Source organism: Biomphalaria glabrata, chromosome 18, assembly GCF_947242115.1.
Source record: "Biomphalaria glabrata chromosome 18, xgBioGlab47.1, whole genome shotgun sequence".
NCBI lineage: Eukaryota > Metazoa > Mollusca > Gastropoda > Planorbidae > Biomphalaria > Biomphalaria glabrata.
Window position 1 is genome coordinate 16,519,265 of NC_074728.1, and position 114,235 is coordinate 16,633,499.

General features: G+C 34.4%; 6 protein-coding genes and 1 long non-coding RNA gene across 14 annotated transcripts; 3 read left to right on the top strand and 4 right to left on the bottom strand.

The window, feature by feature from the left end:
- Positions 1–11,511: 11,511 nt before the first annotated feature.
- LOC129923937 (uncharacterized) lies at positions 11,512–37,699 on the top strand. The gene is made up of 4 exons (XM_056017130.1): positions 11,512–11,664; positions 12,860–13,457; positions 31,344–31,459; positions 36,827–37,699. The coding sequence occupies exons 2-4, from the start codon at positions 12,914–12,916 to the stop codon at positions 36,908–36,910; spliced, it is 744 nt and encodes a 247-aa protein (XP_055873105.1). The 5' UTR covers positions 11,512–11,664; positions 12,860–12,913; the 3' UTR covers positions 36,911–37,699.
- A 4,534-nt stretch (positions 37,700–42,233) lies between these two features.
- LOC106062122 (mitochondrial coenzyme A transporter SLC25A42-like) lies at positions 42,234–59,931 on the bottom strand. Its single transcript, XM_056017128.1, has 9 exons — positions 59,777–59,931; positions 56,550–56,651; positions 54,697–54,831; positions 54,060–54,168; positions 52,692–52,875; positions 51,538–51,654; positions 47,615–47,766; positions 46,076–46,198; positions 42,234–44,964 (listed from the first exon to the last, which is right to left on the bottom strand). The coding sequence occupies exons 2-9, from the start codon at positions 56,601–56,603 to the stop codon at positions 44,750–44,752; spliced, it is 1,089 nt and encodes a 362-aa protein (XP_055873103.1). The 5' UTR covers positions 56,604–56,651; positions 59,777–59,931; the 3' UTR covers positions 42,234–44,749.
- A 3,499-nt stretch (positions 59,932–63,430) lies between these two features.
- Positions 63,431–69,241, bottom strand: LOC106062118 (uncharacterized). The gene is made up of 4 exons (XR_008775893.1): positions 69,227–69,241; positions 65,889–66,085; positions 64,140–64,308; positions 63,431–63,765 (listed from the first exon to the last, which is right to left on the bottom strand). It is a non-coding gene; the product is annotated as an uncharacterized LOC106062118 (long non-coding RNA).
- A 63-nt stretch (positions 69,242–69,304) lies between these two features.
- Positions 69,305–81,836, top strand: LOC106062119 (SAC3 domain-containing protein 1-like). Of its 4 annotated transcripts, XM_056017145.1 has the most exons (11): positions 69,365–69,454; positions 70,057–70,492; positions 70,947–71,333; positions 73,124–73,198; positions 73,841–73,969; positions 74,418–74,579; positions 75,357–75,447; positions 78,516–78,628; positions 80,017–80,160; positions 80,550–80,757; positions 81,473–81,836. In XM_056017145.1, exons 3-11 carry the CDS (start codon positions 71,257–71,259, stop codon positions 81,740–81,742), a joined length of 1,269 nt encoding a protein of 422 aa, XP_055873120.1. In that variant the 5' UTR covers positions 69,365–69,454; positions 70,057–70,492; positions 70,947–71,256; the 3' UTR covers positions 81,743–81,836. The 4 variants fall into 4 exon arrangements, with proteins under 4 accessions (XP_013075841.2, XP_055873120.1, XP_013075842.2 ...); XM_013220387.2 differs by lacking the exon at positions 70,057–70,492 and having other exon boundaries at positions 69,305–69,454; XM_013220388.2 differs by lacking the exons at positions 69,365–69,454; positions 70,057–70,492 and adding an exon at positions 69,571–69,661.
- Positions 81,837–81,972: 136 nt separating this feature from the next.
- LOC106062120 (cytochrome c oxidase subunit 7C, mitochondrial-like) lies at positions 81,973–85,714 on the bottom strand. 4 transcript variants are annotated; one of them, XM_056017146.1, is made up of 4 exons: positions 85,559–85,693; positions 85,012–85,145; positions 83,150–83,256; positions 81,973–82,296 (listed from the first exon to the last, which is right to left on the bottom strand). In XM_056017146.1, the coding sequence occupies exons 3-4, from the start codon at positions 83,249–83,251 to the stop codon at positions 82,084–82,086; spliced, it is 315 nt and encodes a 104-aa protein (XP_055873121.1). In that variant the 5' UTR covers positions 83,252–83,256; positions 85,012–85,145; positions 85,559–85,693; the 3' UTR covers positions 81,973–82,083. The 4 variants fall into 4 exon arrangements, with proteins under 4 accessions (XP_055873121.1, XP_013075846.2, XP_013075847.2 ...); XM_013220392.2 differs by lacking the exon at positions 85,012–85,145 and having other exon boundaries at positions 85,559–85,714; XM_013220393.2 differs by lacking the exon at positions 85,012–85,145 and having other exon boundaries at positions 85,466–85,612.
- A 4,087-nt stretch (positions 85,715–89,801) lies between these two features.
- LOC106062121 (uncharacterized) lies at positions 89,802–97,792 on the bottom strand. The gene is made up of 5 exons (XM_056017340.1): positions 97,680–97,792; positions 93,819–93,944; positions 92,412–92,556; positions 91,660–91,714; positions 89,802–90,497 (listed from the first exon to the last, which is right to left on the bottom strand). The coding sequence occupies exons 2-5, from the start codon at positions 93,833–93,835 to the stop codon at positions 90,385–90,387; spliced, it is 330 nt and encodes a 109-aa protein (XP_055873315.1). The 5' UTR covers positions 93,836–93,944; positions 97,680–97,792; the 3' UTR covers positions 89,802–90,384.
- Positions 97,793–97,794: 2 nt separating this feature from the next.
- Positions 97,795–113,480, top strand: LOC106077469 (testis-expressed protein 9-like). Of its 2 annotated transcripts, none has more exons than XM_056017338.1 (12): positions 97,795–97,893; positions 99,905–99,996; positions 100,500–100,563; positions 104,144–104,211; positions 104,481–104,532; positions 105,265–105,344; positions 107,342–107,532; positions 108,112–108,194; positions 109,111–109,284; positions 110,239–110,373; positions 111,645–111,779; positions 113,297–113,480. In XM_056017338.1, exons 1-12 carry the CDS (start codon positions 97,849–97,851, stop codon positions 113,369–113,371), a joined length of 1,194 nt encoding a protein of 397 aa, XP_055873313.1. In that variant the 5' UTR covers positions 97,795–97,848; the 3' UTR covers positions 113,372–113,480. The 2 variants fall into 2 exon arrangements, with proteins under 2 accessions (XP_055873313.1, XP_055873314.1); XM_056017339.1 differs by having other exon boundaries at positions 97,834–97,884.
- The last annotated feature ends 755 nt before the right edge of the window (positions 113,481–114,235 follow it).

Below are 114,235 nucleotides of genomic sequence, written 5' to 3' on the forward strand. Positions count from 1 at the left end.
CATTCTCCGTTTGGGACCCTTCAACTCAAGATAACATTAAGAAACTGGAATAGACACAAAATAGAGCAATGAGATTCATAACAAACGAATATTTACATTTGACTAGAGAAACACCCTTAGTAAAATCACTAAATTATAAAGTCTTCAGGAGAGAAGACTCAAAAGTAAAGTAGCATTTATACATAAAACACTGAGCCATAATCTTCAAAGACAAAAACAAAATCTAATTAAATACTCAGAAAGAAACAAAGATAAAGGCACATTCCTCATCCCATATGCTAGGACACATTTGTACAAATGCTCCGTCTTCCCTAGTGCTATTAGAGCATGGAATGGGTTGCCTGAGCTAGCCAGGAAAACCAATGACTTAGCAGAATTTAAGTCATTGATTAACATGCATGACTAGATGCCTTACGCGTAAGACGTAATTATCTGTAAGGTCTGTATTATATAAGATAAGATAACATCATGAGAAAAAGGAAAATAAGAAAGCTTATTGGCCATATCTAGTTCGTGACATCGCGCAGTATGACTCCTTTCAAGGCCCTTTGAAATGTTCGGACTAGTGTTGGCGAGATTCGGTCCGTGGTTCGCGTGTTGAAAATTGATATGTCCCCATGAAGAAAGAGAATGTGCGTCACTTAGAGAGAGAAGGAGATATAATAGCTAGTGTTGTTTGTTTTTTAAAGATACTATGAGAAAAGAGAGAAGATTTAAAGAGCAGGAGTCAGCAGAGCGAAGGGAGGGTAAAAGATACAATGGCTGTTCAAAGATTGTCATGCAATATTTTATTAGGCCTTGTCTTTAGGTAGCACGCTCTATTATTATTATCAGCGATCATGGCACTTTAAATGGGTCAATTCATTTCACAAAATATATGCCTTGAATAGCGTTCACATAATAATGTTTTCTTTCAGAGATTTAACACTTGCACATTGGAATGATAACACAGCTCAACGAAATGGTTAAGAAAGAAACAAGGTGCTGAGTGAGATATTTTTGAAAGGGCCAAAGGTTTCTAAAACAACAAATCCTAAACTAGATCTTTTATTTTTATTCAGATTAGAAGAAGCCTTTAATTTTCAATCCGCCCCACGACCAAGATGACGAATTTAGCTAGCCAATATTCCGGATGATATCTTTGCCTGGATTTATCCCAAGAAAACCATCATCACATGATTTAAGTGACCACGAGATCAAAGGATTAAAAAAAAAAAAACTTGGTAAATCCACGGCATTTTCATGTTTCAGAGATTTTTTCTGTTGTAATACGTATGACAAGCTTTCTTAACATTTTTTTAAAATTAGAAGTACAATACTTCCTTTCTAGAGCGATTATTTTACTCTTAATTCTGTATTAATAACTTAATAACTGTAATGAATGTTAGATTTAACAAAAAGGAACATTTTTACCCCAGCCCCACTTTTTAATATTTCAACATTTAGCTTTTAGATCAAGGCTCAGAAGACGGTGCTCTAAATGTGAAGCTTAATTTATTACCCTCTTCAATGATAAGGATCTACAGGCGTTAAAACCGGTACCCAAAAGAGAATAGTTTGTTCAAGATAAATATTTCCTAGTTCTCTAACCAAATTGAAATTACTTTATACTTTTCTCAGTGGATCATATCGTGTCAACGCATCTGTTTCTAAGGCCTTCGGTTGAACAGGTTGTGTTCAATGACCAATTTCAATTATCTGAGCTCGGACACGTACTTAAATTATCTAATATCAAGACTATTTTGGTATTTTAACTTGTGACTCGTCTGTTAAAAAACAAAGTAAACTTCCTCTTGCGATCTTTAGGGCAGATGATGTGAAGGTCATCTGTTTCTTTGGCCAACGGTTAACGAGCAGGGTGTCATTTGGCCAGCACGACGACCAACCAGGTACCCATTAGAGATGGGTGGACTCAGGGGCGCCCTAAAAATCCGGAAATTAGAAATTTTAGTCTTCACCGAGATTCGAACCCAGGAACACCCAGGTTTGAAAGCCAAGCGCTTAACCACTCAGCCACCGCCTCCCCCCTTTCTGTTAGAAAGATAACTGCTTAACCATTCGGTCACCACGCCCTGACCTAGATATTTAGTTCAAAGAACGTTTGTTCGAAAAGATTTTTCCCCCTTTAAACATAATCATTCTACCAGCCTTGAAAGGTTAAATTAAGAATGGGAAAAATAGTTCAAAGGTCAAACTGTATTTTAAAAAAACAAAACAATTTGCTACCAGCTCATTTTCCCCTCCAGTTAACATTGCGTGTCCACTACGACCTTAATGGACGATGAATTTTTAAAAGCCCTAATGAATCTCTGAGGTTCGTTGTCATCGATCAAGGAATTAGTGTCAGGGCTGGATCACCAGTTCTAGCCTTGCCTGTGGCGAGGGCTGGAAAAGAGTGGCGCCCGGGGCGGGAGTGGAAGCAGACTAGCGCCTGGGAGAAGAGGAATATGTCAAACTAATTTTCTGGGGGGCTTAATTATCTCCGTGGGTCACAGGCTTCTAGTTCTCAATGATAGCCGACAACGTAAGTAGGTAACGGGGAAATAGTACGTTCTGGTTCTCAGCTGCTTGGATGTCTGCATTCTCTCTTGACGTCTACTATATCTACAATGTCTCCCAATATAAGCCTACTCGCTGTAACATTCTGTGTAGAAATAAAGTTATAAGGAAGTGTTTTAACAAAAAAGATGCTACCTTAATATTTTTAAAGTGGGCGGGGGGGGGCGGTTAACATTTAAACATACAGTTTTGCCCATTGTCAGAATCATGTTATATAATGTTAAAAAAATATATATGTATTACTTATGTGTGTCTTCTGATTATCAACAGATAACAGAAAAGAAATCTCTTTATTTAAAACAGAACACCAACAAATAACGCACATAATGTGTACATATCTTTACTCGACTCTAGTGAGATTGACTAGGAAGTACAAACCTGCCCGCTATGGTCTAATTTCACATTCACTGTAACGATTGAAGTCAATTAGTGGGCCCGGCTCTTGTATGAATGTCGGCAATTACTCAACGAAAAATTCATAACTAGCAGAATCAGATTTGAAGTGGCGGCTGAGCGGTAAAGCGCTTGGCTTCCGCACCGGGGGTCCCGGGTTCGAAATCTGGTGAAGACTAGGATTTTTAATTTTGGGATCTTTGAGTCCACCCAACTTTAATGGGTACTTGACAGTAGTTGTGGGAAAAGTAAAGGCGGTCGGTCGTTGTGCTGGCCACATGACACCCTCGTTAAACAAGGGCGACAGAAACAGATGGACTTGACATTTTCTACCTTATAGATCGCAAAAGGGAACTTAACTTTATTACCTGAATTAATCAAAACATATATATATATAGAGAGAGAGAGGGAGAGTTAAAAACAAACAAAAAAGGTTTTTGCTTCATCAAACGCCTTTTGACCTTTCCTACATACTCATCAGGACTCCAAAGTTACCGAACTTCTGTGTCCACAAGTAGACATTTATCCTGACCGCATTCAGACAAGCAGGACCTCGTACTTGTAAGCGGACGGTAAGGAGATTTTTTGGTAAGCTTGTAAGCAGGTTGTGCGAATGTTGCGAGTTTACGGACAATGTTTTGCCAACCTTTCCCCCAATAAGCTTCAATATAGGCTACACGTACAACTTAGCCGAGATCAATCGTTATACAAGGCCTGAACAATGACTGCGACGTCACAACCTGTGGGCAGCTCAGACCAATAGCTAGTTGCCACCTCACAGATCGTTATAATTATATAATTAAACTGAACTATGAATTATGGTATAACATTAAATTATCTTAACGTGGGAAATAACACTTCAGCCGTGACAGCCTTACCGACTTGTGATTAGGGCATCCCTCAATTAATCAAGAAGATTTGGAGACAAGATTTCCACTACTCTGATATATGTAAGAAGTTTTGAAGTAGAAGGGACTGGACATTGAGCTGTCGATCTAATCGACCTGAACGTAGGGTTCTACATATTCTCTAGGCAGGAGGTACAATTAGGTTTGATCGATGGAGATCATAATGTAGCCACACGAGTGGAACTCAATATTCAGCCTGCATAGTTTGGGAAAGGAGAATTTTGTTTTCAAAGTACTCGGAGAGGAGGGGTTTGGGAAGGCTAGTTAATCTCATGTCGGAAGAGATGATTGGTTAAGAGTTAATGACGTGGCATAAATTGTCTGGGCGTAAAAGTTCATAGCACAATAATTTGTTACGTGAGCAGCATTTCGTGTAAGGATGCAACATGAGCAGAGCTAACATTTGTTTAAAGAACAGTTGATAAAGAGTTCATTGTTACACTATGCGTTACAAAAGACTGACCTATGTTGTTGAAACACAAGTCCAGTTTGTTACCTTCTCATTGAAATTCTTAAAATTATGCACTGCAGCCAATGAAACCAGGTACAGCAGCCGGTGGATCCATGTTCAGCAGCCGGTGGATCCATGTTCAGCAGCCGGTGGATCCATGTTCAGCAGTCGATGTGTCCAGGTTCAGCTTAGGACATCCAGACACATTAGTCGGTGGAACCAAGCACAGCAGCCGGTAGATCCAGACACAAAAGCCGGTTGTTGCAACTTCATTTTCGGCTTATGGATGTCAGGATCGAAATTATTTGCAAATAAAAGAGGAAGAAGTCTGAAGTAGGAGCTACACAATACAAGGAATTTTTCTTTAACCTGAAATGTGCACAAGGTGCAATGGTGAAATTGTGAATCCAGGATTCGAGTCCTGTAGAACAGTGGTACTCAAACTTTTTGACTAGGGGACCCCTGTATTTAGCATAACTTACCAACGGACCCTTGTTTGAAAAAGAAAGATACATTAATGCATAGAGTATACGTTACAAATGTATATAATTAAAAATTCGTTGAATGAGTGATCATTTCATTAAAACAAAATTAAAAAAAAAATGAATGACTCGTAATCTTGACTTTGTATGAGGTTGACGAGATTTTACGAGTATAAGTATTTATGTGAGTGTGATGAGTTTCATACGGCAATGTATCAAGGGATATAAAGATGGAATCTTTTTTGGTAACCAGAATGTGTGGTCTCATTCAACTTTGGTTTAAGTTCCTCGTTTAAGATTGTTTTTTTTTATATTTCAAAAAGCTGCTCCAAGTGAAAAATGTCTTGAACTCTTTGGCTTAGATCTTATCTTATATAATACAGACGTTACTTTAAAAAAGAAGATGATTACGTCCTAAGCGTCATGCATTTAGTCATGCATATTAACCAATGACCTAAATTCTGCCAGGTCACTGGTTTTCCTGGCTAGCTCAGGCACCCCATTCAGTGCTCTAATAGCACTAGGGAAGAAGGAGTATTTGTACAAATCTGTCCTAGCATATGGAACGAAGAATGTGCCTTTATCTTTATCTTTGTGTCTTTCTGAGTATTTTATTAGATTTTGTTTTTGTATTTAAAGATTAGAGTTCAATGTTTTAAATATTTTACCTTTACCTATCCTTTTGTCTGTTGGACCGTTGGGGCACCAAGCAAGATTTGTCGACCGTCTTTGTCCATTCCTCCCTGTCATTTGCCGTTTTAAAACCTCTATCAATGGTAGGCCCGTCCATTTTTTTATGTTGTCCTCCCATCGCTTTCTCTGTCTGCCTCTTCTTCTTTTTCCTGGTACTGTTCCCTGAAGGAAGGTCTTTGCGAGCCCCGTGGACCTTGTTTTATGTATAATTGCTAGTAAATTGCTACTTTACTTTTGAGTCTTCTATCCTGAAGGCTTTCTAAATTTAGTGATTTTACTAAAGGTATTCCAGCTAGATTACTCAAAGAACTAAGTAATGAGCTAGCCCCAGTGTTCAAAATACTCTTTCAGGCTTCACTTAACCAGGGCAGAGTACCAAAGGACTGGAAAGAAGCTAATGTCACCCCCCTATTTAAAAAAGGAGAAAAATCTGACCCAGGGAACTACAGACCAGTATCACTTACCAGCATCACATGTAAAATCCTAGAACACATAATATGTAGCAACATCATAAACCACTTAGACAAACATAATGTCCTCACACCATACCAACATGGCTTTAGGAAATATAGATCATGTGAAACACAACTAATAGGACTAATTGATGATTTTTCAAAAGGTTTAGATAATAGTGAACAAATAGATGCTATCTTACTAGATTTTTCTAAGGCTTTTGACAAAGTTCACCACCATAGTTTGCTTAAAAAATTAAAATATTTCGGCATTAATGGTCCACTGCATCAGTGGATTAAAGACTTTCTGATAGGGAGAGAACAAACTGTAATAATAAATGGCTCTAAATCAACACCGATAACAGTAAACTCAGGTGTACCTCAAGGTACAGTCTTGGGTCTACTACTATTTTTAATTTACATAAATGATTTACCAAATTGCATTAGTTCAGGAACAAAAGTAAGATTATTTGCAGACGATTGCATAATATATAGAACAATAAAAACAACACAAGACACAGATATTTTACAAAGAGAATTAGATGAATTACAGAAATGGGAATCAAATTGGAGCATGTCTTTCCACCCAGAAAAATGTCAGTTGTTAAGAGTAACAAAAAAACTAAAACAAATTAATTCCACTTATCTTATTCATGGCAAACCAGTATCACAGACTAAAAACGCAAAATACCTAGGTGTTATAATAAATGAAAAACTATCATGGAATCCACATATTGATGAAACTACAAAAAAATCAAACAAAGCATTAGGATTTATTAAAAGAAATTTCTATAAATCAAATAAGAACATAAAACTAAAATGTTACTTAACCTTGGTTAGGCCAATAATAGAATATGCATCCTCCGTTTGGGACCCCTCAACTCAAGAAAACATTAAGAAACTGGAACAGACACAAAATAGAGCAGTGAGATTCATAACAAACGAATATTCACATTTGACTAGAGTAACACCTTTAGTAAAATCACTAAATTTAGAAAGCCTTCAGGACAGAAGGCTCAAAAGTAAAGTAGCAATCATACATAAAACACTGAACCATAATCTTCAAATACAAAAACAAAATTTAATAAAATACTCTGAAAGACACAAAGATAAAGGCACATTCCTCGTCCCATATGCTAGGACAAATTTGTACAAATACTCCTTCTTCCCTAGTGCTATTAGAGCATGGAATGGGTTGCCTGAGCTAGCCAGGAAAACCAGTGACTTGGCAGAATTTAAGTCATTGGTTAATATGCATGACTAAATGCATGACGCGTAGGACGTAATCATCTTCTTTTTTGAAGTAACGTCTGTATTATATAAGATAAGATAAGATAAGATAAGGTGTTAATCTAGTCATAGAATAGTACTTAAAGACCATATGTAATATATAGTCTATGGTATTAAACAGTAGTGAGGAGCGAGTTGAATATTATTAAAATTATCCGATCGGTTCAACTGGCTATTAGCGAAGAGGCTACTAGTATAATTGTATACGTTGTATTTTTATCTTTCTTCGGACCCCCCTATGGTCGTCTCCCAGAAAACTGTGATTTTTGTCTGAATAAGGTAAGGCCTGAATCGAGCCTGAAAAATAAGAACTGATTTATTACTATGGGTGACCTCTTTATGCAAAGAACAGCTGCTGACAGGGAAAAGTGGGGGGATTAGGTTACATCGCCTCTTACGTCACAACACTCTTACGTCACAGCACCTCTTACGTCACATCACTCTTACGTCACAGCAACTCTTACGTCACAGCACTCTTACGTCACAGCACCTCTTACGGCACAGCACCTCTTACGTCACATCACTCTTACGTCACAGCAACTCTTACGTCACAGCACTCTTACGTCACAACACTCTTACGTCACAGCACCTCTTACGTCACATCACTATTTCGTCACAGCAACTCTTACGTCACAGCACTCTTACGTCACAGCACCTCTTACGGCACAGCACCTCTTACGTCACAACACTCTTACGTCACAGAACCTCTTACGTCACAGCACTCTTACGTCACAACACTCTTACGTCACAGCACCTCTTACGTCACATCACTCTTACGTCACAGCAACTCTTACGTCACAGCACTCTTACGTCACAGCAACTCTTACGGCACAGCACCTCTTACGTCACAGCACTCTTACGTCACAGCAACTCTTACGTCACAGCACTCTTACGTCACAACACTCTTACGTCACAGCACCTCTTACGTCACATCACTATTTCGTCACAGCAACTCTTACGTCACAGCACTCTTACGTCACAGCACCTCTTACGTCACAGCACTCTTACGTCACAACACTCTTACGTCACAGAACCTCTTACGTCACAGCACCTCTTACGTCACAACACTCTTACGTCACAGCACCTCTTACGTCACAGCACTTCTTACGTCACAACATTCTTACGTCACAGCACTCTTACGACGAAAGTCAAGGGACAGATAAGAGAGATGATAGTAAGCAGTGTGTTCTTGTACTGACCACAAAAGCATTCTGGTAAACTCTGCGCGCCGCCAAAAATTGTGAACATACGTTACTTTAGCTGGCCCATGAGTTACTTCACAAGTCACATATCATCTTGGAAAGTTGAACAAAAACGCTAAGATTAAAGCTATAGATCTCAAGATTGTGAGAGAGTCAGCAACATCACTTTGTGTAACAGAAAACAAAATCTCTTCTAGAAAAGAAAACATTTTATTACGTAGGAAAAAATATTTTTAAAAAGAATATCCTCAAGCATTGATCGATAAGACGGACAAGGGAGGTAATTAGATGTCGTGGACATGTTACAAGCTAACTGGGATTGAGTTTTTAAGGAACATAAAGAGATGAATGAGGATTTGTGGTTTTGTATCTAAAGAGTTCTCGTTTGCTAACGAAAATGAAAGCTTCCAGAGTGAAATCTAAGTAGAATTAAAATAAAAACTTATTAAAGGACTAGACATGGACCTGATTTTTCTATTACAGTAAGGTACTTTACATATTTTTTTTAAAGCTATGGCTACTAGTATACTACATACCACATCAGTAAGGCTATGTCGAATCGTAGAAATAAAGTACATAGTTCATAAAGTATGACTGTCACTTTGACAAAGGATGTTTGGACTATTTACAGTATTCTGAAACCTCTAAAATACATTTGTAAAGAAAATCGTCTTCAATAAACCCAGTCAACTTTGGTCAACTCTAAACAGTCGCCCAGTGTATGTGTGTATGTAATTAGTACACTTACACATTCAAACAGCGTTCAATCTTTTTTTTTTGTATAAGTTCTTTCATTTTTGATTGATGTGAAATTTAACTCAACCAATCGTTAAAGCAGGCCTAAAGACTAGACTGCGGCGTCACTACCTCTGGGCAGTTTCGACCAAGAGCTCCTTGAATCGTAGAAATAAAGTACATAGTTCATAAAGTATGACTGTCACTTTGACAAAGGATGTTTGGACTATTTACAGTATTCTGAAACCTCTAAAATACATTTGTAAAGAAAATCGTCTTCAATAAACCCAGTCAACTTTGGTCAACTCTAAACAGTCGCCCAGTGTATGTGTGTATGTAATTAGTACACTTACACATTCAAACAGCGTTCAATCTTTTTTTTTTTGTATAAGTTCTTTCATTTTTGATTGATGTGAAATTTAACTCAACCAATCGTTAAAGCAGGCCTAAAGACTAGACTGCGGCGTCACTACCTCTGGGCAGTTTCGACCAAGAGCTCCTTGCCACGTCACTGGTCCGGTCAGTGTTTAGGTCTTCTATAATTATTGGTCTCGGTTCGACATACGACTCGAACAGAGTTGTGTTTACTGAGTGCCTAAAGGCAGCAAGGAAAACCTTCTCCCAGATACCCCCTCCTCCACGGGTCCACAAAAGAGATTGAACTATAGCGCATGAGGGAATGCTTTGAGCATGAAAGTTGCGTTATATAAAACAATTTTAAAGGGGAAAATATCTTAGCTATAATAGAATGCTCTCTATACAACTAAACTCATGTATTATACTTTTAACAAAAGAATATATTCTTATATTGAAAAAAAAATATGGCCATAGATTCTGGTACATCAGTGATGCACAGAAGGCGCGGTGGTGAGCGGTACAGCACTTGGCTTCTGAACCGAGGGTTCCTGGTTCGAATCCTGATGAAGACTGAGTTTAATTTAGGGACCTTTGGGCGCCTCTGAGTCCACCCAGCTGCAATGGGTACCTGACATTAGTTGGGGAAACGTAAAGGCGGTTGGTCGTTGTGCTGGCCACTTGACACCCTTGTTAACTGTAGGCCACATAATCAGATGACCTTTACATCAACTGCCCTATAGACCACAAGGTCTGAAAGGAAAACTTTACTTTAATTTTTTTTTTAGTGATGCACAACGTACGGCCCGCAGGCTACATCCGGCTCGTGATGCCATCTGGCCAAACGAAACTTCTGTCTTTTGTGGAGGACATGGGAAATATTGAAGCCTAAAAAAAAAAAGGAGACGACCGTTTCGGAAATTCATTTACATCCCCATTGATGAAAAAATAAGTTTGGGCATCACTGACCTACATGGTTACTTTGATTTTTTTGTTGAGGGCATGATTTGAAAACTGAAGCAATGACAAAAACCCATTACTTGGAATCTAGTACGAAATGTAATGGCAAATCTGTTACTATAAAGAAACAATTTGTAAAGAACAAATAATAATGTAACAAGCAAAATATTTTTAAAAATAAAAAAAAAGCGTATCTAAGGGAATGAACTCAGCACTTACAATTATAACTCTCATTATTGTAGAAGTTTTTTCCCTTATTCGATATCAAACTAAATAATTAATTACCAATACCGGTAATTAATTGACTAATTTGTTAATTATTTAATTGATTTATGTTTTGTTAGGTACAATTAATAATTGTTTGAGGTTTCAACATGATCTGAATGGATGTGTGAGTGACAACGTGTTCAATTATTTATTCTCTAAGTGGCTACATTGGCCTACATCTATAGCCGTTTCTGTGGATACCGACGAATTAATTTCCCTTGTTGGTATTCATCAAAATAATTGTTAGTAATTAATTGAATACATGGTTATGTTTTTATTGATTCATGTCTTGTCTACGCCAATCAATAATTGTGCAAAGTTTCAACTTCATCCGAGCACGGTTGTGGGAAAAATAACGTGTACAAAACTTTGACCAGACATATAGGCAGACAGAGTGAGTTGATTTTTTTTTACCTTTACCTATCCCTTAGTCTTGGTGACCGTTGGGCACCATGCGAGATTCCTCTCTGTCTTCTGCTTTTGTTAGTAAAATTGTAAAAATATAGAGGTTTAAGAATTGAATTATTGAATAACTTTACCATATGTTTTTATATGTATTGTTGTATTTTGGTTAAAATGAGATTATCTTTAATCAATAGAAAACTAATTAAATACTAATTCGAGTCTATTTAATAAGCTTGAATGACGTGTTTGCACGACACTGACCTCCTCGGTGTAGATATATTTGTCTGTCGAACCTCTGGCCACCACGTATCGATTTGAAAACAGATTGTATCGACGCGAGCTACCGTCCAGGGGGAGAGATTTCACTTTGCAACCGACTGGATATTCCAGACGTCGTTTGCACAGTGGGGAGAGTGGCTTCCCTTGCGGATGTTTTTACTTCCTGTATTTTGGACAATTTGGTGGCAGTAGCAGACGATATGCATAAGTTAAAGCAGATTTATGAGTTCATCGGTAAGTGATAGTTTTGCATTCTACTTAGATCTAGATCTAGTTCAGTTTTTAGGTTTATTTACCATTTTTTTCCAATGGCATGTTTCTCAGACTTGAAAAGTATTAAACCTAGATCTATTAAACCATTGTTTTTTGTTTGTTTCAAAGATAATGTTAAAACTGCAGTTGTTTCTTATAAAAACAACAACCATTTCTTATGTTCTAACATACTCGTGTGTTAATCCAGTTTGGGGTAAACAAAAAAGGGGGAGTGGGTGGTATGTTAAAAATCTCCTTCACTGAGATGACTATGAAATTGGAAGAAATATAAACGTTTCAATATTTCATCTGGTTGGTATAAGCATCTGGTTAATCTAACTTTGCATTGCTTAATTTTGTCTTGTCGGTAAGTAGGCCTACATTTTGTTGGCCTCGTTCAGACATGGCTCGTCTCTTAGAGCATTTTTTCGTATGATTTTAGAGCCCTATTCTGGAGAGACATTCCCGGAGGAATTCCAGCTACCGGCGCCTCCGTGGAAACGCCAGCCCAGGGAAGTGGATAGGCGAAGAACGGTAGCACACATTGCTCTCAGTTGGCTCTAGCGAGTGAACATTGCACGTGGTAGGGATGTAAATGAGTAGTGTGCTCTATTGCAAGAAAACACTTCAATATTGCTCTGTCCCAGCCCTTTTACTTTACCTTTTTCTAAACTTGTTCTCTTTTTACTGAAGGAGAAAAAATAAGCTCTGAAGCTCCGAACGCAGGAAAAGTCTTGGAGGCAGGGATCCGCCACGGACCTCAAGAGGGGAGCTCAAACTCTACTAGACCCCCTTGGGGGTGGGATTGGGAACTGCAGCCTCTCCGATTCTATCTCTAAAAAAAAACTTTTCTAATATACGAAAGACTTTTAAATTATCTACGAAACACTATTTCCGATTAAAAAAGGACTAAATGGAAGAGCTTTGATGAACATTTAATACGTACATTTGTATCTAAACACATAGTAAATATTTATGCAAGCGGGCCCAGTATCTTTCATACTTTGGTGGAAAGAAACAATTACTTTTTTCAGTTTGGGTGGACAGCAATAGATTTTTGTGTAAGTTAAGTTACATACATGTATCGAATTTTGAAGCAGTTTATTATAAACATTTTCTTCTACAAGTTTACAGGAGAATCTTGAATTAAAATCAAATCATTCACTTTTTCTTACAGAGCTAATGTTGATCCACGAATTTTGAGCTGTGTGACTATTGACAAGTTATTAACATGGCCTCATCGCTGAAAGATGTTTCAGACCAAAGCAGCAGTTGTGTTCATCCAATTTCTTCATGCACATCTAAATTAAACATTTCAGCGAATTCAAAATCCATCAAAACAGACATTGACAGATCTTCTAATTCGAATGTCTGTAATCCAGACTTTAACAGAACAGACCTTTTAGACAGCACAGACTCGCAATCTGAGACACTTTCTGGTGAGCACAAATCTAGTGACAGTATCCCATCGTCAGCACAAGAAAACAATGAAAATATATCCAGAAGTATCAGTCAGATCAATCATGAAATCGATGCGATATTGGCGCGTAAACTGAGCAGTGCTGACCTAGACTCTGGGAAGAGATTGAGAAAGAAACTATCCACAATACTAGCTGTGGAGGAGGCGCCCGCATGGCGAGACATTGGGGAGTACGAGGTACTGAAGAGAACAAAGTGTCGAAGAATTCATTCCAAACTGGGACAAAACAAAGACCTAGCACTTTTCTTTCGTGCTGGCAAATTTTATGCCATGGAAGCCTGGTGTTCTCATATGGGTGAGTTGTCTAGAAATTCATTACATTTTATGCCATGGAAGCCTGGTGTTCTCATATGGGTGAGTTGTCTAGAAATTCATTGCATTTTATGCCATGGAAGCCTGGTGTTCTCATATGGGTGAGTTGTCTAGAAGTTCATTAAATTTTATGCCATGGAAGCCTGGTGTTCTCATATGGGTGAGTTGTCTAGAAATTCATTACATTTTTTACCATGGAAGCCTGTTAATTTTTAAGAAATGAGTAGTTAACTACTATTTTCCTTATTCAAGTTTAACTGGGTTTTCTCATTTTTATCGGTTAGTAACCTCAGTTATGTCACAACGTCTTTGTTAAGAGTAGCTGCCTGTATTACATTGTATCTTTACCCCATTCTAGTTTTGTATTTACATGTAGTATTAAATGTATCTCACCGAGAAATAGATGAGACCTAGAAAAAATTTCTTTCTGTTATTTCGTTTTATTTTTTTTTTAATGTAACTTAAAGGTTTATATATTTAGTGTAGGCACTTTATTTGACTTATATAATAAGGGACGAAGGGTTTACTTACAAAATTATCTAATATGTCGTTATAGACATAAAGTTAGGGGGTATTAAAAAAAAAAATTTTGTATATAAAATATCCCTCACATTCACAAGATGATCATTTATTCAGTAACTAGCACAGACTCACTAGGACTTCAATGTTGACAAATTTCTTATCACTTTATCTAATTGTAGAAAATCATGCCATATTAAGGTCGACATCAAGGCCTCACACATTGGGTGCTAGTGATGGCAGGCTATCATGTTTTAACATCCCCATTTTGTAGAGAGGGACTTAGGAATGGGATTATTGGTAGCTTGTTGTTTGTAGTTTTTAATATTTGTGCTGTCAGAGTTTACCGACGTTTTGGGCCCATGGACGGACCCATCGGGACTTGCATGAGTCTCTGAGATAGCTCGAACTCTCATTTTAATCTTTTTTTTTTAGAAGTAGGAAGTGAGAGTGCAAAAAAAGTTGTTGTTTTTTTATTCGCTCTCTCTGTTTTTCTTTCCTTTTTATGTTTTCTCTGTCTCTCTCTCTAGATAGATATATATCTCGCTTTCTGTCTTTCTTTTATCCATCTACCTTTTTTTTCCTACATCTCTAAAATGTATTAGGCTACTCTTTAACTTATTTACTAGGCAGTTAAGAATATATTTACTGACTGTGATTAGAATCAAAATTAGAGCCGTGTGTGTGTGTCTGCTAGTGCGTGTGACAAGGTGAACGTGTCTTTGTCATTTAAATCATCATTATTATTGACCATCTTTGTTTCCTACGAGAAGCTGATACCGATCAATACCGATTTCTTTGGACCAGTTTTAGTGTGTGTGTGTGTGTTGAAACTACTTTATTAAAGTGGGTCATGCTGACGTGTTCTACGTGTAGCTGCTCGGGTGAGAAATGACGCTGCCCAGGAGACTGAGACTGAGACTCTTTCTACTGACCAATGGCTAAAATCCCGCGCTGACGGTTGAACAGACCCCCCCCCCTTTGACAATCCACATTCCTCATCCCATATGCTAGGACAAATTTGTACAAATGCTCCTTCTTCCCTAGTGCTATTAGAGCATGGAATGGGTTGCCTGAGCTAGCCAGGAAAACCAATGACTTGGCAGAATTTAGGTCATTGGTTAATATGCATGACTAAATGCATGACGCGTAGGACGTAATCGTCTTCTTTTTTGAAGTAACGTCTGTATTATATAAGATAAGAATCCTAACGCTTTCTCTGCTAACAGGATAACAAGAAGTTGGAATTTGAGATCCTGGAAACCTCTGACTGTATTTTTAACAACAATGAACTTGCTGTTTTCTTGTAAACTCCTTTACTTGTGTTTGATCCGTTCTTCGCGAGAAATTTCCAATGCCATCATTTCTTTTTCAATCAAAATAGTTATAGCGTAAATCGTTTTAATGATAAAACGTATTAACTCTTTCTCTCTTAACTGACGATACCAACGTTGATTCCACCAGAATGTGGTAAATAATTACGGAGAGAAAGAGTTAATCAATAATAGCATGAGCATTAATTTATTGGACTATTTTGGGAGTAAATAGAGTGTAAGCTTTCTAACTAATTGCAAAACACATTAAGCCAGAAGTCGTTTTTAGTATTTTATCGCCTCCTCAAAGTACCGTGACGTCACCTTACTGTCAGTAGCAGGAAAAATACTTGCCAGAATACTCCTTGACTGATTGATCAGCTCTGTAATAGGCAATGTGCTCACTGAAAGTCAGTGTGGATTCTGGACTGGTAGAGGCACATCTGGACGGGAGTTTCGTCTTGCGTCAAGTGCAGGAAAAAAATGTAGGGAGCAGAACTTGGACCTGTACGCTGCATTCATCTCTCAGAATGAGTCGTGATGGCTCGGATGCCCTCCAAGAATCATCGCTAACCGAAAGCAAGTGCATTAGGATCAAAAGTTCAAATCAGATGCAATGGTACCATATCAACTCACTTCTCTATAGAGATTGGTGTTTAGCAGGGTTGTGTGCTTGCTTCAACACCCTTTCCCATATTCTTCGAGCAATGCTAAATTAAATGAGGCGACGCCTCCATGAGCAGTGGCATAGCTATGGATTTGGGGACCCGGGAGGGCTTGACCTCTTTAAAGGCTTCTGCATTGATATTCGACACCATGGCATGAGATAATGAGATAATACTTAATGCAAAAACATTTCGGACACTCATAAGGGCCCCATTCTCACATTTGGACCCTTATTCCCCCACCCTTAATGCTACGCCACTGTGCATGAGAGCATCTACATCAAGTTCCGCACCGATTGCAGTTTATTAAACATACGGCACTAGCTCTCCCGTACAAAAATTAGAGAGATGATTGCGTCCTTCTTGCAAGCACCGAGCAGAAACTTCAAATTGCCTTCAGTGAGTTGGCTGAGGCTGTCCATCAACCTGAAAAAAACGGAGCTCATGCTTAGGAAGTGCCCAAACGGAAAAAAAAACAGCTCCACAAATCAATTTGACATGTGGATCAAATAACTTCAACTTACCTGCCTGTAACGCATAATCTGCATCTCCTGGAGGGATCATGTTACCAATCAGGACGTTTTGAAATTGGCCAATATGCACAGCATCTATGCTCTCCTGACACAGAGAAGACCACGATGGCTTGGACATGTCACCCGCATGCCAGATGGTAGAAACCCTAAAGATATCGTATATGCTGAGCTTGTGAAGGGAGTCAGACTCAGGGCTTGCAAAAGACTAACCAATAGAGATGTCTGCAAGCGAGACCGAACAGCATGGAGATGTGTAAGCGAAGAGCAGAAGTAACGACGCGACCTTGTCAAGAGAAAGAAAAAGAAAACTGTTACAAACTTTAGAATCGGCTTGATCAGTCACACCAGATTCTGCCCCGTTTCGAGACGACACAAAAACCAGTGATTCATCTGGGCGCATCCATTGTCTTATGAGACAGGAGCCATATATACATATAATATATATACAAAATCCTCAACGTCACCAAAAAAAAACTACAATTTCAACCTCCACCTTCCCCCTCCCTCCCCTCTCTCCTTCTGAGTCTACTTCTTGTATGCCCTGCACTCTCTCTCTCTCCTTCTGAGTCTACTTCTTGTATGCCCTGCACTCTCTCTCTCTCCTTCTGAGTCTACTTCTTGTATGCCCTGCACTCTCTCTCTCTCTCCTTCTGAGTCTACTTCTTGTATGCCCTGCACTCTCTCTCTCTCCTTCTGAGTCTACTTCTTGTATGCCTCCCACTCTCTCTCTCTCTCCTTCTGAGTCTACTTCTTGTATGCCTCCCACTCTCTCTCTCTTTCCTTCTACTTTTTGTATGCCTCCCACTCACTCTCTCTCTCCTTCTGAGTCTACTTCTTGTATGCCTCCCACTCTCTCTCTCTCTCCTTCTGAGTCTACTTCTTGTATGCCTCCCACTCTCTCTCTCTCCTTCTGAGTCTACTTCTTGTATGCCTCCCACTCACTCTCTCTCTCCTTCTGAGTCTACTTCTTGTATGCCTTGCACTCTCTCTCTCTCCTTCTGAGTCTACTTCTTGTATGCCTCCCACTCTCTCTCTCTCTCCTTCTGAGTCTACTTCTTGTATGCCTCCCACTCACTCTCTCTCCTTCTGAGTCTACTTCTTGTATGCCTCCCACTCTCTCTCTCTCCTTCTGAGTCTACTTCTTGTATGCCTCCCACTCACTCTCTCTCTCCTTCTGAGTCTACTTCTTGTATGCCTCCCACTCTCTCTCTCTTTCCTTCTACTTCTTGTATGCCTCCCACTCACTCTCTCTTTCCTTCTGAGTCTACTTCTTGTATGCCTCCCACTCTCTCTCTCTCCTTCTGAGTCTACTTCTTGTATGCCTCCCACTCACTCTCTCTCTCCTTCTGAGTCTACTTCTTGTATGCCTCCCACTCACTCTCTCTTTCCTTCTGAGTCTACTTCTTGTATGCCTTGCACTCTCTCTCTCTCTCCTTCTGAGTCTACTTCTTGTATGCCTCCCACTCTCTCTCTCTCTCCTTCTGAGTCTACTTCTTGTATGCCTTGCACTCTCTCTCTCTCTCTCCTTCTGAGTCTACTTCTTGTATGCCTCCCACTCACTCTCTCTCTCCTTCTGAGTCTACTTCTTGTATGCCTCCCACTCACTCTCTCTCTCCTTCTGAGTCTACTTCTTGTATGCCTCCCACTCACTCTCTCTCTCCTTCTGAGTCTACTTCTTGTATGCCTCCCACTCACTCTCTCTCTCCTTCTGAGTCTACTTCTTGTATGCCTTGCACTCTCTCTCTCTCCTTCTGAGTCTACTTCTTGTATGCCTTGCACTCTCTCTCTCTCTCTCCTTCTGAGTCTACTTCTTGTATGCCTCCCACTCACTCTCTCTTTCCTTCTGAGTCTACTTCTTGTATGCCTCCCACTCACTCTCTCTTTCCTTCTGAGTCTACTTCTTTTATGCGTTCCACTCTCTCTCTCTCTCCTTCTGAGTCTACTTCTTGTATGCCTCCCACTCTCTCTCTTTCCTTCTACTTCTTGTATGCCTCCCACTCACTCTCTCTTTCCTTCTGAGTCTACTTCTTGTATGCCTCCCACTCACTCTCTCTTTCCTTCTGAGTCTACTTCTTTTATGCGTTCCACTCTCTCTCTCTCTCCTTCTGAGTCTACTTCTTGTATGCCTCCCACTCACTCTCTTTCCTTCTACTTCTTGTATGCCTCCCACTCACTCTCTCTTTCCTTCTGAGTCTACTTCTTGTATGCCTCCCACTCACTCTCTCTTTCCTTCTGAGTCTACTTTTTTTATGCGTTCCACTCTCTCTCTCTCTCCTTCTGAGTCTACTTCTTGTATGCCTCCCACTCTCTCTCTTTCCTTCTACTTCTTGTATGCCTCCCACTCACTCTCTCTTTCCTTCTGAGTCTACTTCTTGTATGCCTCCCACTCACTCTCTCTCTCCTTCTGAGTCTACTTTTTGTATGCCTCCCACTCACTCTGTCCTACTCTATATTTTGGACCTCCTACTATGTTTTCAGGCTACTATCTTACGGTCACTGTGTGTTAAAGCATATTTAGTCCATTTTGAGGACGGTCTCCTTTAAATAAGCTTCAAAAAAAAAAGGCTTAATTACCTATCCCTAAGTGTAGGCCTAATTCATTATGCTGCCAAACATATTTCTGTTTACACTACCTTTTTTTTCCCTCTACTAATATTAATTATCCCAGCTACAGAAATCAACTGTGATGAAATGTGGTGGAATAAAACTGGACTGCTCCTCCATCACCCCACCGTTTTTTTTTCTCCCTCATTTGTGATTATAGGTGATCTCTGTTTCCATGGTAACTAGACGAGTTTCAAGAGACATCAATTTTGTTGAAAGTTATAGTTATTAAGTAGTTAATTATTTATTAAAACAAGGTTAGGGTTAAGGTTACTGATCACGATTAACATTGATTGTGAGATGTAGGTATGTTTATTTTTTAAGAAATTTGGAACATTCTTATTTAAAAGAAATCATCTAAAAATGTGACACCTAGGCGAACCTAGGGTTGTCTCTTTGTTTGACGTGGGGCTAGTTAATAAAAGTGATTAACTGTTGCTACTTTGTTAATCGAGTAATTTTTGAATAGTGTCTAGGGCTATAGATCTAATTTTTAACTGTTACGAAGTATTTCAACAGCCTCAAAGACAAGAAAAATTTAGATCGACGTCACCTTTTATTTATTTGTTTTGGCAATATTAATTGCATTACCATTTTATACACAATACAGAAAACAATAATAAAGTGTCGAAGACTTCAGAGGACTCAGTCATCCTGTTAGAAAGTTGTAGCAGCCTAGATCTAATTCATCGGATACAAAAAGTTATTGAGATAGTTCGTTGTTTATCAAGCACAGTAGAAACTCTTATCTTCTTCTTATCTTATAAAATACAGACGTTACTTCAAAAAGAAGATGATTAATTCCTGCGCGCCATGCATCTAGTCATGCATGTTAACCAATGACCTGAATTCTGCCAAGTCATTGGTTCTCCTGGCTGGCTCAGGCAACCCATTCCATGCTCTAATAGCAGGATGAAAGAAGGAGCATTTATACAAATTTGTCCTAGCATATGGAACGAAAAATGTGCCTTTATCTTTGTGTCTTTCTGAATATTTTATTTAGATTTTCTGTTTGTATTTGAAGATTAAGGTTGTGAGTATAATTTTCACTTCTAGACATTTTTTGGACCTCAAAGTATAACAACCATTACTCCTATCATAAAATAGTTCAACTCCGACAAATTTATTCTATTTTATACATAACATTTATAGTAAAGCTTTAGTAAACTTGAGGTTCCTCTGGAAGTGGTACATGCAGTTTTCCTTTTAAGTGAGGAAATGTCTTGGCCAGCTCTTCGTTCTCCATTACCTGCCTGTGATAGTGGTACCAGCGGAACCTCGCTATGTTCTGCCTCCAGAAGGGCAGATATTTGAGGTGAAGCTTGTTAAAGTCACGTGGAAACAGGAGCCGGCGTACTGGCTGAGCTTGCGCCACCTAACCCTGCCCAGGAAGTGTCGGACATAGGCGCCACCTAACCCTGCCCAGGAAGTGTCGGACATGGGCGCCATCTAACCCTGCCCAGGAAGTCTCAGACATAGGCGCCACCTAACTTTGCCCAGGAAGTCTCGGACATAGACGCCACCTTACCCTGCCCAGGAAGTCCGGACATAGGCACCACTTAACCCTGCCCAGGAAGTCTCGGACATAGGCGCCACCTAACCTTGCCCAGGAAGTCTCGAACATAGGCGCTACCTAACCCTGCCCAGAAGTCTCGGACATAGACGCCACCGAGGTCTGCCTGCTTGCCAGTCTCCAAAAAAGAAACAGCATTGTTTTCTCTCTTTGACAACTTCTAGAATGTTTCCCATTGACTCCTCGACCTAGTGAAAATAGATTCAAATTGCTTATTAGACCTAAATTATCGCTAAAAAGAATTGTTTAAATAATTAAATTAATGCTTTTTTTCATATACCATTGGAATAGAGAATTTAAAAATATTGAACATGTTATTTAGTCTAAAATCATTTTATCTATACATTTTTATAATGTCAAACTTACACAACATTTAAAAAAAATAATCCAACTGATTTTTACAACTCAAACTACATTTCAGGATTGTATTGAATTGAAAAAAAAACAACTGGTTAGCAGCCCCCGAAAGGGGAAAAGACGCTATTAGTTTTGTGTGAAAAATGTGTGTCCGTCTGTCCGTCCGTCCCGTTTAGATCTCGTAAACTAGAATAGATAGTGAAAATCCGAAATTATAATATTTTAGTCCATTCAAAGTTCTGATGCAACAGCTACTTTTTTCTTTCCTAAAAGCGAAAAATCTAATTTTTTAAATAACTTTTGCAAACATTTTTTTCATAAAAATACACAACTTTTACAACAATTCACTATTAATAGTAACAAACACTGGAGGCTCTTTAGTAGGGGAGATTGCAAATTGCCATATTTTTAACACATTTGTGGAAACGGTTTTTGATTTTTTGTCAAAAAAAATTTTTGTTTACATTTGTATTGCTATGTTATGTAGGTTCTGTCATACTGACTACATTACACATTTACACTGTTATAATTGATGTGATCTTAGCGCACTGTGATAAGAGATGGGATCATATGGCACTGTGATAAGAGATGGGATCATAGCGAACTGTGATAATTGATGTGATCTTAGCGCACTGTGATAAGAGATGGGATCATAGGGCTCTGGGATAAGTGATGGGATCTTAGCGCACTGTGATAAATGATGGGATCATAGGGCACTGTGGTAAGAGATTGGATCATAGGACAATGTGATAAGTGATGAGATCATAGAGCACTGTGATAAGAGATGGGATCATAGGGCAATGTGGTAAGTGATGGGATCATAGGGCACTGTGATAAGTGATGGGATCATAGGGCAATGTGATAAGTGATGGGATCATAGAGCACTGTGATATGAGATGGGATCATAGGGCAATGTGGTAAGTGATGGGATCATAGAGCACTGTGGTAAGAGATGGGATCTTAGCGCAATGTGATATGAGATGGGATCATAGGGCAATGTGGTAAGTGATGGGATCTTAGCGCACTGTGATAAGAGATGGGATCATAGGGCAATGTGGTAAGTGATGGGATCTTAGCGCACTGTGATAAGACGTGGGATCATACGGCAATGTGATAAGTGATGGGGTCATAGCGCACTGAGATAAGAGATGGGATCATAGGGCAATGTAATAAGTGATGGGATCATAGGGCACTGTGATAAGTGATGGGATCATAGAGCACTGTGATAAGAGATGGGCTCACAGAGCACTGTGATAAGTGATGGGATCATAGAGCACTGTGATAAGAGATGGGATCATAGAGCACTGTGGTAAGTGATGGGATCTTAGCGCACTGTGATAAGAGATGGGATCATACGGCAATGTGATAAGTGATGGGGTCATAGAGCACTGTGATAAGTGATGGGATCATGGAGCACTGTGATAAGAGATGGGATCATAGAGCACTGTGGTAAGTGATGGGATCATAGAGCACTGTGATAAGAGATGGGATCATAGAGCACTGTGATAAGTGATGGGGTCATAGCGCACTGGGATAAGAGATAGGATCATAGAGCACTGTGATAAGTGATGGGATCATAGGGAACTGTGATAAGTGATGGGATCATAGAGCACTGTGATAAGAGATGGGATCATAGAGCACTGTGGTAAGTGATGGGATCATAGAGCACTGTGATAAGAGATGGGATGATAGAGCACTGTGATTAAGTGATGGGGTCATAGCGCACTAGGATAAGAGATGGGATCATAGGGCAATGTGGTAAGTGATGGGATCATAGAGCACTGTGATAAGTGATGGGATCATAGGGAACTGTGATAAGTGATGGGATCATAGAGCACTGTGATAAGAGATGGGATCATACGGCAATGTGATAAGTGATGGGGTCATAGAGCACTGTGATAAGTGATGGGATCATAGGGCAATGTGATAAGTGATGAGATCATAGCGCACTGTGATTAGTGATGGGATCATAGAGCACTGTGATAAGTGATGGAATCATAGGGCAATGTGGTAAGTGATGGGATCATAGAGCACTGTGGTAAGAGATGGGATCATAGGGCAATGTGGTAAGTGATGGGATCTTAGAGCACTGTGATAAGAGATGGAATCATAGAGCACTGTGGTAAGTGATGGGATCTTAGCGCATTGTGATAAGTGATGGGATCATACGGCAATGTGATAAGTGATGGGGTCATAGAGCACTGTGATAAGTGATGGGATCATAGAGCACTGTGATAAGAGATGGGATGATAGAGCACTGTGATTAAGTGATGGGGTCATAGCGCACTAGGATAAGAGATGGGATCATAGAGCACTGTGATAAGTGATGGGATCATAGGGCACTGTAATAAGTGATGGGATCATAGGGCAATGTGATAAGTGATGGGATCATAGCGCACTGTGATTAGTGATGGGATCATAGAGCACTGTGATAAGTGATGGGATCATAGGGCAATGTGGTAAGTGATGGGATCATAGAGCACTGTGGTAAGAGATGGGATCATAGGGCAATGTGGTAAGTGATGGGATCTTAGCGCACTGTGATAAGAGATGGGATCATAGGGCAAAGTGATAAGTGATGGGATCTTAGCGCACTGTGATAAGAGATGGGATCATACGGCAATGTGATAAGTGATGGGGTCATAGAGCACTGTGATAAGTGATGGGATCATTGGGCAATGTGATAAGTGATGAGATCATAGCGCACTGTGATTAGTGATGGGATCATAGAGCACTGTGATAAGTGATGGAATCATAGGGCAATGTGGTAAGTGATGGGATCATAGAGCACTGTGGTAAGAGATGGGATCATAGGGCAATGTGGTAAGTGATGGGATCTTAGAGCACTGTGATAAGAGATGGGATCATAGAGCACTGTGGTAAGTGATGGGATCTTAGCGCATTGTGATAAGAGATGGGATCATACGGCAATGTGATAAGTGATGGGGTCATAGAGCACTGTGATAAGTGATGGGATCATAGAGCACTGTGATAAGAGATGGGATGATAGAGCACTGTGATTAAGTGATGGGGTCATAGCGCACTGGGATAAGAGATGGGATCATAGAGCACTGTGATAAGTGATGGGATCATAGGGCACTGTAATAAGTGATGGGATCATAGGGCAATGTGATAAGTGATGGGATCATAGCGCACTGTGATTAGTGATGGGATCATAGCGCACTGTGATTAGTGATGGGATCTTAGCGCATTGTGATAAGAGATGGGATCATACGGCAATGTGATAAGTGATGGGGTCATAGAGCACTGTGATAAGTGATGGGATCATAGAGCACTGTGATAAGAGATGGGATGATAGAGCACTGTGATAAGAGATGGGATCATAGAGCACTGTGATAAGTGATGGGATCATAGAGCACTGTGATAAGAGATGGGATCATAGAGCACTGTGGTAAGTGATGGGATCTTAGCGCACTGTGATAAGAGATGGGATCATACGGCAATGTGATAAGTGATGGGGTCATAGAGCACTGTGATAAGAGATGGGATCATAGAACACTGTGGTAAGTGATGGGATCATAGAGCACTGTGATAAGAGATGGGATGATAGAGCACTGTGATAAGTGATGGGGTCATAGCGCACTGGGATAAGAGATGGGATCATAAAGCACTGTGATAAGTGATGGGATCATAGGGCACTGTGATAAGTGATGGGATCATAGGGCAATGTGATAAGTGATGAGATCATAGCGCACTGTGATTAGTGATGGGATCATAGAGCACTGTGATAAGTGATGGAATCATAGGGCAATGTGGTAAGTGATGGGATCATAGAGCACTGTGGTAAGAGATGGGATCATAGGGCAATGTGGTAAGTGATGGGATCTTAGAGCACTGTGATAAGAGATGGGATCATAGAGCACTGTGGTAAGTGATGGGATCTTAGCGCATTGTGATAAGTGATGGGATCATACGGCAATGTGATAAGTGATGGGGTCATAGAGCACTGTGATAAGTGATGGGATCATAGAGCACTGTGATAAGAGATGGGATGATGGAGCACTGTGATTAAGTGATGGGGTCATAGCGCACTAGGATAAGAGATGGGATCATAGAGCACTGTGATAAGTGATGGGATCATAGGGCACTGTAATAAGTGATGGGATCATAGGGCAATGTGATAAGTGATGGGATCATAGCGCACTGTGATTAGTGATGGGATCATAGAGCACTGTGATAAGTGATGGGATCATAGGGCAATGTGGTAAGTGATGGGATCATAGAGCACTGTGGTAAGAGATGGGATCATAGGGCAATGTGGTAAGTGATGGGATCATAGAGCACTGTGATAAGTGATGGGATCATAGGGAACTGTGATAAGTGATGGGATCATAGAGCACTGTGATAAGAGATGGGATCATACGGCAATGTGATAAGTGATGGGGTCATAGAGCACTGTGATAAGTGATGGGATCATAGGGCAATGTGATAAGTGATGAGATCATAGCGCACTGTGATTAGTGATGGGATCATAGAGCACTGTGATAAGTGATGGAATCATAGGGCAATGTGGTAAGTGATGGGATCATAGAGCACTGTGGTAAGAGATGGGATCATAGGGCAATGTGGTAAGTGATGGGATCTTAGAGCACTGTGATAAGAGATGGAATCATAGAGCACTGTGGTAAGTGATGGGATCTTAGCGCATTGTGATAAGAGATGGGATCATACGGCAATGTGATAAGTGATGGGGTCATAGAGCACTGTGATAAGTGATGGGATCATAGAGCACTGTGATAAGAGATGGGATGATAGAGCACTGTGATTAAGTGATGGGGTCATAGCGCACTGGGATAAGAGATGGGATCATAGAGCACTGTGATAAGTGATGGGATCATAGGGCACTGTAATAAGTGATGGGATCATAGGGCAATGTGATAAGTGATGGGATCATAGCGCACTGTGATTAGTGATGGGATCATAGAGCACTGTGATAAGTGATGGGATCATAGGGCAATGTGGTAAGTGATGGGATCATAGAGCACTGTGGTAAGAGATGGGATCATAGGGCAATGTGGTAAGTGATGGGATCTTAGCGCACTGTGATAAGAGATGGGATCATAGGGCAAAGTGGTAAGTGATGGGATCTTAGCGCACTGTGATAAGAGATGGGATCATACGGCAATGTGATAAGTGATGGGGTCATAGAGCACTGTGATAAGAGATGGGATCATAGAACACTGTGGTAAGTGATGGGATCATAGAGCACTGTGATAAGAGATGGGATGATAGAGCACTGTGATAAGTGATGGGGTCATAGCGCACTGGGATAAGAGATGGGCTCACAGAGCACTGTGATAAGTGATGGGATCATAGGGCACTGTGATAAGTGATGGGATCATATTGTATAATGTGTGCATTGCACGCATGCAGCTGAATGTAGGGGGCGGTAAAATCATTATTCCAAGATTACCTTTATTGTTTTTTAATTTTTAGTTTAATAAAAAAATTACTCAAATATTTTAACATTTTATTTAAATTCTAATTATTCCATTATACTTTGATAACTATTTTTAAAAAATGATATTCGTACATAAGAAGCTATTTGGGAAACTTTTAATAAGAAAAAATAGAGCAGCGCGCGAGGGATTCCCAAGGGTTTTTCTATAGGCGCCTACATATTTTTTACCTTGACTCTTCGCGGGTTGTCTGTAATATTTGTTTTGAATGACGATTACAGAAGCAGAGCATTCAAAACGTTTTTTTCTTCTTAGTATCTATTTACTACATATAAATATTGTTGTCAATATCTTGCCCTGTAAGTATATCTAGTAATAACAATTCAATGTTAAAAACATGTCCACTTTTATGTTTTATGTTATGGCTGTTAGTTAAACGTAGACTATTCTTGGCTCATCATAGATGTAGTTCTACATCAAGTTGTAGGCTGCTAGCTGTTTGGAGCAACAAGCCAACGACCGACCAACAATAAATGGGGTGGGCGGCGAAAAGAATGTTTTATTTTCATTGTCGCTAGTTATCCATTTTCGCGAGAGGCGTATTCAACAATATGGAATAAACATTTTTGAAAAAAAAATTCAAATCGTCACCGCTAGTGTGATTCTTCTGGATTCTTTTTTTTTTATATGAGATTGGTCGAATTTCTTTCGACCATTGCACTTCACTATAGTGACAATTTTTTTTTGTAAAAAAAAGCTCCGAGACAAAAACGTCTTACTTAGCACGAAGATGATCTTAAAAGAGATCACGCCCGTGACAGACGACCGTGCTCTATATATACCTAGAATGTCCCTCGAATAATACTATTGACCAGGGCTGCCTCTTTATTACTAGATTTATTTTTTACTAGGATGAATAGTGCGTTCTAAAAGAAAACTCATTAATATTTACCTTTTTTTTATATTCCTTCTTCTTATTAATGGAAAAAGATGTAAACTCCAGGAGAAAGAGTTCCTGAAGCTGAAAACACCGGAATACGCTCAGGCCGGGCCCAAAATCAGATCCCTTGCCGACTTGAGCGTAAAGCTGCCGAATGTTCAATTCTATCTCCAGAAATAACTTTATACAACTCTTAACCCTCCCCCCCCCCCAATCGCTTCTCTAGATCCCCAGGTTGTAATGGGGGCTAGAACGAAAAAGTTTGTCTTGTAGGGGTCCGCCAACCGGAAATGTTTGAGAAACCTTGCCTGTGTTTTATTTCAAGTCATTGTAGGCTATAAGTACTTAGAATTATTTATTTTATATCAATTTTACTTATATCAATTCAAGAAAAATACTCAGCGTTGAGTTGCTTCATTTTGTCCTAGAGGTGTGTTAAATATATTTGTAGGCACCTCCTAATTCGCGTATGCCAGATGATTGTGGACACAATGCACTTCTCTCCAAAATACAATCGTGATAATCATAATCAAAGTTTATGGAACGTTGTAAAAAGTTCAAAGGTTGTTTTAGGAATAAATAAATAAAGACGACATTACAGGTACAAAATGAGTAAATGATTAGGGTCATATTAGTTGTAAAAAAAAAACACGATTATAATGCAGAAAGAATTTTTTTTTAAATGCTCTTTAAAAGAAAACAACAATAGATGCAACCATTAAAGGATGCATGATTTTGAAAAGCACCCTTGGCAATCCTTGATAGAACGAATTATTATCGGCAATGTCTAGCTTTTAAAAGATTCACAAATAGTTTTACACACAAAAGGATATTTGTATCAATTAATACTGGCAACTCAAAATTTGAGTAAAATAGAAAATAAAATCCTTGAAATTGTATATATGGGCCTAAGCACACATATACTTTCACAAAACATTAGATTCTACCCCAGATTGGTCTCATACCGAACTAATCACTACTATTATTGCTACTGTTTCTTATATACACATCATGTTGCAATACATGAATATTTTCTGGGGTTTTGCCCAATTACTGATACAACTGGAGAAGCTATTTGTAACTATGCAATAGAAAAAAAATGCAATGTTAAAATTGGAAATAAGTATGATCTACACAAATGGATTTACATTAACGGGAGCTTTTGGTAGTGCCCCGCTCAGTCGCAATACATTTCTTTTTGAAGAAAAAAAAGAGGGGGGTGGCGGCATTTTAAATTTCGCACGCAGGCGGCCACAACCATCGCGGCGGCCCTGGTCATAGGCATAAGCAGAGTATTGTATAGGTTGGCTGTGTTAGTATTAGTCCCTGGTGGTTGCGGAATTGTCTTCTCTCCTAAAGATAATAATTGTTCTCCTTGTGTTTATGTGCACATTCTTTATAACTCTAGTTGAGGTATTTAATAAATACATGCCTTAACTTATTACGCAAACCAACTTTTTTTAAAGGTTGGTTATTGTTTTAAATAGTACTTTAGGTATGTTCAGATTTCCACATCCCGACCGAAAGGTGTTTCACAAATAATATGTTAAATTTGAACAAGGAACATTTTTATTTAACTTAATAGGCTTACGCATATTTTCAATATTACAATTTTGTAAGTGTTTACTTTTGTTTTCTTTTTTTTTTAAAGATCCATCGCCTAATAATAATACCCCCCACCGGCCATCTCCGCTCTCGTTCTTCTTTAAGAGAGGGGCAAGATTAATTGTAAAAATCCAGAGTACCAATGAAATCTGATAATGATTATATAATTGCTCTAATTGTTTTGTAAATGAACAATCTCTTAATCCTCCAAAAAAAAATCCTTTAGTTCAGTGTTCTATTACTGTTATGTCGGGTTGTAGATTATTTATGTGTATGCTAAGAAGCTTCCTGCGTTTGTCATTATTAATAGTGAATAGTTGTAAAAGTGGTGTATTTTTATGAAAAAACTGCTTGCGTAGGTTATTTTAAAAATGAGATTTTTCGCTTTCAGAAAAGAAAAAAGTAGCCGTTGCATCAGAACTTTGAATGATTTAAATATTATGATGTCAGATTTTGACTATCTTTTCTAATTTACGAGATCTAAACGGGACACACGGACATTCCACACAAAACTAATAGCGTTTTCCTCTTTCGGGGGCCGCTAAAAATAGACATAACTATATTTTTCTTCTATAGCGGCTAACTTATCAATACCTTGCTATCATGGTGTGACACAAAAAAGTCGATAAACTCCGTATTTTAAAAGGTGGACTTTTCAGCACTGTAGATTCAATTTTGATGATTATTTTATTTTATTTTTTTATTTTATACTTTTCCGATGTTCTTTGCTATTTGAAGATAATTGCATCCTAGCTTATGCAACGGCGCCTGGTGTTTACATAGGCCGAACTTGTGACCGCAGCTGTGTATCAAGGATTGGCCGATTCAGTCACACAAGAAGTTGCTAAGGGGAAAGTCTTTCTCTCGAGACGTAAAATGCCACAGACATCCTCAGGAAGGTGTGTGTGTGGGAGGGCATCAGGCAGGGCTCTAGTCCGGAATCTTCGTCACCATCGAACAACAGTCCAGAGCGCATACCACACGATTTAGCCTTAGCTCTTTCGCTACGAATTCTGTTATTTAATTGGCTAACGTGATTTTGAAGTACAGTTTCCTTCACATTTAGAATCTAAAAATTGACCCAAATAACTAATAATAATTAGGCATTTATTAGTAGTCTAAAATATAATGTCTAAGCACAAAGTAAATGTTATTTAAATGACTACAGAGATGTTTCAATATGACATGCTTCAACATGCTTGATAATGTTAATTTATTAATCTTAGTTTAAAATCACACTAAATCTTCCTCGCTTCTCGGGTTCGAATCTCGGTGAAGACCGGGATTTTGAATAATGGGATTTTGAGGACGCCTCCTAGTCCATCCAACTCTAATGGATACCTGACATTAGTCGGAGAAATTAAAAGCCATATGACACCATCGTTTACCGTTGGCCATAGAAACAGATGAAGTTTACATCATCTGTCCTATCTATAGACCGCAAGGTCTGCATGGGACACTTCACTTGCTTTTACTATACTAAAATAGCTAGAAGGTTCTTGGCTGTAACTTAGTATGGTGTCTAAAACATAATAGTATATTTTATAGTAAGCTCAAGTATATGTTTGTGTTACCTTGGCCTTCCCTGGGCCTATCTATGAATCATCACTTTTCTAAACGTGAACCCCGCACAGTGTCTTGTAGACATGTTTACCTCATAAAAGTCAATGTGGGAAAGTTAGTCGGATATACAAATGTGGATTGATTGCACTGAACAATACATAACTATAAAATCTTCTATTTTCATACGCATCTCACTAGCAGAGTGGTTAGACTGTCGGATTGAAGAGGCTTGAGTCATGAGTTCGAAATGAAGTTGTTCCCCTTTTTTTTTTATGAATGCTTTGAAAAATGATCACGGTAAAATTCAACCAGATAGTCCTTTCTTTCTCCATCCCCCCCACCCCCCATTTTCCAAACGGGTCCAGAGAAGTGACAGGACCATAGCGTATTAAGAAAGCTAAAAGCAAGAAATAGCGCTTAACAAAAACAATTGGTACAAATATTTGTAATCGCACAGATTTATTCTTCTTTATTGCAAACGCAATGACATGACTGATTCAAACGAATTGATACAACTTCCCTTCATATAAGCTTTGTTGTATGTTTTAAAGTATTTTGTATGTTTTTCTTTTTTTTTTTTATTCTTTGTTTTTGTTCGTAGTCCTTTATTAACTCTTTCTCTCCGTAATTATTTACCACATTCTGGTGAAATCAACGTTGGTATCGTTAGTTAGGAGAGAAAGAGTTAAATAAATCTTATTCTGAAAACCATCTAGAGAGCGCCATTGAATCTTCTCCCGATTATGATTATACACAAATTTCGTTTTTATTTGACAGGCGGTCCATTGTTTGAAGGAGACATAGAGGAGTATAGAGGTACTTGTCACATTATGTGCCCCTGGCATGCCTACATGTTTGAGTTGGAAACAGGAGCCTCTGAGATTGGACTCAAGGTGGCACTCTAAGCAATGATTGTGTAATCTATATAGTACATATATCTACCATGCTCAAATATAAATGAATATTGAATCAATATTGAACAATTAGTTAATTAAGGCCTTTATTGATTGCTATTTATTCTACCGCAACTGTCTATTTAGATGTACTTGTGAAACTATCAGACATATTACGAATCATTTAGCATTTCCTAATACACTTGGATACAAAGAGTTAAAGACGGACAAACTAATTAACTTGCTCACATCATAGGCTAGACCACAGGGTAGTCTCCCCCAGAACGTGCTTAGCTCCCTTGCCTCTCTGTGAGACCAATCAATCTTTCACTGTCCCCACCTTCCTCTCTCCACTCTTACTAACTCACTCTTTCTTATTTTTATGACATTGCAAAGTTTTTTTAAAAAATGCCCTCGTTATGTTTTTTTTTCGTTCTTTAATGTCTTTGTGGCACAGTATGGTTGGAGACGTCTACTGGCATAGTTTGTTTAAGAATGAATCAAGCTGAACTGAATGTCTTGAATGACCTTCTTCACTAATGAGATTGGAACAGAGCGCAATAACCATGCAATATTTTACTTTCCTACAGTCTTCGCCGCATAAAATAATAATATAATTATTAAAATAAAAGAATTAAGCTTGATAGTAGTCAACAGCTTTCTTTCAAAAAATATCAGTTTATTTTTTTCAAACAGAACAGATCTTCTAAATATTAAAAACAATGAATCAGAAACAGTAGCATGCAAGAATAGGTCAACAGTAGCGTGTAAGAACAGGTCAACAGTAGCATGCAAGAACAGGTCAACAGTAGCATGCAAGAACATGTCAACAGTAGCATGCAAGAATAGGTCAACAGTAGCATGCAAGAACAGGTCAACAGTAGCATGCAAGAACAGGTCAACAGTAGCATGCAAGAACATGTCAACAGTAGCATGCAAGAATAGGTCAACAGTAGCATGCAAGAACAGGTCAACAGTAGCATGCAAGAACAGATTACCAGTAGCATGCAAGAACATGTCAACAGTAGCATGCAAGAACAGATTACCAATAGCATGCAAGAACATGTCAACAGTAGCATGCAAGAACAGATTACCAATAGCATGCAAGAACAGATTACCAGTAGCATGCAAGAACAGATTACCAGTAGCATGCAAGAACAGATTACCAGTAGCATGCAAGAACAGATTACCAGTAGCATGCAAGAACAGATTACTAGTAGCATGCAAGAACATGTCAACAGTAGCATGCAAAAACAGATTACCAGTGGCATGCAAGAAGAGATTACCAGTAGCATGCAAGAACAGGTCAACAGTAGCATGCAAGAACAGATTACCAGTAGCATCCAAGAACAGATTACCAGTAGCATGCAAGAACAGGTCAACAGTAGCATGCAAGAACAGGTCAACAGTAGCATGCAAGAACAGGTCAACAGTAGCATGCAAGAACAGATCAACAGTAGCATGCAAGAACAGGTCAACAGTAGCATGCAAGAACAGGTCAACAGTAGCATGCAAGAACAGATTACCAGTGGCATGCAAGAACATGTCAACAATAGCATGCAAGAACAGATCAACAGTAGCATGCAAGAACAGGTCAACAGTAGCATGCAAGAACAGATTACCAGTGGCATGCAAGAACATGTCAACAATAGCATGCAAGAACAGGTCAACAGTAGCATGCAAGAACAGGTCAACAGTAGCATGCAAGAACAGATTACCAGTAGCATGCAAGAACAGATTACCAGTAGCATGCAAGAACAGATTACCAGTAGCATGCAAGAACAGATTACCAGTAGCATGCAAGAACAGATTACCGATAGCATGCAAGAACAGATTACCGATAGCATGCAAGAACAGATTACCAGTAGCATGCAAGAACAGATTACCAGTAGCATGCAAGAACAGATTACCAGTAGCATGCAAGAACAGATTACCAGAAGCATGCAAGAACAGATTACCAGTAGCATGAAAGAACAGATTACCAATAGCATGCAAGAACAGATTACCAATAGCATGCAAGAACAGATTACCAGTAGCATGCAAGAACAGATTACCAGTAGCATGCAAGAACAGATTACCAGTAGCATGCAAGAACAGATTACTAGTAGCATGCAAGAACAGATTACCAGTAGCATGCAAGAACAGATTACCAGTAGCATGCAAGAACAGATTACCAGTAGCAAACAAGAACAGGTTAACAGTAGCATGCAAGAAAAGTTGGGAGCCTTGCGGGACGAGATTATGTCCATGAGTACCGAGTACGACGCTGAACAAATTCAACTAACAGATGTGTGTCAGTCTTGAACATATGTATACCAGGCTTGAACAGATGTATACCAGGCTTGAACAGATGTATACCAGGCTTGAACAGATGTGTACCAGGCTTGAACAGATGTATACCAGGCTTGAACAGATGTGTACCTGGCCTGAACAGATGTGTACCAGGCTTGAACAGATGTGTACCTGGCTTGAACAGATGTATACAAGGCTTGAACAGATGTGTACCTGGCCTTAACAGATGTGTACCAGGCTTGAACAGATGTGTACCAGGCTTGAACAGATGTATACCAGGCTTGAACAGATGTGTACCTGGCTTGAACAGATGTATACCAGGCTTGATTAGATGTATACCAGGCTTGAACAGATGTGTACCAGGCTTGAACAGATGTATACCAGGCCTGAACATATGTATACCAGGCTTGAACAGATGTATACCAGGCCTGAACAGATGTATACCAGGCCTGAACAGATGTGTACCTGGCTTGAACAGAAGTATACCAGACTTGAACAGATCTGTACCAGGCTTGAACAGATGTATACCAGGCTTGAACAAATGTATACCAGGCCTGAACAGATGTATACCTGGCTTGAACAGATGTGTACCAGGCTTGAACGGATGTGTACCTGGCTTGAACAGATGTATACCAGGCTTGAACAGATGTATACCAGGCTTGAACAGATGTGTACCTGGCCTGAACAGATGTGTACCAGGCTTGAACAGATGTGTACCTGGCTTGAACAGATGTATACCAGGCTTGAACAGATGTATACCAGGCCAGAACAGATGTGTACCTGGCTTGAACAGATGTGTACCAGGCTTGAACAGATGTATACCAAGCTTGAACAGATGTGTACCTGGCTTAAACAGATGTATACCAGGCTTGAACAGATGTATACCAGGCCTGAACAGATGTGTACCTGGCTTGAACAGATGTATACCAGGCTTGAACAAATGTATACCAGGCCTGAACAGATGTATACCTGGCTTGAACAGATGTGTACCAGGCTTGAACGGATGTGTACCTGGCTTGAACAGATGTATACCAGGCTTGAACAGATGTATTCCAGGCTTGAACAGATGTGTACCTGGCCTGAACAGATGTGTACCAGGCTTGAACAGATGTGTACCTGGCCTGAACAGATGTGTACCAGGCTTGAACAGATGTGTACCTGGCTTGAACAGATTTATACCAGGCTTGAACAGATGTGTACCTGGCTTGAACAGATATATACCAGGCCTGAACAGATGTGTACCTGGCTTGAACAGATGTGTACCAGGCCTGAACAGATGTGTACCAGGCTTGAACAGATGTGTACCTGGCTTGAACAGATCTATACCTCGGTAAAGGAAGTGACGAGCCATTTGCTGAAAACTCTGGATGCGGTGGTAGATACCTTGTGCAACCAAAGTGCGTGGAAAGATGGACGAGCTGCACCATCTTTGAACATCGAATTTCTACCCGTCCAAGGCTGTGACAAAACAGGCAGCTACAACTACGACGCTGGTGAAGATACAACCGACTCTGAAGACAATAAGTACAGACTTGAGAAAGAGAAAGAGAAAGGAGCAGACGAAGAAACCAGAAACAAGTTTAACTGTAACGTTTGCTTAAGATGCACTTTCTATGAGTACCCCAATCGACAATGTTGGGTCTGCAACCAAGCCTGTTGCTGTGGACTTTAAATTCGAAACTTAATAATTGCACCCTGGTGTTGCAGATGCTTACAGGGAAAAGGGGGGGGGGTGCAAACGCCAAGAAACCCATCAATAAAGTCTAGCTCCAAAAACGTTTGTCCATATGCCAATTCTAGCGAGAGAACCCTTGGTGTTGGTCATGAACACCCATTGAACCCTGATAAAGCAGTTGAGAGACATTTACACGTTTAATGTTCGTACAAGGTCTGAACCTAACAGACGTTTTCCAATAGCCAAGATCAGCTATTGAAGCCCTGATGGTGGTCAGAAGAATCCAATAAATCTTGATGCAACAGTTGATGGACATTAACATGTTGAAGGTTATTGACAAGTTCTGGACGGAACTGACATTTGTCCAGTGCCAAGACTAAAGATGGTGGTCAAGGAAATCAAATGGAACCTAATGCCGCAAATAATTAACTTTTGCAAGTTGAATGTTACCAGTCTGCCCTACAAACATGCAAGGATGAGGATGATTTTGTCTTTGACAAATTTACCTATGTGGACCTGCAGGCCATTCGATAAGTTCCCTTCGAGAAAGCCTGGATGAAGAGAGTCGTTACAATATAATGCAACTGCCTTTCCAACAACTATAGTTCGTTCGTTCAATAACACTTGCTGCAATTTCAGCATGCAAACCTATGGACCCTGTTCTGTTCCATACGACTCGTATTGGTTGGTGTTTTAAATAACCTAAATAACCGAATGGTACAAATTATATTTGAGGTGATAGCAAATGTTTGATAGGTATAAGAGTACAATGAAATCTTGTCTGAATTAGTCTACTTGTTAGGTTGGAAAGAGGGGGCAGTCGTTGTTTTATTTTTTTGTTGTTGTTTTTTTCGCTATCTACAAGCTTCAAGTCCCCTTCTCTTTGTGATCCAATGACTTATCCCCTCTCCATTCCTCATTAAAAACCGCTGCTACATTATCAGCCCCACAGCTGACGAGATATGGAAATGAATGAATGGCTGTATGATCGAGACCATTCGTTATACTAGACCTCTACACTGACCTGCGACGTCGCAACCTTTGGGCAGTGGAGACGAATTGCTCGTTGTCACGTCGTACAGACATGTGAGGTGACAAAAGAGCTATTGGTCTCCACTGCCCACAGGTTGCAACGTCACAGGTCAGTGTTCAGGCCTTCTATGACGATTGGTCTCAGATTGATAGTGGTCGAAATTGAACGGGCAGATTGACGACCGAGTGGATGGACAGACTGTTTGAAGGACGAGCTGACTGGCCAGTGCAAGGGTTAATGCTTGGACGGATGGTAGTGGATAGGCGTACTGGTATTTTAAAAAGTAATGAAATCAAAAGACAGACAGGTAGACTTATTGAAAGTTTTAGTTTATTGTTAATATCAAAGTAATTTGTTCCTTTCCCAGCAACAAGTCTATCCTGTCAAAGTCGAAGATGGACACGTGTACATAGAATACATCTCACCTCTTGCTCTGTACCCTTTTCTGTAGACGTGGTCACGTGGCTCAAGGAGAATTATGTATATGTGATTATTATTCACCATTGACTTTTTGATAAACACAAAATGTGATTTTAAAAAACTCACTGTCGTTCTCACATATTTTTTAGCATTATTTTGTGAGTAGTCATTAAATCTGTTTTAGTCCATTCAGAGGACAAACAAAACCAATGCCTGGTAGAAACAGACTGAACAAAATGAATGGAATGTGTCTGGAAAGAAAAACAGATTTCTTACGTACAAAACACTTCAATAAAAATGAAATTTCGACTTAGTGTGGCAAAAAATGCTTTAAAAGGGGTTGACAAAAGGAAACTGGAGGATGCTAGTATATAACAACTTTATTCATTAAACTGGAGGATGCTAGTATATAACAACTTTATTAATTAAACTGGAGAATGCTAGTATATAACAACTTCATTCATTAAACTGGAGAATGCTAGTATATAACCACTTCATTAATTAAACTGGAGAATGCTAGTATATAACAACTTCATTAATTAAACTGGAGAATGCTTGTATATAACAACTCATTCATTAAATAACAACTGAATAGACGTTGATGTCTTACAGTTCACCATACACAAAATTATAAAAGGTGAAAAAAAATCACATTATTTTTCTAAAGACATTTCTGCAACTTTGTGTTTTGTTTCTTGATTCACTTGACTATTAAATGCAGAGATTTAAGAGAATGACACTTTAGAGATGTAACTTTGTTCTATAAACTATTACTATCAAATGTAATTCATCATTTTAATTAAAATATTCATTTTTTGTTGTTGAAGTTTTGACTGTGATTTGTGTAGAGAAAAGATGAGGGTGGAAGTATTCAAAAGTTTGTGTCAGAAGATGGCCCAAAGTAAAAAGTGGTTTAGTAAAAACTTTGTTTAAACTTTGTTTTGTGGAATGAATCGTGGGTTTGCGCGCTGTGTTTACTGTAGTGCGAATGAGATGCCAACTGCATTATGTAGGCCTACTGTATCAATGAGCAGATGTGTGCTGATAAAGGTTGCATGTTGCTAGGTAAACAGTACACAGGACATAAACAAAAACTCGCATTTCTTTTTCCTTTCCGTTTTATTTGTCAATATTTGCATTGTTACACTTCAAAATGAAATTCAAATTGAAAAAAAAGAAACGTTTGAACAACAGATCACACAAACTACTGAACAGACCACACAAACTACTGAACAGACCACACAAACTATTGAACAGATCACACAAACTATTTCTCTAAATCTGTCTATAATGTAACTAAATGCAGGCAGTTTAATTATAAGGCAAGTTCAAGTATTCTAACAAAGCAAAGAAATCAAAGGATACATTACGGTAATATGGAGCAACCAATAGCAGAATATATGCAAACTAAGAATCCCTGAGTATCTAAACATCAACACAACTTCATTTACAGGCTATTTCTAATTGACTCATTTTAAAGTTATGCGGAACTAAATAATAATTCAACCAAGAATAAAAATACAATATTTGTTTGCACCTATTACTCTTGCTATACTTGTTTCATTGAAGCTATGCTGCAATTAGATACTTCATTTTTCATTGATCAACAGACTCTAAGACAAACTTGAAAATCCAGCAGTAAAATGTCAGAGCTTCTGCTTTATAGTAGGCCTACTTACTCGAAGATAAGATAATACTTGTATAATGATATTTTATTTTCAACAAGTCACCACTGTGACAAGGCTGTCTTGTGTGCTACACCCCTGGAATTATAGGCTGTCTTGTTGTGTGCTATAGCCCTGGGATTGTAGGCTGTCTTGTTGTGTGCTATACCCCTGGGATTGTAGGCTGTCTTGTTGTGTGCTATACCCCTGGGATTGTAGGCTGTCTTGTTGTGTGCTATAGCCCTGGGATTGTAAGCAGCCTTGTTGTGAGCTATACCACTGGGATTGTAGGCAGCCTTGTTGTGAGCTATACCACTGGGATTGTAGTCGCAACAGTCCTGAATTGGAACTCTACTGTCAACCCCCTTGCCATCCAGGAAAAGGTTTGGTCTGGGACATACTAATCTTCATTGTTTAAGGAACATCTGAAATTCACAAGTCAAGTAATGTGATCCAGACTGGTACCAGTTAAGATCATTGTCCATTAACCTCCCCTGCATTTTGTACAAAATTTGGGATTAGAAGCAAAATATTCAAGTTGAGGCAAATATTAGGCAAGCCTTACTGTAAACAACTTCTGGTGAAGACTGAAACCTGCTCTATGATCAGATTATGATGGTTCTGGAGAAAAAATGCCACTTTATGATAAATAGTTTTTTTCAAAGTTAATTTGTAATTTTTAACTCTTTCTTGTGATAACAGAAGAATGTTTGCCTAAAATTTTATGAACAAACAAAACTCCAAGCTGCAATAACATAAACAATTGCTTTAACTTCTCAAAAACATTTAGTAGCATATGACCTGTGTTTAAACAATTACATTAAAAAAAAAACAAAAAAACTTTCAATCAATAAAATAAATCAGTCCCAACACCAAGTAACAACATATATTTTGACAAAAAAATAGTTATAAAGCAAAATATAGTCACAAAGCAAAATAGCAAACATACCAAAGGAATATTACAGGTAGATTTTTAAAAAGCAGTAAATATTTTCTAATTAAGCAGGTGAAAGTTCTTAAACAAGATCAGTGTTCATAACCTTAAAATGAATTATGCAATATGGATGTTAGTGTTCTCACAGTACATCCTTATAAACCAACAAACACATAGAGAAACGTGTTTTTAAACAAATGTTCACGTCAATAGATAAACTATTACAAAAGAAAAATGAAAGACTCTTAAGGCAATAATAATAATGTACTGTGGAGGCGCAGTGGCTGAGCGGTAAAGCACTTTGCTTCCGAAACGAGGTCCTGGATACAAAACCTGATGAAGACACTGATTTTTAATTTCAGGATCTTTGGGTGCCTCTGAGTCCACCCAGCTCTAATGGGTAACTGACATTAGTTGAAAAGTAAAAGCGGTTGGTCATTGTGCTGGCCATATGACACCCTTGTTAACAGTGGGCCACAGAAACAGATGACTTTTACAACTGCCCTATAGATCACTAAGTCTGAAAGGGGAACTTTACTTTTTTTACTCACTGGCTAGACCCATGGTCAAAGATGAGCATAAACTCTTTTAGTAAATTTCTAATTCCATCCTGCAGAAACTTTGGACTGGAACATCATTGCAGAAGGAACATACAAAAAACTTACAAGTGTTCTGGAATTGAAAAAGATATTGCCTTACCTTTTTGTCTTAGCTTGTCAAAAGTGTTTTTCTTCAGGTGACATTTTTCTGGCTAATGATAGTACATAAAGTTTAGATAAGGAGTAACATAGGTAAATTGTTTTACGAAGGAAGACTTCTCTAGAGGGTAAACTTTTATACCTGAATTAACAAACAAAAACAAAGCTAGTCACTAAATTGGTAAAGTACACAACACAGTGTTGGTATATCTGTATTAGTAATTAATACAATAAATAAAGTAGGTCCTGGGGTTTTCACAAATTCTGGAATAATGACTTAACCTGCACAATAAAATATATTAAGTTTTTTTTAAATTAATAGATAATAAAAAAAATAAAAGAAGAAATATCCTTAAATGTGCAGTTCTCTAAATTTGTAAAGTACACAACACAGTGTTGGTATATCTGTATTAGTAATTAATACAATAAATAAAGTAGGTCCTGGGGTTTTCACAAATTCTGGAATAATGACTTAACCTGCACAATAAAATATATTAAGTTTTTTTTAAATTAATAGATAATAAAAAAAATAAAAGAAGAAATATCCTTAAATGTGCAGTTCTCTAAATTTGTAAAGTACACAACACAGTGTTGGTATATCTGTATTAGTAATTAATACAATAAATAAAATAGGTCCTGGGGTTTTCACAAATTCTGGAATAATGACTCAACCTGCACAATAAAATATATTAAGTTTTTTTTTAATTAATAGATAATAAAAAAATAAAAGAAGAAATATCCTTAAATGTGCAGTTCTCTTGGGCAAGAGAGTGTGTTATGTTTAGTATGTAAGAAGAATAGAGTACTAAATGAATTGATTCTTAGAGCAAGTATATATTGAGATGGTGTTTTCCTTGAAGTGAGCTCTAATAATCAATTAGAAATCAAGAGAAATATTTTTTTTAAATGCTTAAAATAAATGAAAAAAAAAAAGAAGAAAAGAGTTTATCTAAAGGGAAGAATTCCACATTTAAAATTGAATATCTCAGTAATGTAGAAGTTATTTCCATTTTTAAATATCAAACAAAAGAATTAATTACCAATAATTAATTGTCTAATTGTTTAATTTTTTTTATTGATTCGTGTTTTGTTAGGTACAGTAAACAAATTTTAAAGTTTGGATGTGGAAGAAATAAGTACAATTATCTAAGGGGACAAAACCCCAAATATTTAACCATATCTCAGAATACTGTTGCCGATATCAAACAAAATAATTAATTACCATTAGTTAATAGACTAATTCTTTTTAAGAGAGATTAATTTACGTTGTGGGCTAAGAGTTAAATATTCCGGTACTCAATCACATAACAGTGAGAACAAAATATAGATCAAAGATGAACACAGAAAACAATACATAGATCTTCAATAAAGACAGAATCTTTCTAGGCAGGGTGACGATAAAGCATGCATAAATCTATGTCAGTATTGTTCAAACAAATTTTTAGTTTTATGTTAGATATGACTTTTTTTTTTAACTTACAAATATGATCTGCATAGAACATGGCAATTGTCCTTGATTTCAAATATATTTTAAAAAATAACAAATACATAATGGCTTCAGACTTGTTATTCTAAAAAGATTTGATTTTAAAAAACTATTTTTATTGCCCTCTTATAATAAAGTTTTTTAAATTTTTAAACAAGTTACTGCAGAAATGTTACTACATTTATGTAAGATTTAAAAAATTGAAGACTAATTAATTATTTGATTAAAAATTTCATGCTATTAACAAAGAAAAAAAAAAGAACTTAGTAACTAACTACTCTAGAAAAAACAAATAAAAATAAATATTTTTAATGGGAAATGAAACTATGTAAGTTAAAGTATAAGATTTTTTAAAGTAAACAAATTTCTTCTTCAATGCCATTAGATGCATACAACTGAAGCTAATTAATGTGTAAGTGTACAGGAGTGTATATAATACCTCAATACTTAAGTAATTCAAAACCTAAAACTGAAAAACCTAAAACCGAAATTTAAAAAAATAATTTTAAACAAACATTGGATAATAAAAGGATTAAAACAGGGAAGAAAGTACACATGAAATAAACTTGTCATTTATCATCAAAATATTTTATTTTATTTAAGAGTAATATATTTTACTGACAGTTCTTAACAGATTGAATCAACAACTTAATAATATAACATATAGATAGCTAATTATTAGCTGAATAATATTTTATTAAGTGTATAAATAAATAGACACAAGTCTACATTCGAACGGTGATTCTTCCTTTGTTAGAATGATTTCTAAAGTATATAGATGAATTTTTGTTTTTTTAATAATTCATTGCCTCTTATTTTATGATGATGATGATGATGATGTCAGCATTTACTTCTTTTTTTCTTTTGCTATTCCCAGCAATCATAATGAAACAGTAATTACACACCAGTCTAGCATGTTCATGATAAAGAATCAACCTATCCACATATTGTACTTTGTGTGTTCAACATAGTTTAATGTTGGACTGTAAGCCAAATGAGGGGAAACTAAACTTCAGAACTCTTCCTAGAATATAAGGAACAATAAAATTCAGTCAAAGTCTAGACCTGCAGTGTGGCATCATTTATAATGAGACTTTTAAGGGACTCATTTTATTTGTAGTTTAAATTTTTAAAAAGACATTTGAATATGAGTAGGGGAGGTAGCTAACATTTTTTTTTTCTTCTTATCTTATAAAATACAGACGTTACTTCAAAAAATAAGATGATTGTGTTTTCCTAGGTCAATCTAGTAATGCCTGTGAATCAATGACTTAAATTCTGCCATGTCATTGGTTTTCCTGGCTAACTCAAGCAACCCATTCCATGCTTTAATAGCACTAGGGAAGAAGGAGTATTTGTACAAATTTGTCCTAGAATGTGCAACAAGGAATGTGCCTTTATACAATACTCTCTTAATTATTGCAGCGAGTTTCATAAGCAACTATTCTACATTCAAAGTACATGCATGCATTGCCAGCTAGGGCTAGGTAATTTTTTATCCCTAACTTATGTTACAACCAGAGCAGTCAAAACACTGAAATTATAATGCCAGAAAGAAAAACATTTACTTAACCTGAGACACAGCGTCATAATATATGACAAATAGTCAGCAGAACATAGTAAGATGCTTTGGGATTTATGTACATATTAGTAGTGGAAACATTTTTTTTTTCTAGTGCTATCTGAAAATAAATATTTGTAACCAAAAGAAAATGCGTAAAAAAAAATACTGTTACAAATTAAAGTTATACCGGTATATAATCAATCAAATCAATAACCAAAATTTATACAAAAATACATTACATACATATGCCTTATTTAATTTTATTTTTTTTTGCATTTTCTTTTATATTCATACTCTAAAGGCCATTAATATCTTGGTTATGATTTTTTTTTAGATTCTTAAATATTAGCATTAAAGAAACTTAAAAAAATAAATCATATTTTAGCTATAATTTTTATATGACAAGATTGACCCAAACGTCATCTACAATTCTTTTAAATCTTGATGGGAAAGAACCTTAAAGGATATAGAAAAACTAGACAACCAAAAACAAAACCAAAATGAAGATAAATGTAATAAGTAGCCCATTGCACAAACAATAAATAGTCCAAAAAATGAAATAGACAAATGTTTTAGCTGCTTTAAGTTGTGAATGATTCATTCAAATCATTGAGAAATGTTTCAAACTATGGCACTTGTATCACAGTAAACTGGATTCATGTAAAAACAAAGAGCATTATACTACTAATCTTGTAAAGGCTGTAATGTTAATAGAATACATTAGGGTATTGTATTATTGTGATTGAATCTTTTTCCTTTATTACACTTACAAATAACATAAGCTCAGAGTGACCAATAACAAATTAGTGCAAGTGTACTGAACTTCAAGAAATAAAAGCTTAGAAATCACAACAGATGGATGGCTTGAAATAGCCCAATCACAGAGTTACTGATAATACACCACTGTTTGATGGTGAATAATTGGTGCATCACCTAATAAATGAGATAATCATCTACGACTTATTAGATAGGTTATTTTAAGATCATTTCAAGGTAAAGGAAAAAATTAGAATTATTAATAGTCCTCCCCCCCAACCAAATGTTTATACAAATTTCTTGAGAAGACATGAACCAATAAAAAAAAAAGTGCTTTGTATTTAAATTATTATTTGAAAAAAAAAGGTAATGGGTATGTTATTACATTCTTATCCATAAACTTTGAAAAATGACTTATGCTTTTTGCAAACGCCATCAGTCATTCAGAGAATTAGTCATCATTTGTAACAATCAAATGATCCTGAATACACGAATTATGCAAGGATAGCTCTATTAAGAGCTTCTAAGTCCAAACAATTGACTATGATTATAGTAATACACCCAAAAACTTGCGAAGCAAACACTATTTGACAGATTCAAATATTCACCCCACAACCTTCTCCACAAAAATGTTCCTACGAGGTCAAACAAACTTTAAATTGAACCACTGTTTATAAATATCCAAAAGCTGGAGCCAATTATTCCACAAAATCAGAAATATCATCCTTGAATTAGCCAGTAAGAATGTTTAAAAATTCTCGAAGATTCTCATGTTTTCTTTGAATCATCTTGGAAATAAGGCAACTTCCTTAACCAATGTTTGAGAATATCAAATGTTGTAAAGCTGACCCCTACAGCAATGGGTCCTTTGATCCAGTTCATAGAGAGACCTTTATACATGCCACGTATAAAGCCTTCCTCTTTAATTATGCTTCTGGTGGTGTTCATGATAGATGTGTAGTCATGAATATGACCTGTAATACCTGAATATAGAAAAAAAAATATTCCTTATGCTTGAGTGAAATAAAATCAGTGTGGGATAATTAGATCCAATAGATTTGTAACACAACCATAAAAACATGGAGGACTGTCACATGCAGGCCTGCAACAAATAGGATTCTAGTTCTGGTGGGACCCCTTCAAGTTTTGTTTTTTTTGCATCTTTATATGTATTTGAAGGTTTTCAGTATGTGGGGGAAGCAGATGGGTTTACAAGTATCTAGTAGTCTGGGGCACAATTATTCTGGTGGCAGACCTGTTGCATGGTATGCATTCCAGACAAGGATGGCATTGAGTTCAAACCCCAACTCATCAAAATCTTTTGCTGTCCTGCAGGAGGTTTGGGCTAGGTTGTTATAATCTTTATTTCTGAAGACTCATAAGTCATTACACAACAAACATTATGTGTTTACATTCAAATTAAGATCAATGAAGGTAAGACACTTCTTTGAATTCTTTAGTGACCAACTTTTTGCACATCTAATAATTGCTAAATCTTTTTCTACATAAATTTATTTAATTTTTTTAAAAACAGAAGCAATATGGTTAACTATTTTTTTATTTGTTGAATTCAAATGTCAAATATATTTTGTAATTCTATTAAGTTTTATATATTCAATATCAGTTGCAAACATTTTTTTATGCAAATACAAACTGAGTAATTATTTTTAAAAGCATTGCAAATAACTTGTCTAGAGCTTAATACTAATGAAAATAAACCATGATAAAACCTTTGGAATATATATGTCATTCAAAGTATATATTTCATTCAATCAAAATCTAGATACCATCTTAAACTACAGTGTCCAGACTACAATATTTTCAGTGATGAAACTAAATATAATACAAGTGTAACTTATATATTCAAATAAAATTAGATGCTACTGTTTGAGCTATGTATAACTGATGATAAATTATTAACGATAATTGATAATTCAATAAGAATTGGTAACTATATATTTAAAAGTTTTAATAACATATAAAACAACCTTTCACAATTTCATTAACTTTTTTTCAAAATGAAGAAATGTGTTAAAATAAAATATTAATTAAAAAAAAACAACAAATATTAATTAAAAAAAAACAACAACTAACCAGCAGTTTGCATTCGCCTCCTAACAATATCTAAAGGATAGGATGCTGACTGACCAACAAGACCAGCTATTGCACCAAACAACATTCTCTCTATTGGAGTGGGATCCCTTCCAAGATGAGTTTCTGTGTGATAGAAAACAAAATGAGTCATACTCTATTTAAATACTGATGACAATAATAGGATGTAATATAAATAGAAAGTTTACATTTTTGGACTTGAGAAAGTTACTGACTACAGCCTACTTTTAAAAATATTAACAAAAGTACAGCCTACCTCTAAAAAAAAAACAAAAGTACAGTCTACCTCTAAAAGATACTAACAAAAGTCCAGCCACCTCTAAAAGATACTAACAAAAGTTTGGAAAAATAAATTCTATTTGTAATGTTAAAGGTCAAACAATAAGCTTATAAAAAGAAGGAAAGAGAATCTAGCCAATAACTTGACCTGACTGCTGAGCATCAAGAAGGTTTAAAACAATTTTTTAAACTTTGTTGGTACCTTTCACAAACCTTACGATGCTTATCTGTTTCTATAGCTGATGGTTAACAAGAGAATTATGTGGCCAACACAATAACCAACCACTTTACTTCCCAAGATATCTGTTAGGAGTTGGGTGGACTCAGGGGCATCCTAAAAATTCCAATCTTTGCTAGGATTTGAACTAGAGACTCCTCAGTTTGTAAGTCAAATGCTTTATTATTTGGTCAACATACTCCTTACTATGTTGAGTATTTACACAATATTTAAAGAGACAGAAATAGGGAAAAAAGTAATCAAAGAAGAAAAACAAAAAATAACAAATGCTTTTGAAAAAAAAAAAACAAAGCTTATACGAAGTGTAATTGTATCAATTAGTTTGGGTCAGTCATGTAATTAAATTTGTAATTGATGTAGACCAACAACAATAAATCTTTGCGATTTTTACAAATAGTTTATGTTTAAGCGCTATTTCAGGCTTTTAGCTTTCTCAATACACTATGATACTTTCACTTATCTGGATCAGTTGGGAATGGTATGGAGGGGGGGGGGGAAAGAAAAAATATTTGGGTGGATTTTACTGTAATTGGTTTTTAAAAGCATTTACAAAAAAAAAAAAAAAAGGGAGGGGGGGGACGACCTGAATTAGAACTTGTGGCTCACATGTCTCTGCTAGTGAGGTACTTACGACTAGAGAAGATTGCATAGTTATATATTGTTTGTTTCAATTTAGAGTGGCAACCTATAAAGGTGACTAATTCAGCTTATACCACCACTTCAGTTAAGTGCAACTTCTTTCCCTTGTTCAAAATACCAATCAAATTAATTAACTATCAATAGTCAATTAGCTGATTGGTAATTTTTTTTTTTTCATTCTTGTGTTGTCAGGTAAATAAATAATTGCAAAATTTCAGCTTGATCCGAGATTGGGTGTGGGAAAAATAATGTGTACAAACTTTTTACCAGACAGAGTGAATTGATATAAGCTTTGTAATTACAAAAATAAAATTAGTAATTATAACTTAAAATGAAGGACTGGATTAGTTTAATAAATCTCTTACCAGCATGGATTTTTTTCAAGGTTTCATATGTGAAGAAACTAGAACCAGAGTAGGGGATGGATCCCAACATGGTGGGTGTGAATCCTCTGTAGATGGACCTGAAACCTTCCTCTCGAATCATTTTCATAAACACCTGACCAATATGGCTGTAACTGTATAGTTATAAAAAGCAAAAACAACATTTCATCAATAATTGTAGTTATAACAATGTTATGACGTTAATATTTTCATAAGTTAAATGGGGAAGACTAAAGTCTGCGGGAGGTATTTGTCTTGTCTTGGTGAAGAACACAATTCATCTTTACTTTACAAACTAAATCATGAAAAGATTGATTCTATATTTCAGGCAATAATACGCACTTCCGCGCTGTGTTTTATGTAGACCAGTCAAAGGAGGTACCCCTCAAACAGCGAAATCAAATAACACAGGCAAAAGGCCAACAATTTAAGTTAGTCGATGCTGATACTGAATGTTGAACAAAAAGTTTAATGATAACAAAAGAGAACAGTCAAATGTTGTCAAGCTTAATCACTACATTCACTGCCACTCTCTACAGTCATCAAAAGTAGTCTCTTTATATTTCTTATTCTTCATAAAATCCTATTCTTGTTTTTACTAGACGCGTCTTTGTCTCTAAGTCAAAATTTTCCCTTTCTATGAAACAAATAGCTAATTCAATATCGTGCCATAACAAAATTATAATCCAAATTCAATAATCAATTCACAAAAATGTACTTAACATGAAGCTTAAAACTTATGAACCAAACAGACTGATTTGTGGGCCCTGAAACAAAGTCCTCTACCTATAATTTTTTAATCTGAAAGTTCTTGTAGCAGAAATAACATAAAAACTTTTCATTTCTTGTTAACTCGTTTAACTTGTTTTTCTCTCCCCCCCCCCCCCCCTTTTCCGAAAAAAAAAAATTAAAAAAAAAATATATATATATATATATATATGTTTGTATGGATGGGATGGATGTGTGGAAGACGTTTATTGTGCCCTTGAATAGGTTCTTCCTGGAGTTAGTGAAAAAAAATTGTAGACCCCTCGCCCTTGCCAGCAAGGGGTCTGCTCAGCGCTGGGCGAAGCCCCACCACCAAGCACTATTTCTGGTATTGAAAGCCAACTAAATGCATATTCTGAGGTACTTACAGTGCATTATTTTGATATTAAAAGTTTTACTTCAAAAACCTAATGTGCTATTCTTACTGACTTAGACCCCCTGCGCCATTCTGCGCATTTGCTGGCAAGCTGTTTTCACAAAAATCTGTCACTGGCAATGTCCTCTTCCCACCTGCTCTGAGGACCTCCATGAAAGTTGTACTAGGATGTCATCGCAACTCTTATTATGAGTAATTCATTATGTCGGAGAACATGTCCAGCAAACCTCATGCGACGCTCTGTCACAACCTTACTAAGGGGTCGACTCCCACTTCGGCTTAGGATTTCCTTGATTTAGACCCGATCTCTATAACTGACTCCTAAAAACCGTCTTAGCCATCTTTGTAGAGCCACATTTAGTGCTTTTCAATTTGGGCAAATGACTATTCATTGCACTTTATTAATGGAACCCAGCCACTGGTAGACATGTGTAACTTCTCTTGACTACGATCTTGAAATTAGGTGACTATTTTGCTTTAGATGTTATATCAAAAAAGCGTCAAAAAACATCTGTGGGGGGTTTTAAACTAAAATATATCTGGAGTTGTTTTTTTTTTTTTAATTCAAAACCACATTTAGCTACGGTCATAGAATTTGGTGACTGCAGAGGCTTTCAACCTTAAAACACTCTGTAGGGGGATTTTAAACTCAAAACTATCTTGAGGGGTTTTAAATTTTAAAAACGCCATCTGGAGGAGAGGGGTTGAAACTCATAACCCCCCATTGGCTTGGCTACCCTCAAAGAATTTTAGTGTGTAATTTGCTTTTTTTTAAATACTGAACAGGTATTTTTTACATCAAACCCCTCTGAAGGGAAATTTAAACTCCATCCATCCATCCATCCCAGTGGCGCTACAGCCCATGGAGGGCTCTGGCCTGCGAAATTTGAACTCAAAACACCCAATAGACTTGGCTATGCTAATAGCATTTTGATGCAAATTTTTTTTTTTATTTTGAAGATTTATTTTTTAGCTAAAACTAAAAACCCCTTTGGCTACGCTCATACAATTTTGAATGTGTAATTTGCATTTTCATATTGAAGTCGGGTTTATCGTACATTTTGGAGAGGGGTTTAAAAGGGGTTTAAAATCAAAATTTTCCTTAGATGTGCTCTTGGAATTTGGGGATTGTCGTTTACATTTTTTTTTGTTTTATAGAAGAGGGGGATTTAAATGCAAAACCCCCTGGTAGGGAGTTTTAAACTTAAACCCCCCTGGTAGGGAGTTTTAAACTTAAAACCCCCTGGTAAGGGTTTTCAAACTCAAAACCCCTTGAAAGGGGGTTTCAAACTCAAAACCCCTTGGTATGGGGTTTCAAATTCAAAACCCCTTGGTTTGGGGTTTCAAACTCAAAACCCCTCAAAACTCTCAGGTAGGGGATTTCAAACTCAAAACCCCCTGGTAGGGAGTTTTAAACTTAAACCCCCCTGGTAGGGAGTTTTAAACTTAAAACCCCCTGGTAAGGGTTTTCAAACTCAAAACCCCTGGTAGGGGTTTTCAAACTCAATACCCCTTGAAAGGGGGTTTCAAACTCAAAACCCCTTGGTATGGGGTTTCAAATTCAAAACCCCTTGGTTTGGGGTTTCAAACTCAAAACCCCTCAAAACTCCCAGGTAGGGGATTTCAAACTCAAAACCCCCTGGTAGGGGGCTTTTAACTCTTTCAGTGCGGCATTACTCTCAGCGAGTAACTTTGCTAGCGCTGGTGAGTGTGGGGTTACTCTCAGCGAGTAACTTCGTTTATAATATTTATTTCACTATCTTTTTTATGTTAAACTTTTTATTTCTCTCTTTTTTTTAACTTCCTGGATGTGGGAGTGATTGTTCTTTATTTTGATAGTAAATTCGATGCAGTACCAAAACTTTAAAAAAAAAAGACAAAATTATGTTAATGGTTCCTCTTTTTTTCTTTATTTCCCGGGACCCAAAAAATGTAAATAATACAATTTCTTATTGCATTTATTCATCTTTAATGAAATTTAAAGTGATTAAATGTGTTTAGTATTGTGATTTTTTAAACATTTATAGATTAAATGTTTAATTAAAAGGTTATATCTTTCAGTATATCGATTTATTAATGAATTTAAAAATATTTTCTTTTTCCGTACTCAGTTTAAAATTAATGAAAAAAATTTTGTTGGAATAATTTATTTGATTTACTATACTTTTGTAGCCCATTCATTTTCCTTTAAAATAAAATCAAAAATGTTAGATTATTGAATAAAATAAAAAAGTTATAGTTAGTAACTCTACCCCCCTTGAAAATTTGTGTTAGTTCCGGAAAACTCAATTTTTTCGATCAAAAAAATTCGCACTGAAAGAGTTAACTCAAAACCCCTTGGCTGTGCTAGGGCAAGTGATGGTTTAGTATTAAAATTACACCTAAAATAAACAAAATAAAAGCAAAAGATCAGTCACTAAACTCCAACACCCCCCCTGCGGGAAGGGGGGGGGGGGTTCATTTCGGTGGGGGGGAGGGGGGTTGAATTAAATGGGTTGAACGCCCATGCACCACATGACAATAATTTATGGCACATGAGCACTGTAGTCTTTGTTATAACCTTATCAATACTTTTTTAATGTTTAAAAAATATACTAATAAAAGCATTTAATGATCCTAGTGGTTTAATTGTTATGCTGAGAAAGAACAACAATTTGAATTGCTATTTTAACAAAAATACTGGGAAAAAAAAGAACAAAATTTAAAAAAAAAGTTTTCTGATCAACATTAAATTCCTACAATAATTTTTTTTTTAACTTACGTTTCCTTTGGGGTGACTGCCATCCTGGCTCGGCACAAGTCTAATGGATAAGTAAATGCTACGGATGTAACTCCAGCCAGTGACCCGGCCAAGAAACGTAAGTGTGGAGGAAGATGTCTAGAAAGTATATGAAATTATTATTAACTAAATATAAACATTTCTACTATTCAAGATATAACTAACATATTTTTTAAAAAGCATAGTGAAGGCTGCAAAGACCTTCACTAGAATCCCAAGAGTTCAGGAAAATTGGAGGCTCACTACAATGACCAAAGTGGAGGTTTACTAGGCATGTCTGTTGACCATGCTACTGTATTGCAGTGAGTCACGGTCAACCTATGCAACATTTGAGCTGTCTCCGAAGGATCTTGAAAATTACAAGACAAAGAAAAGTGTACCACTGAGATACTTGCTCAAACAGATTTTCCCAGGATCCTTACAATCCACAGACAATGCTGCCTGCACTGGTCACGTCCTTTGGATGGAATACAATCGTATCCAGAAGTCGTCTTTTAAGGTCAACTTGCAACTTGCTCAAGAAAAACAAGTTGTGGATTGAGATGACCAGAAAAGCTATGGATAGCAAAAAAGCATTGGCTTCTGCTATAGGAAGAAAAGCAAGCCAAATGAAAAATGGCTGGCTCCTCTACCAAAAAACGAATGCCACCTTAACCTGCAATACATGTGGACAGGAATGTCTCTCAAGAATAGGGCTCCTCAGTAAAATGAAAAAGTGTTATACAAGAGGATTCATAGTTGTTCTACGACTGAAGGAGACCAACTATACATTTAATTCACACTGTAACATTAACTGTAAGATTTCATTACATTCATTTTCCAGAATAAAGTTCAAGTTAATGAGCTAAAATACCAGCATTTGAAAGTAACAAAGAAAATAATAATGAAGAAATTTAAACAAAAGATTCAAAAGATTATTTAAGTTTCATTCCTATCCTATTAATACTATTTAGTAAATTATTTTTAGTTATGTATAAAGATGCCATAGATGTATAAGTCTTTTAGAGGAATAAAATTCGAAATATTCGATTAATACACATAAAGTTTACAATTAGAGAATTTTCGCACTCTTTGCTTTTCCTAAAACCAACGATATCATGAAGCTTTATAAAAGTTCTAAGTATCAATCAACTTACTTTTTATTATCAAAGTTGAGCCAGAGTTTATACTGCTCATGAGCACTGAACTGTATAGCAGAATAAGGAATAATTCTAATCAGAGTGGCAGAGTTACCCCTCCATAAGGACAACACTCCTGATTCCTTTACAGAATTGAAAAGAAACTTGATTGCTACCCTTATGGAAAATTTCTTATTGGCAACTGAAAAAAAAAAAAAGTTATTATCAGCTTTATTTGCTTTCAGTCAGTCTGCCAGTTAGTTTTGATCTAGACTAGTTAACTCTTGTGAACTTAATGGACCTCAGTCGCCAATAGTAAACAAACAACATTGAGTCACATGCTTCCCGATCTCTTCTATACAACTTACAAACTAATTTGAATTAACAATGCTTATCACATGACCATTTTTTTTGGTGAATGATGTCCATTCTAACAAACTGATTTGAGTAATGTGCACCATTAAAAAGAATAAATTAAATCAGAGAGCTAAAAAACATTGTTAGAAATGAATCAAGGTAGATAACTGATTAGTTTAATAAGAAGAATTGACTAGGTAAATAAGACTACCATGTCCGCTAGTTAACAAAAATGTGAAATTTACTAATGTTAAGTGACATTTAAGTATGAGAATGAAGTGTTTTAAAAATTTTATCAATGAATTCAAAATATTAACATATATATATAGTTTCTTTAAAAAATGTGTAAAGTTGTAAATGAATTAAAATGTACACAAAGCATGGCTTAAATATCATTAGCAGTAAGAAAATTGGTCAGTCTTGATATATCATGTCCAGTTTATTATATGGTATACAGATAATTGACAAGAAAAATGCATGTACATATCTTTGGCCTTTTTCAGTCGCAAAGCGACTATGGAACATCTCAGAGAAATGAGATGAATGTCTGGGCCTTAACTATGGTCAGAACAATGTCAGACACACAGCAGTTCCCTCCCTCTCCATGCTGCAGATGTATCCAAAAGAAATGGAAAGTGCTGATACAGTTTGGGATCAGCACTATCAGAGGTTCAGCCAGGGAAAACACTGTTTTTCCTCACATATAGTTGCAAGGCATCAAAGATTTGAATTCAGAGTGGGAAGCCAGTCAAAGCTTATTATCCCTTTCTCTCTGTCCCTTCTGTTAGTGAAAACAGTTCCACTGGACCCAATATCTGAGCCACACATAAAGACCAGTAGTTGGACTGGTTCTCTATTTGAAATGCATTCTGTTGGAAGCATTTTATAGACAATGGAAAACTTATATTCATTACCACTTCTGGTATTAACCTTTCTGAACAAGCAAATGCATAACAAAACAATAATATACATATTTGCTGACTTAAATAATCTATAAAAAAAAATGTTATTTGATTCAAAGAAACTCACTTTGAAAATTGATTTTGGTTCTGTCCAATGGTGCTATGACAGTTTTAGCAAGAGCACCAGCCATAGCACCAGCTATCAAGGCTGTGAGCACTTTTTGCTGGTCCGCTACCTACAAAACATGCATTAATATAATAAATTCAAGTTTAATGAAACAGCAATGCAGCCATGCTAAATAGATAGATATAGATCAATAGATATGTGCATAAAGCATATAATCTATACCTGAAAAGCATTTGAAACACAAGAAAAATTAAGATACCTAAACTACAAGCAATACCATGAGAAACTACCAATCATGACATAACACTTCAAAAATTAATAAATTAGGTTTCAGATCACCCCAATAACAAGATCCTGCATTTATTTTGTACATCTGAGAAGATTATTTGAAATTAAATAATTTTTTGTTGCCAAAAAATAGCAAAATTTCTTTACATTTTTGTTTGGAACATTTCTGGGGGGAAAAGTTTTAAAGAAAGGAGTGTGAAAAATATGGGTATAGCAATTATTAATTAAAGTGGAGGTGAGCTATTGACAAAACCAACTCTAGATCTTGCATTGTGAAGTTAAATGTAGAACAAAGCTGTTGTAATATCAGAATGAATAGGAACTAAATGTAAAAATACAGAAGAGTTACTTTTTCATTTATTTTATGCTCTTCCTGGTGATAATGCTCTTGTTTCTCTCGATGTTTCTGATCTTCTCCTTCCCTGGATTGCTCTCCACTCACAGCTAGTTTGTTCCTCACAATGGCCATTGGTAACTTACGAACCTGAGGGTGAAAACAGTTTCTAAGCCTTTATTAAAAGTGGTATAGTCAAAATGTTCATGATAACTTTATTTGTTAGTCTGAGCCATGCATATCAGATGTTTTAATTGTTCTTATTGGGGGTTTGGCCAAAACAAACTAATTTTTGCTGACTAGTCTTTGGAAAGCATCTAAAATTTGTATTGAAATAAGTAATAAAATAAAAGTATGAACTTTTTCAGTTCTTTTTGAATCATTTGTTTTTTAAACTATTTTTCTAGTATCAATGAAAGTAGCAGGTACTCATGATACAAAGAATAATAGAAAAGGAAACAATTGTACTGATTATGTGAAAACAGCAAGATATAAAAAAGCCCATGTCTGACACTTAGTCATAGAGACACAACTAGAACTTGCTTGTAGAAGAGGAAGTTAAGTTAATTAGGTAGAAGTTAATTTTTTTAAAGAATCTACAATTATTACTACAACTGCAATTAATTCAATCAATTTTATATTTAAAACCCAACATAAAAGCCTCAGGTCTTTTAATCCCAGAATCCCAGAGGTATAAAAAAAAATGAAGTAAAAATATTTAATTTCAAAAACATTTTTTTTTATTTAGCATGACAAGAACTTTAACACTTAAAGTATATATTTAAATACTTAAACTCTTTCTAATCATGACACATGGAGGGAAGGTGTTGAAAAGAAGCCCAATGGATTAGCCTAACATAATATCTCCTAGATGTCTTAGTCTGCTATACAACTAATTTAGGTTGTAGCAAGAATGGAGGATCACAATGTATAAGCTGGTGAAAAATATTAACAAGCAGCAAAAACACATTTTTTTAGATTGTTTTATGAAATGAATAGGAAGGATATGCTCAAGGTCAATGCTTTAGCAGATGTATTACACTCTGCTATATTCTAGGTAATGTTCTGGGAAGTAAATGCCTAGGGATTAAATAGTGAGAAGAATAAGTATTTGGGAATTGAATGACCAACTGTCCACTACTTTATACTGTCAAAATTATTTTGCCTGGTTAGAGTTCCTGAAAAAGAGACCTTTAACTCTTTCTCTCCGTAATTATTTTTTCACGTTTCAACGGAATTCTTCATTTTGCTCATTACTACTTCACTACCCTGTTATGATTAAGAATCAATTTTTTTTTTATGAGAAAATGTTTCATTTTGGTATGGAATTATAGGGAAACACATGCTCTTTTTAAAGAACACAAAATAAATAATAAATATAAACATTAATTTAATTGAATGAGGTCAAATCAACGATGGTATCGTCAATTAGGAAAGAAAGAATTAATTCCAGAAGCACTGTATGTACATAGTAGCAACTCCATCAAGATTTCAATCTAAGATTTCTGTTATCACCCCCTTCCCACAAATTAGGACTTGTCTACATAATTTTTGTTTACAATTTTTATTTATTTAGTTTTTTAAATGTGCATAAAATGGTTTCACATTAGTTTTATATCATCTGATAGAAATGACTCAGTGTTTCTACAAACAAAATAAAGAATGAGTAAGTATGTCTAAAGACTTTCATAACAGCTGCCAACAATAAACAGGTGAAATAAAAAAAAAAATTTACTGTATGTAACCAACAAATGTAAGAAAAGTCAATGTATGCCTTTTTAAATCTCCATTTATAAATAAAGAGGAATCAGGTCATTAATGTCTCCCTAGTTACTTTATTTCTCACTGCACTTCATCCACAAACTAACCTCAGAAGGTTTGACAGCCACTGGAGTCACTGTGTCTTTGCTGACTGCTACCATGGTACATTGCACATTATTGATGAACTGTGGGAGCCGTTGTATTGCAATCTGAATGAACATTAGAAAGAAAAGAAAATGTATATTGTTAGAAGGAAAATGCAAGAAGCAATATAAAAGCAGTTTTCCCTCAATCTAGTTACAAAATGATTTGCAAATCTATTTTCACATTACAAGTGGACTAGTTTACCACATAAAATTATAAATTTACATTTTATGAAAAAAAAAATACATTTTAAAAAACATATTTTTAATTTTTTATATTCTGTGAATATCAATAATCAAAACAAAAACAAACTTAAATTTTTAGAGTTTTAAATAGTTGATAAGGAATTTTAACTTAAAATAGCTATTTTAAGTTTCAAACCAAAAAGATCTGCAGTATATTCTATCTCTTTAGAAATCTATCAAGCTCTATTGTATCAACAAAAAGTGATAGGTCTTTAATTTAAACCAAAGTGATTGAACTTAAACCACTTGCCACAAATGTCTTCCAATTATGCTTAAAAAATAAACCTGCTGAGATATAAATAGAAACAAATGACCTAGCTTGACCCACTTATAATTAACTGAATTAGATTAAAGGTGTAGAGTAAAAAAAAGGTTAATAGTTAGGACAAAACAGTAAAACCACACAGTTTTGCAGTTCATGGAATTCTCTTTTAATTAAGATATGATATCAAAGGTTATTCAACACAGAATCTCTACAGAATGATTTAAGAAGTTTATCTGGATCTGTCAGTACTTTGGTCACATTATAAAGTCCAAGGTACAAACAGGCATGTTTACTAAACTGCAGTCACCTTGTTCTACTTGTTGGAGATGTGACATATATAAGCCAAGAGAGACAGTGATTAGAGTAAACTAGGTTGGAATGAGGATCTTGTCACACTCTAATTACTTGTCCTTAGGAAAAAAAAAAACCCTCAAAGGTGATCCAAGGAAAACATTTATGCACACAGAAAAAAATCAATACATTTTTGAAATCCTTAACAATGTTTACAAAAAAAATATCCCTATTATTGGCATCCAATTTTGAAAGGATTCTGTAATGCTAAATGGAATGTAATTAATTTTTTTAAGTAGCCTTTAAAATTGCTAGAAATTATGTTATTCTTCCAACTGAGGGGTCTCAGAATTGAATCTCAGTGGAAACTGGGCTTTCTTATTTCAGGATTTTTAGGACACCCCAGAGTCCACCCAACTCTAATGGGTACCTGACATTAGTAAGGGAAAGTAGAAGCTAAGCAGGACATTTTGACACAGGGGGACGTTTTGGCGCAAAATATTTTGGTCACCTTTGTATTCTTTCTTTAAAGGGGAATGATACAATCTGTTTTGTATGTGTGTTTGTGTCTAACATATTTTCATGTATAGAACAAGAGATATTTTTGTCCATTACTTTTGGTATACAAGTTTGTTTACTTACTATTATTAAATTACTAGCACTATAACATGAGAGTGGGTCTTAATATTGTCTAAATAAAAACCAAATGATAGAAAAAATTGATGCAATTTTAAGTGGAAAGTAAAAAGATTTCAAGTTTAAAAAAGAAAACAGGAAATACATATCATCATATGCGTTTTGCACACCTCTTTTTAATTCTATATTAACATTAACTAAATTTTAAGATCCCTAGGCATAGCCCCTCACATGAAATCATTAAGATGTTTTCAAATTATGCATAAATACTAACACAAAAAATAAAAATATGAACACACTTATTCTAACAAAATTAGGTCACTGGGATAGTGACATCTACACAGACTTTTAGACTTATTTTATGTTTGCATGATTAGATGTGTGTTGAAAGTTTGTGTTTTTTGTTTATTCATTCAATACATTTCTAATATAGAGATGATATTTTGTAGTATATTACAGTCTAGGATGGCCATTCTTGCCTAAATAGCTGAATCCTCTATATTCTCCCTATATAAATCTAGATCTATATAGTAGGTCTAGATCTAGGCATTTAACTTCATTCAATGTATCAAGCTCACTCCAAACCTTTGCCTATTTATTCTCTATATAAAAAAACAACAACAAACGAATAAATATAAGATAATATCATTTATATTGATGTGCAAAACTGGCTGTCTGAAATAAATTTTGGTAAGAAAATCGTAATTCAATAAAAACACCCTATTAAATTTTTTTTTCTGGAATCAAACAACTTGGCTTAAATGAATCAAATAAATCAGCTCCAAAAACAGAATAAATATTGCTGGGTTCATTAGCATAGACTTAGCCAACCAAAAAATATAGTCTTAACCCTAGGAAGAGGTAAAGTCATCTGGGTAACATAGGAAAAAAAAAACAACCTGACTTGGACATTTGAAATTCTTTTTTCTTACATAAAAAGTCAACTAAATGGAAGGAAATTGGATCAGATAATTGGAAAATGGACAAGCACATTATACAACACGCTAGTTAGAATCTACATATTAAATATCAAAATAAAGATTTAATGATCACAAAAACAGCGAGTATCCGAATTCATGTAATGTCCGGATTAAATAGACTACTCTAAATCTAGTAAAGGTAACTTTGTAACTGTTAGTAGTGTTAGTAAGACTAAGTAAGCACTGCCTAAGTCTAAGGCCTATGGTAAGTGTACTAAGTCATAAGTCATTAAGTTAAAGACACTGCACTGTTAAGTCTAAGACCAAGTAAGTAAGTTTAGTAAGGCAGGAATAAGAGTAAGACTTAAGACAAGAGTTTGAAGAATAAAAATAATAAAATCAAAACGAATAGCAATAGTCAGAATAGTCTCTAGAGTGAGTCTAGAGTCTAGAGCCTAGTCTAGCCTAGGCCTAGACTAGGCTAGACTCTTACTCTTAGGTGACTCAAGACTAGTCTAGACTCTAGTTAAATTATAAATAAAATAGTAGTTAGTTAATTTTTTTTTTAAATTAGCAGTCTCATACTCAAGTCTCAAGTCGAGTCAAACCAATAGACTTGAATTCACTTGAATAGTCGTGAATAGAATAGTTTATAGAGTAACATTAAACTTTAAACATATCATGATATCATACTGACTTTAACTTTAACTGAGCTCATAATTTTTCATTACTCTTTAAAATACTTTAAATTTAAAGTCTATAGTATAAGTAAAGCATAGATATCTAGAATCATTATCTATATTCTATACAGTATAATACAGGTATACACTTACGTTATTATTAAATCTAGATCTAGCTAGGAGCTGTCCAAAAAAGCAACAGTCATTCCAGATTTTAACCTACTTCGCAAAATGAACTATGTTCGGGTCAACGGTAAACAAAAACACAGAATGATCTCCCATTCATAACATAATGTGCACTCTTTTTGCAAGAAAAATTTTATTTTGAGCTATCTAGTTGTTTTATACCTATATAAATCCAAAATCCTCAAATGCAACTTGTAGATCTAGATCAGTGATTCCCAAAGTGATGTATATAGGGATCAACGAAGACTATTACGTCCAAGGGATCTACAAGTGAAAAATAATTTGGGGTCTATTATTTCAGTTAAGCAGGTCGTTAATTTTCACATCCCTTAAATATAAATATTTCATACACTAATATAACAATAGGCCTATGTAGTATTTTGTATCTTTAATCCTTTAAATAGCTAGCCTATTTATCCTGCTAATCTAACGAATAATTGTTGTATTTAAATTTTTAAATACCTTAATTTTGTCTACATGTAACTAATGTTGAACAAAAAGAAATGTAGATTGTACAGCGTTAATTATTTTTATGACGATATGAAACTAATTTCGCTGGAAGATCATTTGACGCGATGCCACCCTTATAAAAAGATAAAGGTTTGAAAAACTTTCGAACTTGCAAAGCTCAGAATCTCTCTTCAACATTATATAGAGAAGATGGTGGTTTGTAAGTGTCTTACAATATCTTTTTACTTATAAGCCAGATACGGAAAACACTATAGATAAAACTTTGATTTTAACAACTGTTGAAGAAGTTTTAAAGTAGTTTTCAAGACCATTACACCATCTGCCCTTTAGATCGTAAGGTCTGAAAGGGGAACTTTATTTTTCACGATTGGATACTCATTATATGTTACAAAATTTGTGGGTATGGTAATGACAGGGCCGATTTTCACAACCAGTCCGCCTTTAGACTAGATCTTATTCTAGATCTATACGTCGATTCAACTAGCTATTCATATGATTCGGACTGCACACAAATTTTAAATCACATACACCCATCACATACCTAAGGGGTCAACAGCATATTTCGCACAATTATTTCTTGTACATGAAAAACAGAATCAATTTAAAAAAAAAAAAATTAATTAATTAACTAATGGTTAATTTTTGTTTTGTTTGGTATCAAACAAGGGAAAAAATAATAATTGACAGATGTGGTGGTATAAGATGAATTAGTCCCCTTGAGCCATGAGTGAACAAGTTTTTTTTTTATTAATTTAAAAAGCGATCGCGAAAAAATTCATACAGATATTTCCCTCCCCCAAACCTTTATACCAACTGGTCCAGACAAGTGATAGGATCATAGCGTATTGAGAAGGCTAAAATATGAAATTGCGCTAAACAAAAACAATAGGTAAAAATATTTCTAATCGCACAGATTTATTATTTTTAGTCTAGTTCTATTAACAATTTAATCATAATTATTTTTTTAAATAGTACTTTAAATGTTTTTCTTGTTTATTCTTATATATATATATATGGCTGTAGGCTATTTCCTACGTAAATTATTCGATTCAGTGGGTTCCGATGGCTTAGCTGACTCATTCTGTATAGGGTACCATACGTTGAAATCCAGACCGACATCCTAGCATATGCAGAACCTCATCTGAACAGACGCCACCAATATTTTCCTCCAAGAGAATTTTTCATAATGAACCACCTTTGTCCAATAGGCCCTACCCGCTGAAGTCATCTCAGTTTCCTACAGAAGTTTCTTTATATCATTTAGTCTATATACCTATAGCCTACCGGTTATTCTGATTATTTTGTAACGTTTGTGGATTTAACCAGCTGGATGGTAATTATTAGAAGTGGAGCATATAGCACATAATATCATATCAGGGATTACCTGATAAGATATACTATCATCCATGTGAACAGTGTCATGTTGTCATTAAATAAGGAAATTAGTTCAATTTCATTACATGTAGGCTAGTAACAAAACCGGCTCCAAATAACAAATTGAACATTCCTCAGTAATAGTATTTCATAGCTCTTGCCATTCTGAGAACTTGTATGAACTACTATATAAGAAGCTCCAACGGCTATGTTATAACCTTTATCCCCGGTGCCTCGATCTCAAATGTTATTTTTTAAAATGCAGTGCAGGATTTACGTCTAGGCTACACTAATTAACTATAGCTTCCCCCCCCCCCTAAAGAAATTGAGTTTTCAATAATGATTTGAAGTTAAAGATGTAATCTTTAACTAATTATCTACTTTTTGATTTGGGGATCGGTATCGGAAAATCATATTTGGCGTTGACATATAATATGTATTGCTAGATTTAAAAGGGGGCACATATCTTAAGGCCTTAAAAATTCTAAATTCTGTCACTTTTGTAGAGAAAAAAATTCTAGTTAAAATGCCCGTATTTAGAAGACATTTTATGGAAAATCAGGGTAGTGTGACGTCAATTAAATTAAAGAGGTAAAGAATCAAAAAGTGACAATGTGTTGTCTTAAGCTTTAATAAAATAAAATAATTAATTTTCCTTACAAGGTTTATTTTCCACTATTCTTTAATTCTTTTTTGTTATATTAATATTATATATATGATATTATTTGATATTATACTTTGTCGTCTTTTTGCTGGACATCTGAAAATCATAAATTATATATATGTAATATTATTCTCTAAATTTATGTATACTAATACAAACTCATATTTAAATTCCGATAATCTAAATCACTATGTCAATATTAAGCTAAATGCACAGGTCAAATAAATAAGATCTATAGTGTTCCACAATTGTGACTACGGTATCTTTAAAAAGGTAAAAACTGGGTGAACACCTCCCAATTTTTAAAAAATTGAATTCCTTGTAGATAGCTATGAAATGAGGGTTTATTCCACATACATTTATAAACTGAAAATAAGGGGAATAATGCAGGTGATGGGTCATTATCATTTTTAAAAAGCCTTAAGCTCTGGCCTGGTACCAGTACATGAAAAATAATAAACGATTCTACACCTGTCAACCACATCCATTTATAAACAGAAAAATAGGTGTATAATGCAGGTGATGGGTCATTGTCATTTTTAAAAAGCCTTAAGTCCTGGCACCAGTACGTGAAAAATAATGGACGATTCCACACCTGTCAAATTTAACCTGGAGTCAAAATTAATTTTCTGTTGTGAAAGGAAAACCATTATATTGGAAATGTAGAGAAATGGACCATGGGCAGTACCGTTACAGTAGTTTAGCAGAAAATTTCAAAATAAAGTAGATTTTAACTAATTTTGACGAGCTGTTCCGCAATAGTGACTACTATGTGTAATAGCAGAAAAGTTAAGACCTTAAACAAGCAATGACCTTTACTTTCAAAATTACAAGTAAATAGTTTCATGTGAATCCTTTTATCTCAACACATTTACTTGAACTAGAAAATTACTAAAGCAGGGTGACCCTGAGTTTGAGGATTGAATATGAGTTCATATTAACTAAAGAAAACAATTATAAAATATATTAACTTTTTCAAATAATTTAAAAAGTTTAGAAAGTGAATGTTGTAGAGTTTATATGTAAAACAAAACTGTCCTGTTAAGCAAAAACACACACATTTAACAACACAGTAGTAAACAAGTGATTGTAGAATATATAAAAATAACATCTTTTTTTTCTCTAGAAAATACATTTTATTTGTAGGCTTAATCCCATTGTAAAGTTGTCCAGCTGTTTACAATAAAATGAGTGAAAAAAAATATCTTAATACATTACTATGATTCATCTCATTACACTAAATAGTGGAGCAGATGTAAACTATTCAAAATAATACAATAAACCAAAACTAATATTTAACTTATTATTTGCTTGTATACCAAGATCTATCAAAGCAAGGTCAGAATATAATATCTTCAAATCAACAAAAGTATAAATAAGAAATAAATCGAGTTCTGTTCTGTTAAGTCATTCTCATACATGGGTTTTCAAGATCTGTATAGTTCACCTGCATTAACAAAAAAAAAAAATATAAATTAAAAAATTCAGACATGTTACTATGAATTGAGTTTAGGCACATCGGCACAATTTAGGCCATGTCGTGTTACTATGAATTAATAGAGGGCAATATATTCATGTAACCTATAGAAATAAAAAGCTTTCATGTATACTTTACAAAAAAAATGATTGCTACATTACAAATTTAAAAAAAAAAAATGCTGTACGTGTACAGACGAACAAAATATTGATTAGTTACTGAAAAGGAAAAATATAGTAAGACTACTCTAAGCAGACCATGTTATAGTTATCTATTGCCAATAGTATTAGTATATTTAAAATAGAATCATCATTTTGGTGGTAAAGATTAAGGAATCAACTTACACAATACTATCACAAGCTCCCAGACTTCATTTTTTATGTCAATCTATTTTGAAGACTGTAATAATAAGTGACGTCTCATTAGAATGAATGGTGCTGTCAAACCACTTCCAAAGAACAGAATAAAGTACACTGTCAGTTTTGCTTTGTTTTGGATGCCAAAAGGGAGATTCTGTTAAGAGAGAGAATACATTGAATTTGAAACACTTGTTAACCGGTGGTTGTTAACAACAGGCGAGCCTAACATCATTTTCCCCACAGACCACTACGATAAATGTTAGTTGCTTTTCATTTTTGCTAAGATTTATTTGAAACTTCACCCATCCACATATTTAAAAAAAAATGTTTTTTCTAATCCACAGCCTGTATTAGCCGGTGTCTACAGTTATAAACTAGCAACCAAGATATTTTGACATTTAGCGATGCTAGGCTGAGTGTTACAACTCCAACTGAGGTGGGAAGCTATAGATGGAGGAAAACAAATCCAACTTCCCTATGTCACAGAAGATACTGCCACTGGATGGAGGGAGGGGGGGGGGAGTCTACTAAAGAATGACTGACAAGGTACAGGTTGGCCTACAATGTGTCTAACCAAGGGCCTTGGTGTACCTGTATACATGATGAGCAAAAGCAGAACATACCCCCCAAACCCATGTCTGAATAGACTGGACAGAGGACGCTGTGATGCTAGAGAAAAGCTCAGTATATGTAAAGATATCATTGCTAAAAGGAGTGAATTCAATTACTTTTGACATGATGGGGAACATTTTTGTCTTGGATAATTTTTTGAAAAAAAAAAAAAAATTAAATATTTTGCATTGAAAGTATATATACATTTTACATTTTTATTTATACTCATTACAGTTAAGTTGTACAGTGTTGATTTTTTTCCTGCTAACAATACATGTGTCTGGCTTTATTCCTACCAATTTTCAGATCGATCCATCGCCAGCATCGTAAAAACTATAAAAAACAAACAAAATAACACTGACCTCAATGGACATTTCAGTTTTTATTTTTCTTTATAGAAGATATTGTGTTTCACATACAAGTGAAATTATGAACTTGTAGCAGATATTTTTATCAATAGACCTAGATATTGCAATTTTGTTAAAAACGCATTAGAATGTTCTTAGAAAATAAAATTGTTTCAGGCGATTTTGATCCCACTTAAAAAATATTTTGTTATTTTCTGCCATCACAACGCCGTCATTTTGTCCACACCACTCTGACATTTGTTGTAGCTCTAGACCCGATAATTTGTTTATTTCATCAATATTTACATTCTAAACAAGTGAAGTTCATAAATATAATTTATATTTGAAATTTATTTATAAATGAAATCAGATTAGTGAGCTAGAAATTTACTACTAATACTAGTTAATTTTCATTTTTTTTTATAAGTAGATCTATAGTCTAGGAAACTCAATTCTAACTTTTTATCTTTTGATCTGGAGGTGTGTCTCTTCCGTCTTAGCCAGCGAGACGCTCTCATCTTACTTGTTACATGTCAACCAATGTTAGGTCAAAACGTCACACAAAAATTCATAACTTTCTAACTGTTAAACATACAATCATAATTTATGCACCATTAGAAAGTTCTTTCAAAGTATTTTAACGATGTACTAACGAAAAATTAAAATAGTTTTTTCAAAGATAAATTTTTTTTCACCTCCCTATTATTATTAATATACTATAATAGATATAAAAAAAGCATTTAAAGTCACGACCCTAATTTAAACACAATCTTACTGATCCAGGAATGCCCTCCTGTTGCCATCCCTGACTCCGCCTTGCAGCAGATGTAGTAAATTGTCTTACAAGTGCACGGGAGGCCTGACTGAACACCATTTTGTGTCTTTCAAGTTTCAAGGATATTAAGCTTGGCTGAAAACTTTGTGCTGTAACCGGAACGTATGACAGATTTTCTTCGTATGACACGTAGATATCTAAAGATTTCACTTAAAGCATGTAGATCTAGATCTATTAAACTAACAAAATTGATGCTTACAAATATTTTTAATGCAATAAATAAAAAACAAAATAAAACAGACTAAGATTAAAATATATTGATCTAGATCAATAAAAAAAATTTAAAGAAGTGATGCATAGTCTGCAAACACAAATACTACATTTAGGGTTCAACAAAATGTAAGTCTATTCTTAAAAAATAAAAACCAAAAAAAAAACACGATGATCTGGCATAGTAAAATATAGATTGTCAAGTAAAAATGTTTATCAAATAAATATTTAAATTTTGGATTTAGAATCTATCTATGTGTGATTCTTCTTCTTCATTCTCATTTGCGATTAATAATGTTTTATCTTATCTTGCAGACATTCTTTTAAAAGAGAAGATAATTGCTTCGTAGGCACGTATCCATGTGTTATCCATGTGTTAATCTAGTCGTGCTTGTTAATTAGACTTAGACACTTAAAGTTACTTAAACTTCAGATTCAAAGGGGCTAAGTCATTGGTTTTCCTGGCTGATTCAGGCAACCCTTTTCATGCTCTAATGACACTACGGGAAAAAGAGCTTTGTACAAATTCGTCCTAGCATACAGTCACACGGAATAAGATAATTGTGCCTTTAATGCCTTTATCTCTATGTCTGTGAATTTTATTAGGTTCTGTTTTTTGTATTTTTGTAAGTTATGGTTCAGTGGTTGTTTTTTTTTATATATATATATATTATTGCTACTTAACAAAATCATGGCCATATTGACATTGGAAAAAGGGTGGTAATAGTAGGCTAACTATGTAAAACATCTAGATTCTAGATCAGTGATTCCCAAACTTTTTTTTCTTTCAATGTTTTCTGGTTCTCAGTAGACCCCTGCTTAAGTAACTTGTATTGCATTTGTGCAAATTCCATTTTTTTAAAACTAATTTCAAACTGTAGAAGTCGAAGAGTGAAAAGGTAGCTACATTTTAAGTTATAGACATCTCTCTTTTTTATTGAAAAATTCAAATTTAAACCAATTAAAAAACAATATGTATTACTGGAATCATCAAACACACTGGAAATGTGAGTTGTTGTTTTTTCAGGTTCATCATCCATTGCTATGAATATTATGTCTCATATAGAAATTTGTTTCCACGTCATCTATCCATCGCATTCGGGGTCTGCCTTTGGGTCGCCTGCCTTTTGGTTTTTGCCTGTATACAATTTTCGCCCCTCTGTTGTCTGACATTCTTTCAAGGTGACCTGCCCAATGTAGTCTGTTCTTTTTTATTTCGTTCACTATTGGTGGGTCTTCATATAATTGATATAACTCATGGTTAGTGCGTGTCCTCCACCCTGTTTCATCCTGTATGGCACCATAGATTTTCCTAAGAATTTTTCTTTCCCAAGTGTTAAGTAAATTTTCAGATGTCTTTGTCAGTGTCCAGGCGTGGAGACGAAAGGCCCAGGAGAGATCTGAATGAAAGGATGTGTTAAAGCAGGCCAGAGTCCTCCATGGGCTGTAGCGCCACTGGGATGGATATAGAAATTTGTTGTTCTATGAAGTAGTCCTTCAAACATTAAATATTTATTAATTAATTAATTTGTATTAAGTATTGTTTTAAAAGTTTTCACAAAGAGCAGTTTCTCATGTATTTTTTTATATTTTTCACAAGTAGCTCAAATATTTCACAAAGAGAAGAAGGAATGAAGATGAGTAACTGGCTCCTAACCAGTAAGCTTCAGGCAGTAGGGACTCATTAACATAGGTTTGCTACCCACTTAGCAGGAGGAAAGCAATTCAAACTTCTGCTTCCTTGCAGCTATACCTAAACATGGGAAAGGTTTTATGGGTCAACCCTGAGAAAAAATAAGGAGATTTGTGTAAAACAGTTTTTAAAACTACTTCAAAGGCTGGTAAAATCAATGTTTTAACTATTGTGTTATCTGTATTTGGCTATGAGGAAAGAGATGTACGACAAACAAATTAAACCATCATCTTCTCTATATGATGTCGATAAGAGATTTTGTGGGTCTATTCTGAACTTAATTATCTTTGAGTGTTTGAATTTTTTTTAAACCTTTATCTTTTTATCAGGGTGGCATCGTCTCAAATGATCTTCCAGCATAATTAGTTTCATATCATCATAAAGAGACACTAAGGCAACCGTTTGTTTGACAAGGAAGGAATGAAGCACAATATTTTAAATAATCAATGCTGTACTTATCTTTTCTTCAACATTAGTTTTATGTAGACAAAATTAAGCTATTTAAATAAGTACTGTATTGAAATTAAATACAATAATTTTTCGTTTCAATAGCAGGATAAATATTTAAAGGATTAACAAATAAATACAAATAATATAGTAGTGTAGGAAATAATTACATTAATGGGATGTGAAAATTGAAGTCATGACCTGCTTAAATAAAATACATTATCGTAGACCCCTATGAACATCTCATAGACCCCCAATTCCTTTTTTTCACTTTCTTAGACCCTTTGGAAGTCTTCATAGACCCCTGGGGTCTATATAGACCTTTTTGGGAATCACTTTTCTAGATCTATATCAATAAAGTCCGACGTAATTAGCAATATTGGTATTTGGTATTCCACTTTAATTATCAATTTAATGTAGAGCTACTTAAAAAATGCTGGGTACCATATACCAGAAATAGAGGACAAACGAGTTTGTACGGTATATGTAGGCTCCTACTATTTCAAGTCAATTAAACTCTCTTTACTGGCAAAAAGGAGGAACTCCCCAACACCGAAGAGACAAAAGCTGGGCTGGTTTTGTGTCATGACTATATGTAGGCGCCTACTATTTCAAGTCAATTAAACTCTCTTTACTGGCAAAAAGGAGGAACTCCCCAACACCAAAGAGACAAAAGCTGGGCTGGTTTTGTGTCATGACTATATGTAGGCGCCTACTATTTCAAGTCAATTAAACTCTCTTTACTGGCAAAAAGGAGGAACTTCCCAACACTGAAGAGACAAAAGCTGAGCTGGTTTTGTGTCATGACTAAAAGGCAGAGTAGCATACACGTTCCATTTGAACACAACATGTAAAAAAGTACATTACATAAAAGTACATTACATAAAAAGTACATTATATAAATGAAATATTTTATTTTTTAGATTACCAATATAAATTTAAGAGAATGTATGACAATAATTATTATTGTAGACGGGATATAGACTAGATCTATGAAAAATGCGAAAGTTTTTTTTTGTTTTTTTTTAAGTGGTGTAAGGAGAAAGTACTCAAAAAATTGTTTACTAAATGTATCTATGAAGAATTGCAGATCTACTATCTAGATCTAGAATCCAGTAGAGCCTATAAATCCTATATTATAATTTATATAGTAGAGGTATAGATCTGGATATCTCTATCTAGTATCTATAGACACAATCCGAATCTAGAGTAATCTAGGCTATGTCCAAACTACAGTACATCATATCATATATAATAATATATCTAATGACTAATGTAAATTCTAAATTTCAAATTTGTAATGAAAATGTATCGTTATAATTAATAATAAATAATATGAATCATGAATCAACTCACGCTAGTAGTAAGTAGGCTAGTACTAGACTGTGACTGAGACCCCGGACTGTAGATCTAGCTTAATCTAGAATTAGAATATTCTAGAAAGAGAAATTCAGAAATTTTGACTAAGAATGTCTAGTTGTAGGCATAATGGCATAATAGTACTAATAGGAATTTAAGTTCTAAATGAGTAAATCTAGATCTATGTCCAGTCCAAGCTACACAGTGACAGTCGTCACAGAATTCCATGACTGTAGATGAGAACCTTAACATCCAAAATAAAATTTAAAAAAACAAAGCAAATTCCAAGATCATTGCCAAAAAGGGAAAGGTGGTTGAGGTTCAGCCCAAATCAAATACAAGATTTCACACATTTATCTGTTTTCTTTTCACTTACTGACTTACTGTGCTTTAATAAAGCACAGTGTACCATTTCACATTATAGAGGAAAGTAGCTGGCAGCTAATGGCCTCTGAAAGAGACAATTGGAGAGCTTTCACAAAGGCCAGGATTCCACATTTGAGACAAAAAAAAATCCTTAGTGAGGACAGGTGTTAAAGACGAAAAGAAAACTTAAATAGACTGCTGGCGGATAATGGCTTTGTTTGCACAAGGTGCCAAAAAATATGCAGCTCATAATTGGGTTTGCATAAACACTGCACTGATCCTTAATCTTTGGAATTGAAGATATTGCCATTGAGGGAAAAGCAGATATTTGACCTGCACTTTTTTCTTTGAAAGAATATCAGGATATTGTACTGTAGACACCTCAGAAAATGCATTTTTGAACTTCCTAATACAGAAGAAAATGCTTGAGCTAACAGCACTTTACCAGATCCCCATGAGCTGATAAAGGGTATCTACTCTCATTTCACTAGTTTTGTTTTTACACACATTTCAGATCTCTTTCAGAATTGAAGATAATTACATCCACATGGATACACATAAAAAAAACAACCCTTTCAGACCTTGCGATTAATAGGGCAGATGATGTAAAAGTCATCTGTTTCTGTGGTTCATGGTTATAAGGGTGGCTAGCACAACGACCAACCGCCTTTACTTTTTCCCAACTAATGTCAGGTACCCATTAGAGCTGGGTGCCCAAAGATCCCAAAATTAAAAATCCCAGTTTTCACCAGGATTGGAACCTGGAACCCCAGTTCGGAAGCCAAACGGTTTGATGCTCAGCCACCGTGCCTCCAGCATGTGTATCTGCTCATATTTATAATATTTTGTGTGTGCATGTAATAATAAGAAACTGAAAGAATTTTTATAAAAGTAATATATGTTTTTCATTACATTCTTTCTAGATCTACATGATACTGAACTGTACTGCACACTACACTGGGTGTAATTTTTTATCTAGATTCTGATCATTCTCTAGACTCTGGATCTACCAATTTACATCTAGATCTACATTCTAGATCTACTATTGATCAATAAAATACTGCAATTACAGTTTGTGCACATATTTACCATGATTTTTGGTATGGAGCTGGAAAAGCCAAGATAAACTAGATCTAGACTCTAGGTGTATAGATCTAGAAATAACCCTTTTTTTTAACATTGAGATCTCATCCTGATAAAGTTTTATTGATAACTATAAAAGTTTAAGAAGAAATGGAAAATCAGGATGAAATCAACAGTATAATAGAAGGAACTTGTCGAACAATGTGTCCAGAAAAGGAAATGATTTTGTAAGTACATGATCTTAAACTTGACTTCTGCTCAATGCCTAATTACTTATTCTAGAAGTTAGCTGCTTATTCTGGATATATCTAAATTACATATTAATAAGATCTACTTAGCAGTCATGTTCATTTAAAGCTGGAAGTCATTCTCATTCAATCATTATGGTAGAATAATTATTGATCTGGTAAAGTTAAGAACCAAAATATTTTTTTTACATGTATATATATGTAATGAATGAGTGAGATGGATACAACATGATACAACCAAGGAGCACACAGTTGGTACAATATTTGTTCTTATAGTTATATTGTATGCGCTTAGAATATTGCCAATTAATGATTAGTTTTAAAAAATTTCAAGGCACCAAAAAACACAAAAATTTCACTGGTTCAACTTAGCTAAAAGACTGAAAATGGCTTAGCCCAGACTGGCTCACTACAAGTAAATAAAACAATGATTGCTAAAAACAAATATAAGTACTATAGATAGACCTTATACTCTAACTTACCCTAATAGGAAATAAGAACTGGTATACATATAAACAGCATCAGGAAACAATGAAATAGAATGAGCTATCTTGCTAGAAAGTGGAATGTGGCACATACATAACAGAACTAAAATAATAATTATAATTTGTTCTAGATAATCCAAATGAGTTTTGCATTTATTTCTGTTTTTTTAATGTTTGTTATTTGTTGTTTTGATGCTTTTGTCTACTTTATTTTTTTTTTAAAAAGCTTATATCAACTCTGTCCATCTGTCTGGTAAAAAGTTTGAACATGTTTACTTGGATCAAGTTAAAACTTTGCACAATTATTTATTAATAAAAAAATTATTAAACAATTAGTTAATTATTTGTTCATGACTAATTAATTTGTTTGATTTCAAAATAAGGGGAATAAAAATACTACTTAATGAGAGATGTGAATACTATATAAATGGATTTAGTCCCCTTATTATGTTGTGACACTTTTTTTTTCTCTCACTTTCCAATGTATCAAGTTGAAGTTTTGCATAATCATTCATAGTCAATAACAATACATGAATTGATCCAAAAATTAACCAATTAGTTATCATTTAGTACTAATTAATTGATTTTTTTACATAGCTGAACCCTGTAATTTTCAGCTAAATGATAGTAATTAGCATTTCCCCATAGATAGGCTTTGATTCTAAGAAAGTATTCTTTTTTCTATTGCTTGTTTTTTAATGTAAAAGAAATTCTGGTTACTAACATAAATCTCACTTAATTAAAATATATATAACTTTATATCTAATTTGAGTGAATTATATTCCATTTAATCATGCAGGTGTACATTAAGGTTTATATGGTTCGCTCTATCTTTATTTTTTAACACTTTAATACAATTTAAGGAAAGATATTCAAACTCAAGTTATTCTCTCTTTTCCCACATATTGCATAATTTATATGTAACAATAATCAGACCAAACAACAAAATGAAATGTATAGCAAAGTCTTTAAAAGTGTGCAAGAATTTATTGCACACTGACATAAAGTGACTCCAAACATTGGTTGAAGTTTTCAATCGGATATTGTTAGTTTACTTTTTCTTGTTTGTCTTCTGATATAGTTAAGTTATTTTAACTCTGTCTCATCTCAAATAGTGCAAAAGTCATTTTTATGTTGTTGTTTTTTAAATAGTTAATGTAATAAACTAATTTAGAAATAAAATGAATGTTTTATGAAATAAAAGGCTGTAAATTTACAAAATGCTTTTTGTTAGTTTAAATTTTGTGAAATGTAACTTGTTTGTTAATCCTGTTTTTTTGGCAGACGTGAAAAAGAGCATCTACTACATCCATTTGAAACACGCTTAACTGATGATTTGGGACAAGGATTACAAAAAAGGTAGCTTTATGTTTTATGTTACATATTATTTAAGTTACAGCTCAAAGATTAAAGAACTTTTATTTTAAATATTATTTATTTTCTTCTGTTTGTGTTGTGTATATATATATATATATATATATTTACACGTCTAAAAAACTCAATAATAATATTATATGTGAGCTTGGCTTCTAGAAAAATTTTCTTGCAACATCTACTAGTACAGTGTATAAAGCATAAAGCGGTTTAATTGGTCACTATCTGTGCTGTTTTTATGTAAATTTTAAAGATAAACTTAGTCATGAAGTAGAACAAACCTCTTTTGTGGCAAGTATTTTAAGTAAAGAGTTTATTTTTAGTTATCCAATCACATGTCAAGGCTGATTTTGATGAAATAGTCTCTACACTCTGTTATGATGATCTTGATAAACAGATTCCAACAAAAGCTACACCACCTGCTCAATATGCTCAATTGATGAATAGAAAATTTTACATTTTTGACATCTGTCAATTACATTAAGTCATGCTCTTCATGATTTGTAGGCCGCGAGACTACATTGATAAAATGATCATCATTTTCATTCACTTTTGTACTGTATGGCTATTATAAAAAAATATTGTAATTATCCTTACCAATTTATAAATTATGTCTTGGAAAATCAGATCAGTGGCAGATTACTCTAAAATGGTTAAAGAGTTTTCTAGACCTGCAGCAGGTCGAGCTGACACAGAACCAAACTGTCTAAGACCAGCTCCAGTCCTTCAACAAACTGTGGAGTATTTATTTACCAGGTATAAATATATTGCTGTGATATATAGAAAGAATTGTAATAGCTAACTGTATTTGGGTAGGGTTTCTTAATGTCACAAGAAAATTTGGCTTGCGCAAAAGACAAAAACTTTTATTTCAGAGACAAAATTACGTAGAATGGCTTCATCAATTTATAAAAATTAGTGATAAAATTAACACATGGACATAATTATTTTAACTTTTGAAGATTGTAGTTCAGTTATACAACTGTACTTGTTGAATTTATTTTATTTAAAGTATTTGAATTTCAACTCAAGATTATTGTTGCTTTACACTATTTCAGCGTAACATAATAATAATAATATCAGACTAAACTGCATTACTCAATGAAACAGTTTTTACTTCTCAAGTACTATGACAAAAATGTACCCACTGAAAAAGTTTATTTTGTTTAAAATTGTGTTTACATTACAAACATTTTATTTCTAGTATTGTACCTAAGACACATCCAGCTTGGAATATTGTCTATGAGTTTGTGTTTGATCGTCTGCGTGCTGTGAGGCAGGACATGGTCATTCAGGGAATCACTGGTACAGATGCTATTTGTTTACTGGAGCAAATTGTAAGGTTTCACCTGTATGCTGCTTATAGGTAATGACAGTTTTGCTTCAGCCATTATGTAGTTCATACATAGTTTGTTTTTCTAATGTCTGAGAATATAATTGGCATTTATGTGAAACAAAAAAAAAAGCTTTTGCCTGATAATAATTTATCTTTTCATTTACTACAGTCATTTTGGGACATTACTACAAGTTTGAAAATGTTATGGTTTGGATATTTGTATGTTTCAGGCAGATGGAGTTAATGCACAAGTTTACTACTTCTACTTGTCATTGAGTTGTTACTTTAAAGTCTTGTGTTGACACTGAAATAAATATTTTCTTACAAGTATTCCAACCCTGGATCTTAGAAAATATGATCAACCTCAACTTTCACAGTTTTTCTCTATTTCTTGAGTAACACAGTCTTTAAAATCTACTTCCAAACAATTATTATCTAGGTGTGAAAGGGCAATGATATAATTTCTTTTTTTCAAAATGTAGCTTCAATATAATAATAATATTAACAATAATTTAATTGCCACGGATATAAAAGACAAGGCACTTTGAGACTGAAACACACATAAAAAGGCAAATGAATCTAAAAATGTTTTGAACAGACATGAGAGCAGGTTGTTTTTTTTTTCCTTATCAGATTAAGAGTCATCTTAAAATAAACTTCCACTGCTGAAGAGGTTGAAAGTTTTTTTTTTAGTGTTTTTCAGATTTAGATCATTTGATACAAATAAAAATAAACAATAAAAACACAACTTCGTTTTGGGTTTTTATTAGGCTATAATTTTAATGAAGCACATTTTATTTCTTTAAGGTTGCGAGAGTCAAGAATAAGTGAATTTGACCCAGTTATAAACAAGCATCACCTTTTAGAATGTCTGAAAAGACTGCTTTACTTGTATCAGGTGAGGCCTAATTTTTAGTTTAGTTTAGTTTAGTGTATATAAATCTTTATTGATGTTTTATAATTTTTTTAAAAAGATTATTATTTTCTTATTGTATCTTTTTGTTTTCAATGGACTTGCATTCACTGTTGATTTGAATAATGTGTTGACACTATTTCATAAATATATTAATATTGCTATGCCAAATGCAGAATATGTGTTTGTAACTGAGTACTACCTCATTTTACCTTTTAAAACAGATGGCCCTTAAAACAATTATTTCTATGTATAAAAAGTTTTTTGGCTAGCAAAGGAAATTACCTTATCTTATCTTATATAATACAGACATTACTTCAAAAAAGATGATTACGTCCTACGTGTCATGCATTTAGTCATGCTAAATTACTTTAATAACCCCTACTACAAATCTAACTATTGTGATGATACATGTGCCTCTTAGAAATGTCTCTTAACCATTTGAGAATCTTGACAAAACAATCTACAAATTTAAAAGAGAAAAGCATTAGAAATGTTTTTGATCTCTTTTCCTGAGTGTTTGATAATCTCATGAGGTTAGATTTTTAAAATGATGATTATTATTTAAATGATTTTTGTATTATTACTATCTTACTTTTTAGTTTCATGTCATTGAGTATGTCATTAACTCCACTAATGATGTTCACTTTATAAATCTTCCTGTTGTTTTGTGTTTTTCATGCTGTATCTAGTTGAGGGATAGATCTACTTATTTGAACTATTGATCCAACTAATTGTAAATGACACAAATCATCTTTCAGTTAAAAAATAAACTGTTATGACTTCATCTAATACATAATTGTCACAAATTACATTGTAGATTCTGCAAAGTACTAATGTAGACAATCCATACTTGAAAATACACAGTAAAAAACAATTGGTATAATCATTTTCTCATATAGTTAGAAAGACCAACACTACTTTCATGTATTTCCATTGGTTTATTAAATCAACATCAAACCAAAACCAACACCTTCTCCCACAACCATATAAATTCTGTTTAATCCATGGACATTATTTGATGCAGACTATCAAGCCAGTTAACAATGCTCATAATCATCTTTAATTATTGTGCAATTGGAATTACAGTCCAAATATAAGTCTACTAGTCGACCGGCGGCGTAGCATACACCGCTATTTTGCAGGGCCAGCCTTAGGCTACTGCAACCTATGCGACTTCAGTGGGCCCTGCACTTTCATAGGACCTGCACTAATTCTAGGTGTATTAATTGTCAAATTAAACCATTTTATAACTAATAACAGATTTCCCTCCTTTCGATTTACCAGGATCTCCTGAAATTGCAAAATATATGAAAAAGTCCTGGAAATCTCCAGAAAGTATTAAAATCTTTTGAAAACTCATACAAATCTCCTGAAATAATAGACCAAAATTGTCATTTTGGGGTGTTATTCAATATGGAAAACGCCAATCCTACGCGAGATTAAAAAAAAAGGCATTATGCAATACCCGTAATTGTGGAGTCTAGTGAAAGAAGCTTCTCATGTTTCAAACTAATGAAGAATTACTTGAGGTCAACAATTCTCGTAGATAGATTGAAACATTTAGTAATTCTTGCTATTGAGCGTGATCTATGTAGGAAATAGAATTTTTATGATACACTGTATGACTTCGCTACACGCAAGGCTCATAAAGTAATTCTGTATGTAGTAAAGAATGAATAAAATGCATAGACGAATTTATTTTCTAATACAAACTTTTAATTTTCACTTATTATCATTATCCGTATCCCTACCCGAACTTGGCCCTGCATAGGGCTCCACAATGGTTAAGTCCGGCCCTGCTATTTTGTGACGGGTGAATACTACTTGTTCTCCACCCTTTTTTTTTTTTCGTAGGGTATCTCTAGTCCGTCCGATTTGCAGAAATAAAAGTGATCTTTAGATGAAGAGAATTATATATTTATAGCTAAGACTAACACATACAAACATCTAAACTCATACTAAGAATCGGTTCCCGGTCATTTCATCCCCGGTCACTTCATCCCCGGTCATTTCATCCCCGGTCACTTCATCCCCGGTCACTTCATCCCCGGTCATTTCATCCCCTGGTCACTTCATCCCCTGTCATTTCATCCCCTGGTCACTTCATCCCCGGTCATTTCATCCCCTGATATTTTCATCATCTGATCATTTTTATCTAACAAATTGTAATTTAATGTATTCATTTTTTATTTAAATGACAAAATTGTAACACGTTAATGTTTAAAAGGAATTAAATCAAAACTTATACTGGCGACATGATATCACGAGGATGGGTGAACTCCGCCTTTATTAGAAAAAATAAAACCTTATTTCAAGGCTAAAAATGACGCACCCATTTTCAAGAAAGAGCGATTGAAAAATAAAATAAAGTGAAACATGGTCGTACTTTCACCACACCTTGGCCTTTGATGATAAGTTATCAGCGGCATGGTCATAATTATTCTAATTGCACTTCTATCTCTCAAATGATTATTTACTTGGCCTTTGATCACGATAATATTATGATATTACAACCCCCACATCCAATAGAAGCGCTATAGCTAAGTACACACCCAGATTTACAATAAGATTTCTCATTAAGAAAACAAAGTGGAAGAGGAAACTCTATAAACGCATTAGTAACAAGTCATAAAATGTCAAAAAGCATTCTACATAATCATATTTATATATAAAATATTTAATTGGGGATGAAATGACCAGGGGTGAAGTGACCGGGGGATGAAGTGACCAGGGATGAAATGACCAGTCACCCAAGAATCATATCATATCATTGATATGATTCTCCATTTAATAGAACTCAATATGTGCCATTAGTTTCCTTGTATTAACAGACTATATTTATACAGTATTTACACTCAAATTCACCATTATTTACTTATATTAACTACTGGACCTATTCACTATTATTTACTTATATTTACTAGACCTATCCACTATTTTTTACTTATATTTACTAGACCTATCCACTATTATTTACTTATTAAATACTAGACATATTCATCCCTTGCACACAGTAAAATAAAGTATATATTAATTTAACTACATACCAGGTAACACCAGGTCATCACAGCAACAGAGTTGAGATGGAAGCAGTGTACCTATTGGATAACCTTGGTGATGTACATGCCATGTCTCATTATCTTGAGTTAGAGAAAAATCTAAGGTAGCCTAAGTCTTCTATCGAAATAAGCGTAGTGATTTAGCCATGTTCAGTGCCTGACTAAAATATGTCATCCTTTGGGTCATTGGATATTATACACTAACCAACTATTAGTGTATTTAACAAGTGAATTTTAACATCACATGGACCACTTTATTGTCTAAAGAAGAAAATTTTTTTTTTTAATGAGATGTATACATATATCTATAATCACCTTCACCTATCCTTTAGTCTGTTGGGGCACCACACAAGATTTGTCAACTGTCCTTCTCCGTTCCTGCTTGTCTTTTATCTTGGATAGAACCTCTATGCTGTCGTCCCATCCCTTTCTTTGTCTGCCTCTTCTTCTTTTCCCCGGTACTGTTTCCTGAAGGAAGGTTTTTTCGAGCTTTGAAAAACTTGTAATATGGCCATAGAGTATTAATTTTCCTTTTTACAGTAGTTAGCAGGTCAACGTTGGGTCCAATTGCTGTAATAACCCTGTCTCTAAATCTCTTTGTTTGTGATGTGGTCTTTAAATGTGGTACCTAGGATCTTTCTGTAGCACCTCTATTCCATTGCTAGGATCCTCCTCTCTAGTTCTGCAGAAGAACAAGCAGGTTTTAGACAAGGTCGCAGCAAAACAGAACAAATCCTAAACCTCAGAATACTGTGTGATAAATACCTTCAACACCATTAGAATATTTTCATGTCTTTATCGATTTTAAGAACCTCTACAAGGAGGCTATTAGTGTGATGTACTTCAATAGTACAGGTTTAAAACCACAGTTGGAGTAAGACAAGTCTGCCTATTCTCACCAATTCTTTTCAATATCTTCCTCGAAAGGATAATGAATGATGCTCTCAATGACTATGAAGTATGTAAGCATTGGAGGAAGAAGAATTACTAACTTGTGCTTCGCGGATGACATAGATGATCTAGCAGGGACAGAAGAAGAACTAGCTGACTTGTTGATGTGCATACACAAGACTTCTGCAGCGTATGGTATGCAAATAAATGCCAAAAAACTCTGACCAATTGCCAACAGGGCTTTAAAATCAGTATAGGAGGTGAAAAGCAGACAAGTGTCAGTAGTTTTAAATACCTCAGAGCTATTGTCTCAGGTGAGGAAACCAAATCTGAACTACTGACTGGAATAGCACAGGCCACAGCACCACTTGCAAAACTCAAAAACAATATGGAAAGACCAAGGCATAGCACTCAACATATAAGTCAGACTGATGTGCTCCCTGGTCATGGCCACATTCTTATATGCTTACAAGTCTTGGACACTGACTGCAGAACTAGAGATATCTATAATATGTTTATGTAATGTATTTTGTGATTTTTTTTCTTAATGTACTAGTTATTGTATGCTATAGATCAACATGTTTTTATAATTTATTTCTAGGAGAAGTCAACTCTTGTTGATGAGTTATGAAATGAGCAGAGCTTTTGTTCTTGGAAATTATTTGCATGTTTTACGACTCATGTGGAATCTACCCTGTGCTATGTGTTTGTGTGCAGTGAGCAAACATTTGTTCCTGATTCAAATGTTAGTGACTTTCTGTTAAGTAGTTTAGACTTGACTTCATTTTTATATAGCAATGCATAGGTAAATTAGTCACATTGGCTTGTATCAATACAGTTAGAAATGGTTTCTGGTTGACTACAAATATTAGAATCATCCAACAATATGAGTAATTATTGCATATTTGTTGTGGTTTTAAATACATTTTAATTTTCATTCTAAATATTATTTATTTTGTAAGCTTGGAGATTATTTATGACAGTACTTTAAACTGTATTTAAATGTTCCTATACTTATACTGTAGTGTGTAAAAAAACAACAACTTACATTTATTATTTATAGTATATTTAGGCCTTTATAATTTTTACATTCTTTCTTCAAGTTACATTTATATAAAGTTATTTTTTCTAAAGAAAGTTTTTAGAGATCCTCAACACAGCCTTCAGTGTAAAAAACTGCAAATTTCCATTGTTAAATCTTACCAAGCTACTTCATACCAGCTCAGATAAGGAAACATTAGATCTGTGTCTACAGTGTGGTCTGGTCGATATGTTTGATAACACTGCACTAGACTGTATATGTTTCAATAAGACATCATTTTCAAAACCTAAAGAACTTAAGGTAACTACTTTAGCCTTGCTCTGAATCAATATTTAAGTTACAACCTTAGAGTTAAATAGTTGCTCAACCTATTTCATGAGGTCACATTATATACAATGTTTAATTCACCAGAAATGTTACTATTATTGCATTCTTAAAGCAAATGAACAGTCTAGTATTTGTGCTATATAACTGGTGACTGTCACTTCCCGTTTCGCTGACGTCAAAGGCGAAGATGTAGTGTCCTCTCCAGTTTTTGAGGTTAGGGCTTTGAAAAAAAAGAGATGAAATCCTGGACATTATTTATGGTTTGAACGATGTTACCTACACAGCAGTTCTCCCTCTCTATAGCTGATGTGACCAAGGGATTGGAAATATCAAATACAGTTTGAGATCAGTACCTCTGCAGGTTCTGCCAGGTGTAGCACAGTGTGCCACAATATACCTAAGGGTCACCAGCTCCTGATTTTTCCTCAGGGTTGTCTCCTGAAGCCTTTTCCATGTTTGGTTATAGCGCAAGGCAGCGGAGTATTATATTTCTTAGACGTTTTAGTACTTAATTCAGTCATAGTTGTCTCTGTGCATAATAAGGAATTAACAAATATAATTAGGATATAAGAATATGATACATTGTAGAATCTTTAAAATGTACTTTTCTCTCTGCTTCTGAATCATGTTTCTATTGTTAGAAATAGTTTAAGATTTTTAAAAAATTACAATTGTATTTTTATTTCAGGGTGTGTCTCAATTATGTCCACTGGAAAAAATTTTAAAGACTATAAATGTACAAGATTTACTTTTGGGCCCAAGCTATTCTGTTGTTAGTCACTGCACAAACAATTCAAATGTAACTGATTCTGCAGGACTGAAAGTGCTAACAGACAACACCCAAAAGATGACAATCATAGACAATCCAGACAAAATGGCAAGACATGCTACAGTCAATAATGCAATTAGATGCATTGGCCAAGGTCGAGGCATATCTAGGAAATTTTCAAACAGTTGATGTGATAAAATAAAAAAAAATTGTTTTAGCTTTGTTGAATAAAGTTTGTTTTATTGACAACAAATTAAAAGTTTTAATTGATATTTTATTTCAACAATTTAATACAATATTAAAGTACAAACAGAAATCCTTCTGAGATTTTGTTTCATCCAACAAAAACAGTTTTAATGATTATGTATGATATACACCTATTTTTTATGCACATTCATTTTTGTCAATCAAATCACGAATGAACCAAATAAACAGCCAGTTTAATAAAGTTAAAGTAATCTAATTAATAAATAACTACAAACTGTGAAATAGAAATTAAAAATAGTTGTTAATAAACAAACAGCATTATTTTAGATGATAACTCCATTCTCAAGCTCTGCTTCATCCCCATCATACAAGGGTTTAATAGTAGTACTGGTTGGCTTGGAGATTGCATTGGGTGATGAATATTTCTGTAACAGAGTGTGTCTAAGAATGAGAAATGGTACAGTCAAACCACTACTGAAGTAAAGTATGAAGACAGCTGTCAGTTTCTTTTTGTTGTGAATATCAAATGGAAGGTTCTGAAAATAAAACAAGGATTTATCACGGTTAATGGCTAAGTAGTGACAATATTTTAAAATGATCAGATTAAGTGTAGGAGTTGCATTTACATATATAAAATGATGCAATTTCCATGCACTGCCAAATGCAACGATGAGGTACATATGATCAAATATAATAAATGTGCATTTACAATGACCTAAGTTCAATAATAATTTATTAACTTTTTTAGATTAGTTAATGATTTTTATTGTTGTGTTTGTAATGTTATTACAGCGCCTTGAGCCTAAATTTTGTTTGTTAACAGCGCTTTATAAATAAAATTATTATTATTATGTTGTTTACATTCTAAGTTAATAGTGACCAATAGTGACTTTAATTTTTATGTTAGTAGTTAACAATGTTTAAAATTTAATATTAATTATTAAATAGAAATGCACTTATAAAAAAAAGCAAAACAGATTTTTTAAAAATCTCTGATAGATTACCCATTACTTTAAGGATTTTCATTTTTAGCTGCTGTGCATTATGACAGACACTTAGAAGTGTTATCTATTCTTTATTTTTGTCAAACCAGAATATCTCAAAATTACAAAGATTGTTTAAATAGTCTTGTTTAGTTTTCCTTTCCTAAAAATTGACTTTTAGTCAAACAGTTCCACAATTCATTTTTATCAATTAAATTACATTAAAAAATTCAATGTTTTGTTTAAATGAAATGTCCTTTTAGGACATTTTTTCCTAAATGAAGATTATAATGTGTTGATAGTCCAAGTGCATGCTGCACAGGCATATAGTCATTGTTGTGCTTACTGTAGGCTACCAATTTTAAAGGTTTTAAAAAAACATAGTTGGGCCTAAAAAAATACTTACAGATCCAGGGATTCCTTCCTGTTGTATAATCTGACTTTGTTTCACTGCAGAACATGAAAACTTTCTGGCACTTGAAGATAAAGCTCTTAAAGCAGCAGCCATTGCACCTAACAAATAAGATACAAAATAAATTGAGCAGTTTTTCAAAAAGTGTATTTATACACTTGTTGAAAACTAATATATAGAAGTACTAGATTTAAAATTCTTAATAACAGCTTACATTTATTGGGTAGCCAATAAAACCTTAGATCTAGAGTAAGATACTTCTTTATGCTTAGGAAAATGATTGTTTACTCTAAATGGATAGAGTCATATTGTTCAGCAGGTTCCCTCCCTACCTGTTCATTACGAACCCAATATTGACTACCTAGTCATGTGGTATGTGCTCTAGACTAACATACATGGTCTCGAAGGTCTCAAACCCTGCTCACTGACATCCCCTGTCATCCTGTAGGAGGTTTGAGGATATAATTATGTTCCAAATCTGAAGGATCATCCGACACGTAAAAACTGATACAACTTGGTTGTTCATTTACCAGCAGCTCAGAAATTCCTCAGTTTCAGTAATTTTCTTTCAGATTTGCTATTTTTCTTCCTATGACTATTTTAATTTAAATTAAGATAACATTTTGACTAATCTAGATTCAAGGTCTTGATCACATGCAGGAAGTTCTAGATCTCTTTATAACATAGATATCTATAGATGTGTGAAAATCTGTAAGACCGGAAGTAAAAAAATGGCGTCAAAACTTGAGATTCGTTTTTCTTACTTTCTGCACATAGGCCCTTGATAGAAATCGATTATGATTTTAAATCCATTGAAGTCGTTGCCAAAATAGGTGAATAAATTTTTATTGAGGAACATTTTTTTTTCATGTGGACTTTTAAAAAAATGTGTATTTTCTTACTTTTTTTTAACTTGAAGGTATATGTATTTTTATTTTTACTGATACTCATTTCAGGTAAGGTCCAAGAAGTTGATTTTTTTTTGATGTAGTAGATTATATATCTGGCCATATATCTGCCAAGTTTTATCAAGATACTTTGCTTTGATCGATTATAATGTTGAAACATATGTTAGCACTGCTCGCAATGGGATTTTTATTTATTTTTGAAAACTAAACTATCCAACGAATAAAATTATGCATAGGCTAGTAGATATAATTATGCATGTGTCTAAATAGTTTTAAAAGAGTTTTTACGATTTAATCTATTTTTTATATATTTTTAAAGCCAATTTGAAAAATAATTGTTTCAGACGATTTGTCCCATTTTTTAGATATTTTGTTATTTTCTGCCATCACAAAGCTGCCATTTTGTCCACACCCATCTGACATTTCTTATAGCTCTAGACCCAATAATTTGTTTATTTCATCAATATTTACATTCTAAATAAGTGGAGTTCATAAATGTAAATGAAATCACATTTGTGAGCTAGAAATTTACTACGAATACTAGATCTACAATTAAATTTCTTATTTAATAAGTAGATTTATCCTCTACGAAACTCAATTCCAACTTTTTAACTTTTTGAGCGGGGTGTGTGTCTCACTGCTGAGCGAGCAAGACGCTCTCATCTTACATGCTCCATGTCAACCAATGCTAGGTCAAATTGCCAGAAAAAAAATCATAACTTTCTAACTGTTCAACTTAAAGTCATAATTTATACACCATTGGAAAGATCTTTCAAAGTATTATAATGATGTACTAACGAAAAATTGATTTTTCAAAGATAAATTTTTTATTTCACCTCCCTAATATCTAGATTCTAGTATGGTACCGTACCACTAGATCTAGACTAGTATCTGTTCTTTATAAGCAACACTAGATCTAGATTTATCACTGAATTACAGAATTCTCACCAGTTCTAGAGATCTAAATCTTGTGTCTAATGATCATCTACACGTCGAATCAAAAGTTATGTCTATAGACTCCACAGTCCAGCTATGAAATAAGTAAAGACTCAGATCTATATTTAGATCTTTTCATGTACAGTCTAGAAAGAAAAAAAATATGATCTTACACTTACAGCATTTCCACATTTACTAGTTACGAGTACGTATTTATATCTAGAATTAGTAGAATAGATCTAGTATCTACTCTGCGTCTCTAGGTCTAGGCAGCCATATTAAATTAAGTTATTAAAACTACTGGCCAATCGATACCGATTTACTGCGTTAGACTCTTCTCTATTCTTAATTCTAGCCCCCCCCCCCCCCCCCCCCCCAGGTCTAATCAATAAATCATGATCAGAATGATCTAGAAGAGTAGGCCTGGATCTAATATGACCTCGATGTAGAGTAAACGACAAATTACCATCAAATGCTACATATGAATTTAGAACATAGAGTAGCGGATCTAGATAAAGTTAAGATAGAGATCTAGATATCTAGATCCAATTCACCAGACCTGAAATTCAGACAAAATAGATTCGTGTTCCAAAAATAACGGCAACTTCGTAAACTTTGCTGATGCCAGATTTTAGTCACTTATCAAACAAATTCAGATAGATGAAGTTGAGTCAAGAATCCAGATGTAGATTTTTTTCTCTCTAATTATGATTGCATTTCCATCACTCTATATAAATGCAAGTGTAAAAAAGCTATGTTTTTTATTAATTTTAATTATTTATTACTAGATCTAGGTCTAGTTTAGTTTTCGCTTACAAATAAATGACTACCGATACATATATAGGGCCTACCACAACACAAGATAATGACATTTTAGAAAAAGAATATAGATCTAGAAAAATTACAGAAATAAGAATTAAATGGGATTATGTCTTATTTCCACCCAGAAAAATACCAGTTATTAAGAGTAAGAAAAAATAGGCTACTTTACATTTTATTCATGATAAACCAGTCACACAGACTAAACACTCAAAATTTCTAAATGTAATAGACACTGACACAAACGCTCATTTGTTCTCCTGGCAATGAAATCATTAAATAGAAACAATCTGTGATCTGATATAAACTTTTCACATGTAAATTATAAATGAGTCTGGTGTGAATGCACATTTTGTTTTTTTCTAGTTACAATGTTTTGTTTTATGCACAAACTGTAAGACAAATTTCCTTACGGACAATAAAAATTATTATTATTATGTTAGAAAAGAACGAGCATTCATTATCTGACACTACCGGGTCGAGTTTTATTGTTAAAGGGAAACAAAATTCATCCAGAGATGGAACTATACTAATTTATTGGTATAGTTCCATGATTCATGGTAGTCCCTTTATCAGTTTCCACTGAGGAATTTTCTGGTGATGCGGCAGGTCTGCAGTAGGGGGCTAGTACCGCCCTCTGACAGGCAACGAGAATGTTCCTAGGAATGCCAAGGGCCTTGAAGGTATCTGTGAGGTCGGTTATTATAATATTATCCCCTCGGTTGATGTTGTTTTAGATTTTAGATAACTTCTATAAACGCTTAATTTCCAAGCCTAGGTTCCCATATTTTTATTGTTTTTCTATCTCAGTTTTTCTTAAATTATGATTCAGTGGTACGGTGATGTCAATAATGGTCTTTTTTCTATCGATAAGCAGCAGATCAGGGCGATTAAAATCTACCGTTTTGCCGGTCAAGATAGGCCTGTCCCAGTATAGCAAATGATTAATAGACTAGAGAATCTCTTGTGGTGAGTATTTGTAATAAGGAGGAGTATCCTTACCGATCAAATTATGTGTCAAAGCCAAGTGCTGGTGTATTAGCTTTGCAACTTGGTTATGGCGACCTAGGTAGGCATGATTCCAATTGGGCTGAACATCCTGCCATTATGTGTTCAATTGACTCACCCATATTTCCACATTTTCGGCATTTGTCAACAATATTGAGTTTTAGGATATGTTTCTCGTAATTTTTTGTCCTGATTACTCTGTCCTGTATTGCTGTAACAAAGCCTTCAGTTTCAGGGTAGAGATGACCTACTTTGAGCCATGCTAAGGAAGCAGCCTTGTCAATGTTGTCCCCATGTAATAAAGCCGGGAATTTTTCGTGGTGTGTTTTTTCTTCCCATTGGCGAATCTCATGCCTTACGTCGTCCAGACCGACATTAACATCAACATTGTGTAGGTTCAGAGGGGTCGCATCGAGGTCGTATTTCCGTAGGAAGGAAACTAGTTTATTGCTGGAGTTTGCAGTTTTGATCGTATTTTTGAAACTTTTGCGTCTTACACAGTTTGAAGATGTTCTGGAATCCACGGCCTCCATCCTTCCTGGGCAGATATAACCTTATGGCGGAGGACGTGTTATTATTATTATTATTAATGAAAAGTTATGATGGAATCCCCATAATGATATTAAGAAAATCAAGCAAAACATTCGGGTTAATTTTTTTTTTTTTTACAAATCAAACAAGAGCATAAAACTAAAATGCTATTTAACTTTAGTTAGGCCGATATTAGAATATGCATCCTCAGTTTGGAATCCTTCAACTCAAGAAAACAAAAAGAAACTAGAAAAAATAAAAAATAGAAAAGTAAGATTTATAACAAACGAATATTCCAATTTGATAAGAGCAACACCATTAGTAAAATCATGGGTCGTTGGGGTTCGATCCTCTCCTGTTGACCCCTCCCCCCCTCCCCCCAAAAAAAATGAAATTTCCCGATTCAACCCGATTTTTATAGCAGTATATCACTTTCGAAACGATACATAAAATTAAGTTAGTTAGTTAATTCAATATGTAAAATTGGGGAGAATGTTTGATTCTCACACTTCGTTGATTCTCACGCTTCGTGCAGCCCGCACATTAAATACTATTTGATATATAGACTAATAATGTACCCAAAAATGAACCGTTTTGCTTTTAAAATTAATTATGCAACCCGATTTTCATAGCAATGTATCACTTTCTAAACTATATGTAAAAGTAAGGGAGGTAATATTATTAGTTAGTTAATTATGTAATATTTATGCATAGTAATTAAGTTCCCCCTTCAGGCCTTGCGATCTATAGGGCAGATGATGTTAAGTTCATCTGTTCCTGTGGCCCATGGTTAACGAGAGTGTCATGTGGCCAGCACAATGATCAACAGCCTTTACTTTTCCCCAACTAATGCCAGAGCGCCCAAGCAGGGCCGGTCTTAGGCCATTGCAACCTATGCGAATGCAGTGGGCCCCACACATTCATAGGCCACGCGCTAATTCTAGATGTAAAATATTAAAATAAACCGTTATATCTTACAGGGTTCTCGCGGCCTCCTGATTTTCCAGGAGCTCCTTGAAATCTCCTGAAATTGCAAAATATACGAAAAAAAAGTCATGGAAATCTCTTGAAATTATTAAAATCTCCTGAAAACTCACGAAAATCTTATGAACTATAAACAAAGTTGCCATTTTGGGTTGTCATTCGATGTGGAAACGTTAATCCTACACGCCATAAAAAAAAAAAAAAACGGCATTATACAATACCCCTAACTGTGGCATCTGGTGAAAGAAGCTTCTGGCGCTTCAAAATAATAAAGAATTACTTGAGGTCAACAATTCACGAAGATAGATTTAATAGATTGGTAATTCTTGCTATTGAGCGTGATCTAAGTAGAAAACAGAATTTTGATGATATGTTTGTATGACTTCGCTACTCCCAAAGCTCGTAAAGTTAATTTAATCGTGATTTTGTACTTGGTAAAGAATGAATAAAATGCAAAGACGAATCTATTTTCTAATACAAAATTTTAATTATCACTGATTATCATTACCCCTTACCCAGAATGAACCCCATGCAATCCGTTTCGCATGGAGCCCCGTAATTATTAGGGCCGGCCCTGCGCCCAAGGATCCTGAAATAAAAAAAAGTCTTCACCAGGATTCGAATCCGGAACCCTGATTTGGAAGCAAGCGCGTTACCACTCAGCCACCGTGCCTCCAAACATTTATACATAGTTTGTTATTTGCCAATATCTATTTATACTCTCTTTGATTTTTTCCCTGATTCATCACAAAGTATTCTTGTTTGAAAATTCCAAGATACCCCAAATCCAATTTTTGAAAGATTCAAACATGAGCCCTCCTCTCTCATGTCCTACCAAAAGATGTAATGAAAAAGATTGGCATAATTAAAGTCTAGACTGCAACATTTTCCTAAACATACTCTTGGCCTATGAATTCTAGTATCTATGATAAGATTGCAAATCTTTGTACAAATCTTCTTCCAGTATCAGGGTTTCTTCTGTATATGCTTTAATTATCAGCTCAGGCAACAACTTGTCTATATCTGGCAGAAGGTTAATTTGATTAAATAATGAAAGGAATGGACTATATTTTGTATTTTCATGTGTCAAAGTAAAAAACTATATTTGCAAAGTGTTGTTCTTAAAATTAGATCTAGATCCTTTCAGTCTTGTCACATGTAAACATGGCTATATGACCTAGATCAATGAAATAGTAATACTTTCATAGAGTTGGGCAACTTTTTTTCTTTTTGACGGTCTTAAGCTTGTTTTAGGGCTACTTTACATACTTCACTGTTCCAGTTAGTATCCAAGGAACATTTATGCCATGTTTTATCAACGGTTTTGATTTCTATGCCGGACATACATAGCCTTACTTTCTGATTTACAATATAGAAAGAAGATAAAAAAACAACAACAAACAAACATAAAAACAACAACAACAAAAAAAAAAAAAAAAAAAGCAACAAATCACTTATAACAGTTTTTCATCAACCATGTAATAAATTAGGTGCTGAATCAAGCTGTACATTAAAAATGGATAATTTTTCCATTTTAACCTCATCATCACGAATGCACATAACAATGTTAGAAATTAATGTCTCATTTAGTTTAAACAACTATTAAATTTGATTTCAATGTTAATAGAATGGCAGTTATCCTAAGATTTGATCCATTCACAACAAACAGGCAATTACAATTTTTTTTCTTCCACTTTTATCAAGTAAAAATTATTTTGAACAACTGCTACTTTCTTTTGTACCTAGAAATGTCTATGAAATGATTACAGAATACTAACAAGTGCATTACCACAATTATGCAATGTTTACCAGGTAGGAATCAATATGTACAAGTTATAATATATGATTCTTTAAATTATCTTACAAGTAATAATTATACTACATGTTGTATTTTTTTCTTTTTTTTTCATAAGCTGCAAACAATTATTCTGTACACTAGTAATTTGAAATAAAACATTTGAAACATTGTTTAAATGTACACTAGTAATTTGAAATAAAACATTTGAAACATTGTTTATCATAAATAACAGGTATCATTGACTATCAGGCACTCTTTTGACCAGATGCTAATTCTTTAATGGTCTCCTGGATCTTAGAACTGTAATTTTTACATAAATCTGGCAGATTGGCAGCACCGTTAAATAGGAAGGTTATACCTGAAACATTCAAATGTTTGAAAAATAAAATAAAATTCAGCAAAGATCTGTAAAGTAAAACCAGCATAAAAAAAATAAATCATTTTTGGTAAATTTAACCACTGCAGTTTCGATTTTGAAAATGGCTTAGTTGTCCTGGTCTTCTGTTAAGCAAGATCAGATTAAGTTTTCGTATTTTATCATCCCTGACAAGTCACAGATAGAGTGATTAGAATTGAGTGATCAGGACCAAGACTTCTATATAGTATAGTCTGCCTAGTCATCCTATAGAATGACTTGAACCTGTTTGTAAGTAAAGTTTAAAGAAAGACTTAAAAGTGTGCTCCTTCTCCCCTAGTGCTATTAGAGCATGGAATGAGTTGCCTAAATCAGCCAGGAAAACCAAATGACTTGGCAGATTCTAAGTCACTGAATAACATGCATGACTAGAACGCAACATAGATAAACGATGGATGTAATTATCTTCTCTTTTGAAGTAATGCTTGTAACATATAAAATAGATGAAACCATGATTGGAAAGGATTTTAAGTTGTTGTTTTTTCTATTCTGAAAGTTTTTTTAGTGTTCCTAAAAGTGTTTAATTCTGAAAGTACAAGCATTGTTGCTGTGCTGCAACTTTCAATTATTGAGACGAGAAAAAAAGCTGTCCTTTAGTGTTTATTTACCAGGATAGTCTGGCATCAAAGTGGATCAAAATTTATTTCCATTGTGAGTTAATGCTGTTAAAAGTTGTCAAACAACACCTAAGTAAATGATGTGCCAACTATAAGCTGTTGGCACTTTTTGAAGTGATGATAGTGGAAAATGAATAAGTTAATTTTATCATATTTAAACACTACATCAGTTCTACTGCACTCATCCTTGATCTTTAGAATAAAAGACAATATCTAGTATATAGTCTAATAATAATAATAATAACAATAGAATTAATCAGTAGAGGGAGATAAAAAAAAAAAGATACAAATTGTAAAAAGATAGAGACAGATCAAGAGAAGGTTACCAGGAGGCAAAGTATGGGAGACAAAGATACATTGTACAAAATGTATTGTAATGTAATGTATTGTAGAGAAGCTGGCAGTTTAGCAAGAGAGTAAAAAAAAAAATTCAATTCAAAACTGAAGGTAGCAAAAACCAAAACAAATATTACTAAACATTTATTTACCAGCATTCCAGTTTTTAGCTACTGGATCCAACACGTTAGTTTGAACTGTTTCAACCTATTAAACAATAAAAGCTTTTCAACACTGGCAGCAAAACAAAGTGAATTGTAAACATATTTTATTAGGATAAAAAAAAAGTATTTTAAATCATATAGCCAAAAAGAAAAAAAAAAGAGTTAAAATTTCATACTTTTGGCCCCCTAAGAATATAAATTGATCCAATTTTATTCATGACTTATGCTTGAAATATAGATCAAATTGTTTCGCTATCAATGTGACAAGTCTATAGTTTCATAACGGAAACAACAGAGTTTTCTATCACCTACCATATTCATTAACTAGAACATAAAAAAATAATGGAACATGTGTTAAGAATAAAAATTTCAACAAAATTTCCAATAGCAATTGAATGAATGTACATAGAATTAGCTAAGCTTAATAAAGAAATAGGTATGTGAAAGCCAGAAGGAAAAGGAATTTTATATGTACTATTTTCATTTCACATTATAAAAAAAATAATAAAATTAATGGTTGGGAATATTTCAGTTTTGTCAGAATTAATTTTGTGGTACTAATAAGCATCAATGAAGAACAGCAGAACAAACAAAGAGATCTTTTAGTGGTTTGGAGTGACAGTTCTGCAAAACGCATAGTGACAGACATCTCCGCCACATGTTACTAAAAGCTTCCTTAAACAAGTTATTTAAAGCTAATAAAATAGAAAAAAAAAAGTTTTAAGAATATTTTGGCTTACCTTAGGTGTCTGCTCCAGTGTTGTCAACCAGACAGATTTAGTTAAGCGCCTCCCTACCTCTGCCCCTTCATCACAGGTTCCCCACACACCTTGAGTGGCAGACCAGTACACAGCACCACCAACCACAGTGAATTTTGTTGCATTCCTAGCAATAAAGGAATGGACCAGTCAATAAATAACTAAGAAATGCTAACAATTCATAGCATGCATCTTTTGTAGCAAAATATGCTTCATGATGCATAAATAATAAAATAAATAAATAAAATAAATTACTACTTTAATATAACACTACTTTCATAGTTATAACATGCTCAGAGCGCTATGGTCCAATCTCGTCTGTGGACCAGTTGGAGGGGGGGTGTAATTTGGGGGAAGGTTTTCTGTGCTGCCCTTAGGCGCTCAGCCCCCCTCAGACTTTAGCACCCCCCCCCCCCCTCATAGGTAGCCAAGGCAAGCGAAGTTCAAGCATACTTAGCCTCTCGACACGCTTCCCACATATAATTCCCTAATCATCTCTGCCTGTGGTCCTTCTGGGGGATAGGACACCAGCCAGCTTTCTACAGGCATCTCGGTTCTGGGTGAGTCTCTCCAACTGTCCCCATGCATATTATTCCCTAAGGATGACTATAAAATATCCCCACCAATGATTAGCCCCCCCCCCCTCCCAACTTTGTAGGTAGAGCAGTACTTTGTGAGTAAAAGAAAAAAAAACAACAACAATAGTTTAACAGTATCAAAGACATTACAAATATTTTCCACATAACATCAGCTGATTGACTGAGAAATGCAAGAATTTGTACTGGCCATTTTACAAAGAGATTGTCCTTTGCGAACAATCTTTCTTAAGTTACATATGATGACTGATATAAACATTTAAATTGATATTTTATAAATTATATTTTACATCTTCAGGTTGTGGAAAGGCACACCTTATTTCTGTAACAAGTGAGTACCGGTACCATATTATATTATTATAGTATAATTTACTAAATGTTTGAAAGTCTTCCTTGTAGTTTGACTTTTTATCTTAGTCAACTTGAGCAATGATCAAAACACATCCACCACCCATAGGGAGCTGCCCCATTTCTACATGTATTTTCCCTTGGCAACAGTTTATAAGTAATTTACATCCACACCTTTCAAGGCCCATTGTTCCTCTTTATAAAGAGTTTAACATACATAGTTCTTCAACTTTCATCTTACATATGTGGTACAGCCAAAACATTATCAAAGGACATTTATTAGACAATGCAAAAAGAACACAAGTGTTACTGATATACAAAACTTACATTAAACACCAAACACTTCTAGAGATATTTCAAAAAGATATTTAACTATAAAAAAAGAGACTACTAGAAATGATAATGTTAAGCATATATAAGTTCAATAAAATCTGTGAATACTTACTTTATTAGTGCAGCCATGGCAACAAAGTTGAGGAAAAGACCCAAAGACCAGGAACAAATAGAAAAAATTAAACACTTTCAAACTGTTATTCTTTGTAATATAATATCACAATAGCTAAACAGAATCCTGAAATGAGATGTTAATAGACATGAATATCATATTTCTAAGGTTATGGATCATTTAGAATGTTGAAAATGTAACATTAAAATCTTCACAATAAAATGCCTCTTTAACAATGCTGTGAAAAAATCTAATACTACCCAAAGACCAAATATGCTTTTTAAACACATAACATTTCCTAGTCTCTAACCAGTTCTACTTAAATCTGGTGCAGTCTAAGTGGTATATGAGTTATGTATGTGGGGTATATGTGTGAAAATATGGTGTACAATGATCAAGAAATTGTTAATTATGGAGAGAAAGAGTTAGCCTCGGACAGCCTCGTCCGGTTGAATTTCAATTTGGCCACCATCAAATATTCTAGACCGAAGGACTCTAATTAAGTATAATTCTATCAAAATATTCTATACTATATTTAATCTCATATAATGATAATCATGTGTCATGTGTGGGTATTAGTTTACGTGAATAGAAATGCTAAATCAGGTTTCTCTTATATTTTAAGAATATGCAGAAAAAAATGCAGATTACAAATATGTAATTTGATTTCCTCGGAGATAAATAGTTTTTAAAATATATATTTTTAAGTTTTATTTCTTATTACCATATATTGTCATTGGAAATATGCCATTTTGGTTTTAAGGCTTAATACTAGACTATCTCCCTTGAATTACTTGCCTAATCTTTTCTGTTGCTGTTTTGTCTTTCTTTCTAGCAGCTATTAGATCTAATATTAAAATTCATTTAAAATGATAGCATAAGAACCAAAAACTCTCTTTAAAAAAAGTTATTGAAAAAAAAGAAGAAACAACTTCATCAATTTATTATTAACATTTTTTTAGACCTTCCTCTCAGTAAATACACTTAAAAATTCATAAGTTGACAGCATAAGAACAAAATCTCTTTAAAAAAAATTATTGAAAGTCTAATATAGATAAGGGAGATAAATATGTTTTAAAAACAACATGGTGGTCAGTTAAGATATCTGGGCATCTAAACTATTATTTAATTAAATTATAATAAATAGATCTAGATCTATTTAATATTATAAATTTATGATGATGAATTTTATTTTTATCCTGTTATTTATTTATTATTTCAACTTATTATCTTTAAGATGGTTTTTCAAATTTGAGTTATTGACATATTTAAATTCTGCGTAAAAAGTTGTAATAGTAAACATTTTACCATTTTTTATTTAAATGCTTAGAAACATTTATATTTAATAAATTAGTTAGTAAATTCTTGACATCTAAAAAAAAACGGGGTTCTATGAGATTTTGTTTTAAGTTAGTTCATACGTCACTTCCCTCAACAATACTGAAAGAGAAACTAGATTTGACCAATCGTATCGCTTCATTCTTACAGCAGCTGTTAGGCTTAGTGACGGCCTAGTGACCTAGTCCAGAGCTATTATACAGTTATATATATATACATGTATAGATAGATCTAAATGAAGTAAATAGATTGTGTGTCTGACTGATCCGAACAAACTGGTCAGTGTAAGGCTAGTCTAGACTATGTGTAGTCGGTCATGACAAGACAACCAAGCGATAGTGTTTGTTGTGTATTGAGTGGTCTGGCGAGAAAATACACACTACCGTGGTTAGTCAAGCATGTAAATCTACTTTTAATACACATTTTTTCTTTGCTTAGAAGATCCTTTATCTAACTGCATATATACCAAGATACATTTCTTTTACGAGAATGTAAACTTTGCTTTATGGTCTCCTGTTATACAATAAGTCAATAGATTAAAACACATTTGTGACATCACATAGAAACCCGGTGAAAGTCTGACTGTTTTGGATGCGCAGGAAAATTATGTTGGAAAAACATCAAATACTACTAAGACTAAGTTATTATTGCAAAGAAAAAAAAAAGAATCGTATATTCATTATCTGTAAATCAAAACACATATGATATTCTATATCAAAAATTGTCAAAACCATCGGAGTTTCCCTTTAAAGTTTATTTGTGAATGGCATGCATCGGACAGCATATGATCTATTATAATCTCCTATAGACTCTATAGTAGCTTCTTATATTAGGCACAGCTCATCGAATTCTCCTTTAGGAAACACGTCGCTTTTTTGTTTATAATAAACTTGTTTTTATGTTTGGAGCTAAAAACGATGTTTCGGGACAGTGCATGTCCAATTTTAGATAAGTTCCTGTATTTTTGTTCCGCTTTTCCAAAGCAGATGGCAGTTTTTTAGATTCTCGGTAACCAAGTATGTAAAGCTATTGTTTAAACCTCCCCCGGCAATTCATACCCATATAAGGGATGAAGGCTATATTATGAGCCTGTTTGATCGTAGGCTGGTGGATCTATCAAAATAAGCTTCCAAACATCTTTAGAAAGACATTCCAATCACATTCATACTGTTAGCTGTTAAATAAAATTAAAAAAGGAGGTGTTTCAATGAATAATAGTGAATTAAACACATTCTCCTATAGTGCACAAGGCAAAATCGTATTAAGAAATATTATTGGGATTAATAAATCTATGATTTTTTTAAATAAATAAATGTGACCTAGATCGAGATATCTAGAATATATAATTTATGAATGAAAGAAAAAGTGCGGGTTGCTAATTTGAAGCCAGAGACCATGCCCACTGCAGGTGATCACGCCAGGCGAGTGCTAGTGGTGAGGAGAGGTATACACTAAGCGTGTAATGTCACAACCTATCATACAGGCAGTGGAGGGAAGGGGGAGAGAGTCACGAAAAGAATTATAAGCATCTATGGGAGGGAGGGGATGTTAAGGTGTAACAAAACGAACATCCAAATTATGAAAAGAAGAGGGTCCTTCTTGGATGGGAATTAAAAGAAAGAGAGAGAGAATACATGTAGCCTAGTTGAAAATATCATCTTTATTAAATTATAATAATTAATTTATAGATCTATAATTATATAGATTTATTTCTGTCTGTTTCTACACTTAGATTATGTAGGTAGGCATATATATATATATATAATATATATATATCTAGAGAGAGAGAGAGGCAATATACTATAAATACATATTGCAGAAGTGAATCTACTTCTTTTAATACAATCTAAATAATTTTTAATTAACACAGATTATAATTTATTAGCAATAACATAGTGGTGTTTCTTAACGGTGCTCGATGATGTGCACTAAAGGAGAAAGCACAAAAACTGCGTTTATTATAGGAGCATGAAGTGACCTGATTTATTTTAAAATAAAATCTTGACTATGAGTGGTAATTCAAAGAAACACAGCTATTTTTATAGTCCTTTAGACTAAAGTTTAGTTGCAGAATAAGAATCTGCTTTCAGTTTTTTTGTAAGTGAATCCGTCACCAAATAAAAAAATAAAATAAAAATTTGACCTAGTTCCCGAATACGGTGTGCCTAATATAAGAATCTACTATATATACTATACTAGATCTACATCTAGATCTATTACTATATAAGAAGTATATAGATCTACTAAATAATATAGTATATTTAAAGTATATACTAGAACTCTAAGTAACTCTTGACTCTAGTCTTAGTGTCTTAGTGTAGTCAGTAGTGTCTCTAGACTCTAGACAGTCTAGACTCTAGAGATCTTGTTTGTCTTGTAGTGTAGAGAACATCATTTATTCATTTGAATTGATCTAGATCTATATAGGTAGATAGATCTACTAAGATAGTAGATCTTGTCTTGTCTAGAATACTCTATATTTCTATAATTTACTATAAACTCTATTAAAAGCTATTATCTCACCTGCACCTGTGGATGGAGGTCAATCATTCAATCTAGATTTACTTTTGCTTTAAAATTGCCGAAATTTGGTATTTATTTTTATTTATTTTGAAGAAGTCTAATTTCGACTTAAAGCTACAATATTTTTACGACATCTACAAATAGGGTCGTTAGCATTTCTGTAAACAAGATGGCGGACAACGCAAGAAATTCTTCGAAATCTAGGGTACAATCGGTACCGTATTTTTTTTTCTATTTGAAGTATTTGTATGACATTTTTTATTCATGTTAGTTACTAAGTCTTAGTTTAGTAGAAAACAATGCTAAATATTGTCTATTGAGATTTTAATAGGCCCAAAAGTCTAAAAGAAATATCACTATAATAATCATTTATAATGTAAATGTCCATTTTTATGATTATAAGTAAATTATTTTATTAGAATCTAGTAAGTAAATGTTGACAGCACCATAAGCCATAAGTTGAAATAAAAATATAAGGTCGTATTTTACTAATTTTAACATTATTCTAGACAGACATATTAAGAAATGTTGCAGTAGGCCTAGATTCGATTTATTTAAATACAATATTGATCTCAACATTATTTAATTTAAATCATAATCAAAATATTACTAAATGGATCTATTTAAAATTTTATCATTAGTCTCTATATAGACCTAGATGAAGGTGTATTTAAATTCAGTTCTTATCACACACACGAACACACAGACACAATCAAAACCTATTACCAAGTCAACATCAAATACTGCTCTCTTACATCTGTCTAGAATTATAATAATGTTTTTCCTCATCTAGATCCACTACTGTATGTAATTATTATAATTTAATGTTAACTTAATTGACATTTGACTAGATAGACGTCCCGGTATGCGTATAGCTATTTAAATTCAATATTAATCTCAACTTTAACTTAGAAATATTACATGTTGACTGCACATTCAATTTTAATCCAAAAAATCTGCACCTAGACCTAGTCTATATTAAATCGAAATGCAACATCTAGATCTAGATCCTCTATTTTTTCTGTAATTATGATGTAATTAATAAGAATATATTTATTAATTATATAATAATATACTATTCTATTCAAAATTGCTGCTAGTAATAGTGTATAGTTGTTTATTCAATCTACATAGCTATCTGTATTTACGGTCGGCATTTTATATGGGTCTGTGAGCTCTACTGCTTTATTATTTCTATTAGTTTATTTTCTCTCTCTCTTCCTATCTGTGATTAAAGTCGGTATTTAAAAAACAACTAGGTTATTCCCCCTTTTGATAATGCTTTTGGTTTTGATCCTGCTCCTTGACAACGCAGAAAAATGGCCAGGAGTGTTAATACCGACGCTCAATGCAGATATTGCCTAGTCTACTTAGTCTAACTCTATAGAGGTTCGATCGGTTCACTTTTTATTGCTAAAACTCTATTTGTCAATATAAATAAAATATTCATTATTATGATTAGATGATTATCTAGTATTAGTAGAGTAGATTAGTGATTAGATCTAGATCTATTTGACAATATCTTGTAACTGGCCAAACAATGAAAAATAGACCTACTACATCTGATCTAGATCTAGCAGTTGACAAGTTGTTGTCATTTTAATATTGTAAAGACAAGACCTAGTTAGTTAGTCTAGTAGTCTAGTGTATAAATTTTGATAATCATTACTTTACGTTAGTAATTTGCACACTTGGATTTACTTATTAAATTAAAATTTTCTTTAAAAATAGTTATAAATATCTATTTACAATTATTAGAGCTTTATGACTAGAATTATATTTGGGAAGTGTTTACTAGTAAGCAATGCTTTTTTTGTAAAAAAAAAATAAAAAATAGGTGCCTAACTCTTAACTACTATAATAATAAACGATAAAATATAAGGAAAGTAATAATTTTTTCCCCACATTGAAAACATCGCCGGTATGCCATACCTGTGCATACCATCACAAAAAAAAGCACTGTAAGTAACAGTAAGTTAAAAGGATACAAAAAAAAAAAAATTACGATTTTGCAATAATGTATGCAATTAAATGTAAGCCATCTGCAACTTCTCATCAAGCCAATTATTTTAGCTTTTTGAGAATGGAATTATATACTTTTACCTTTAATCATGTAGGCTTCAAAATTTAGTGTTAGACCTAAATTTTAGAATATAAATTTTTTAAAATTTGCAATACTAATACCATTTGGCATAGATAAATTTAAACTGTTGCTCTTCTTTTAGTCCAAGTCACAGGTTTCAAGCTCTAGCATAGCACAGAAAGCAGGAAATGACTCTAAACATTCAGATATATTGAGCAGAGAAGAGGAATATAAGTAAGAGCTCATTTTGAACATTGTTTACATTAGTTGCATCAAAAAAATAATAAGCTATTATCAAGTGCTGCACTCATCCTTAATCTTCAGAATCAAAAACATTGCCATTACGTCTGTAATGAGTTAATGTTTGTGTGATTTATTGAAATGAGTATTTGTCAGCATAAGAATAATTTCTTTTACTATTACCTAAAAAGATTATCTTAGCAAAATTAGTTGGATCTCAATGAAATTAAAAGTTTCATGGGTTATACCTGCACCATTGACAGGGCAGGGTCATAATTCATTATTTAGACAATGTATACTTGAAGTGTGTGTCTTATTCATTTAACTTATGAATGAAAGAAAATTATTACTTTTTAGATTCTATTCTGGTCATTATCTTTTTCTTATAATTTTTGAAAGCCAAATCAGAATATAAAATATTTGTTTCTTTGGTTTCTGAAGTAATACCCTAGCAATAATTACAAGTAATAAGGATTTTTCTTTATATACATCTTCAGGAGATTAAATGCAGAACTTGAAGCTAAAACAGCTTTGTTAGTCAAAGAAGCAGAGACAGTTATGGTAAAGTTTTGAATAAAGATTATTTTTTTTTATAGTATTTTGTTGTTTTTTTGTTTTAGTAAAAAAAAATCTCATCATATAAACATTTTAGATATTCAGGCACATAATGTATAGTTGGGATATTACAATCAGATTATAAGACTTTTGACACTAAGAAAATTTTACTGTTGTTAATTTCTTGATGTTAAAATTTTTGTGTTTGTAAATCTGATAAATATATAAAAAAGAAAGGTCAGATTTAAATATATTTTATAGTAACTTTAGGTCATTGATATATAGTTTTTAGCTAGCTCTAAATAAAGACAGGAACTTATCACTTATTATCAGACTTCAAGACATCCTAAAATCCTTTATCTAAATCCCAGATTTAACAGTGATCTGAACTGGAGACCCTCATCTTAGCAATTAAGTGTTTTTTTACTTAGTTTAAAAGAAATAGTAGAAAATAGTTTAACAAATATAGTACATGATGCCTAGCACAGATAAGTAGAATGAAAAAGATATTTAAAATTGTTAATAAAGATTAGCACAACAATAGATGGCCTTTTCCTGATGAATGTGTTTTACAAATAACACACTAGGGGTGCACCGGATAGTCGCTCCGGCTTCTGCCGAATATCCGGCATTTTTTACTATCCGGTGCTATTTGGCTCCGGTCGGATATCACTACCGGATAGTGAAAAATACACCTATTTAATATGCATAAAGTGAACCTCGTTCCATTAATGTCTGTTGTAGAATGTATTAATGTTTATATTAAAACAAAATAATGTGCTTAAAAATAGAGCCAAACATCATTTATTATAAAGACAAGGCGTGTTAATAACTTAATAGAAATTGAAATGAAACTTTACATCATAAATGCGCTTTACATACAGAGCAGCAATGGCTGGCACTTTTTTCAATTCGTCTTGACCTTTGAGTAGGTTAGTTAACATGTTAAAATGCTACATTCTTTGACTACGTCATGCTGACCAGACGTCTGTCTAGCTGTGCGGGTATATCTCCAGAGGTAGAGATGAACAACTCCCACCCCTTTTATTTGTTTAGTCCATCACATTGAGTTTTTTTATAGGCAGGTGACCACAAGTTAAATACGATGGACGTAGGTTTAATGTCAGCGTATTGACACTCTCTAGAGGTCACACCTTTCGAGGGAACTGAGTTTGTTTACTTAGTAGTTAATCTTTATTAGGGGGGCTGGACTACAAGAGCCACACCTCTAAGGTAACTAGGTATGTTTCCAGATGAACAACTCCCTCCCCCTTTTATTTTGTTTCGTTCATCACATTGAGTTCATTGATTGACAGGTGACCCCAAGTCAGATACGATGGACGTAGCACTCTCTAGAGGTCACACGAGGGAACTATGTTTGTTTACTTAGTAGTTAATCTTAATTGGGGGGGGGGGTGGACTGGACTTCAAGCCAAACATCTACACGGGTATCCGGACAAAGAGTTTGCTAATTTGGAGAAAAATCTTAATCACGTGGTTGGGCTAGAGGCCACACCTTTTCAAGTGTGCCGAGTTACTTGAACATAAATCTCAATTATTAAGCTGGACTAAAGATCACACGCATCTAAACGAGTGACCTTTAGCTACACAGAACACAAACCGCGAGATTATATAGCCCAGTAAGCCAGTAACTAATTATTTTGTAGAAGACACAACCAGGGCTATCTTAAAATGGAGAGCTAAACACCCCCTACTCTTTATTTTATTTTTTTGGTCCTTGACACCCAATTTATTGATAGACATTGACCATTTTTAAGCCAGAATGAAAAAACACAACATGCTAACAAAGGATATTACACTGTCAATAAATATTAAGGTTAAATTGTTTTTCTAACGTGTTAACTTGAATATTACTCCTGCAGTTAAGTGTCTTGATTTGATAACACTATTCTTAATAATTAGTGACAGTCAATTAACTTCTTGTTATTACTATTTTTTTTTACTTAAGATGCGTACTTAGCCACTGTGTATCAGGCTAGGAAGACTTTTACACACCTGACATCCATAGGCTTACTATCTTTCCCTTTTGTAGCAGTTACTGAAACCACGAATAAAATAATTAATAAGTAATAATTAAGGAAGATGTTTCTAACATACGTTCTTTGCATTTAATATTTCTTACGTGCGTTCTTTGCACAATAAAATAAAAATAAGAGGTGCATGTTTGTGTGTGTGTATTTTTGCCTTGTATTAAAACCTTTAGAAAGAAAGCTAATTTCATTGTTTAATTCTTTTGATTTAATAAATAACGAAAAACCTTACAGTAAATTTTAAAATCGCATAAAATAAATTGAATAATAGTACCGCAGTTAGATCTAGCAAACAAAGAAACAATATGCTGGAGCGTAAAAAAACAACAACCCTTGACCTCTAACTAGTAGTCGGGTATAATTTATCTATATGCTTGACTGACCATGCCAATGTTATCTTTTTTGACTGACACCCAACTCTATTGCGTGGGTATGATCAAGGAAAAAAACAATGCTTGATGGTTAACACAAACAACTATACACTACACTAGGACTACATGTGTAGGCTCACTAGGTATATCTGACCAGGTTGTTGGTCTGAAATTCATGAACACATACATCCGACCACTATACAAGGCAGATGCACTTTACTCATGAGAGATTTACATTAGTAACTAGTTAAATGTATACTAACATTATTTACATTGACCTTCCTACACACATCCTTTACAGTTGGTGGCATCGTACATACACACAGACACATGCATGCTATACAGATTTTCAGAAATACTGCTAAGCTTGAATAAATCAATTAGTAACAGAGTTTAAAACAATAAGGTATATAAAAGGAAAAAAAATAAAACCAACCAATATAGGTATGTTATTTAACAGTTTCGTAAAATGTTCAGCAACACAAGCTATTAACAAGACACTTAGGAATCCGGCTCCGGCCCCAGCCGAATATCAAATTTTACTATCCGGTCATATCCGGCCCCGGACGGATATCAAAAAGTACTATCCGGTGCACCCCTATAACACACACACAAAAACAGATCACTGTTAGAAACACTTTAGTTGTGAAAGTCAATACTTAGTTTAAGAGAAATAGTAGAAAATAGTTTAACAAATATAGTACATGATGCCTCGCACAGATAAGTAGAATGAAAAAATATTTAAAATTGTTAATAAAGATTAGCACAACAATAGATGGCCTTTTCCTGATGAATGTGTTTTACGAATAACACACACACAAAAACAGATCACTGTTAGAAACACTTTAGTTGTGAAAGTCAATATTGCTGTTTTCATGCTTTTGAGTTATATAATAATCATTAGCTCTGACATTTCGGTAGTTGTGCCAATAAAATAGTAGAAAACAAATGTAGTAAATGATGCATGGTACAGATTAAGTCATATATCAAAATATTGTATGGTTTATTTCTAAGCACATTAAACATTTTCATAAATATGTGCCATGTTCTCTGATTAATAATCAACATATGTCTTTTTAAAGAGGCCATAAATGTCAGTTATGATGAGTCAAATCCATTTATTTAGATATAATCTATTGATTTATTTTCACTTTATTTTATCAGAAAGAGCAGGAAAATGTTTTAGCCAAGTCACATCTACTTGACAATATCAATGCTGAAGAGTTTTTGCAGTAAGTAACAGTAACTCATAACAGCTAAAAGTTTTTCATTCAGTATTAAGAGAATAATAACAAATAAGTAAAACAGATTTTGTGTGTGTGTACCAAAAGACACATTTTTCTACTTTATAGTGGGTTGGATATCACTGTGTCTTGAAAAAATTTGCAATATGAAATATTTTCTAGTTATTGTAATATGGTAGTGTATGAATATTTAAAATAAATAAACTTAGTTAATAGTATAGAACATTTATTTTTGTGTCTCTTTCTATTTGTTAAAGAGAACTAGAAGAAGGTTATTCTGACAAAAGCCAGAGGTCTGTCAGACAGCAGGTGAAGTTTGCTTACTATCATATAATGAATAGATTATAGTGACATTGTTAATTATATATAATTTATTTATCTTTTATTTAAAGAAATAGCTTTCAATACAAATAGTGAATTTATTCTATTGTTGTTAATTTATTGTTTCATTTCATTAACTGGCACAAATTGTTTTTATATGTGTACATTCAAAGGACCTGTGAGAGTTTACTTGTATTTTTTACCTTGGCTAACTTGAACACCTTTAACCATATGGCCTCCTTCAGTCACAAACCAACCATAGAAAGAAATGAGATGAAAGCCTGGGCTATAGTCAGAATGATGTTGCTCACACAGCAGTTTCCCCCTCTCCACTCAGCTTACTGGTTTGAGTGCTAGTTGCTTACCTTCAGTTATAACAGTTCCCCTTTACCCTATAGTGAGCCAAGAGTTGGGCTTGTTGTCAGAGGCTATTTGAAAAGCATGCCATTGAAGGCATTTATATCTTAAATCCATTAACACTTCCTGCAATAACAACCTTATGGAACCAACCCCCAAACTGTAACAAATTTCATTAGTGCAAGGTGAATTATGTTTCGAAGTGAAAACTCAAATCAACCTGACAAATTTTAGAATCTGTGACCACATGTTTGAACACACAGTTGATTGCTGTAATGCACATTTGAATGCTCCCTTCCTTACACATTTTAAAAAATAAAATATTCTTTTTTAACCTTTATCTTTTATTATTTTTTTATATAGGAAACTGGTTCCAGAGTCTCTTCAAAAACTAACATCAATAGTAGACCTACTTCAGGAAAACGGTCAGCATCAGGTTCCAGGTATTGCTGCAAATAACTTAATAGGCAAAATTATATTTAGCCTAAAACGTTTCACACATATAAATTCATTATTAGATTATCATCATCATCATCATCATACTCCATTTCATTGAGGGCTTGAGACACTTATATCCTCTCTTTCAAAAGGGCTGCACAAAAATGCTGCTGTTGTGCATAAATGACTATTAGATGAATTTATAGATAAATGACATTTTGATGTGTAACATCCATTAGTCCTATTGAAAACATTTTGAAACTATCAGTATGATAGGGTACAAGAACTTAATATTTGTACAAATGTTTTTAATGTTGATATATTACTAATGTTCAGGAACCTTATTAATATTGAAATGAAATATAAGAAAAAAATAAAAGTACATGAAACTTTTCTGTAGCATGTTTTATCTTCTTATCTTATAATTTACATGTTACTTTAAAAAGGAATATAATTACGCCCTATGAATATCCTTGTGTCAATCTAGTCATGCAATGTTAATCAGTGACTTAAACTTTGCCACGTAGTCATGCAATGTTAATCAGTGACTTAAACTTTGCCATGTAGTCATGCAATGTTAATCAGTGACTTAAACTTTGCCACGTAGTCATGCAATGTTAATCAGTGACATAAACTTTGCCACGTAGTCATGCAATGTTAATCAGTGACATAAACTTTGCCACGTTGTTGGTTTTCCTTGCGACCCATTCAATGCTCTTATATATATATATAGTTCGTCCATCGTGGTTCGATGATGACCACTTTGTCATCCAGGGGGCTGAGGGCTTTGCACTGAGGTTTTATGCCTCCTCATGTGGCTGGTGAGATCTATGTGAGCCCGGAATGTTTGGCCGCACACTAGGCAGGTTATTCCAGCTGGAGCTAGTGTCGTTTGTCTTGCTTTTCTTTTCTGGCGTTTTGGGGGGATGACAAGTGACTTGCGCTGGAATTTGGATTAAAGTGAGGAGGATTCGCGCAACATGTCGACCTCACTCTCTCGCCCTAAAGCCCGTCCTTATCCGGAAGCAAGATTTGGTCAAGACGTCCGGGGACAAGTTTGGGTGCAGTGGATGACCAGAGACTTTCTGTTTGTCTTGTCCTGCTCTTGAGTGCTCCACAGCATTGTGCTGGTACTTGCCATTCTGTCTGATTAGTCTAGTTTTGTGACGTTACGCACAGGCCGCCAAGTCCAGACTTCACATGCTAGGTTTGACAGAACCTCAGTGTACTGAGTGCCATGGACACGTCAGATACCCTCTACCTGATTTAGCCGGCCAGTCAAAGCCGTTTCCAGGGTGTGGCCGCTGCGCATGCTACAGCTTCTAATAGCACTAACGAAGAAGGAACACATGTAGAAGTTTGTCTTAGCTTATTGAATAAGAAATGTGCCTTTATCATTGTGTCAAAGTATTTTACTATATTTAGTTTTTGTATTTGTAAATTATGGTTCTGTGTTTATGTATTATTGCTACTTTACTTTTTAGCCTTCTATCTAAATCTAAATTGAGTGATTTTAGAAATGGTGCTACTCTAAGCAAATGTGAATATTCATTTGTTATAAATCTCACGGCTCTATTTTCCATTAGTTCTAGTTTCTTTACGTTTTCTTAAGTCACAGAGTTAACAGTGGATCCATATTCTAATATTGGCCTAGCCAAGGTTAAACCACATTTTAGTTTTATGTTATTGTTTGATTTGTAAACATTGATAAACATAATCCCTAATGCTTTGTTTGATTTTTTAAAAAATTCATCAATCATTTATTATTACACCTATATAATATATATTTTGAGTTTTTAGTCTGTGTAACTAGTTTGCTGTGAATAATATTTTTTTTTAATTTGTAGTATATATAGTAGCACTAGCTGATACCCATGCATTATAAGGATCCCAAACACATATTTTGTCCCTGAAATTTAGTATCCATTATTCCGTTTATAAGTTGTCAAAACTGTGTTAGTGTAAAATTGTTAGTCTTTTTTATGTGTGTATTTATTGCCAGTAACAAAAAAAGTAAGCCTCAGCCTCCATCAGCTGATGATGTAGCTGTGCCAGAAGATACTTTCCTAACCAAACTTCATCAGGAGTTCTCTGAGCTGTCCTCCAGATTGGCAGATGAAGATGATGTTGAGAGAGATGAGGATGATGCTGATGATACAATTTTACCACAGGGAGCAAGTGACATGGGGACTGGTAAGAAAAGATTTATTGACCTAACATTTTAATAACCACATTCCATGTTAAACAAATTCTAGCATTATCTTAATTCATAGGAACTCTGTTTAGCTATCATTGCCATGTAATAAAGATTGAACATTCAATTGCGATGACCCTTCTTTTATTAGATTGACCATATATTTAACCTTGTCAACTTTTGACAAATATTAATATATGCATGTAGCCTACTTTTGCCTTGAGAGACAATGGATGTATCCAAAAGAATCACTGGTATTGATAGCTTCTCCTTGAGTTTGGGCACTATCTACTGTGGCTTAATATGCCAATTATGGAGCAGCAAATTTTGCCACAGTTTGAGCATTGGCTCTGCCATTAATCTATATAAAAGGAAAACTTTCTTTTTCTCCCGACTGAGATGACCTATATTCAAGCCCCACATCCATGTCTTTTGGGTTGTTCTCATCAGTCACATAATGTCTTACAAGATTTTTTTCTTCCAAAACATAAAATGCTAGAGGTTTGCTTGTATTATAGTTATACTACAGTTATTCTAACAAGATTTCTAATTAATAAAGATTAAATCTCCGTCCATAGAGGCCATGTTGAGGTTTCTAAAGGCAAAGCTGAGAGTCATGCAAGAGGAAGTTGATAGACTTGTACATGAGAATCATAAAAAGGTAAAAAGCAATATATGTACATTTTAAAAAAATGTTCAGCTCCTTTTTTGATTTAAAATGTATTCCATAATTAAACACTGAATAGAATTACAAGTTTATTGATTCCTCCATTTTATGTGGCCCCTGAAAGGGGAAAAGGCGCTATTGGTGTTGTGTGGCCTGTCTGTCCTTCCTGTTTAGATCTCAGAAACTAGAAAAGAAAATGAAAATCGGACATCATGATATTTTAGATCATTCAAAGTTCTGATGCAACGGCTACTTTATTCTTTTTCTTTTCTGAAAGTAAAAAATCTAATTTTTTAAATCAATTATGCAAGCAGTTTTTTCATAAAAATACACCATTTTTACATTTTTAAAAAATTCTTTTTTACGGAAATGTTTTTTTCTTGAGGTTTTAAATAAGAGATTGACACTTTACAAAACAATTAGATCAATTAAATACTCATTATAAGACATCAGTTGGGCCAGGTTCATATCTAACTTCACATTCACTTTCATCTATCCCTTGTGCTGGATCTTTGGGGCACCACACAGGATCTGTCAATCTTCTTTCTCCATACTTCTCTGTCATTTGCCTTTGATAGAATTTCATTATGATGTTCTTTCTGAAAATATTGAAACCTGCCTGGGTGGACCACTTCAGGGGCTGATTTTGAGTTTTTGATATCACACAAACTGTCTTTGTAACCTTGTTGTTTCTATTAATTCAATGACAGAAAACTATTTAAGAAAAGAAGTACATTTGCATGCACTTGTCTGCAACATTTGACTATAAATTAATTGTTTCTTAAGTTCTATAAAACTAAGTGAACCTAAGATCACTCTCTTGATTGACTGATTGCTTTTTCTTGTTCATAAAAATAAAAAAAATCTGAAATGACTTTTGATGAGGTTTTATATTTTTATATCTATCAAGGAAGATGATCTAAAGTTGATGAGTCAAAGGCTGAAGGATGTAGAGGAAGAGAGGAATCGGTTGCTGAGGACCAACACAGCTCAACAACAGCAGATTGAGAAACACAAAAAGATGTCAGAGGAGGTGAAAGGGAAAAGTGACAGCCTGGAGACACAATTATCTGCTTTGAAAAAGGTTATTGTTCGACATTTCTAAATTGAAAGCTGATGAAGTTGAGATGAATGATACAATTTAGCACTCTTTTAAATTATACAAAATTTGAATAAAAATGTATGTTGAAACTTACAACTAAGCTATATGAGAGTTCACCCTGATCTTATTATTTCAATATATTCCTTTTAAGCTTTAGTTGTCTTAGTACCCCTATTTTGTGTGTCAACTATTGCATCTAATTTGTGGTAGTGTCAGTTTGAACTTTGTTGTGTTCTGTATTAATTAAGGAAGTTTTGTAACTATTTTATTGGAAATAGCTGTTTAAAATAATAAACATATTTATAAGTCTTGAGCGACAGAAGTTTTAACAATGGGGGAAATTGAAATAATTGCCACTTAAATTTATTTCTTAATTACAATAATTGTTAGCTTCGATGAATGTGCAATAGCGATTTTGTTTTGAATTTTGTTTACTGCAATTGATCAGTACTTAACATAAAAAGAGCAGATATTAAATGTATGTAATTTATAAAGCTCAATGTTGGAGTGTTTGTGTATGTATGTTACTTATAGAAATCAAAACTGTTCAACCAATCTTCATAGAATTTGGCATGAATGTTCCTTAGATCATGGCAGAGAACATATTGTATGTTAAATGTCTCTCCCACAAGAAGCCCTAAAAATTAAAAAAACTATAGAAGAACAAAACTTTTAAACAAATTGAGCAAACCCACTTTCACTGTACTTTATATTAGCTATGAATATATATTAGCTAAATGGGTAAACGTTTTAAGGGAACATCTCGCCATGGTTGACATACATCTAAATCCAATACCTATATCAGTGATGCACAAACTATGGCTTGCGGGACATATCCGGTTAGTTTAATTTATGGATAATTGATTATTTTGGATGTTTCTCTTTATCTGTTTGATTGGGCTTCTTTGCACTGTAAAATTCTTTTACTCATTCTAGGAATTAGACCAAATGAAGAGAAATCAAAAACAACAACAATCTTCTCAATCTGCTACTGAAGTCAGACTCAACAGAGCACTAGAAGAAATTGAGAAATACAGAGAGGAACTGAGTAGGGCCAAGAACACATCAAAGGTAATTTTTATGTACTCTGTAAATAGAATCAGAATTAGGGACCTGGTTAAATTGAAATTTATTATATAAATTAGGCATTCTGTAAATTGCTTGGCTGTAGAATGGAGTTTCGGCTTTAAATACCATCAGGCACTTTTAAACATCAGACATTGGTGAGGAAGTAATGGCAGATGGTTGTGTTGATAACATCCTCATTAACTTCTGGCTATTCTAGAAAGTTGCCTTTTACTATTGCATCAGCCTCACTCTCTTGCCCCATACCAGCTGATTCCTGTGGCAGAACAAGTTCCAGACTACTGGAGCTGGTTTGGGATGCAGAGGATGACCAGTGTCCCCTACTTTTCCAGCAATGCTCAGAACATTACTCAACATTTGCTAGGTGATGCATGATGGTCCTGTTAGTCACATTTGGTGATGAGTGCCATGCAGCCGCAACTAGGCTTCACATGCTGGTGATGGACAGAGACCATAGTTTCACCAGATACTAGCTTTGGATAACTCTCACCTGGTTTGGCATGTCAGTCGAGTTTGCTTTGCTGTGGACATTGTCGCATGCTGGTAACTGCTTGAATCCTTAGATGAGAGCTGAGCTCTGAGTGGAGATGCTCAAGGAGCCTGACTACTCCTCCTTAGAAACCCATACACCCCCCATGGACTGTTAGGCTTGTAAGGAAAATATGACACTTTGTATTTTAAAAAGTGCTACTTTAAAGTCAGGAGAAGACAGTGGGTGTCTAAATATGTTTTGTTTAAACTATTAGATCAAACAAAACTATTGTTATATGACTACATTATGACTTACAATTATAAACTTATTAGTAAATCTAAGTAAATTATGTACTTAATTAATAAACGTTCTTTAAAATTATTTAGATTTTGTAAAGACATTGGTTGAAAGTACTTACAAATGTTTATTGTTGCAACCTTATCTTATACATTGTGTATATAAAAAAAAAGAATGTTATGCTCCACAGTAGAGTAACAGATAAAGGTAAAGATAGAGATGTCTGCAATGTGAACTACTAATGTGGTACATTAGGAGACCCATTAAAAACTGTCCTATTTGTACATATAGGATGGCCAATAAAGAATGTGCAACTGTTTAATTAGGATGGCTTAGTATTGTCCAACTTTAACATTTACTGTAAAAAAAATTCCAACTGTATATTTAAGATTTTAATACATTGTTTGTTACTTATAGTCTTATGCTATGCTATAAAATCTGTATAATTTGGAATGCCTATTGAAGTCAGTATGTATTGTACTCTTAGGATGCCCATGATACAGACAAGAAAAGGCTGGAACAATTGCTGTCTGAGAACAAAAAACTGGAAAAACAGAAGAATGAGTTGATGTCTGGCTTTAAGAAACAAATGAAGTTGATCGATGTATTGAAACGACAGAAAGTAGGTGGATAAGAGCAAGTTTTATTTATTTCATTTCAGTAATTAAAAGGTGTAAGGGCAATAATCCAATCTCACAAACGCTAACTCTTCTTATCAATATCAAGCTAAATTAATTAATTACCACTAATTATTTAATTAGCTGACATAGAAGAGAGCACCCATGGTTATGCTTGCCCTGGATGTGGCAAAATATGTAACTCCTAGCTGGGGCTGCGTAGCCAATGGGAAATACTGCATTCCTCATTAATCTTTTGACTCTAAGACAAGCCTTATTATTATTAATGTTTTTATTGATTCCTGATCTGTTAGGGACCATGAATATTTGTGTAAAGTTTTGACTTGATCCAACATTTGTAAGTGGGAGAACTGAGGTGCTTAAAAATTGTAGCAGACAGAGTGGCTTGATATATAAGCTTTCTAAAAAGGGGATCACAGTTCTTATTCTTAAGCAGCTTATTCAGTACTTAGTTCTTTCTTTAAATGAATATTTATTACATTGAATTAAAATTGTACTTGGAGAATCCATTTAGCTTGTTTATAATGCAAATTGTGGTTAAATTAAAACTTGAGTTGTTTGTTCATCACCTATGTTGCAGTGTTTTCTTTTAAACATGAAATGAATTCGGAGGTGTGGTGGCTGACTGGTTAAGTGCTTGGCTTCTGAACTAGGGTCCTGGGTTCAAATCGTGGTGAAGACTGGGATTTTTAATTTTGGGATCTTTAGGTGCCTCTGAGTCCAACCAGCTCTAATGGTAACCTGACATAAGTTGGGGAGAATAAAGGCGGTTGGTCATTGTGCTGGCCACATGACACTCTAAGCTAACCATGGGCCACAGAAACAGATGGCCTTTACACCATCTGCCCCATAGATTGCAAAGTCTGAGAGGGAACATGAATTGAATTCAAGTAAGGAACATATACATCACTCATTGTGACATTCTGTACCATTCCCATATTATTGATAATTTAATTTAAGAATTCCAATAGATAACATTAACTTGTTTTTTTTTGTAGTTAATCAAAGTTAATTTATCTTTAAAAATTTCTTGTTAGGTTTTAAGCCACAGATTATATTATTTTAAATCTAGGATTTTTTGTTCATATTTTGATTTGTTCAAAAGCCTCTAACAGAACAACTGTTTTTGTTAGTACAACTAGATCAAGAACTTCTCTAACAGCATTCGAATTGCTTTCCATTGAAGAAGTCAGAATATTTTTTTTCATACAAATATACACTTTCAATACACTGACAGAAATATATATACTTTTGTTGTCCATGATGTCTCAGTCATTAGTTATCTGTTAGAGAGTTTACATTAAATTTTCATGTAAATAAAAAAAAAATAAATGATCCCTGGTGAAAGAAGTCAAAGCATTATCTTATTATGTTACATGATGTTTCTTGCATACAACATCTCTCCTTATTTAAAGGAATTAGTTTGTTTTGGAGAAATTCTTGTATATTAGTTTGAATTTTTTGCAGTCCATAGTCTCAATGAGGTTATTCAATTTTACAGATGCACATAGAGGCTGCCAAGATGTTGCAATTTACAGAAGAGGAATTTGTCAGAGCTCTTGAATGGGGAAGCTAAAGAAGAGTCCATATATTTATTTATTATTTTTTGTTTTATATACAAAACTTTACAGTTCAGAAATTGTTCATTTGTAAATAGTCTGTGGAATAAAATGTATCTCTGCAAATATTTTATGTTGCTTGAATGGTATATACTAGATAGTTACTTGTTCCAAACTTGGTGATTTCCATTTTCTCTTTTATTTGCATCCTCTAAAAAAGCCTTGATCTAGATTCTAGACCATTTTTATTTGACTTCTAAAAGCATTATAAAGAAGGAATAAATGACCAATAATTAATTATCTAATGGGTTAATTTTGATTCTTGTGTTGTCAGGTAAAAAAATAATACTGCGAAATTTCAGCTTGATCTGAGATTGGGTGTCAGAGAATTCATTTGTATAAACTTTTTACCATACAGACAGAGTGAGTTGATTTAAGCTTTGCAAAAAAAAAAAATAAACTTCATAAAATGCTATTGAAATGCTGCTGGTAAGGTCATTGGTAAAAACAAACCCCATTTGGTTGTGAAAAACATTTACAAGAAAGCTATAAAAGAGTTTAGAAATAATAAAAACAACCTCTGTGTCAGGATTTGGTGAATTTACCATCACAAAGGAGAAGTAAGACACCGATTACAAAGACAGACACAAAAACTCATTTGTTCCACTGGTAATTATTGAATAAAATTCAATATAAACATTTTACATATAACTTTTGATTGAATCTTGTGTGAATGCATATTTTATTTTCTATAGATATACGTGTTTTTTTTTTTTGGTGTCACGCACAAATTATAAGACAAAACTTCCATATGGATAATACAAATTATTATTATTTATATTATTTTTATTATAGAGAAATATTAACCCTTTTCCACTCCC

Bases quoted from the DNA above. Each gene is read 5' to 3' on its own strand.
- LOC106077469 (XM_056017338.1), top strand. From the start codon at position 97,849: ATGGCGGACAACGCAAGAAATTCTTCGAAATCTAGGGTACAATCG. The intron at 99,997-100,499 runs GTAAGAGCTCAT...ATACATCTTCAG, and splicing joins AGCAGAGAAGAGGAATATAA to GAGATTAAATGCAGAACTTG. The intron at 107,533-108,111 runs GTAAGAAAAGAT...CTCCGTCCATAG, and splicing joins AGCAAGTGACATGGGGACTG to AGGCCATGTTGAGGTTTCTA.
- LOC129923937 (XM_056017130.1), top strand. From the start codon at position 12,914: ATGGCCTCATCGCTGAAAGATGTTTCAGACCAAAGCAGCAGTTGTGTT. The intron at 13,458-31,343 runs GTGAGTTGTCTA...TTTATTTGACAG, and splicing joins AGCCTGGTGTTCTCATATGG to GCGGTCCATTGTTTGAAGGA. The intron at 31,460-36,826 runs GTGGCACTCTAA...TTCCTTTCCCAG, and splicing joins CCTCTGAGATTGGACTCAAG to CAACAAGTCTATCCTGTCAA.
- LOC106062120 (XM_013220390.2), bottom strand. The intron at 82,297-83,149 runs GTAAGTATTTTT...TTTTATTTTCAG, and splicing joins AGGAAGGAATCCCTGGATCT to AACCTTCCATTTGATATTCA.
- LOC106062121 (XM_056017340.1), bottom strand. The intron at 91,715-92,411 runs GTAAGCCAAAAT...ATTGTTTAATAG, and splicing joins CACTGGAGCAGACACCTAAG to GTTGAAACAGTTCAAACTAA. The intron at 90,498-91,659 runs GTAAATAAATGT...TGAATGTTTCAG, and splicing joins AGCTAAAAACTGGAATGCTG to GTATAACCTTCCTATTTAAC.
- LOC106062119 (XM_013220387.2), top strand. From the start codon at position 71,257: ATGGAAAATCAGGATGAAATCAACAGTATAATAGAAGGAACTTGTCGA. The intron at 73,970-74,417 runs GTATAAATATAT...TTTTATTTCTAG, and splicing joins GTGGAGTATTTATTTACCAG to TATTGTACCTAAGACACATC. The intron at 80,758-81,472 runs GTAACTACTTTA...TTTTTATTTCAG, and splicing joins CAAAACCTAAAGAACTTAAG to GGTGTGTCTCAATTATGTCC.
- LOC106062122 (XM_056017128.1), bottom strand. From the start codon at position 56,603: ATGGTAGCAGTCAGCAAAGACACAGTGACTCCAGTGGCTGTCAAACCT. The intron at 52,876-54,059 runs GTGAGTTTCTTT...TTTTTTTTTCAG, and splicing joins AACCAAAATCAATTTTCAAA to TTGCCAATAAGAAATTTTCC. The intron at 47,767-51,537 runs GTAAGTTAAAAA...ATAACTATACAG, and splicing joins GCAGTCACCCCAAAGGAAAC to TTACAGCCATATTGGTCAGG.